Below are 144179 nucleotides of genomic sequence, written 5' to 3' on the forward strand. Positions count from 1 at the left end.
TGATGTAGCTTTTGGGTCAATGTTCGCTGGAACACCCTATTACATCCCAGATTTAACCTGGGTTCCCATGGCCGAGCAGCTGTATCCAAGCCTTACATCACCAAGCGCAACTCAAAGCGTCGGATGCAGTGGTGTAAAGCACGCCGCCACTGGACTCTAGAGCAGTGGAGACGTGTTCTCTGGAGTGACGAATCACGCTTCTCCGTCTGGCAATCCGATGGACGAGTCTGGGTTTGGCGGTTGCCAGGAGAACGGTACGTGTCTGACTGCACTGTGCCAAGTGTAAAGTTTGGTGGAGGGGGGATTATGGTGTGGGGTTGTTGTTCAGGAGTTGGGCTCGGGCCCTTAGTTCCAGTGAAAGGAACTCTTAATGCTTCAGCATACCAAAATATTTTGGACAATTTCATGCTCCCAACTTTGTGGGAACTGCTGTTATAGCTGCAAAGTGTGGGCCGATATCATATTAAACCCTATGGATTAAGAATGGGACGTCACTCAAATTCATATGCGTGTGAAGGCAGACGAGCGAATACCTTTGGCAATATAGTGTATATGACAAATAAAGGCATTCCATTGGCCCTAAATTATCTATTTAAAATCCAAAAATACTCTGAAAAATCCCATACTTCTTTAAAAAAAAAAAAAAGCTACACTGAGAAACAAAACACTTAAATAATACCATTATTTTTACTCTCTCCTATGAAGGCACATATCTAATCAAAGAGCAGAACTGTTCATAAATACATAGATACCATTGCTGCGACGAAGCAGGAACCGCCGCAGTTCTCTCAGAGCGGCCGTAAGGTTCTCCAGCTGGTCGTGGAGATGGATGTTCTCCTCTATTAGAGCATGAATCGTGTCCTGCAACTCAAACGCACTACAAAAGACACCCACAAACACCAAGACACCCAAACCCAGGACCCGTAACACATACATACTGTCCAACCAGGACACCAGCGTCTGTCTGGGTTCTGATCAAAGCTCACAGCTCAGAGTGAAATGAGCTGCCCGTTATTGATCTAATTGGGGACACGGGCACAAATGGGACTTACAGGCAGCCAGAAGACAGGAAGGGATCGATCCAAACATGTGGAATGGACATGGGTAAAAGCCATTTTTAATTCCAAAGTACTACATGAGCTTACATTTAAATGGGCATTTAGCCCCTACTCCTCTGTGAGGGCATTCTACTTGATTGTGAAACATGACTGCAGGGACTGACTTCCTCTCAGCTACAAGAGTCAAGAGTAGTAAGGTCAGGCCATGATGTTTGCTGGTGTTAGATTGAGGTTAGAGTTGGTTGACCATTACTTGTCCACTACCAACTTAACATCTGCCATTATGGAATCCAGGGCATGTTACTATAGTCTCAGAATTAAATACAACTGTACTTTACACCAAGGTTGTTGTTTTTTTTCTCTATAGCGGCCCTTAGAGCTACAGTTGATTCAGAAAGTATTCAGACCTCTTGATCTTTTGCTAATTTGTGTTGGCATCAAACACTGGCATCTATTATTCACAAATGTATTCAGATCCTTAGCGTTGGCACTACAAATTATGCCCAGGTGCATCTTCTTTGCTTTAATCGCCCTTGAAATGTGTTGTACAGTTTACCACTCAATTGGAGACTACTGGTTCCAATTTAAAATGACTGGACAAAGCTTGGATGTAGAAAAGGCTTCAAGTGTCCCCAGGACCATGAAGCCTCAATAAACCTTACTAGATCTGGCAGTCTGGGGGAAGAAAGGCCTTGGTCAGAGAGGTTTGTTGGTTTATTAGGATTTTAACATCATGTTTTACACTTTTGGTTACATTCATGACAGGAACGGTACTCATTACACAAGATTCATCAGATCACAAGGTTACATCAAACACAGTCATGGATAATTTAGTATCTCAAATTCACCTCACTTGCATGTCTTTGGACTGTGGGAGTAAACCCACACAGATACGGGGAGCACATGCAAACCCCACACAGAAAGGACCCGGGCCGCCCCACCTGGGGATCAAACCCAGGACCTTCTTGCTGTGAGGCGACAGTGTAGCTTGGATGAAGAAAAGGCTTCCAGTGTCCCCTGGAACATGAGGCCAGAACCAAAACAAAACAACTTTGGTCCCCATGAACAAAAGAACCAGAACCTTCCTAGAGCTGGCCATCCGGGCAAGAAAGGCCTTGGTCGGCCGCTCAGGTGGCGCAGCGGTAAAGTACACTAGCTCACCAGAGTTGGGGTTTCGAATACATCGTATCGAATCTCAGCTCTGCCTCTCCGACTAGGCTGGGCAGCTGCATGAACAACGATTGGCTGTGGTTCATGGTAAGAAAGTAGGATCATAGGTCCTCATAACCGGTGCGACTGCGGCCCCTGCTGGCTGACTGATGGCGCCTGCACAGGGCTGAGGAATAATGCTGATGGGGGTGTGGCCCACCTTACACAGTGTATGAACTTGACTCGTGCAGGTGAAAAATGCACTATCTGTACATAGTATGTCAGTTGAGAGGCGTCCTCAATCAGTGGTGAAGGGTCGAATCAGTATAGAGGATGCAATCAGGGTGATTGGACACGACTAGACGGGATAAAAATTGGGGTAAAAAAAGTGGGAAAAAAATATTAAATTTATTATTATTTTTTTTTTAAAAGGCCTCAATCAAAGAGGTAAGTTTTTATTACTGATCATAAAAAAGCTAATCTATTTGCTAGGGTTAGGGTTAGCTTTACTTTTAACATTATACTTGTTCCTCACTCCGTTATTTATTCTGCAAAGGCCCAGACAACTTTAAGATACTTAACTGATCAGAACACATACGTCTTTGGACTGTGGGAGGAAACCAGAGCACCCGGAGGAAATCCACACAAGACACAGGTAAACCATGCAAACTCCACACAGAAAGGACCCGCACCTTCCCACCTGGGGATCAAACCCAGGACCTTCTAGCTGTGAGGCGACAGCGCTACCCACTTACCCATCGTGCCGCCCTTGGTCAGAGAGGCAAGTTACTATTATTAAAAAGCTAATCTATTTGCTAGATTTACGTTTAACATCAAACTTGTTTCAAGGTCCTAACAACTCAAGTAAGATACTTAACTGCTCAGAATAGTGTGAAGACCTTTCTGAAAACCACAAAGGACCACACAGCGGACTGAAACAGCCCTGTAAGAATTACTTTTTTTTATATTAGAAAGTGTTTAACAAATTGCAAGCGATTTCCACCTTTCTCTGTTGGTATGGTCTATTCTAATCAAAGAAAGTAATTACACATTTGTAATCCTCAAAGTAAGAGTAAACTTAAATCGACCAGTTTCAACTACTACTTGCTCAAACAATTAGCAAGCATTTGTCAAAAAATTTAAACTGCAGTCTGTACGTGCCAGAGGGGGCGTATGTCAGTTGAGAGGCATCCTCAGTCCTCAGCGGTGAAGGGTCAAATCAGTATAGAGGACACACTCAGGGTAATTGGACACGAGTAGATTAGTATATTATAAAAATTATATATATATATATATATATATATATATATATATATATATATACAGTGTATCACAGAAGTGAGTACACCCCTCACATTTCTGCAGATATTTAAGTATATCTTTTCATGGGACAACACTGACAAAATGACACTTTGACACAATGAAAAGTAGTCTGTGTGCAGCTTATATAACAGTGTACATTTATTCTTCCCTCAAAATAACTCAATATACAGCCATTAATGTCTAAACCACCGGCAACAAAAGTGAGTACACCCCTAAGAGACTACACCCCTAAATGTCCAAATTGAGCACTGCTTGTCATTTTCCCTCCAAAATGTCATGTGATTTGTTAGTGTTACTAGGTCTCAGGTGTGCATAGGGAGCAGGTGTGTTCAATTTAGTAGTACAGCTCTCACACTCTCTCATACTGGTCACTGAAAGTTCCAACATGGCACCTCATGGCAAAGAACTCTCTGAGGATCTTAAAAGACGAATTGTTGCGCTACATGAAGATGGCCAAGGCTACAAGAAGATTGCCAACACCCTGAAACTGAGCTGCAGCACAGTGGCCAAGATCATCCAGCGTTTTAAAAGAGCAGGGTCCACTCAGAACAGACCTCGCGTTGGTCGTCCAAAGAAGCTGAGTGCACGTGCTCAGCGTCACATCCAACTGCTGTCTTTGAAAGATAGGCGCAGGAGTGCTGTCAGCATTGCTGCAGAGATTGAAAAGGTGGGGGGTCAGCCTGTCAGTGCTCAGACCATACGCCGCACACTACATCAAATTGGTCTGCATGGCTGTCACCCCAGAAGGAAGCCTCTTCTGAAGTCTCTACACAAGAAAGCCCGCAAACAGTTTGCTGAAGACATGTCAACAAAGGACATGGATTACTGGAACCATGTCCTATGGTCTGATGAGACCAAGATTAATTTGTTTGGTTCAGATGGTCTCAAGCATGTGTGGCGGCAATCAGGTGAGGAGTACAAAGATAAGTGTGTCATGCCTACAGTCAAGCATGGTGGTGGGAATGCCATGGTCTGGGGCTGCATGAGTGCAGCAGGTGTTGGGGAGTTACATTTCATTGAGGGACACATGAACTCCAATATGTACTGTGAAATACTGAAGCAGAGCATGATCCCCTCCCTCCGGAAACTGGGTCGCAGGGCAGTGTTCCAGCATGATAATGACCCCAAACACACCTCTAAGACGACCACTGCTTTATTGAAGAGGCTGAGGGTAAAGGTGATGGACTGGCCAAGCATGTCTCCAGACCTAAACCCAATAGAACATCTTTGGGGCACCCTCAAGCGGAAGGTGGAGGAGCGCAAAGTCTCGAATATCCGCCAGCTCCGTGATGTCGTCATGGAGGAGTGGAAAAGCATTCCAGTGGCAACCTGTGAAGCTCTGGTAAACTCCATGCCCAGGAGAGTTAAGGCAGTTCTGGGAAATAATGGTGGCCACACAAAATATTGACACTTCAGGAACTTTCACTAAGGGGTGTACTCACTTTTGTTGCCGGTGGTTTAGACATTAATGGCTGTATATTGAGTTATTTTGAGGGAAGAATAAATTTACACTGTTATATAAGCTGCACACAGACTACTTTTCATTGTGTCAAAGTGTCATTTTGTCAGTGTTGTCCCATGAAAAGATATACTTCAATATCTGCAGAAATGTGAGGGGTGTACTCACTTTTGTGATACACTGTATATATATATATATATATATATATAAAAATAAATAAATACTGAACACCCTTTTATTTTTCCGGTAGGTACAAACTATGCAAAACAATGATGCACATTTCCCTTTCTGTGTAACAAAAACTGAAATGAAACAAAGCCCACATTAAATAAATAAATAATACAAATAAAGCAAAGTATCCTCACAAATAAATTTGGCTGGAAAATTCCGAACCTGGCAACCCTGTAGTGACATCAACCAGGTGAGGTGAAGTGCCAGCGCCCTCTGCTGTTTAAAGTTAACATCAATTCCTTATACATGTAAACCGATTTGAATCGTTACACACGTGAATCGATTTTTAACCGTCTTGTGGTGCATCGTTACATCCCTACTTGCTAGTGTGACTTGTTATAAACAATGTAGAAAACAAACAACTGATGTCCAGCAACACTGCTTTACATGAGGATGTACAACCACAACCAAGCTAGAAGTTCTACTGCAATAAAAAGCAAAGCAAAGGATATTTGACCAAAACTATTTTATTAAGTCAGAACATGTGTAATATGTTTATGCACTCTTGGGAGTCCTGGAGCGCTTCTTCTTTACCACCATGGGCTTCTGACTCTTCAGGATGGCGCTGGCACGCCTCAGGGCAGCCTAAGAGAGAGGGAAGGATGTTAGCCTGCTTTACATGTGCACCTTTATAGAGAAATGTAATCAAGAATTTAGATGAGGACATGGCTACAGGAATGCAAAACCTAACAAGGCAATTTAACAGGATGAGAAAGCAGAGTAATCTATTCTTATGGCTTGTGTAAAAACAAATGAGAATTCCAATTAAGCACAAAGGTTAAGGTTTACAAGAGGAAAACATAAAAAGGGGGAAAAGCCCCAACCAAGCAGCTATTGCACTTCTATATAACGAGTCAACCATTGGAGTCATCTTGCTTCAGCTAAACAGCAACATTGTCCAAAGTATTTCTCAGTTCATTATAAAAATGGATAATCCTGCATTAGTGACAACGATTCAAGGATTGTGGCCACGTTATTTAAAATGTAGACGCTTAGAACTTGCTTCAGAAAATTTAAATCCAGGGCTCTTGGGTGGCACAGCAGTCTGGAATGCTAACACACCAACCGAGGAGAATTCAAACTAAAGTTCGAATCTCAGCAGAGCCACAGACACGGTCTTTTTCTGCACCTGTGCGAGAGGATGCGGAGGAGGTGTCACATGGAGCTTAGTGTGGCTCTCCGTATGTGATCCAGCTCTGTGTGGGAACCAAACACTGGCAGGTGATAAGAAGAGGCCGCAGACTGGACACATGTTGGATCAGATCAGGGGTTGTGCACAATTGAAAACTTGAAATGACTAGACTGGTATTTTAGGGGTAAAACTCAATTTACTGCAACATGAATTAAAACGCTGCTTAAATATGATAATCAGTGCATGGCACACTGGTTTAAGTTTGTAGCTGTAACAAACATTTTTTCCCCTATACAGTAGAGGAAAGGTACATGTTTAAATCTGAGAACTGTTGTATAATACTGATTAAAGGTCTGTTGTTTCAGGCATATATAATAATCTTTATATGTTGGATAGTCGATAGTAATGGGTGTCTGACAAGCTTAACATCCCCTTATTAGGTGGTGATGCATCAGTTTGACTAGGTACCCAATTCAAGACGCAACAACACTTTGTGCCTGCTTACCATGCGTAGGTCCTTCCTGTAGTTGTTTTTGCGGATGATGTTCCTCAGGCGGTTGAGAGTGGTGCGAGAGTTCTTGTTGATTGTGATCTTCTCGAACGATTTCACTGGTTTACGCTGACCTGAAACAGTTCATAATTTCAGCAACAGTTCCAATCACACTACCAACAATGACTACACTTCTAAAACAGTATGTAAGTATGAAATGACATTGTGTCAAGAAAAGGGTTATTACAAAATATTACTGAATAATTAGTTAGTTATTATTACATTATTTAAACCAATTAAATTTGAGCACAACAGTTCTGCTTTCTTAGTGATCACAGTGGGTATTTTACAAACACGGTCTCAAAAGCTGATTAACTGCTAAACCAGAATCAGTGTTCAGGTTTGTTTTTCTACTCCATGAGTTATTACACTCACGGCACCACAAAGCTATGGTAGTAGAAACATTACAAGCTAAAATTTAAGTAGTAAATACCTGCACGCTTCTTCAGGATGACGACAACACCCTTGCCATCAGCAGCTGGCTCGACACCGACCGTCTTACGGTGGATGAGACCGTTAAAACGGAAGGCATTCCTGGCCTTCAGGTTGTTTGGCTCCTAAAATAAATAGCATTTGTAGTGTAATGTGAACTATTTGCAGAATATAATACATTAACCAGTTTGTTCACACAGCATAACCTCAACTTCATGCTCAAGATAAAAACCTCAAGCTTTTTTTTTTGTCCCTTGCCAATAAAAAACACTTTGCACATAGCATAGAAATTGTAATTAATTAAGTTCATTTTGCTTCGTCACAACTGGCAGAATTACAAAGCCCTAAATGGCCATTATATTAGCTACATAAGACTAGACAAAATTGGAACCATGTTCTCAAAGCCTTTGACTGTTCAAGCAACAAACTTAGAACACATACAGTACATGCCTCCAGTAAGCTCATATGTTTTCTGTCAGAAGAACAGATAATTTGCACAATGCAGATGTTATCAAATACTGTACCTTTGTAATTGATTTAACAAAGAAGTGGTATCATATAACTGTTATATTATGTAATCCCAGCTTTTTACTGGAGCAGTCGTGACTGGCCAGCTCAGTTAGGCATACAACCTCGTATGGTTGCTAAGATCCCATACTCGGAGTAAAAACTGCAAAACACCCAAGTTATACGCTTTAAACAGTGATACCTATAGCTTATAGACAAGGTAAGGGCACCAGTAACATTAGAACACTGCACATGATGGGGTGAAATGCTGCAGTTTGTTAAATGCTCATGAGTAAAATGTCAGAATTTAATGCAGTCCTTTCACATTAAGACACCATGTCATTAGTGAGTTGCAGTTAGCTTTAGCAGCAATGCAAAGATGGACAAATATATTTCATTTAACAAGTACATTAAATAGTAACAGCAAACCAAAGAGAATGACTCATGTTGTTCATAGTTATTAAGGTCATAAGATGCAAATAAATAAGTTGTTTGTACTGTTAAGCTGTAGTCACTTTTGCTCTTGTAACCAGCTTGGTTGCCATGTTAACGTCTAAAGCTGGACAGAAACCTACACACTTGGGAATGATTTCCTATTATGTGTTAAGTACATTGATTGCTTACAGTGCTGTAGGTCTGTTTGTTCCTCTTGATGAGGAAGCTGGAGTTGTCCCTGATAATCATCCATTGCAGGTGAGACGACATGATGGCGATACCTGAAAGACAATATAGAGGGCTTAGCATGATCACACCATGCTATATCTTGTTATTACTTAAGCTGTGTTTAAATAAGGAAATAACTGTACTGGAGTCATTTCAGCAAACTTGGTGTACATGATTATAACTGAGGCATGTCTACACTGAGAAATGCATAGAAGGTTCCACTGAACGTTTTAGTCATGTCTACATTTTACATTTTCAGCATTTAGCAGACGCTTTTATCCAAAGCGACTTACAGTACTGTGACAGTATACAATACAGTCTAAGCAATTGAGGGTTAAGGGCCTTGTTTAAGGGCCCAACAGTGGCAACCTAGCAGTTTTGAGGCTTGAACCGGCAACCTTCTGATTACTGGACCAGTACCTTAACCACTAGGCTACAGCTGCCCTAGAAGTCTATATAACTGTGACTTAATATAACTATGACTTAAATCTGAAATTTAAGTGAGTTATGACGTTCAGACAGCTGAAAATCCACAAGTCGCATGCCGAAACATGGCCTTAAAGTTTTAAAATCTGTACATGTTGAATCAAAGAAAAAGCATCAAACCATGCTATCCACGACTAGTTTGAACCTCCCCACCAAAGCTGAAGTGTGACTGCTAAAAAATGAAAAGGCACGGTGTTCAAGTTCATATAAACTATTCAAATACAAATATCATATCATATATCATGGATGTAGGGCAGTTGTATCTTAGTGGTTAAGGTACTGGACTAGCAATCAAAAGGTTGTCTGTCAAAACCCAAACACTGCCAGGTTGCCACTGTTGGGCCCTTGAGCAAGACCCTTAACCCTCAATTGTTTAGACAGTATGCTGTCAGGTCTGTAAGTTGATTGGATAAAAGCGTCTGCTTAATGCCAAAAATCTAAATGTAAATATTTAAATCTTAGCTGAATCTCTTGATGGGTTGCATGCATCATCCTTTTTCTACCATAAATATATTGTAGAGATCGTCACTACAACCGACACCTGGCATCATCAATCTGATTAACTTCTGGGGCAAAACTTTATAGATCATTGCGCCTACATAGAACGCTTAAGCTCATACGTTTTATTTAAGTTACACTTTTTAAACCGTTCATATTTATATTTAACTTTAGTTTTAGGAAAACATGTATATATTCTTCGTAAAAAACCAACAGCTATTATAAAACATGGAACTATACATTACAACGTCAGCACGGATGGATATAATGTCACTAACCAGACCCAACTAGGTGTGTGTTTAGAACCCCACCAAATCCATTATAGTGCACTACACACCAATCAGACATAACATTAAAACCACCTCCTTGTTTCGCTACACACTGTCCATTTTATCAGCTCCTCTTACCATATAAAAGCAGTTTTAAGTTCAACAGTTACTGACTGTAGTTCACCTGTTTCTCTACATGCTTTGTTAGCCCCCTTTCATGCTGTTCTTCAATCGTCAGGACCCCCACAGAGCAGGTATTATTTAGGTGGTGGATCATTCTCAGCACTGCAGTGACACTGACATGGTGGTGGGGTGTCGGTGTGTGTTGTGCTGGTATGAGTGGATCAAACACAGCAGCGCTGCTGGAGTTTTTAAACACCTCACTATCACTGCAGGACTGAGAATAGTCCACCAACCAAAAATATCCAGCCAACAGCGCCTCGTGGGCAGCGTCCTGTGACCACTGATGAAGGTCTAGAAGATGACCAACTCAAACAGCAGCAAAAGATGAACGATCGTCTCTGATTTTACATCTACAAGGTGGACCAACTAGGTAGGAGTGTCTAATAGAGTGGACAGTATTTAAAAACTCCAGCAGCACTGCTGTGTCTGATCCACTCATACCAGCACAACACACACTAACACACCACCATGTCAGTGTCACTGCAGTGCTGAGAATGATCCACCACCTAAATAATACCTGCTCTGTGGTGGTCCTGTGGGGGTCCTGACCATTGAAGAATAGCATGAAAGAGGGCTAACAAAGCATGCAGACAAACAGATGGACTACAGTTAGTAATTGTTGAGCTACAACATGCTTCTATATGGTAAGTGGAACTGATAAAATGTAGTGTGTGTAAAAACCAAGAGGTGGTTTTAATGTTAGTTACCATAGAAATGATTGGAAATGGCATTAATTGCATAATGTGAACACCTATATGAATTTATATAAAAGCAAAATATACTGTTATTGGACTTAATCTAATGAAAGTGCCAGGTTGCCACTGTTGGGCCCTTGAGCAAGACCCTTAACCCTCAACTGCTTAGACAGTATGGTTGATGGGTTGCATGCATAATCCTATTGCCAAATGGATGTACCCAGTAGTGCTGAATGATACAATATTGACACCATGAATATTGAAGACATCGTCACTACAACTGACACCTGGTATCATCAATTTTACTAGCAATCTAGTCAAAAATTATTGGGATACATATATTTTTGCTTTTATGTATCATGATAATTCAAAATCTAATATGGCAATACACACATTTTAAAAGAGAACGTCAATATTAAGGTTTCTAACCAAACCAGGACATTTCTGCATTTGAAAACATTTGCCACAGTAATGGAATCTTGCTTGAAGCATGCAAAATCCAATAAAATCATGTACGGAATACTGTAACCTTATGTTAAATAAAGATCAGACGTTTGCTTACGGATTTACCAACGCTACCCGTGTTCCATACAATGCAGCAGCAAGTAGTTAATGAGTTTTGTTTTGAATGAAACTAAATACTGTCTTAAAAATTAAACCATCAGACAAGTTGAATCGTCACATGAATTGCCAAAATGTACGGAACACTGTGACATTACGTTGTACGGCCATGCCAATGCATGCTACAAGCAAGCGTGACGTAAACAACGATTACACTTAAAATATTAACGCAATTCCGTTAACTTGAACCTATAATACATACAATTATTTAATAATAATGTACGAAACTGTGCGTATTTTATGTCAGCTGCAAAAAGGAGCAAAGTGTGAGGGGAAACTACTCGCGTTAGCAATTAAGCTAACTTCAAGCGCTAGTCTCTGCTAAGCCACTCCGCGCTAGGCCTTAATACAGACCGCATTTTAAGTTAAATGTGAACAGAAACTTCATACACAACCTTTTATTCAGGATTATAACCAACTTTAAAACTTACGACTTATATAACGGCACAGTTAATGTCCTATAAATTAATAAAACGTCTTTTAATGCTTATTACATGTAACACAAGTCGACCACGTTACCTTTTCCAGCGGAGGAAGAGGGAGAGAAAGGAAGGAGTTCCGGTTCCGGCGAAAACTTTATAGATCCTTGCGCATACGAAGAAAGCTTAAGCGTATACGTTTTGTCAAATTAATACTTTTTTAAACCGTTTCGATGTTTATTTAACCTTAGTTTTAGTAAAACGTGTATATATGCTTCGTAAAACACCAACAGCTGTTTTAAAACATGGAACTATATATTACTGCGTCAGCGCGGATGGATATAGTGTCGCTACGCAGACTCAACTAGGTGTAAGCTTAGAACCACAGCAAATCCACTACATAGTGCACTACATGGCGAGTAAAGTTACCATATAAATGATTGGAAATGGCAGTAATTGCACAATGTAAACTTCTATATTAATCCATATAAACGCAAAATGTACTGTAATAAGTCTTAATCTAAATGCGTTGCGTATATTACAATAAAAACATATACATTATAAATTGTGTAGGTTGTAGGGAATAGGGATAACTACGCCATTTGGGACGTTTGAGTAAGTCACAGCTTCAGAGTCGTACATCATTTCTGAGCGACAATGATGCAGATAAAAACAAATACAATACTGTTCAGTGTCGAATTACTTGATAGTGTCTGTATGAACGCACTACAAAGGGCGCGACAGTATTTCTTTTACTCTATATGTAGTGCACTTATGTGATGGATAAAGAGGCATTTAGAATTCAGCCTCTCCTGTGCTTTCTAGTTACTTTTGTGTTTTGTATCAAATACATTTAATTAACATTTTGTTAAGAAATATGAACACGTTTTAACTAACATTATTATTTAATTTGACATTTATGAATGTAAATATAAAATAGTTTTTTTTGGTAATGTAGTAGCAGGTGAAAGTTGAATTAGCTACAAGTTTGCAGTACACATGATGGAGAATGAGGAGGATCTGGAGTCACTTGGAGAGAAATTGTACCATCTTGTCAGTGCCAAACATGCCGATATGGCTCCCAAACTAACAGGTACTGCTACACATGCATGCCATGTCAATAAGCACTAAAATGCCATGATGTTAAGCTACACGAGTAACAGTAGGCGAACACCTGAGCTCATGTGACACTCATGTGATTCCTCTGTTAGATACTTGAACATGACTGCAGGGATTTGTGTTCATTTTGCCTTTAAAGCATTTGATACGTTTGGTAGCTGGACAGTAATGCACAAACACTTTACTTAAGATATGTGACCCAGAATAAACTAACTAAACAGTCTTACTGTATCTTCATTAGGTTACACTTGATTCATCAGTTCAGGTTTAATGTCAAACACAATCATGGGCAATTTTGTATCTCATATTCACCAAACTTGCATGTCTTTGAACTGTGGGAGGAAACCGGAGCTCCCAGAGGAAACCCATGCAGACAGGGAGACATGTACGGCACAGACAGTATCTGGACTGCTCTCATATACACCAAACTTGCATGTCTTTGGACTGTGGGAGGAAACCGGAGCTCCTGGAGGAAACCCATGCAAACACAGGGAGAACATGTACCACACAGAAAGTATCTGGACCGCTCTACTTGGGAATTAAAACCAGGAGCTTTTTGAGTGGCTCTATGCTGAGTTGGTTATGAACCCACCCCTTTTTAACTGTCAGAAAACCAGAGCTCCTGGAGGAAACCCATGCAGACACAGGGAGAACATGTACCACACGGAAAGTATCCGGACTGACTGCTCTACTTGGGAATTAAAACCAGGACCTTGTTCAGCGGCGCTATGTTGAGTTGGCTATGAACCCACCCCTTTTTGTATCTCATATTCACCAAACTTGCATGTTTTTGGACTGTGGGAGAAAACCGGAGCTCCCGGAGGAAACCCATGCAGTCAAAGGGAGAACATGTTCCACACAGAAAGTATCTGGACCGCTCCACTTTGGAATGAGAACCAGGACCTTGTTGAGTGGCTCTATGCTGAGTTGGTTACAAACCCACCCCTTTTTAACTGTCAGAAAACCGGAGCTCCCGGAGGAAACCCATGCAAACACCGGGAGAACATGTTCCACACAGAAAGTATCCGGACTGCTCTACTTGGGAATTAAAACCAGGACCTTGTTCAGCGGCGCTATGTTGAGTTGGCTATGAACCCACCCCTTTTTGTATCTTATATTCACCAAACATGCATGTCTGGACTGTGGGAGGAAACCGGAGCTCCCGGAGGAAACCCATGCAGTCAAAGGGAGAACATGTTCCACACAGAAAGTATCTGGACCGCTCCACTTTGGAATGAAAACCAGGACCTTGTTGAGTGGCTCCATGCTGAGTTGGTTACAAACCCACCCCTTTTTAACTGTCAGAAAACCGGTGCTCCTGGAGGAAACCCATGCAGACACAGGGAGAACATGTACCACACAGAAAGTATCCGGACTGCTCTACTTGGGAATTGAAACCAGGAGCTTCTTGAGTGGCTCTGTGCTGAGTTGGTTACAAACCCACCCCTTTTTAACACTAAAATATTTAATGTAGAACGCAGCAAGATTATAAACGGGAGTGGTGGAAACACAGGCACTCAATAAGTATACATTTGGCCATATAGGGTAGGTGTGGCAAAACAGCTAAATGCACTGATTACAAGGGGTGTCCACATTGCCCCTTGAAGAGCTTTAGGTTGAGTGTTGGGTGCTGTGTGTGCTGCAGGAATGCTGCTGGAGCTGCCGGAGGCCGTCGTTAGTCAGATGCTGCAGGATGAGGCTTTACTTACCAAAGCGCTGGAGAGAGCGGTGGCAGCCCTACAACACGATAACTCACACACAGATCTACAACCTGCCAACAGGTGACACACAACGGGCACATAAATACCATGTATATGTTGTGCCATTAAGCTTTTAACTGTAATGTCAATGTATGTTTTGATTCCATAGTAAACCAGTATCACAGGTTGATGATGCTGACTCTGTCGCTTCTGACTCTCTGGGTGAACAGTTGTACGAGCTCATTGAACTTCTCAACACAGGACACACGGAAAAAATAACAGGTCTGTCAATTCACATTTACTTCAATGAACCAGTCGATTTATTCAGTCATAATTATTAGTTACTTGAACCCATTTATAAACACAGGCATGCTGTTGGAGCAGAAAAAAGAGGTGGTTCTGAACCTGCTGTCTGACCCTGTACTGCTGGAAAAGAAAGTCAACATGGCTCTGAAAACCTTACACCAGTGAGTGTGTAGAGTTACACAAAACCTGTGTGCATATCATATTCAAACAATTTGAACATACAGCCGATCATCCATAACATTAAAACCACCTTTTAGTTTCTACACACACTGTCCATTTTATCAGCTTTTACCATATAGAAGCACTTTGTAGTTCTACAATTACTGACTGTAGTCCATCTGTTTCTCTGCATGCTTTGTTAGCCCGCTTTTCATGCTGTTCTTCAATGGTCAGGACTCTCCCAGGAGCACTACAGAGCAGGTATTATTTGGGTGGAGGATCATTGATGGAGTTTTTAAACACCTCACTGTCACTGCTGGACTGAGAATAGTCCACCAACCAAAAATATCCAGCCAACAGCGCCCCGTGGGCAGCGTCCTATGACTACTGATGAAGGTCTAGAAGATGACCAACTCAGTAATAGATAAGAGATCGTCTCTGACTTTACATCTACAAGGTGGACCGACTAGGTAGGAGTGTCTAATAGAGTGGACAGTGAGTGGACACTGTATTTAAAAACTCCAGCAGCGCTGCTGTGTCTGATCCACTCATACCAGCACAGCACACACTAACACACCTGGAGTTTTTAAATACCGTGTCCACTCACTTTCCACTCTATTAGACAGTTGGACTAGTTGGTCCACCTTGTAGATGTAAAGTCAGAGACGATCGCTCATCTATTGCTGCTCTTTGAGTTGGTCATCTTCTAGACCTTCATCAGTGGTCACAGGACGCTGCCCACGGGGCGCTGTTAGCTGGATGTTTTTGGTTGGTGGACTATTCTCAGTCCAGCAGTGACAGTGAGGTGTTTAATGACTCCAGCAGCGCTGCTGTGTCTGATCCACTCATACCAGCACAACACACACTAACACACCACCACCATGTCAGTGTCACTGCAGTGCTGAGAATGATCCACCACCTAAATAATACCTGCTCTGTGGTGGTCCTGACCATTGAAGAACAGCATGAAAGGGGGCTAACAAAGCATGCAGAGAAACAGATGGACTACAGTCAGTAATTGTAGAACTACAAAGTGCTTCTATATGGTAAGTGGAGCTGATAAAATGGACTGAGTGTAGAAACAAGGAGGTGGTTTAATACTTTGTACTGTAACTGTTTAAACTGGCATATCTGCTTTACCTTTAATATGTAAATTTGTAGGCATAGAAAGGAGGAGTCTGATGTGAGCGACTGCTCAGAGCAAGACAAGCTGGAAGCGATCGGAGAGAGATTGTTTACTCTTGTACAAGACATAGAGCATGCACACTGCGCAGATATCACTGGTGAGTGTATACATTAGTGCTGTAAGGCCATGGGCATGTGGACACCCTTTATACCCCACGTTATCATTGACAGCAGAATAGGTCATGGTCTGCTAGGCGTGTCCCATTTAACTGTTCATACCAGCCATACAAGTCATGGAGAGCTGGCAACAGTATGCAACATGAGGTAGAGTGACAGCCAGTAACAGTTTGCAGTTCTGGTAAATCAACATGCTGTGTCCTAATTTTGGGGAATCATGTGCTGCTGCAGCAGCTTGAGGGAATTAAAACAAGGAATCCCTGCAGTCATGTTCTAAAACCTAGTAAAGATGTTATAGAAGAAAATGGGGACCAACTCTCTCCTGACCTTGTAATACCACACAGGTACAAGCACATACTGTATTATAAAGCAATGTTTTGTTGTCCATATATACATTATGGCCAAAAGTATGTGGACACATGAGCTCATCTCATTTCAAAATGTCTAGTAATCTAATAATTAAAAGGGTTGTCCACATACTATAGATTGTAATGTGTATGCTTAGCCATGTATTGCACTTCCAGGAATGTTGGTCATGTAGGTGATGTTTAATATACAGCACATTATGTATGAACTCTCTGTAGGAATGCTGTTAGAACTGGACTCCAGCATCCTGAAGCAGATTTTGACAGATCGTGTCATGCTGGAAGCAGCAGTGCAACGAGCAAAGAGTGCTCTGGTACACACACACACACACACACACACACACACACACCACTTGCTTAACAGTCTAAGACCAACATATTTTACATGTGGGTTCGGGTGGAATTTCAGCTCTGCTACCGGCAGGCTGGGCGCCTGTATGGACAATGATTGGCTCGTCGTGAGGGTGGGAATGCTCTCAATGAGGGGATTCCTCATGACTGTTGCAATTATGACCTCTGCTGGCTGATCAATGGCATCTGCATAAAAGACTGGAGATAATAGATATCGAGCCTGACACTCCGTGCGCGATACAGATCTCCATATTAAACCACTTTGTGCAGTCTGTACTGCACAAATTCTGCCAAGCTTGTGAGAGAAAAGACAGTTTAAAAATACTCTTCATGCAAGATTACAGATAAGTAAGGTATTTCACCATCTACTATACACAATATTGTGGAAAGATGAAAAGAAATCTCAGTCTGTGTAGGGCAATGCGGAAACCACAGTTGAATCACTGTTGTGTGATCCTCTAGCATTCGGACAGCAGTGCCTAAGAAACCGTTATGCTACTGTGACAAATATGGGCGCATGGGCTTGGGAGTACTTTGGAAAAATACTGTCACTGCATCAGGAAATGCAACCTGATCCTCTGTTTCGCAAAGAGAAAGCCATACGACAATTCTATAGGTTTTTTGGGCCAGAGCTTAACTCAGATAGACCTAAGGACAGTACAAATGTGTGCAGTGGTCAGATGAGTCCACGTTTCAGCTTGTTTCCGAGATAGCGATCTAGTTCTCTGTCCCAAAGACAAACAAGACCCATTCACATAACATCTGTCATGTTATGGAGGTGTATCTGAGCCCACAGTATAGGTGACTTGAATATATGTGTAGGTACCAGTGATGCAGAGACATATGCTGCCATAAAGAGGACATTATTTCCTGTGGTTATTTTATCAAGACAGTGCTAGACCTCAGAACAGAGTGCGTATGCTTGACTGGCCTTCCTGCAGTCCAGATCTGTCTCCTATTAAAAATGAATGGTGCACCACAAAGAGGACAATCAGACAACATCGACCATGCACTGTTGAGCAGCTGATGAAATAAAGAAAAATAAAGAACCCAGTTTACCTTCGTCCCTCAGGCACAGCCAATCAAACGCCTGGTAGGCGCCCGGTCAGTTCAAAAGCGCAGCTGAGATTCGAACTTGAGAGCTCCAGCTCTTGGCAGTGGTGAACAGGGAATTAGACCCTGATTAGATTAGTTTACACTTTTAACATAGATACAGGAGTCGGAAGGAGTAGCTTTCAGGTTAAAGTACAATACTAGTAATCAAAAGGTCCCTGGTTCAAGCCCCACATCTGCCAGCTTGACACTGTTGGGCCCTTGAGCGAGGCCCTTAACTCTCAATTGCTTGCAATGTATACAGCCTAAGTTGTAAGTGGCTTTGGATACAAGGAAAATATGAAATACCAGGCGGGATGAATTGTCTAAATGGTTAAGTTTACTGGTCATTCAGCTACCAGTAAAAAAAAAAAAAAAGGCTTTTGATTTAGTGTTAGGTTCAGTGTTAAATAACTAATAAATGAATATTAAAGCACAGATAAAACACACCAGAGCTGACATCTCGAACTCGTCGGTTCGAATCTCAGCTCTGCTACCAGCAGGCTGGGCGCCTAAATGAACAATGATTGGCTCGTTTGCAGGGAGGGTGCCGGAGGGGATTCCTCATAACTGATACAATTACGACCTCTGCTGGCTGATTGATGACGCCTGCACAGAGACAGAGGATAGTGGGATCAGGGTTTGACTTTTTGTGCGCAAAGCTGATCCACATATGAACTTGCATTGTGCAGGTGAAAAGATGTTGGAGGGGGCGTTTGTTAGTCACGGCTCTCCTCGATCAGAAGTGGCGGTCAACATCAGTAGAGGGGAAGCGCAATGCAATCGGGTAATTGGACATGACTAAATCGATGAGTTGGGGGGGGAAATGCTAAAAAAAAACCACAGATAAAATAGATTGTTGTGCATAGCAACCGAGATTACAGTTGATTGGACAAAAGTGTTACGTAATTGTTTATAGAATCATGAATGTTTTATGCATATAAATTGTGTCATAAATAACAATGAATTTAAGTGGAAAATCTCACTTTGTCTGTCTCTGACTCTCCTTGTCTCTCTCTGGCCAGGAGAACACTTCGGATCAAACGCAACCAGAGATGAATTAGTATAACGGTTGAAATATAAATGTACTGTATTTATGCATGAACATTGTACAAATGTGCCCAACAACCATTATTATTAACATGGAGTCGCCTACACCAAACCCCTTCCTCCACACTGTCGCCCGTGGCAACTTTACCAGCCTCAATTCGTCTAGGAAGACTCTCTACGAGAGGGTGTGGTGTGTCTGCAGGAAATGTACGGACAAAAGCGCATGTGTGAGGTCAGGCACTAAGGATGGACGGGAAGGTCTGGATCACAATAGATGTCTTTAAAGACTTGGCTTTGTGCACACAGTAAAGAGTTTTATACAACCCCAAATCAGATATTTCATGTTTTATCTGCTCAAACATCCATTCCTGCATTTCAGGCCTGCAACACATTCCAAAAAAGTTGGGACAGTAAAACATTTACCACTTTGCAGTGTTGCCATTCCTTTTCACCACACTTAAAAGACGTTTTGGCACCGAGAAGACCAAGTGATTGTGTTTCAGCTTTTATTTTGTCTCATTCTTCCTGGTCGCATTTTTCGTTTCAAAATTCTCCACACATTCTCTATTGGGGACAGGTCAGGACTGCAGGCAGGCCAGTCCAGTACCCGTACCCTCTTCTTCTGCAGCCGTGCCTTTGTGATGTGTGCAGCATGTGGTTTTGCATCGTCTTGTTGAAAAATGCATGGACGTTCCTGGAAAAGATGACGTCTTGAAGGCAGCATATGTTGCTCTAAGATCTCGATGTACTTTTCTGCATTAATGCTGCCATCACAGAAGTGTAAATGACCTTTGCCAAGGGCACTGCCACAGCCCCATACCATGACAGACCCTGGCTTTTGGAATTGTTCCTGATTACAGTCTGGATGGTCCTTTTCGTCTTTGGTCCGGAGCACACGACGTCCTTTTTTCCAAAAAAAGACCTGGAATGCTGATTCATCTGACCACAATACACGTTTCCACTGTGTGATGGTCCATCCTAGATGTCTCCGAGCCCAGAGAACTCAACGCCGCTTCTGGACATGGTTAACATAAGGCTTCTTTTTTGCACAGTAAAGTTTTAAGTGGCATTTGTGCATGTAACTCTGTATTGTAGTGCTTGACAAAGGTCCTCACCCATGTGATTATATCAGCTATTGAGTGGCGGTTCTTGATGCAGTGCCGTCTGAGGGATCAGATGATCATTTACATTTACATTTTCAGCATTTAGCAGACACCTTTATCCAAAGCGACTTACAATTGAGACAGTATACATCGCAAGCAGTTGAGGGCTCAAGGGCCCAACAGTGGCAAGCTGGCTGATGCGGGGCTTGAACCAGCAACCTTCTGATTACTAGTCCTGTACCTTAACCGCTGTGCTACCACTGATCACAGGTGTTCAGCTTAAGCTTGCATCCTTGGCCTTTACACACAGAAATTTCTCCCGATTCCTTGAATCGTTTAATGATATTATGCACTGTAGAGGGAGAAATATGCAAATCCCTTCCAATCTTTCTTTGAGGTACCTTGTTTTTAAACATTTCAATCATTTTCTCACACATTTGTTGACAAACTGGAGATTCTCTGATCATCTTTGTTCATCAAAGACTCAGCCTTTCCTGGATGCTGCTTTTGTACCAAACCATGATTACAATCACATCATTATTTAGTTTTTTCACATCAGTACCATTATCCATTTTTGGAATCTGTTGCAGGCCTGAAATGCAGGAATGGAGGTATATTAACAAATGAAATTAAGTTGAGCAGACAAAACATGAAATATCTCGGGTTCATCCTGTCTGCAATCAAACAAAAGTCAAAGTAAATGTAAGGAACCACCATGGGATAATGTTTTGTGATTATTATGTTGCAACATTCCTAGTAATGAAAATGTGAAATAAAAATTCCATTAAAATACACAGAAGAGCTAAAGAGCTCAAAAATATGTTTATTTGTATCACTGTTTCTTTTGCTTCATTATACAGTTGATTTGAAACACAATGGAAAACTCCAGGCTTCCTTTAAAGTGAGTAAGAGTAATTCTTTGGAATTACAAAAAAATCCTCATTGTTGCCATTGGAACGAGTTACGCAATCAAAATACAACAAGGGTTAGAGAATATGGAAAAATAGGTTAAATGGGTACAGTAAGCATCCAGATACAGAAATTAAAGACTGATCCAAAAGAATAGGGACAGATGTTGATCGCACACTTACTACTGTATAAATATTAATTCGGACGTACAGCCTGGGAGGAGTTGTGATTAAAAATAAAATATAGTCTAAACGCTTCTCGTTCCAACAGGAAGCCGTAATAAATATCTAAAATCTTCCAATGACCCTCGGATGAAAGCAGGCAGAAGGACCGCACACCCTGCACTGGCCACGTCCCGTCGGCACTCCCGTCCCTGGTACAAACACGGGGCTGAAACGCACGCGCTTGGGATCCATTAGAGACGTCTGACTCAAAGCTACACATCATTATTGCACTTAAAGAACACACTCACGAGAGCATTCCAGTCAATACACAGGGAAAAGAGGAAGAAAAGAAAAGAGATCGGACAGAAATGGAAATGGGTAGCACTTTAGTGTGGGTTAGGGTGATTTTTCTTCCCTGTTCGGAACATCATACACCTTGTCGAGGAAAATTCACAAACGTTGTGTTGGTGGTGAAGACTGGGAGGCCAGACACAAGCAATTCTTCAATCTTGGGTCAATAATTCAGTCTGACTGGATGTAAGAACACAGCTAGATCTGCAACCACAGATCTACTTCATTATTTCATCGTCGGGTACTCGCGCTGCCCCAACCTGCCTGGACGAGCACGAGGAGCAGCCTGGAACAGAAGAATGATCTAGTTTAGTGATATACATTGGTGGAAAAAACTTTTTAATACATTAGAAAGTGTACAAATACTATGAAGGCCAAAAGTATTTGGACACCAGTTAAGCTGAAGCTTGTTGGGCATCCTTTACCAAAACAATGGGCATTAATATGGCCGGGAAGCTGAAGAATAATCACGAGGGATCTTCAAAAGAGTTTCTGCACTTTTATATTTACGTTTTTGTATTTCCCCTCTACCACACATTACAGTGGCACTGCTATTGCTTTTAGCAAACTCAAACTCATCCTTCACACAGGTGATGAAGTAGTAATTGCAATCCAGAGCTTCAGAGTCCAAAGTTGGTGTGCTTTACACCATTGTAGCTGATGCTTTATGTTGCGCAGACTCATTTATGATTGCGTGCAGCTGTTTGGTCATTGAAGCCCAATCGAAAGAGCTCACAGAATACGACAAGCAAGTGCTGACGTACACCGACCAGGCATAACATTATGAGCACTGACAGGTGTTATCTCTTCATCACAGCACCTGTTAGTGGGTGGGATTTATTAGGCAGCAAGTGAAAATTTTATCCTCAAAGTTGGAAAAATGGGCAAGCGTAAGGAGTTTGATGAGGGCCAAATTGTGATGGCTCCCAAAACTGGAGCTCTTGTGGGGTGTTCCCGGTCTGCAGTGGTCCAAAGCAGAAACAGTTGTAAACCGGCGACAGGGTCATGGGCGGCCAAGGCTCACTGATGCACGTGGTAGCGAAGGCTGGCTTTGTGTGGTTCGATCCAACAGACGAGCTACTGTAGCTCAAATTGTTCATGCTTTTTTTATAAAAAGGTGTCAGAATACACAGTGCATCACAGTTGCAGGGCTGTTTTGGCAGGAGGAAGGAGGTCATAATGTTATGCCTCATCTGTGTATACAGAGATGACTGTCATTAGTTGTAGCCCTCCTCTTCTTGTGTTTGTGCCACCTTCAGAGGCATTGCTGTAGCCAAGGATAGTCAGATTTGCATATTTCAGCACTTGCCAGTCGCATTCTTTGAGCTTGTTAGGACTACAACCTCAACTTCACAGGGACATCCCTTACTGAAACCAGGGCAGCTGTAGCAGTGCAGAGATTTGACAGGGTTTTCGGAAAGGTGGCACCTTTTGACAGCACTATGCTTGGTCAACAAGCTCCTTAGTGCGCTCTATTTAACTGCCAATGTTTCCCTTTAGAGATAGCATTTCTGCATCTGTTAGTAACGGGTGTGGCTAAATGAGCTAAGCCCACTATTTAAATAGGGTGTCCAGCTACTTTTGGCAATGGTGAGTACTTGGACTAAATGAAGAGACTGTAGATTTACCCTTACCTGTGCAAACTGTGAGGGGTTGTAGAAAGTCACACCCCCTGAGGGCGGAGCTCCCTGGGCAGGCAGCTGTGTAAAAAAATAGTAACAGTGATTACTATTATGTCCGAATACCAGGATTGGATTTTATCCACAGCGACTTAACAATGCAAGCAAGTGAGAGTTAAAGGCCTTGCTCAAGGTCCCACCAGTGGTAGCTTGGCAGCAATTGGACCTAAACCAGGGACATTCTGACCTTGCAATACCTTAACCACTAAGCTATCACTGTGCTCACCTACTTTACCATATAATTTCATCCTGGTTCAATCTCAGGGGACGTTATGTAATTGGTTTTTATTTGCATTTAGGTGGGTTAAATGAAAATAAAGCCATTTCTTTATCGTCATCACCTGTACTTGATTCCTAACCCTTTATTTCTATTAATTATGGCTGATCGGTGTCTATTAAAACCACCTCCTTGTTTCTACACTCACTGTCCGTTTTATCAGCTCCACTTACCATATAGGAGCACTTTGTACTTCTACAATTACTGACTGTAGTCCATCTGTTTCTCTGCATGCTTAGTTAGCCTGCTTTCACCCTGTTCACCCTGGTCAGGACTCTCCCAGGACCACTACAGAGCAGGTATTATTTAGGTGGTGGATCATTCTCAGCACTGCAGTGACACTGACATGGTGGTGGTGTGTTAGTGTGTGTTGTGCTGGCATGAGTGGATCAGACACAGCAGCGCTGCTGGAGTTTTTAAATACAGTGTCCACTCACTGTCCACTCTATTCGACACTCCTATTTGGTTGGTTCACCTTGTAGATGTAAAGTCAGAGAAGATCGCTCATCTATTGCTGCTGTTTTAGTTGGTCATATTCTAGACCTTCATCAGTGGTCATAAGATGCTGCCCACGAGGCACTGTTGGCTGGATATTTTTGGTTGATGGACTATTCTCAGTCCAGCAGTGACAGTGAAGTGTTTAAAAACTCCAGCAGCGCTGCTGTGTCTCATCCACTCAACCAGCACAACACACACTAACACACCACCACCATGTCAGTGTCACTGCAGTGCTGAGAATGATCCTGGGAGAGTCCTGACCATTGAAGAACAGCATGAAAGGGGGCTAACAAAGCATGCAGAGAAACAGATGGACTACAGTCAGTAATTGTAGAACTTCAAAGTGCTTCTATATGGTAAGTGGAGCTGATACAATGGACAGTGATTGTAGAAACAAGGAGGTGGTTTAATGTTATGGTTGATCAGTGTACATGTGAAATAAGGAATACTTGCTTATTAATGCTTCACATTTAATGTGGCGTTACCAGCTGAATGTCACCACCACCAATCAAAACCAGCTAATTATTATTACATTAACATGAAATAAAGTGTTAAGACAATTTACTGCTGATCCAGATTTTAGGGTGTGCTTAGAATTAATTATACCCTGAGTTTTGGCATTAGATTTTTGCATAGGATACTTGATACTTGGAGCACATGCCAAGAAATGAGAAGTCCGGGATACGGGGTAAAGGATGTAGGAGCTAGGAATCAAGCAGGAATCGACTAGTGATTTGGAACGTACCCTTGGATATTTACAACCCCAAATCAGAAAATTTTGGGACAGTATTGAAAATGCAAATAAAAAAGTGTTTCTTACTCTTCCTTTGACTTACATTTCATTGCAGACAGTATGAACCCAAGATATTTGGGTTTACCCAAAAATAGTTGGGACGGTAAAGCATTTACCATTTAGTATTGTTGCTATTCCTTCTCACAACACTTGAAAGATGTTTTGATGCCGAGGATACCAAGCCCCATTTTGTCCCTATCAGCTGTTGATGAATAATGGTTCTTAATGAAGTGCCGTCTAAAGCAGTGGTCCCCAACCACCGGGCCGTGGGTCATCTATTACTGGGCCGAACATAAAGGATAAATAATTAGAGATCGCTACAAAAGCAATGAAAATACTACTTCCATTTCCAAGACACACGGGTGTTATTGTATCCAATCACCTTATCTCCAAGGTGGGAGCAGCGTCTCGTTGCAGCGAAAAAAGCTCATTTTTAGCAGTATTGTTTTTTTTTTTTTAACCCCTTTTTCTCCCACTTTAGCGCATCCAATCTCTACCCGTCAATCATCCTCTCACTAATGCTGGTCCCTGCTCCTGATTGGGGAGGACGAGGCTGCTCCACGCCCCATCCGAAACGTGCACAGCAATCGAACATCTTATCACCCACACTTGACGAGCGCAATGCGGTACAGCGCTGTGCACGGAGGGCCACACCCCCTACCGCACTCCTTCCCCATCTCCGTGCAGGCGCCACCAACCAGCCAGCAAAGGTCGTAATCACACTAGTCTAAGAGAGAGTCCTCATCCGGCTTTAGTCCCGCCCCTTATCTGAACAACAGGCCAATCGTTGCTCATGTGGCCGCTCAGCCGGCAAGGCAGAGCCGAGATTCGATACGATGTATTCGAGATCTCAGCTCTGGTGAACAGCGTGTGTTTTACCGCTGCGCCACCTGAGCGGCTGTAGCAGTATTGTTATTCTATTTTAAATCCTCGCGCCCCCCGCCGGTCCATGAAATTTTATCTTACATGAAACTGGTCTGTGGTGCAAAAAAGGTTGGGGATCGCTGGTCGGAGGATCGGAGACTTGTGCCCTTGCCCATTATGCACTGAAATACCTCCAAATTCCTTGAATGGTTTAATGATATTATGCACTGTAGAGGGAGAAATATGCAAATCCCTTCCAATCTTTCTTTGAGGTTCATTGTTTTAAACATCCTCTGGCCATCTTTGCTCCTCAAAGACTCAGCCTTTAGTGGATACTGCTTTTCTTTATTATCACCTGTTGACGTCACCTGTTTGAAATTACATCACTATTTAGTTTTTTACCTCATTACTAGCCCTAATTTTCTCCTGTCCCAACATTTCTTGGACTGATTTGCAGGCCTGAAATGCAGTAATGGGTTTATGTTAACAAATGAAATGAAGTTGACCAGACAAAATGTGAAATATCTTGGATTCATACTGTCTACAATAAAATAAGTCAAAGTAAATGTAAGAAACACTGTATATATAAATTTTTTTATTTTTTTTTACTAATTTAGGGTTGTACTTTATTAGTTAAAATATATATATTTTTTCTTGGGCCAAACTGGCTTTTTAGATTTCTAAAACAATGATTTATTGCCTATTAATATCATTAAATAATTACCACTACAAAGTAGCAGCTGCATTCAAATCCCCCCTAATGTTATTTCCATAATAAAATCCTAACACTAACTGGCTAACTTTCAAAATAATACATTTTGCCAATTACTGACTGTGCGATAGTAAACACATTACTAGCCGTAGGCCACTTGTTTTAAACACATTAAATCCATTAAAATATGCATGTAAACAATGTGTGGTTCAGATATATCAGCCATTAAATTTAGTCTAGATCTACTATAGAGAGAAGCAGCAATGCTGATTATTAAACATGCAGGAAAGGTGGGAATGCGCATGATGAAAAAGGCACAGCAGAAAGTGAAGCCAACATAATCAGCAATCGGGGAGTCTGATGTGTCAGGCTGGAGACATGAGCTGACATGCAACGACAAGGTGTAGGGTACAGGAATAAGGGTAATTGTGCGTTCGTATGTAAATGGAGTGACGCCCAACTTTAGGTACCTGGTTTAAATGTTGACTCACTTCTCGTGATAAAGAACTCATTGAGCTAGAACGTGAGAGCTAGAAGAGCAGGGGGAAAAAAATCAATAAAAACACCACAAGCCAAAATTAATCCCATGCAGATTATTAAGCTCGTCAGTCATGACATTGATTATATCAGAACCAGTCCATTTTAGCACCCAGTTTATTGGGCTTAGCAGCAGGCCACGCTCTGTCACACCCATTCATGCATTTAAGAGGAGTATGAAAGATTTAGGAACGAACATTGGTGACACTTTTAAGCAGACAGTAGTTTGTTTCAGAGCATGTGTGTGTGTGTGTGTTAATGCATTTCTTCCTTTTTCTCCCAATTTAGCATAGCCATTAGTCCAGATTGCGGCAGAGGGAGGTATATTCGCCTGCCCCACTCCCCCTCCAGTGCGTGCACAGTCCATAAACCCCTTTCTTATTCACTTGTGGATTAGCACGGGCCGAATAGAGGCCGGATATAGCACACGGAGAGACAAGCACCGAGCTCCATGGGCGCCCTGGGCTACTAACCAGGATCCTTGCACAGCGTTTGAAGACCCCACCCACTTATGTCTACAATTTTGTCTAGATGGCACCCAGGCAACCAGTATCAGAGCTGAGATTCAAACCAGGGAGAGCAGAATATCCTGCTGTGCCACCTGGGCGCCGTGTTAAACCCTATTTTAATAATTTCCTTTCTATGACCACTTTCCTATCTATGGCTGGCCCATGGGGGTGAGGACTCCCTACATATTTATTTATAGGCTGGTCCATATTGTTTATTATACAACAGTTAGTTCCGACCTTACAATCTGATTGGTTGAGAAGCGTTCTAACTGTGCTGATATTCGTGATAACAGCACGGCCTTTTCACACCACAACTGTATTACTCCGCTGACGCGTTGCCAGTAACGACAAGCTTCATGCACGCAGGCGACACAGACCTTATTCCCGATCGCGTTTTAAATCCGTGATCTGATACACAATCTAGTGCACTATGTAGGGAACATAAATCCACGATCTGATACACAATCTAGCGCACTGTGTAGGGAACATAAATCCGCGATCTGATACACAATCAAGCGCACTGTGTAGGGAACATAAATCCACGATCTGATACACAATCTAGCGCACTGTGTAGGGAACATAAATCCGCAATCTGATACACAATCAAGCGCACTGTGTAGGGAACATAAATCCGTGATCTGATACACAATCTAGCGCACTGTGTAGGGAACATAAATCCACGATTTGATACACAATCTAGCGCACTGTGTAGGGAACATAAATCCACGATCTGATACACAATCTAGTGCACTATGTAGGGAACATAAATCCACGATCTGATACACAATCTAGCACACTGTGTAGGGAACATAAATCCGCAATCTGATACACAATCTAGCGCACTGTGTAGGGAACATAAATCCGCGATCTGATACACAATCAAGCGCACTGTGTAGGGAACATAAATCCGTGATCTGATACACAATCTAGCGCACTGTGTAGAGAACATAAATCCGCAATCTGATACACAATCTAGCGCACTGTGTAGGGAACATAAATCCGCGATCTGATACACAATCTAGCGCACTGTGTAGGGAACATAAATCCACGATCTGATACACAATCTAGCGCACTGTGTAGGGAACATAAATCCACGATCTGATACACAATCTAGTGCACTATGTAGGGAACATAAATCCACGATCTGATACACAATCTAGCACACTGTGTAGGGAACATAAATCCACGATCTGATACACAATCTAGCGCACTGTGTAGGGAACATAAATCCACGATCTGATACACAATCTAGCGCACTGTGTAGGGAACATAAATCCGCGATCTGATACACAATCAAGCGCACTGTGTAGGGAACATAAATCCGTGATCTGATACACAATCTAGCGCACTGTGTAGGGAACATAAATCCACGATCTGATACACAATCTAGCGCACTGTGTAGGGAACATAAATCCACGATCTGATACACAATCTAGTGCACTATGTAGGGAACATAAATCCACGATCTGATACACAATCTAGCACACTGTGTAGGGAACATAAATCCGCAATCTGATACACAATCTAGCGCACTGTGTAGGGAACATAAATCCGCGATCTGATACACAATCAAGCGCACTGTGTAGGGAACATAAATCCGTGATCTGATACACAATCTAGTGCACTATGTAGGGAACATAAATCCACGATCTGATACACAATCTAGTGCACTATGTAGGGAACTTTAATATGTTTGTAATGCGAACAGTTAGCTTAATAGCCCAGTTAGCAGCTCCTAAGAGTTCTGTTATCATCCATAATCCTTTGGTGTGTGTGAGAGAGGTTTTTTATTTATTTTTTTCCCTTTCGGAGGTTCTTGCCTTTTTCTTCTTGTTGTTCCTACCTCCCTGAAATGAGTTTTTGCAACTTGGGATGTCTGGCGGAAGGTATTGTCAATATTAAAGCATATTCAATATGAAATTCATTGCTTCTTTGATTTATTTTCTTTCTTTATTTTGTAAAAAACTGTTGTATAAAAGCAATAGAACACTTGAGGTCGTGTGTTATCGTGAATAACATCACGGCTGTGATTTGGTCACAGCCGTGATGTTATTCGTGATGTTATTCGTGATAACACACGACCTCAAGTGTTCTATTGCTTAAATAACACATGACATGTACGGAAGTTTCCCAACCCTGTAGCTATTTACAGACTGGCCTCTTGGACAACATAATAGATTGGATTCTCAGTGTTATGATAGACTTGCTTTTAAACAAACAAATACAGAATCTAGATGCCTCTTTGCACATTATTGTACTGTGGATTTGATTCTGAATGGATATAATTGCCATTTTTTAATTGAGAATGAATCTTTATGTTATGATAATTACTAAATTAATGCTATTTTTAAAATATGAATCCCTCCCCTTTCCTTCCGGTTTTAGTTATTTCCAATTACTGCACTGGTTCAGTAAAGCTAGACTAGAATGCCCCCTAGCACGCCTGACACCTTTGACCATGGATTCTTACAGAAACCCTTTAACACATATGGAGAAACACACTATGCTCTCTGTATATTTCCACCGCTTGCGCCATGTCATCGACCAGACAGCAGGAGTCGCTGTTGCAGCAGTAAAGAGATGATTCCTCATCTGGCCATTTGTGTTTTGAGCATCCGACTAGATCAATGCCAGCTTTGAAACAAGAGCTCAGGTCTTCACACCTTTGCACCACCTGATTACACCCTTGTTATTAATGAACATTAGGCCTGGTTTTGTGCACATTTTTGCTTTATCGGTGTGTTTATGCACTTTGTGACTGAAACTGTATTCAGTGTGAATATTAAGCTGAACAAGTTGAATGGTTAAGTATGTGCTCGTGATGGAGAGGACAGAATGAAAGGATGAATTGATTTAAAAGTCTAAGAGAGAAGAACAATCAGGGTTTAATGGTACTGTACCTCTCCTGACTGGGTGCCCTCCAGGCCCGAAGGCAAGAGAGTTGGATTAAACATCTGAGAAGAACAAAGAGCACAATAAGTATAGGCACTAGGGAGAATTTTCAGCAGTCCACCACACTACATAAATGATCAGTAATGAAACATGACAATTTGAGGAGGTTTTAGACATACTACACTGTTGCTAGCTGGTTGGGGCTGATTACATTAAGACATGCTGGAACATTATACAGCAAAATCATACAAAATTATACAGCTTCCTGATGCTGATCCCCACTGCTGATTGTGGTGAGCAAGACTGTCACACACTCTGACACGTGTGCAATAGCCTACTGCATCTTTTCAGCTGAATGAGGCGAGTTCATATGCGGATCAGCATATGAACAACAAGCCAATCGTTTATATAGCTGCCCAGCCCAGCCGGATGGCAGAGCTGAGTTTTGAACCGACAAGTTCGAAATGTCAGCTCTGGTGTGCTAGCTTGTTTTACCGCTGCACCACCTGAGCGGAACTGTGATTCTTGATAAAGGAAACAGCTTTCAGACAAATTATATTTTATTTGTTTAAAACACTGGGATTATGCAATTAAATGTGATTTTCTTTTATTAGAACCAGCAAAAGGTAGTAGGTGCATCATAAACCTTAAATTACACACGTGTGTTTGTGTGTACCTGTGGAACTGCTGCGTTGGGCTGGGTGTGTTCTGTACCATCACTGTTTTCTGGAACACTTCCTTCCAAAGGCTGCTGCTCAACTGGTGCTGAAGAAATGTGTAAAATAAAGTAAAATTAATCATCTACACATATTAACCAACTGACCAAGAAAAAATAAAATAAAAATTAATTCCATTTACATTTAACTGCCAGTACAATTTTTTTTAAATAGCAAATAACTAGAAGCTGGAAATTTGTATTTGTAGCAATAGGCACACGCTTTTATCCAAATCCACTTAGTTATGACCACCTATCATGCAAGCAACTAACCTAAAATTAAGTTTAAATAGAAATCTATACAAATTCAACATACTTGTTGCAAATGTACACCGATTGGGCATAACATTATTACCACCTTCCTAAAACTGTGTTGGTCTCCCATTTGCTGCCAAAACAGCTTGTCTGTGAGCCAGCCTTTGTTCCCCATGTGCATCAATAAGCCTTGGCTGCCCATTACCCTGTCGCCGGTTTACCACTGTTCCTTCCTTGGACCACTTTTGATAGATACTGACCACTGCAGACCAGGAACACCCCACAGGAGCTGCATTTTTGGAGATGCTCTGACCCAGTCGTCTAGCCATCACACTTTGGCCCTTGTCAGACTCGCTCCAAGTCCTTACACTTGCCCATTTTTCTGCTTGTAACACATCAACTTTGAGGATAAAATGTTCAGTTGCTGCCTAATATATCCCACCCACTAACAGGTGCCGTGATAGAGATAATCAGTGTTATTAACTTCACCTGTCAGTGGTCATAATGTTATGCCTAGTTGTTGTATACCCCCTGCAGTCATGTTACATGCCTAAATTTTTATCTCTAGGCCCTTTTCCTGTCCTGTTGGAAAGGAGTGAGTTGAGGTTTGTCATGGGCAACAAGAATAATAAATAACAACTCGTCTATAAACCTCAACGTGTTGACTGACTTGTGCTGGCTCATAATTGAGTGTTTTACTGTTTATTTAACAAGCAAAAGTGACCCAATATATATTGAAAGGAATCACAAAGGATGTACACATAGTACATGGAAAAATAGCTGTAGTATCTAACTGTACACCTACAATAATTGCTAATGGGGTATGTGTTCCTAATAAAGGGGCCAGCAGGTTTAAACAGAACTTTAAAAACCCAACAACATTGCTGCACCTGCTACACTCATAGTAGAACACACATTACTTATATTTACATTTACATTTATTTACGCCTTTATCCAAAGCGACTTACATTGCAGTTGCAGTATACAGTCTAAGCAATTGAGGGTTAAGGGCCTTGCCTAAGGGCCCAACAGCAACAACCTGGCAGTGGTGTGGCTTAATCCAGCAACCTTCTGATTACCAGTCCTGTACCCTAACCACTAGGCTAAGGCTTGCCTTCATTACTTATTATGCTGCCCAATTACCCAAACACACCGGAGCACCCAGAGACAACCCATGCAGACACGGGGAGAACATGCAAACCACACAGAAAGGACCCGGACCGCCCCACCCAGGGATCGAACCCAGGACCTTCTTGCTGTGAGGCGACAGTGCTACCCACTTAGCCACTGTGCCGTCCCACGCAGGGTGATGAAGTGTACAGAGCAACACATGGGCTACAGTTAGTTATTGTATACCCACAAAGTTTGTATGGTAAAATAATCAATATACGTACTGAATAGGTGTAGCTAATAAAGTGCTCGGTGAGTGAAGTCAGTACATCTGTTGGTATAACTTAAATATTTATACCTACAGTGTATGTAGTACGCTATGTAGTAACAGTATGCCATTCCCTATGTAGTAGGCATATAACGCTCATAAATCCGACATCCATATTACGCACGGAGAGTCACGCTAAGCTCCATGTGACACCCACCCTCACTTGCACAAGTGCGCAGACAAGTCCAGGAGATCTGACCCTCTCTCCTTCAAACATAGGCCAGGTCGGTGGCTCTGCAACACTTACACTTTCTCACAATATGGTTTGCGTTATACGACTCACACAAGCACACCCTACCTGCAGAGGGAACAAAGAGGTTTGCGGGCATAGCCATGGGTGCAAGAGGGGCAAAAAGATCTGCAGGAGGTGCGACAGAAGGAGCTGGTTTCGAAGACCCACGACCCGGATTCATCACATCCACATAGCGAGGCTTAGTGCCTGAAAAAATACAAGAGGACAGAGATATAAAACTGGTCAAGCTTTTAGATGTTAATATTACACAGACAGAATACACCAATCGGGCATAACATTATGACCACCTTCATAATATTGTATTAATCCCCCTTTTTTTTTCTCCCAATTGTTGTCCCCTAATCTAGTCGTGTCCAATTACCCTGATTGCATCCTCTATACTGATTCGACCCTTCACCACTGACTGAGGACGCACGTCTTCATTTTTCACCTGCACGAGTCGAGTTCATACACAGACGAGCACTGTGTATGGAAGGTCACACCCCCATCAGCATTATTCCTCAGCCCTGTGCAGGCGCCATCAGTCAGCCATCAGGGGCCGCAGGTGCACCAGTTATGAGGATCTATGATCCGACTTTTTACCCCTGACGCTGAACCACAGCCAATCGTTGTTCACGCTGCCGCCCAGCCCAGTCGGAGAGGCAGAGCTGAGATTCGATACGATGTATTTAAAACCCCAACTCTGGTGCGCTAGCGTACTTTACCGTTGCGCCACCTGAGCGGCGTTAGTACCCCTTTTGCTGCCAAAACAACCCTGACCTATCGAGGCCTGGAGTCCGACACCTTTCTGTCAGAACCAGCATTAACTTCAGCAATTTAAGCTATTGTAGCTCGTCTGTTAGATCGGACCACACGGGCCAGCCTTCGCTCCCCACGTGCATCAATGAGCCTTGGCAGCCCATGACCCTGTTTTTTCCTTGGACCACTTTTGATAGATACTGACCACTGCAGACCGGGAACACCCCACAAGAGCTGCAGTTTTAGAGATGCTCTGACCCAGTCGTCTAGCCATCACAATTTGGCCCTTGTCAGACTCGCTCAAATCTTTACGCTTGCCCATTTTTCCTGCTTCTAACATCAACTAATATATCCCACCCACTAACAGGTGCCATGATGAAAAGATAATCAGTGTTATTCACTTCACCGGTCATAATGTTATGCCTCATCGGTAGTTTTTTCTTAAACTGTGGATTACATCCGACAATGTTACTCTCCAATTCCAAAAATTAGAACTATGGCATTGAGATAAAAATAGCAGGCTAAGCGGTTGTTGTGATTGTGACATCCTCTACTGAGCGGTTGTGTCCTGTAATACAAACAAATATGACCCACACAAATGGCCCACCTGCTTTCCTGGAGAAGATATTAACTGGGGGTCCTGCCCCTGGTCCAGCTGGTGGCCCACCCATTCCAGGTCCCATCCCGGCACCGCCCATTGGCGCTTTTGGAAACATCGAGGGAGGAGGAGGAGGCGGTTTAGCCTGAAAGCAACACATGCATTCAATGAAATTTTAAGTATACATACGAGTGCTTTCAAAAAATGTGATCATCATAGTATCAGCATGTACCTCCTCTTCTGGTTCATCCCGATTCACCCATCTTCCTTTCTCATTATCCCAAAAAATCTGCAACACACACATGGTATGCATTAATAACAGAGCAGAACATAAAAAACAACTGAGGAAAAAGACAAAGAGGTAAATTTAGTTCAGTTACAGATTTGTCTGTGTCATCTGGCAGGTGAACTTCGTTTTTGCCTCTGCGATACAACCAGCTTAAGATGCCTCCACCTCCCCCCTGAAACACATATGATGACAAAAGGCACATATATTTTGAGCAATATGGACAATTTATTTATTTATTTATTTAAGTTTTAACGCAATGTTTAACACATTGGGTGTCATTTAATGGCAGTAATAGGTATTATATATGTGTCTTCATATTTTGGTCCATATTATATGTTCATTTTTATTTTTATTGTTGCAAGGTAGGTTAAGTCTTCTTGTGTTGTCTTGTGTGAGAGTCTCTTTGATAGTTTCTGGCATGTGTGCTTGTTCTCTTTCTTTAGTGTATTTTGGGCATTCTATCAAGATGTGTTTTATTGATATAGGTGTTTGGCAGGTTTCACAAGTTGGGGGTTTTTCTCCTTTTATTAGGTGTTGGTGGGTTATTCTGGAGTGGCCGATTCGGCACCTCGTGTATATGACCTGGTCTATGCGTCGTCCCTGGTGAATTCTTGGCTTGGCATTAAAGTTTGGGTGTATTTCATATAGTTTATTGGTGAGCTGGGTATTCCATTCATTTTGCCATTTTCTTTTGATGTAGAGATTTATTGATGCTTTTAAGTCGGTTGATGGGATTTTGATGTTCGTTGTATTTTGTCTTGTTTTTCCTCTAGCTACTTGGTCTGCTTTTTCATTTCCTGTAATTCCACTGTGTCCTGGTACCCAGCATAGTTGTATGTCATATTCTTGCTCTGTTAAAATACTGATTGTCCATTGTATGTTACTAATGATAGGATGGTCTGATGTGTATGATTGTAGTGCTTTGAGGCATGATTTAGAATCTGTGCAAATTAGTATTTTGTGCTTTTGTTCTTTTTCTGCATATTTTAATGCCATAAGTATGGCGTGGGCTTTTGCACTGTAAATTGAGTATTGTTGGGGTGAGCAATATGGACAATAAGTACTATTGTTTTTCTTTTTTTTCTATTTATTTATGCAATTTCTCCCCTTTTTCTCCCGATTAAGCAGAGTCAATCTGTTTTCCGCTGCTGGGGGATCCCTGATTGCATTCGAGGAGGGTATATTTTCTGCTCACGCCTCTTCCAACCATGCACAGTCTTTAGCGGACCCCTTCTTTTCGCCCATGCTTTCTGCAGAGGTGCCTCTATCTGCTAACCAGGGTTCTTACACAGCGTTTGAAGATCCCACCCACTTCCCAGCAGACACGGTGGCCAATTATTGTCTGCTGCAGGCACTGCCAAATGTTCCTGCTAGATGGCGCCCAGCCGGTAGCAGAATATCCCGCTGTGCCACCTGGGTGCCTAAGAACTACATTTTAAATGTTAAGAGGATAAATATTGATTAAATATGCAATAAATATGCAATATTTATTTATTTGGTACCTCCATAAAAACACTTTCTCCTAATCACAATTCCTGTGGCGCTTACGAGCCAACCCACCCCCTCCAACACGCATGCAATCGACGGCTGCTTCTTTTTCATCATATGGAGAGGGACGTTGTGCTCAGCGTAAATCTCTCTCCACCCGTGCAGGTGCTTCGACCAATGAGGAAAATTCCTCTCATCTGACCTACCCTACCTCAGTCACATCTAAGTGTGTCTGCTGTCTACATTTTAATCCAACTGCACTTGTGCTTTATATTTAACTGTCTTTCAGGATTTCAGAACTGTCTGGTAGATAGAAGGATTTGTGGTCACCCAGGCCCTGATGTTTGGATAACTGAAGCAAGCTGGACCCATGTTATGCAAAAAGTTGCATTTCTGACCCATTAGTCTTCTTTGGGTTTACAGAGGTTTCCACTTTGCCGCTGTTTTTTTTTTAATAAGAGTCACTGTTGCGCCGTCTCTTTCTAATGACATTTCTAGCGGAGGACTGCGGCTTCTATCTGGGTTCTTTTGTGACATGCTAGATAAGTCGTTGATTTGCTATTGGAGAATATTTGTAGTGATTCTCCATGCAGTGTCTGGTCTTCTAAAATCTCTTCATGACATACAGGATTTTACAGTGGATCACTGGAGCCCCAGAGTCCTACAAATGGCTTGGTCTAGGGATGTCCCGATCACGTTTTTTTGTTCCCGATCCCGATCATTAATTTTGATCCCGATCCGATACCGATTCTCAAACCGATACTTGTATTTTCTAGATATTGTCTAGATAAGAACTAGATAATACTGTTCACACAGTGCACACTTCGAGTACATTACAGTTATTCAAATTAATTCAATGTATATGTTTAACAACTGAATAGCTCTGCAGTGCTGTAGGAAAAAAAATCGCCTGCATCCAAACTATTGCTTAATGTTCTTTTATTTTTACAAAATAAAAGTAAACAAACTTAGTGCAGCATTGTAGTAGTAAAACTAGAACACTCAAAATGAGTGAGATAATTACAGTTTCACTCTGAACTTTACATTCAAAGAACATAATTTTCAGAAATCTCCACTCAAGTGGTGTAGCAGCTTAACTTGAATATAAAAAAAACAAATAAGTTACTTAACAGCATTACAGTAAAACCTGAATACCAAAATAAAATGGAAAGTCACTCTTTTGTTATGAAGGAAAGCCAGTTCTTAAAGTGCTTGTATTGTGACAATGGTTTGATGGAAGTTTCTACGCGAAGTGAGTGTGTTTTGACCCTTTGGGGCTTCCATAGCGCATGGAATAGCGTGCTTGGCTGTACGGTATTCGGTACCGTAACAGAAGAAGTTAATAAAGTGTTATGCTCCCGACAATTTGTGAATATACCATGTATTTATTTCTTTATTAAGCAGGTGCATCACTACGACGCTCGGTTACATAACTAAGCCAATCAGAGTGCTTGATACTGAGATGTCGTTCAGTCTTGTAACACGTAAACTCGTAAAAGCTGTATGTTATGGTCCTGAAGTTTTTATACTCGTATTAAAAGTTATTGTTTTGTAAACCGGAGTGATCCTTGACTCACACACCATATAAATAGACCACTGAAGTCGTGCGTCATTCTGTAGTCCTCGTTATGCCCATATTTGGAGACCCGGGTCTAACTCAGATTTCCTATAGGAAAAATGAATGGGGTTTTCAAAAAGTAGTAGTAGTAGCTGGGATTTATTGCCACGTCAGCACGATGGGTTTTCAAAAAAATCGACTCTAACGCAGCCTGTGCTAAATAAACATGTTCAGAACCCTATACGTTTTGTCCTATGTAAATTTTTCTCCTGTACATCACTGGATCCTCTGAATTATGAGGTTGTTAAAGGGTCGTAATACTAATATTGCTACATGAAAGCTAACGCTACTGCGCATTAATTAGACGTCACTGAACTACACCAATCAAATCAACCCGACTATCCTTGCTTTCTACTTTAATGTAGCTACCTACTAAAAATATAAACTAAAACTTGTGAATATCACTCCACTGTTACACTGGTGAATCGCGCTGCTTCGTGCGGTTATTTAAGAGGCTTATAAAAGAAAAAAAAAAAGAAAACATTAAGTGGCGTCAATTCAGTGCGCAGTAGCATTAGCTTACATGTAGCAATATTCATATTTTGACTCTTTAACGACTTCATAATTCAGAGGATCCAGTGATAATAGACAGAAGAATCTCCATAACACAAAACGTAACAGCTCTGTAACATTTTTTATGACTACAGGATGCGAGAGAGGCAATTTGCGAAATCTCCATTCATATTTCCCATTCAAAATTTCTGTTAGACCCGGGTTACCAAATATGGGCATAACAACATGCCGTGGACTACAAAATGACGACACGACTTCAGTGGTCTATAGTAAAATTCTACAGTAATGAATGCAGCTCTGCTACTACCGCCTCGTGAAACGCTCGCATTGCAGACATTACACTTCACTGTTGGACTTGTTTCACTTTCCAATTTACAGTATTTACACACAGTGGACATGCTGACGTAAAACAAAAGATCGGGTTATGATCGGCTTTAGTAAAGCCGATACCGATTAGTTAAAAAATGCCTTGATCGGCCCCGATTCCGATCTTTGAGATCGGATCGGGACATCCCTAGTTGGGACCTTTTAGATCCACATTGGTGAAAGGTTGTTATGTAAGCAATGTTTAGAAGAAGGAGTTCAAGTAAATAAGGGCACAGCTACTATTTGTGTTGGCTTACAACTACCAAACTGCTAATACACTAGAGTTTCTGGTTAGTGTTATAATTAAACATAAAATGTGATTGGCTCAAAGTTGTATAACTTAAAAAGTAGCACATTCCTAATAAAACGTGGACACCCCAAATATTTTGATTTCACCTACAGAGGATCATGCTACTCTCTCTGTATTCTTGCACTCGTGCTTACATATTAAAACAACACCTGTTGAAGTCCTGCTGAACAGGATGAGTCATATGTCATATGCGTACCTTTTTAGGTGACTCTCTTTTGGTTTTCTTGGGCTCCTCCTGGGGTGGAGCTTCTGGAATTGGAGGTGGAGGAGGTGAAGCCAGACTGGCTATGGAGTTGCTGCGGTCTCGTCCCCCTGAATGAGTGGATGACTCTGATGTAGCGCGAGAGCGACGCCCAGGAGCCTGAGAGACACAAGAGCCATTTAGAGCAGACAGACACAAACAGCCAGTCACGTCCAAAAAAGAGCAGAGCTCTGAATTGAATGGATGTGAGATCTCCAGCAGATCAGATAGACAAAGGTTTTGTACCATGTGTGCTGATGACTGTGATGTGGTTCTGGATCTTCTTCCTGTACTCTAAACAAAACAAAACAAAAATAGGTAATTTAAACTGAAATAAGGTACTTCTAAAATATAATATTTATCACATTGGTTTTGCTGTTGAGTGTGGACGAATCATAATTTAAACAATTAGACCACCAAGCAAGTAAATCTCCCAATGTGTTTGTCTACTAGACCTTCATGTGGTTGTCGAAATACATGATAAAGGTAATGTAACTTATTCCATACGCATATACAGAGGAACCTCGATTTAACAGACTAAAAGGGGGGAGCACTGGTCTGTAAAATGCAATTGTCCGAAACAGCAAGGTTTTTTCCACTCGCTGTCTGTTTCTTCACACCATATTCCTCACGTATGTGTCCCACAGAAACACTGCTTTTAACTTTCTTAATAAGTTCTAACTTTTCAGCAATACCCAGATGCACCCTCTTTTGCTTACCACTTCCCTTGTCTTTCAAAGCCATAACTAAGCACTAGAACTTGTACAAAATTAAGCATAAAACACAGAAAAAAGGCGAGAACAAAGGGAGACTCCTGGCAAAACAAAGCCTATAACTCATGTAAACAAACAGACGTGCACAGGATAGCAGACAATTACTGAACTACTGGTCTTGGTACGCTTCTCACGGAAATTTTAAACAATCTGACCAGGCATTCGATTTTCCAGATCGTGTCCGTTAAGTCTGAAATCCGTTAAATGGAGGTTCGTTAAACCGAGGTTCATCTGTATGATGTAATATACACCAATCAGCCATAACAATAAAACCACCTCCTGGTTTCTACACTCACTGTCCATTTTATCAGCTCCACTTACCATGTAGAAGCACTGTTTCTCTATATACTTTTTTAGCCTGCTTTTACCCTGTTCTTCAATGGTCAGGACCCCCACAGAGCAGGTATTATTTAGGTGGTGGGTCATTCTCAGCACTGCAGTGACACTGACATGGTGGTGGTGTGTTAGTGTGTGTTGTGCTGGTATGAGTGTATCAGACACAGCAGCGCTGCTGAAGTTTTTAAATACCGTGTCCACTCACTGTCCACTCTATTAGACACTCCTACCTAGTTGGTCCACCTTGTAGATGTAAAGTCAGAGACGATCGCTAATCTATTGCTGCTGTTTGAGTTGGTCATCTTCTAGACCTTCATCAGTGGTCACAGGACGCTGCCCACAAAGCGCTGTTGGCTGGATATTTTTGGTTGGTGGACTATTCGCAGTCCAGCAGTGACAGTGAGGTGTTTAAAAACTCCAGCAGCGCTGATGTGTCTGATCCACTCATACCAGCACAACACACACTAACACACCACCACCATGTCAGTGTCACTGCAGTGCTGAGAATGATCCACCACCTAAATAATACCTGCTCTGTGATGGTCCTGACCATTGAAAAACAGGGTAAAAGCAGCCTAAAAAAGTATGTAGAGAAACTGATGGACTAGTCAGTAATTGTAGAACTACAAAGTGCTTCTATATGGTAAGTGGAGCTGATAAAATGGACAGTGAGTGTAGAAACAAGGAGGTGGTCATAATATTATGCCTAATCTGTGTAAACTAATGTAATAAGTATGCATAAAAAGACGATTGACAAAAAGGGCTAAAATGCAAAAATAAATAAAAATTGTTGGTTGGTTGGTTGAGTTTTATCGCCATTATAAGCTCTGTAGTTAGAATGTATTTAAAAAACATACACTGCATTACTGACAGCCAGCACACACACACAAGTGGTCATTAAAAAAGGTTGGTGGGGTAAATCGGACTCTTATCGGAAACCTGTGCCTGAGACGATGCACACAAACGCTTAATGCCAGTTTGTGTGCTTTACATAACACTCTTGTAATGCATGCCATGGTTTTGGACAGGGAACAAAGGAAAGAAAACATGTTCAGCTATTTACATCAGCCTTTACACAGTCATTCACTGACCCCAGCACTGATGTTGCAACATGGAGGGAAAAACACACTGAGAAAGGGGCATGTAAGCGTGTAATTTCGACAGAGTAAAACGTATGAGGCAGCTATTTCCATGACGGAATTTTAATTCATTTTATTATGTTGACATTGAGTCATAATACCCATCAGCTTAGTGACACAACATGACATGTCGACAATATTTTTTCCAGGTGGCTCCCCAGTTAAGAAAAGCTCATTTAGTGAATAAACATGCAACAGAAACTGTATTTAATGATATGTTTTATCATCACAAACTCACCATCTTTACCATATTGTCATAGAAGTCCATTTGGGAAGTAGCAGGACCGTAGGAAGTGGGTGACGACTGAGGAAACTGCTGTGGAGAGGGTGGAGTAGGTGTAGATTCCACTCCAGGCATTTGAGGATTCATTTGAAGGTTCATCTGAGGATTCATTTGAGGATTCATCTGAGGATTCATCTGAAGATTCATCTGAGGATTCATCTGAGGGGGCATTTCCATAGGCTGGTAAAGGGGTATTTGCGGAGGCATGCTGGAAGGTGGAAGAGTGGTACTTTGGGTTTGCATGGGCTGGTACGACTCCTGGTTCTCAAGGATAAAACCAGGCTGGGGTGGAACAGAGGCTGGTGGGTAAAACGGGATACCCTCACTGGGAGGAGGGCCATGGTGGAAAGGGACTGCACCTTCTGGCAAAACAGTGGTTGGGGCTGAAAAAAAAAAATCATAAGAGTGTTAATATAAGGATTATTAGCAATGCATCAATTCATTTTACTCCATTTAATAATGGTCGAAAGGAATTTCTTTTTACTGCTGCGACAGAGGCCTCTGCTGGCTGGTTGAAGGCACCTGCACAGAGATGGTGAATAATGGAGAGTAGTGCATGACTCTCCGTATGTGATTCTGCTCTCTGTGTAAACCCCTGGCAGGTGAAATGACGTGTTTGGAGGGGTCCATGCTGCTCAACCAGCATTCTGAACCTTTACTTTACGCACCTCATTTATATTCTATGAGGAGGACCACAGACTGCTGTCAAGCTGTCAGGCTCTTCTTTTCACCAGTCAGGGCTGTACCCATACATACAGCCATTAACTGCACAATGAAATTCCAACTGTGTTCTACACTACTCATGTGAGCGCCTCAACCAGACAGTAGTAGTCACTATTGTTGCAGAATACAGGGATACCCTATATGACCTTTCCTCCCTCAGACACCAGCAATTGTGTAATTAGAACCCATAAGAGGGCCAATGGCACAATACAGACTTAAACCCAGGTTTTAGTAGTGGTAAGCTAGTGTCTTACAACCACCTCCTTGTTTCTACACTCACTGTCCATTTTATCAGCTCCACTTACCATATAGGAGCACTTTATAGATCTACAATTACTGACTGTAGTCCATCTGTTTCTCTGCATGCTTTGTTAGCCCCCTTTCATGCTGTTCTTCAATGGTCAGGACTCTCCCAGGACCACCACAGAGCAGGTATTATTTAGGTGGTGGATCATTCTCAGCACAGCAGTGACACTGACATGGTGGTGGTGTGTTCGTGTGTGTTGTGCTGGTATGAGTGGATAAGACACAGTAGCGCTGATGGAGTTTTTAAACACCTCACTGTCACCGCTGGACTGAGAATAGTCCACCAACCAAAATTATCCAGCCAACAGCGCCCTGCGATCGTCTCTGACTTTACTTCTACAAGGTGGACCAAACTAGGTAGGAGTGTCTAATAGAGTGGACAGTGAGCGGACACGATATTTAAAAACTCCAGCAGCGCTGCTGTATCTGATCCACTCATACCAGCACAACACACACTAACATACCACCACCATGTCAGTGTCACTGCAGTGCTGAGAATGTCCCACCACCTAAATAATACCTGCTCTGTGGTGGTCCTGACCACTGAAGAACAGGGTGAAAGCAGGCTAAAAAGGTATGTAGAGAAAGAGATGGACTACAGTCAGTAATTGTAGAACTACAAAGTGCTTTTATATGGTAAGTGGAGCTGATTAGTGTATATCGTTATATTGACACAGTCTGATGACTTCCTGGCAGGCTTATGTCAGCTCGATAGATGACGAGCATTTTATCTAGGCAATTCAATTAAAACATGTTAAACATTCTCCTTAAGCGCTAAAGGAGAGCACACACCTGGTGGCATGAGCTGCACCCCCTGTGAGGGCTGGCCTGTCGGTGGCATAAGGGAGGTCATTAGAGGGTTGTGAGGGTCAGCTGGGCTGGACTGTTCCTCAATGCTCGATGTAGTACAAACAGAATGCTGAGAAGTGCTGCGTCCTCTGTGCGTCGTTGCCACACCATCCTGTAAAAGATAAGAGAGAAATGTGCACACACAACGTATTAATACTTAGCCACTATGACTAAGTAAGTATGTGGTCACCAGCCAAACCTATTGCTCACAATGATAAAAAAAGAATATGCTTCTTTGTGGCAAACATTTGGGGAAGGCCCTTTATTGCTCTAGGTGTTCCTGGAGGGTTTCTGTCTATAAACAATTGCTTTCATGTAGGGGAACTCCAGTGACCTGTACAGAGCCTTAATCTCAATCCCACTGAATAGCTTTGGGATTAATTCAAACAATAACTGCAAGCCAGGTTTTGTTGTCAGTGACTGGCCTCAAAAACACAATTTTGATTGAACAGGCACAAATTCTCACAGTGACAATGCCAAATCTTTTTTTTCCTATTTTATTTCTGCATTTTCTCCCTATTTAGCGTAGTCAATTTGTATTCCGCTGCTGGGGGATCCCTGATTGCAGTCGAGGTGGGTATATTGCTGCTCACGCCTCCTCCGACCCACACGCAGCCCTTAGCGGAACCCTTTTCCACCCATGCATTCTGCACAGGCGCCTCTCTATCTGCTAATCAGGGTCCTTACACAGCGTTTTGAAGACCCCACCCACATAGTCCGGCCATCCCACCCTTATGCCAAGTTCACACTACACGACTTTCCAAGTCGTCAGGTCGCTGTACGGTTCACACTACACGACTGGATCTCTTGTAATCGGGAGTCTTTCAAGTCGGTGTGGCTTTCACACTACACGACTGATCGGCGATAGGGGGTTTCACACTACACGATCTTTCACCAACTGGAATCGCAGGCGAGCTTCTCTGGTCTCCCAAACTACGTTCTGTCACGAAAACAAACGTGAGAAGTGACGAGGAGTTTAATGATACCACGTCCAAAAATGCACGTCAACAAGTAGCGAGCGATCAAAGTTGTTTGTGCGCTGATGTGCAGCGTAAAATCAAAGAGAAAAATAAATGAATCCGAGTGGAATAGGCAACGTGACCAGCAGGGATTGTTTTGTTTTGTTGGAGGTTAATAAATAATTTTTTTGTAATGCAGTGTTGGTATTATGGTTTGGCATGGACGATAAGTTCACAAATATTGTAAAGCTTGTGTGTGCGCCGATGTATTCTGATAGAAACTATATTATCCCCCTCACCACACTCATTGCCAGTCGCAACCAACTGATCCAGATATTCAACATGCTAGATATCTCTCCTCAGTCGCAGAGTGTTCGGCGAGTGCTCAGCGAGCTGCTCGGATCGAGTTGTTGAGTAGTTCACACATAGCAATTGAGAGCAGAGTTTCAAAATCAGGGCAAAAATCGTGTAGTGTAAACTAGGCATTAGCAGAGATGTGTCAGCTGCAGGCATTGCCAATTATGCCCGCTACATGGCGCCCAACCGACCGCCGGCAACGCAGAGTTTCGAGCCAAGGAGTTCAGAATCTCGGTGCTGGTGTGCTAGCAGAATATCTCGCTATGACAATGCCAAATCTTGTGGAAAGATCTTAGAATTTAAGGCTGTTATAGTAGCATATTAATGGCTAGGGTTTTGGTGTGGGATGCCCAACAAGCTCATGGTCAGGTTCTCCACAAACGGTTGGCTATACAGTACTTAATCGCAGCATGTACACACCTTAACCTGATTGCTGAGACCTTTAAGATGTAGTAACCAGTCCGGCTCCTGGAAGAGCTCTTGCTCTGGCTTCTCCTTAAGCTGGGGGTCAAAAAACCTCAGTCGCTCAGAAAGCTGTAATCAAAGAGAGAGAGAACAAAAAGAAAGAGAAATATCAGACACCTGCAAGCAATAATAGAGAATTCTACCATCTTCCAGTGTTAAACACAAAGAAATTGCAAGCATGATTGCAATCAAATGTTCAGTGATTGGACCGATAGCTTAGAACTGCATTAAGAGTTGAGTTGGGCTTTGCAGTAAGTCCATAACAATTATGTAGGAGGTGGTGACACATCCCCTCCTTTACCAGTATTAAACTGCCCAGAAACCTGTTGGTAGTTTGTGGCTCGTCACTTCACAGACCACTTTCAGCGAGTACTCAACACGGCTACCAAGCACCCTCTGTGGTTTCAGGCATACTACAACCTGTTTGTCAGGCCATAACAATTTGACCCCTATCAACATCACTCAGGTCATATTTGCTGCAATTACCACATGCGCTACGAGTAACAAAATAGTTACAAAATATGCAGTCATGCACACATTTTAAATGGTGGCCTCAATGCTTTGGCTCATAACCAGGTAAAATTTTATTTAAACTCAAAGTTCATACAAAGTAGGGGGGAGTTCATTGGTATTAAAGTGCAGCAGGCTAAACCAAATCAATAACATTGTACGGACACATAGTGGCTGTACAGACAGTGTGTGTGTGTGTGTGTGTGTGTGTGTGTATACCTGTATAAGTTGACTCATGAACAGGAACGAATAGCAGTCAGGTAAAATCAGCACTGCGCGTGAAATGATCTCACAGTAATGGAAGGCCTGAGCACAAAGTCCAGCTTCTGCCAGACGGCAAGCGTAGATGAACTTAAACACCTGTAAAAACAAAAGATATGAAAATTCTTTAAAGCCCTGCGATGGTTTGGCACACAGTCTAGGGACTTCCTGCCTTGTGCCAAGTGTTTCCTGGTGACACTGCTTCACTCCATAGAAAACGATGGTACAGCCAGTGTATGGACAATGGACTCTCAGAAGAAAACTACAGGGTTCACATGTAAAAGTGTAAACCAAGAGACAGCAAAGTGTATCTTGGTGCAGGTGTGGGTACGAGTAATACTAACCTGAAAGTTGGGCATTGACAAAGAATGAGAACCCAGAGACTGGGCGTACTCATATGCTTCTGTTCTCTGGATAGCTTCTGTAGTACAGAACCTCACAAATGGAAAACTGCAAGATAGAGTGAGAGTTATTACAGTAGAATGAACTCTACATGGCCAAAAGGTATGTAGACACCTCTCCTAATTACTGAATTTATATATGTTTCAGCAACGCCAATTGCTAACAGGTTTAAGAAAAGCTGGGGGTTTTTTTGTTGCATTTTTGCCACTTTTTCTCCTTATTTTAGCGTAGCCAATCAAGGAGGGTGTATGTTTGCCTCCCTCTGATTTGTGTGCAGTTCCCTAACCCCATCTGATTCACCCATACTTCTATGGATTTGCAGCTAAGATTGGTTTCGTGCATGGAGAGCCATGCCCTGACCTTCACTTTTGTACAGGCGCCTTGGGCAACCAGCGTCCTTACCCACCCTTTTTAGTCCGGTCTTTTCCCACCCACCAGACTAGCGGTCAATTTTATCTGCTACAGGCACTGCCAATTTTGCCGTCTAGGATGTGCCCAGACGACCGGTAGCAGAGCTGAGATTCATACCCAAGGAGTTCAGAATAGGGATGTCCCGATCCGATCTCAAAGATCGGGATCGGGGCCGATCAAGGCATTTTTTAACTGATTGGAATCGGCTTCACTAAACCCGATCCTAATCCCGATCTTTTGTTTTACATCAGCATGTACGCTGTGTGGAAATAGTTTAAATTGGAAAATGAAACAAGTCCAACAGCGGTGTAATGTCTGCACTGTGAGCTTTTCACGAGGCGGTAGTAGCAGAGCTGCGTTCATTACTGTAGAATTTTACTATTTATATGGTGTGTGAGTCAAGGATCACTCCGGTTTAAAAAACAACGTAGTGATGCACTCGTTTAATAAAGAAATAAATACACGGTATATTCACATATTGTCCGGAGCGTTTAACACTTTATTAACTTCTTCTGTTACGTACCGAATAGCGGACAGCTAGAGTCAAGCACGCTGTTCCATGCACTATGGAAGCCCCAAAGGGTCAAAACACACTCACTTCCCATAGAAACGTCCATCAAACTTCCTTCATAACAAAAGAGCCTTTCCATTTTATTTTGGTATTCAGGTTTTACTGTAATGCTTTTAAGTAACTTTTTTTCTTATATTCAAGTTAAGCTGCTACACAGATTTCTGTTCATTTTTAGTGCATCACATTTTTTTTCTTCGAATGTAAAGTTTAAAGTAAAACTGTAATTATCTCACTCATTTTGATTGATTTTGTAAAAATACAAAACATTAAGCCAATAGCTTGGATGCAGCATTTTTCCCTACAGCACTGCAGAGCTATTCAGTTGTTAAACATATACATTGGATTAATTTGAATAACTGTTATGTACTTGAAGTGTGCACTGTGTGAACAGTATTATCTAGTTCTTATCTAGACAATATCTAGAAAATACAAGTATCGGTTTGAGACTCGGTATCAGATCGGGATCAAAATTAATAATCGGGATCGGTATCGGGAGCAAAAAAACGTGATCGTCCCGATCAAGTTTTTTGGCTCCCGATACCGATCCCAAACCCAAACCGATACCCTAGTTCAGAATACCAACTTTGGTGTGTTAGCGAGTATCTCGCTGCGCCACCCTTTTCTGTTTTAGCAAAGCTGTGTCCCTTTGAGGTCCATTAAGCTTGACAAGTTTGGTGTGTAGGAACTCTAATTACTTGCACACAGCACTTTTCATAACCACACTGAACACATTTGGAATGAACAGAACTGACAGCGAGCCAGGCCTTTTGGTTCAACATTAGTGCCTGACCTCAGAAATGCAACCTTTAACTGAGTGGGCACAAAATTACATAAACACATTTCAGAGACGAGTGGAGGCTGTTACATCAGCTCTGTTTTAATGCCTTTGATTTTAGAATGGCTTTGTAATATCAACCAATTATAGGCGTCTACATACTTTTGGCCATTAAAGTATTTGTGTTTTATATATGTTAATAATAGTAAAGATGTCTGTAATGACCAATTGGCATGAAATAAGGACGTAGAGGCCGTGTGTACCTGTGGTTGGAGCCAATAAGAACCATCTTGGTGCTCTTCTTGGTGTAGACACCAAAACCCACTTGAGCCATCAAGTAACAGAAATGAGAAGCATCGACCAGACCTTTGGAAGCTGCAACACACACAAACACACACACATTTTCTCTCAGGTAATCATATATACTTATATCTCAATGTTTATTCAGAAAGATAACTGAACAACATAAAGTGTCTGTGTAATTTTACCTAGTGTGTCTCCCATTGTTGTTATGGTGCGTGTATCCAGTTCCAGGGTGTGAGTGAGGTTGGAGAGCACCATAGCCAGATGGGGGCGCCAGTCCCCCCATTTCTCATCCCCACAACACTGCAAAAAAAAGACCACTGACTTTGAGGATAATGCGTAATGTTAAGAGCTACACTGAGCTACTAGTAACAGCAGAACCCGAATTCTGTGAAACCTTCATGATGCACAATTAACATTTAATTCTTTAACCTAAATTTAGATTTAAAAATAGGGTACTGTTTTGTGCATAGGTAAATATAATGCTAATTTACACAGTAAAATAGGCAGATAAACCTCAATAAAATCAATTATTTACTAATATATACTCATTTTACACCTTTTCTCACAACAGCTGTTTTAAGTTCATTTTTTAAGTACAGGTGTTACAAATGTACACACTCCAGAATGTAATAGTGCATGACAGCATATTGTGTTATAGCCTTTCTTTTTTTATATGCCTAATGTTGCACTGCATGTTGAAACCACTGCGCCGAACTGCTCTAAACAACCAACTAAATTTATTCATTTAAAAACTTAGTGCTTGTTTAACACTATCAGCAGACAGTTCCACGAGTTAAGAACCACTGTCAGCAGACAGTGCTCGAGTTCCACTTTGTGTAGTAGTTCTAACCTACAAATCACAGCTCTCTCTTGCAATTTGTACATGTGGCAAACCTACCGTGGCAGCAGCAGGCATTCTGCCTGACATGAGCTGGTAGACCGTCTGCAGTGGATCGTTAATGGGAAGACTGTTGGCAAACCTGATGCACACAAACATACGTTTGTTTTAGTAATGCATAATTTCCAGCAACAGTGTCTGCATTTGTCCTTAAACTTAGACAGTAAGGCTCTGTCTGAAAGCCTAGTGGGCTTTCTACATTCTACGAATTCTAAGATACCTTAAAATGCTGCCTACTAGGGTGCCTTATTTCAAAGCTATAAACTGATTGAATAATGAGGGAGAATCCGATGCTTCCTTAGCGGTAAAGGCAATCCCAGCATTCAATCCAGCACAACTTATTTGTACAAAGGTGCAAAAGTGTCATTCATCAGCAAGTTCAGTCTCTGCAGTGACAATTTAACCATTAACGGTGCACAGAAGAAGATGTTAGCTGGCATGCCAGCTGGTTGCGCTGCCCATTGATTTAAATGGCCTGAGGCTAACTGTGTTAGCTTAGTAAGCGAAACTGTGGTGATGTATTCACCATCTAAGTGGTGTGTCCAAATAATCTGCCTTATGGTTTTAAAATGATCATGGACAGACGTCCATACTTTTGGCCATATAAAGCAAAAGGGATTGATTGTATGCATGTGATACCTTGTCATGACTTTTGCATGTGTTCTGTTGTCCATTTTACTGGCCAGGAGCAGAGCATGACCCCAAAGCCCGTTCTTCATAGCAGCTTCGAGAGCATCCTAAAACCAACACACACAAGACACGTTCACATTTCATGTATCAGTGTTTCACTAAATTAGTGTTTATTCCAGAATGAAAATCCCCATGATGTGTGTGTGAGTGTTGACCTGCCTTTTTCCTGCCGAACAGCAGGAGCTCTCGGAAGCGTTCGGTCTCTTTGCCAACGTTTTCGGCCACGCCCATGAAGGTGTCCGATAGGAGAGACAGCGGCCCTGATTGCTCCTCCTCCGGCTGGTCTAGCGCCTCGTTGTTGAAGTCGATGAGGTTCGCCTCGTTGGGCGATTTCCCCGGCAACCACACAGAGCGATGCTCCTTAAGCAGCAGATCAGCGATGTCTGTGCCTACTACAGTCTGAGGAATGAAAGAGAAATTTATTTTAGGGTGACATGATTTTGCTGCCTATATAAATTCACCAACTTTTACACCAATATTTATTTATTCATCCTATGGCTAGGGCTGAAAATATGTAGAGCTTAGATAAACAGATGTAATTAGATACTTCAACTATGAATAAGCAATCTAAGAAGAAAAAGCAATTCGTATATGCTCTTGGGTGGCACATCAGTCTAGTGCAGGGATATTTCCAAGCAATCCACATTTTGTCCATGATTTCTTTTATGCAACCCAGGCAACACACACAGTGCATCTTACTCTCTCTGCTCTGTACAATCTGGTCCCACTGTGGTTTACAAAATGTAACATAAAGCCTCCACAAGGGGGCGCTCATGTACAAGTTCAGGTCGTGTTTATGTGCCTGTTAAAATTCGTTTATTTGCTGCTCAGGTGGAGCAGCGGAAAAACACACGCTGAACACCAGAGCTGAGATCTCGAATACATCGTATCCAATCTCAGCTCTGCCTGCCGGCTGGGCTGAGCAGCCACATGAACAACGATTGGCCCGTTGTTCAGATAGGACTGGGATATTAAAAGCCGGATAGGAATCTCTCCTAATCTCTAACTAATGCAATTACGACCTCTGCTGGCTGATTGATGGCGCCTGCACAGAGATGGGAAAAGAGTGCTGTCAGGGGTGTGTCTCTCCGTACACAGTGCTGAACCGCATTGCACTCGTCAAAATGTAGGTGACAAGATGCATACGGCTGCTGCCCACGTGTCGGAGGGGGCGTGGGTTAGCTTCGTTCTCCTCAATCAGAGTGGGGATCGGTATTGGTGGAGAGGAAGCATGAAGCAATCGGGCAATTCGACGCGCTAAAAGGGAGAAAAAGGGGGGAAAATGCATAAACAAAATAAACATATAAACAAAAATTTGTTTATTTCATTACTATTGTAATGAAATAATTGGCTTGCAGCCTTTATGGGAGCAGCAACTGAAGGTGTCCCTATTGTGCACCCAGTGTTTTAGCATAATACTATAATAAACAGACTATAAATAGTTAGCGCAGATATGCATTCATTATATTTCCACTTGGAGAGAACCTATTTAGTTAATACTAGGTAATTTGGAACGTAGTACATAGTATTTTTGCTTTATTCATGGGTGCATATTTGTCTGTGTTGTGGCATTGAGATGATGCATGGAGATGCAGTGTACACTTAAACACACCCCATTCTGTCGACAAAGCAGTACGATGAACTCCCAGATGAGGAAGGCAGAGTCCTTGTCGATGAGGTCATCACTGCGCATGCACTCCTGAGCTTTGTTCTGGGCAAACTTTATGACGTCCACCTTGTGTGTCTCGTCCCTGTGACACAGATACACATGCACAAACAAAGACATAGAGGTAAGGATAAGAAAGTGCCTACCTAGTTCTATACTGTGTTAGTGTCTTATCTCTAGAAAAGTTGGGACATTTTGTAAAATGCAATAAAAAACCAACTTAGTTGTATTTTTGGGATTTAATGTCTGCATTACACTTAAAAAGTAGGGACAGAGACGTTCACCACTGTTGCTTTGTCCTCAAGTAGTTTCAGACTGCAGCGGCGGACTGTGTTAAGTGACAACGGGTTTCAAAAGTATTTCCAAATGGCTAAATTTATTACAGAAGCATCATGGTTTCTCATACAATGTTGTCTGAAAGCTTGAAAACCAATTATATTCAACAGTTGTATCCAGCCTTGCCCTACACCAACTGAGATCTCTGAAATTTTCTGAATCTTTTCACCACATTATGTACAGTAGCTGGTAAAAGACCGCAATCATTTGCAATAGACCACTGAAGTGGTGCGTCATTCTGTAGTCCTCGTTATGCCCATATTTGGAGACCCGGGTCTAAGTCAGATTTCCTATAGGAAAAATGAACGGGGTTTTCAAAAATCGACTCTAACGCATCCTGTGCTAAATAAACATGTTCAGAACGCTCTACGTTTTGTCCTACATTCTACATTTTTCTCTTGTACATCACTGGATCCTCTGAATTACGAGGTTTTTAAAGGCTCGTAATACTAATAATGCTACACGAAAGCTAATGCTACTGCGCATTAATTAGACGTCACTGAACTACACCAATCGAATTGCCGGAAAGAGCAGCCCGCTTTTGTTGAGTACAACCAAAGGTGTAACACCCAACCATCCTTGCTTTCTACTTTAATGTAGAGCTACTAGCTACTAAAAATCTAAAGTAAAACTTGTGAATATCACTCCACTGTTACACTGGTGAATCGCGCTGCTTCGTGCGGTTATTTAAGAGGCTTATAAAAGAAAACAAAAGAAAAATGTAAGAGGCTTCCAGTCTAGTGACGTCAATTCAGTGCGCAGTAGCATTAGCTTACATTTAGCAATATTCATATTTTGACTCTTTAACGACTTCGTAATTCAGAGGATCCAGTGATAATAGACAGAAGAATCTCCATAAAACAAAACGTAACAGCTCTGGAAAATTTTTTATGACTACAGGATGCGAGAGAGGCAATTTGCGAAATCTCCATTCATATTTCCTATTCAAAATTTCTGTTAGACCCGGGTTACCAAATATGGGCATAACAACATGGCGTGGACTACAAAATGACGACACGACTTAAGTGGTCTATCTTGCCACTAACAATGTTCTTTTTGAACTGACAAACAATTTGATTACCACTTTGATTAGCACAAAGTTCTGATCCTCCTTTTATACCCAATCATGATTCCCTCACCTGTTACCAATTCACATAATTATTCTGCAAAGTGTTAAATCTGTGTGACATGAATGAAAACTTTTTATTGTTATTTTGCCCGTCCCAACTTCGAGTGTAATCACAGCAATCCCAACATGTCTGAGAATTTTATAGTGTGTAAAAGGTTATATTTCAGACTTACTTAAAGAGCGGTCCTGGGAAGGCTCGTAACTCAGTCTGCTCAGGAGAATCCTGCATTATTGTCTGGAAAGTTAGAATCAAAGATAAGAACACGTGCATTTGCTGGAGAATTTAAATGATAAATCAGAGATTTATTACATTTATTCAGATTTTAAAGCCATGTTTAACACGTGTCATTTTATGGCAAGATAGGTATTATGTTTCTGCTTATTTGATCTTGTCTTTATATTTTGGGGGCATTTATTCATACATTTCCATTGTCATGACTACGAGGTGGGTTTATTTTTTACTATATTTTTTCTTTTTACTATATTTCTTTTAGTTTTATGCTCTTTATTTTCATTTTCATATTTTCATTACTGACTTTACCGCGGTAAGTTGTGTAGTTTAATGTATCAGTACTAGGTGATGCTGTGTGTTCCACCCTGGTGGGAATCAGAAGAGGCTGTGTGATACCGTCTGCCCCATAGTACCTGTGTTGTATCAGTACTAGGTGATGCTGTGTGTTCCACCCCGGTGGGAATCAGACGAGGCTGTGTGATACCGTCTGGCTCATAGTACTAGAAAAGGTGACGCTGTGTGTTCCACCTGACCCGTAGTTTAAGGATTAACAGTAAAGACGTCTGGGACGCCTGTCTATGTAAGACAGAGATATCACCATGGACGAATTCGCTATATGAGCGTCATTGTGTGGCAGTAGAACTGGAACACTGTACTATTGGTGACGACCGGCAGTATAAGTTACTTTGTCTGCTGTCAGTCTGTGGGATAGTCTTAGTATTTAGTACTGTAATTTCCCCGTTAATATGTATAATTAATCCCTTATAATAACGTGTATCTCTCTTGTTTTAATTTCATATTCTCTAAACTGTAGAATATATTTTACTATATTTTCTTTTAGTTTTCATGTTCTTAATTGCTTATCTCTCTTGTTTTAATTTCATATTCCCTAAATTGTAGGGTATATTTTACTATATTTTCTTTTAGTTTTTCATGTTCTTAATTTTTTATCTCTCTTGTTTGAATTTCATGTTCTCTTAATTGTAACTAAACGTTTGCAAGAAGTCTTTCTGAGGTTCTAGATCTCAGAAATGTTTTAATGCTTTTAATTAATTTTTTTTCATTATGTAAAGCACTTTGAATTGCCACTGTGTATGAAAGGTGCTATACAAATAGGGTGTGTTCGAAAAGCTAGGGAGCTCTCTACATAGACAGCATTTTACGTCATCCTGTGTGCGCTCTTGAGAATGAGGCTGTTCGAAATCCTAGATGCCTTAAAATCCTCACTACTGAGGCATCTTAATATTTCAATGTTATTTTGGCTCAAGAACGAGTGAGCATCCGACGCTGCCTTAGTGATCAAGGCAATCCCAGCATTCATTGCGGGTCGGGTGCTCTTCTCTTACAGAAAAATAAACATGGCTGACGGGGCGGAGAAACAAATGGAGTTATTTTGAAACGTAAATAAAATATTACAGATTTTTAACTTGTATAAACTTGTACCGAGTGTTTTTATTTGCAAGTTCGGGCTTGTCAGGAAATTTAACCGTTATCGGTACATGAAGGAAGATGTTATATTGACGTTAGCGTGCTGTGCTACCTCAGTTTATTGGTTTTAATGGCAAGATGCTAAATGCTAAACACGAAATGCGAAACCCGATGGAATCGCTGTCTAAGTAGTGCGTTCGAATAACCTGCCTTATAAGTCACTGACTTATTAGAATCCTCTCTACTGAGGCAGCTGCCTATGTAGACAGTAAGACAGCTCCCTAGGTTTTCGAACACACCCATAAACTTGCCTTCCCTTATTTAATTTTTTTGTGGCATTTTCTACCCATTTTCCTCCTGATTTAGCGTACTCAATTTTGTCCTCCGCTGCTGAGAGATACCGATTGCATCCAAGGAGAGCACGTCGCTGCTCACGTCTCTTCCGACACGTGCACAGCCTTCACAGACATCTCTTCCGCCAATCAAGGTCGTCACAGCGTATGAAGACCCACCCACCCACACATAGTCCGGTCCCGCCCGCAGATACGGTGGCCAATTGGTATCTGCTGTAGGCACTGCCAATTATGCCCGCCAGAACCGAGGAGTTCAGAATGTTGGCGCTGGTGTGCTAGCGGAGTATTCCTATTAGGATGTGCTTTATTATAATAGGTGTTTGGAAGATTTCACAGGTTGGGGAGGAAACTTTGAACTGGAAACCTCTGATTTAAAAGGCAAATTCCATTAAAAACAATCAAAATGTTTTGCTGACAAAAACAACTGCCTTTCAAGACCTTAGACTTCCATTAGAAATGAGTTAAGAGTTTTGTTTGACACAGGCAACCATGGCTACTGATCATCCTCTACAACTCCCTAAAGGAAGATCAAACAAAAAACATATGCCTTTCACGTTTAAACATTAAATCAACTTTTATAAAATAATGTTTTATCATCACCTCCATGCTATGGAGCTCGACAAGAGCAGGCTGTCCGGCTGAGGGCAAGTTGGGCTGAACAAAGATCAGTTGGCCTGATGGACCGAATCTAGCACAGCAATGAGGAACTGAAAACTTCTCTGGAGTCAGAGGCCTCGGAGGGGCTAAGAGAAAGAGCGGGCGACAGAGAGAAAAAGAAAGCACATTATTAGGAATGCATAATGCTCCAAAAATGCAAAAAGTAAATTATTTTAGGTAGACACCCTGAATGTAATGCTACCAACATCACTGGCTTTTGTGGGTGTCTTAGTGTTGCAATAACTATTTTAAATATCCAATAAATTATTGTATTATTTAAACTAGGGCTGTCATGCGGTTAAAAATTGTAATCGAGATTAATCGCAAACTAATAATTAAGCAAAATTTGAACAGTTATGCACATTTTTATTGCAAGAACCATTCCTAGATGCAACACCAGTGGTGTAACTAGGAGCTCATGGGCCCCAGTTAAAAAAAAAAAAGTTGAGCCCCCTCAACAAATTGCATATGCTGATGGCTGATAGGTGAGTGGTTGAGTTCATGTCGTGGAGGACCCCTTCCCTGGGACCTGGTGCAAAAGCTTTCTGGCTAACCCAGAAATCATGCTTTCAAAATATTTTAATCTAATATTATGCATCAATAACAAAACACAGATATGATTATTTCATAGATCTATTAAAAAAAGCTTTTAATACTATGTTGTGCAGAAACATGACTGGGAAATATTGTTCTCAATTACCATTTAAACACCTATAAATACCTAAAACAATCAAGTTACCAGACATTATCTATAAGTTATTGACTGTAGCTATAAAAAGTGTTAATTAATACAGTCCATGTAAACGCTTAGTCCATATAAATAGCAGATACAAATGTGTTTTTAACAAACTACAAACATCTCAAATATAAATCATGTTTATAACCATGTGATAGAATAACCTGAATAAACTGTAGAGATGAAACATTACGCAGTTTCACTTCTGTCTCAAACAGTACCTGAGGGAATGAGGCGGAGCTACGCGGTTTTGATGGACAGGTCTAGCAGCCAATGGAAATACTCGTTACAGAGATTGCGTGATTTCATTCATCTTTTCATCAACACGTAAAAATAGTGAAAACCGCTAAAAGTAGTTTTTCATCGGACACAGTTTGACTGCGCTGGCGGGTCACAAGTAATGCAGTTTAAAACAGAAAATGCGGGCCGTATAAAACCAGATCCGGTGTCGACAGAACACCCCGGACTTTGGACCTGCCTGCTTTATACAGTCTAGTGTGATCCACCTAACAGCAGTGTTTGTAAAGTTCTGTGTACAGTTCATGCGCTTTACATCCAAATTCATCTGAAATACAGTTCATTACCACAGAGACACATATTTAAGTGGCACAAACAGCCAAATAAAAATAGTTAGATTAAAATTTTTAATCTTGATTAATTTTTTTTAATCGCGATTAAAATTTTAACACGTTAATCGAGTTAATTAACGTGTTAAACGACAGCCCTTATTTAAACTAATCAATCCTTTTGCTACTTGTATTTACTTTTAAAAGAAGCTTCTAAAATTCTTTAGAAGTCTGGTGCTTTAAAAAGAAAGAAAAGAAAGATATACTTTAATTGTCATATATACATATACAGGTAAAGTACAATGAAATTCTTTCTTCGCATATCTCAGCTTGTTTGGAAGTTGGGGTCAAAGTGCAGGGTCAGCCATCGTTCGGCACCCCTGGAGCAGACAGGGTTAAGGGCCTTGCTCAAGGACCCAACAGTGGCTGCATAGCAGAGCCTGGATTTGAACCGCCAATCTTCCGGTTGATAGCCCAAAGCTCTACCCACTAGGCTACCACTGTCCCAAAGCAGGGCATGTAGCAGGGCAGCACTGTCCCATGTAGCAGGGCAGCACCCGTAACATCACTTAAAGAGAGTTTCACTTAAAGAGAGCAATTGCAACAAAAACTGTACACCTACAACTCAATTATTTAAGGTCAGCAGCAAAAGGGGTCAAAGATCAATTAGAACTTTGAGAGAATAAGGTACCTCAAAATAAGGCAGCATTTTAAAGCATCTGAAAATGATAGTCTTCTTCTAAGAAGCACACATAAGATGACTTAATATACTGTCTATGTAGAGAGCTCACTAGTTTTCAGACAGACATTGCGTGTGTGTGTACCTTCTTCAGGGGCAGTCCAGGTGTTGTCGGTGGCATCATACTGACTGTAGCTCGGAGCTTCTGATTGGTTAGGAAACTGACTGTAGGAATAATCTACTGGCATTGTGCCTGCTGTGGCATCATAACTCGCAGCAACTAGATCCGGCTGACTTCTGTATACCTGACTCTACAAAACAAAAAAGAGATTACAATTACAGTAAACAGTAAACGGATCTATACACATGTGCAACTACAGGTATAACACTCACAGCTGTTTTCATAATCATAACTTAACTAACAGCATAGCAACACTGCAACAGTTAACAGAGATGCTGGTCTTCTGCTTTTGGTTTTCATATGAGTGATAACTACTTACTCCAGTAAGTGAATATTTTGTAAGCAGCTGGCTATGGTGGCTCCTTGGCTTTGGTCTAATGTTTTGAATGCCTATTTCTATACAAAAGGTGCTCGTTTTTAGTGAATAGCTCCAAATATTAGAGACAGACCTGCTGGGAGCGTGAGCTGAAGCTGCTGCGGCGGCTGTGTGTCGATCTCTCACTGTGCACGGACCGCCGATCTAGCTCGTCTCCGTAGGCGTCTCTTCGCCGGTATTCGTCGTCGAAGCTGGAATCATAGCCGGGGTAGTAACGCCAAGGGTCATCATATCCTTCACGTCTGGAGATGATACATGAAAAACAATTGTTGTTGGTTTAAGTCTGTGTGTATTTTTTTTTTTACTAAATGACCGGCATCCTTGGATTCATTTCGCCAGTGGGCCTTTAGAGTCATCCAGAGATTGCTAGTTTATGCCCTGACAAGGCCATGATCACTCTGCAGCAGCTGACTGCCATTGCTGTTTGTGTGGAAGGGGTGACACGCTAACAATCTTCGACATCAGTAAGCTCAGATGTACAGACAAGGAAAGATTATTAATCAGCTCAATAAATTGAATTTTAGGTGTTTTAGGTGCATGTAGTAGCCCCACCCTTTCAGACTAACAGCAGTCATTTGATAGACTTGTTATCAATACTAACAAAGTGCTAACTGTTTGGTAGTAAGCCTTAACCGCAATAAAATGCAGTTAGTAAAGTTTACTTAATGTTAGCTAGCTTGCTAGTAAGCTTGGCTGGTGTGGCGCAGCGGTAAAATACGCTAGCACACCAGAGCTGGGATTTCGGATACATTGTATCGAACCTCAGCTCTGCCATCCAGCAGGCTTGGTGTCTACATGAACAACGATTGGCTGTTGTTCACACAGGGTGGGAAGCTGAACTAGGGTTCCTAATAACTAGTGCAATTACGACCTCTGCTGGCTGATTGATGGCGCCTGCATAGAGTCAAGGAATAATGCGTTGATCAGGGTGTGGCTCTCCATGTACAAGGCTGATCTGCATATGAACTCGCCTCGTGCAGGTAAAAAGAGGCAGTCGGTAACACACGTGTCGGAGGGGGCGTGTGTCAATTGCAAAGCTCCTCAGTCAGCAGTGGAGGGTTGTATCGGTAGAGGTGAAGTGTAACGCAATCAGGGTAATTGGATATGACTAGATTAGGGAGAAAATTGGGGGAAAAATTGCAAAAAAAAATGCTAGTTTGAGCCCTGGCAAGGCCACAGTCACCAGAAGCTGACTGGACCTGCTGTTTGGGTGAACGGGGTGACACGCTAGCAATCTTTAACATCGGTAAGCTCAGGTGTACAGACAAGGTAAGGTAGCACCCAGAGGCATTAATCTCCTCAATAAATTGAATTTTAGGTGTTTTAAGTGCATGTAGTAGCCCCACCCTTCCAGACCAGTGTCATGTGATGAATTAGCTTGTTGCTAGTAAGCCTTAACTGCATTCAAATGCAGTTAGTAAAGCTTACTTAATGTTAGCTAGCTTTCTAGTAAGCTTGGCTGGCTACTTAGATCCCATACAGCTGGCCGCTCAGGTGGCGCAGTGGTAAAATACGCTAGCACACCAGAGCAGGGATTTCGGATACATTGTATTGAACCTCAGCTCTGCCACCTGACCCATCTGGCTGGGCTGGGCGGCTTCATGAACAACGATTGGCTGTTGTTCAGGGAGGGGACGAGCCGGACCAGGGTTCCTCATAACTGGTGCAATTACGATCTCTGCTGGCTGATTGATGGCGCCTAACAGCGGTCAGTTGATGGGCTTGTTATAAATACTAACAAAGTGCTAACTGTTTGCTGGTAAGCATTAACTGAATTCAAATAGCTGTTAGTAAAGTTTACTTTATGTTAGCTAGCTTGCTAGTACGCTTGGCTGGCTACTCAAATGCCATACAGCTTCAGCTGGATAGAGACCCACGTTAGCTGAGCTAAAGAGACTAACACTAGCCGAGGTAATGTTGCGAAAGTATGATACTGTAAAATACAAATGAACCAAATAGCATTGACTTCCAAATGTGAACGTTCCCCTTTAAGAAGTAAAGCTGGCAGTGATGTCTTATGCAAATCTGCCACCGGCTGATCAAATTTAACTTAAGCTTCTGCCTGCCATGTTAACACAGAAGTGCCCACCATTTGGTTAAAGTAGAACTAACAGGTGCATTACAAAATGGGTTTAGTTCATTAAAATGGAACATTATGCTTAAGCCTAAAGAATACAGCTGGCACTAGGACTAGGATTCAAAATTGCACCTGATCTTTAGTGGAGATGTGTGAGTGAGTGAGTGTGTGTGTGTGTGTGTGTGTGTACCTGCTGGAATACTGCTGACTGTAGTAAGGATCAGCTCTCCTGTAGGCCTCAGGATCATAGTTATACCAGTTGTAGACCTGGTCATAGTAACTACGATACCGGGGATCGTAAACAGCATTGGGGTCATACCATCTGGTTTGATCTACAAACACAGAATCAACATTTAATTAAACTCAAAAAGTAAACTAAAAAAGTACCACCCTGATCAAGCCAAAACTGTCAGGTACCCCATCACAAACACACTCACATTAAAATGTGTCTTGGTTCTATTGGCCAATCCTGAACTTGATCACACAAAGATTTGTCCTAATATTACAGAGCAGTCTGAAGATTGGGGTCTGTCCTAAAACCTAGTGAGCTCTCTACATGGGCAGCACTTCACGTCATCCTACACGCTCACAAGAAGAAGTCTGTATTAATTTTTGGATACCTTAAAATGCTGCCTACTAAGGTGCCTTATTTTGAAGCGGTAATCTGACTGAATAATGAGGGAGCATCCAATGAAGCAGTGAAGGCAATCCCAGCATTCAGTGCTGCACAAAAAATGACAAATATGGCAGACGAATGCGGAACAATGAGTTCTTATCAAATGTAAATAAATTATCATTGATTTTTAATTCGTATAAAGGTGAACAAGTGTAAATTATTTGCATTTATTGGCTTGTCAGCAATAATTCAACCGTTTTTGGTTCCGTTTTAACCCAACAGTTGTAGCCTAGCAGTTAAGGTACTGAACTAGTAAACACAGGGTTGCTGGTTCAAACCCCACCACTGTCGGTTGCCACTGTTGGGCCCTTGAGAAAGGCTCTTAGAACTGATTTGCTTACACTGTATAATGTAAGTCGCTTTGAAAACAAGTGTCTGCTAAATGCCGAAAATGTAAATGGTACGAGGAGGGAGATGCTGGCTGGCATGCTAGCTGAATGTGCTGCCTCAGACCATTGGTTTGAATTGCCTTAGGCTAACTGTGTTAACTAAGTAAGCAAAAACTGCAGTGACATAATTGCCGTCTAAATAGTGTGTCTGAATAACCTGCCTTATACACTGTGTGCACAATTATTAGGCAAGTTGTATTTTTGAGGATTAATTTTATTATTGAACAACTAGTGTGCTTTCAGTCAATTCAAAAATGTTAATAAACTTTAAACCTGAATATTTAAGAAAGTGAGGTTTTGGCTTTCTTAGGAAAATAGCTACGTGTGCATAATTATTGGGCAACTATTAGTGTGCAGAATTATTATGCAACTAAATAAAAAACTAAAATTTTTCCATCTCACTTGTTTATTTTTATCTGTTAAAGTGAGAATAATAAACAAACAACTCAAAATTAACAAATAAATATTTCTGACATTTAAAAAAATCAGTGACCAATATAGCCCTTCTTTTCAATAACAGCCAAAAGCCTTCCATTCATGGAGTCTGTCAGTTCCTTGATCTGTTGATGATCAACTTTTTGTGCAGCAGCAACCACAGCCTCCCAGACACTGTTCGGAGAGGTGTATTGTTTTCCTTCACCGTAAATCTCCCATTTAAGAAGGGCCCACAAGTTCTCAATAGGGTTTAGGTCAGGTGAGGAAGGGGGCCATGTCATTATTCTTTTATCTTTTAGGCCTTTACTGGCTAGTCATGCAGTGGAGTACTTTGATGCATGCAATTGAGCATTATCCTGCATAAAAATCATGGTCTTCTTGAAAGATGCAAACATTTTCCTGTACCACTGCTTGAAGAAAGTGTCTTCTAAAAACTGGCAGTAGGTTTGGGAGTGGATTTTGAGTCCATCTTCAACCCAGAAAGGTTCAACTAGCTCATTTTTAATAATACCAGCCCATAGGAGTACCCCACCTCCACCTTGCTAGCATCTGAGTAGAAGAGGAGCCTGTTACTGATCCAGCCACGGGCCCGTCCATCTGGTCCGTCAAGAGTCACTCTCATCTCATCAGGCCATAAAACCTTTGAAAAATCTGTCTTCAGATATTTCTTGGCCCAGTCTTGACATTTCAACTTATGTGTCTTGTTCAGTGGTGGTCTGGTTTCAGCCTTCCTTACCTTGGCCATGTCTCTGAGCACTGAACACCTTGTACTTCTGGGCACTCTAGGTAGGTTTCAGTTCTGGAATATGACAGCACTGGAGGATAATGGTTCCTGGTTGCTTTACGTTTGATTCTTCTCAAATCTTTGGCAGTTAATTTGCATCTTTTTTTTTTAACACGTTTCTTTTGACCCTGTTGACTATTTGCAACAAAACGTTTGATGGTTCTGTGATCACGGCCCAATATCTTAGCAATTTCAATAGTGCTGCATCCCGCTGAAAGACATTTTTTAACTTTTCAGTCACTTAAATCTCTTTTTTGGCCCATTTTGCCTGAGAAAAAGAAGCTGCCTAATAATGATGCACACCTTAATATAGGGTGTTGATCTCCTTAGGCTACACCCTCCCACATTACACAAATACACAATACCTGATATGCTTAAATACAATAAGCATTCAAGTTTATACAGCTTGGAGTTGGAAAAGATGCATAAAAATTATGATATGGTCAAAATACTCACTTGCCTAATAATTGTGCGCACAGTGTAAGTCTGATGTCTTATTAGAATCCTCTCTACTTATGAAGGCTGCCTAGGTAGGCAGTAGGCAGCAAGGCAGCTCACTAGGCTTTCAGACAGACCCAATATCTTCTGGTGTGCAACATAATATGCCTAATATTATGTATTAGGCATATTGTTTAGTGCAGTATTGTACAAATTAAGACAAAGCCACTTCAAATGCAGTCATGACTGTGCTTAGTTTGAATTGTATAAGCCAATCTATGCCTTTTAAAGGCCGAGTTTGTCCCCTCCCACACTTCTTCAGACTTCAAGAAGTGAATATTTACAGACGTACCATTATTCTGCATCTAAATCAGCACCAAACCCACTCATGAACACGGCACCATTTTCAACCACTTCAGGTACTTAAACTCAAGTGGGTATTTAGAATATAGATTTAATAAACATAGGAAATATGAATTAATACAATTAATACAATTAATACTGTTTACCCATGTACTGCTTGTAATAGCTTGCATAGTAGTCTTCATAGGCACTGCGGTTAGACCTCGAGAAATCCTCAGGATACCCCTGCCTGGAAAACAAAAACAAAGAACAACACAGTCCGTCATGTTTTATGCATAGCCAGATTTTTTGTGACTATTATGGGGACAATATTTAATTAAGTGGTTTGTATCTGGACATACGGAGTTTGCATGTTCTCCCCGTGTCTGTGTGGGTTTCCTCCGGGAGCTCCGGTTTCCTCCCTCCCACTGTCGAAAAACATGCAGTCAGGTTAATTGATGACACTAGACCAATCAGGCGTAACATTATGACCACCTCCTTGTTTTTACACTCACTGTCCATTTTATCAGCTCCACTTACCATATAGAAGCACTTTGTAGTTCTACAATTACTGGCTGTAGTCCATCTGTTTCTCTACATACTTTTTTTGCCTGCTTTCACCCTGTTCTTCAATGGTCAGGACCCCCACAGAGTAGGTATAATTTGGGTGGTGGATCATTCTCAGCACTGCAGTGACACTGGCATGGTGGTGGTGTGTTAGTGTGTGTTGTGCTGGTATGAGTGGATAAGACACAGCAATGCTGATGGAGTTTTTAAACACCTCACTGTCCCTGCTGGACTGAGAATAGTCCACCAACCAAAAAATATCCAGCCAACAGCGCCCTGTGACCACTGATGAAGGTCTAGAAGATGACCAACTCAAACAGCAGCAATAGATGAGCGATCGTCTCTGACTTTACATCCACAAGGTGGACCAACTAGGTAGGAGTGTCTACTAGAGTAGACAGTGAGTGGACACGGTATTTAAAAACTCCAGCAGCGCTGCTGTGTCTGATCCACTCATACCAGCACAACACACACTAACACACCACCACCATGTCAGTGTCACTGCAGTGCTGAGAATGATACACCACCTAAATAATACCCGCTCTGTGGTGATCCTGTGGTGGTCCTGACCATTAAAGAACAGGGTGAAAGCAGGCAAAAAAATTATGTAGAGAAACAGATGGAGTACAGTCAGTAATTGTAAAACTACAAAGTGCTTCTATATGGTAAGTGGAGCTGATAAAATGGACAGTGAGTGTAGAAAAAAAGAAGGTGGTAATAATATTATGCCTAATCGGTGTAAATTGCCTCATAGGTGAATGGGTGTGTGTGTGTGTGTATGTGTGTCTGCCCTGCAATGGACTCCCATTGAAAAGCTGGGATACGCTCCAGCACCCCCCCCCCCCCCCCCCCCACGACCCTAATTGGATAAGCAGTTAGTATCTGGACATTGACCCTTTATTTACCTGGAGTTGGGTCGGTCAGAGTACTGACTAGTCCTAGAACTTGGCCTCTCTGGTTGTCGCTCTGGCTCCCGATAACCAGGGTTTGGTCCATTGTAACGACCATAACGGGGATCAGCTCTTCGATACGGATCCTCCTGCAAGCAAAATACATTTCATTTTAAAAACTGTTTTCATTATTTCTGACAATAGGTAGGACAATAGGCTCTTTTAATATTTAAAATAGGTCTAGTTAGGAGCAATGCACTGTTCAATTTCCACTTGCCACTATTTAGCCTGAAGAACAGAGACAATCAGCATTCGACAAACCAAAAACAAGATACCTGATAGTAGTTTTGAGCCCTTGGGTCCATTTGTGGGAACTGAGGTGGGTAGGCAGGCTTTCCATCCTGGTATTCTGGGTAGTAACTGCCATATCCAGGCCCAGGAGGCATGGGAGGTGGGCCACCATAACCATGCTGACTACTAGATGCAGATGGAGGACGCTGGGGGTCGTTTGAAGCAACAGAACCTCCAGGCTGAGCAGGATATGCAGGTTGTGGGGCAGACTGCGAAACAGGTGTGACTTGAGGTGGAAGCTGATGTTGAGATGAACCTGGCTGGGCTGGGTGCATGGGGCGAGAGGGATCATTGGCAGATTGATTACTAGGAACCCTGGGGGGATTCAGGGCTGGTGGCTGGAACGGAGGCTCACTATCAGATCGTGCACTTTGCTGTGCATCCTTTGTGACCTGGAGGTAGAAGCCAGCTGCGTTATTTACTTGAGCCTGAGGAGCCTGAGAAGGAGTTGTGTGAGAGTAGGTCTGATTTGTGCTCTGTGGTTGGTGCATAGAAAAGTCAAGCAACTGAAAATTTGAAAGCTGGTTCTGATTGGTGGCAGAAGCAGAAGACTGAATTTGGGAATTGGGAGGAGGAACAGCTTGACTTTCACTACTCACTGATTGACTTCTCATAACAGGAGGGCGGGCTGGTTGGACAGTAGTTGCATCCTGTGCCAGGTTTAATAGACTCTGGCTAAAAGGCAGGTAAAAGCTCATTGGTGTCTGAGAAGGCGGTTGATTGGTTAATAGGTGAACCTGTGGTAATTGATTCTCCACGAGGGCTTGAGAAGGTGGCTGAACAGGTGAGGTGGCTTCTTTGGGGCTTATCTGTCTAGTCGTATGTGCAGGGATTTGAGAGGAAACCATGCTGTAACTGGAAGAAGGTGGTGCAATCATCACAGGTTGGTTAAAAGCCTCTGTAGGAGGTGTGGACACTAGCAAAGAAGCATAGCCCTGACTTGCCTGAGACGCCGAATCTGGCGGGTTCTCAAGGTTCTCAGAGTGAGGCTGTGAGACCCTGGGAGGCTTCAAATCCAAGGGTCCATCTTCTGGTGGCTGGATGACCTCTGAACTAGGCTGACGCACAGGAGCAACGGCATTCACCAAAGGAGGTGCTGCAGGTGCTAATAAAATATTAGCACCAAGATTAGCAGCATCACTCTGAGCCCAGAGAGTTGTAGCAGGACTATCACAAGCTCGTCGTGGTCCTTGGGTTCGAGACGAAGGCCTGTGATCCGGTCCACCTGGGACGAATATCGTTTCCATATTGTCCGGAGGCTGCTCCAAGTTTCCAGGCAACACATCAACTCCTTTCTTTTCCATAACCATTCTAGCACGGTCAACTTCGACTGGTCTGACTCCGACGTGTGATCGCACCGGCTCGAAAGACGAGTTAGCGCTCGCCTGGAACACTCCTACTGGTTTCGGAGGACTAGGTGTGGGGAATGTGGGACTCGGCTCTGAAGCGAGAGCAGAATCTATCTGTTCAAAGTAACCACCTGCTGAGGAATGAGATGCAGGTCGATCAGGGGGGCGAGGACTTTCTTGTTGGATAAACGTTCCGACGACGCCCTGATGCCGCCGATGAGGTTGGACACCACTATGAGAGGCATGACCACTGCCATGACTGACATTGCTGTAGCTTGATGAGACACTTGCTGAACGTGCTGGGCGCTGTGCAGTATCAGGTGCCTCAAAGTTTGGTCCTGCCTCATAAGACTGGCTTGGTGGTGATTTATTAGGTAGGACTTCTTGGTTTGGGACACATTCCAGATTCTCAACAGAGTCACTTGAACCTGCAGCCACTCCAGTTTTGCCAGTATCATTTAACAATGGTGTATGGGCTTCATTTACTGGCTTTTCATTTGGAGGGTGGGAGATCCCATTTACACGACCCTCCCCAGAAAGAGTCTCTTCATTTTCTACATCATTGCCCTTGAAGAACATAGACAATGTTCCAGGGTCACCAGATGGAACAGTGTACGGAAGGGAAGAGGCATGCTGTGAGGGGTCTTGTGGAACCTGACTAAACCATGGCTCTGCGGCTCTGTCCGTTTGACTAAAATAACTCTGTTGCTGGGTATTCGGTGGCCAACTCATATTAGGTAAAGCGGACTGACCGTGATTCTGAGAGTGCGGCTGAGGTGGACCAGGATGGGAAGCCGGGTTAAGAGGTGGGGCTTGTGTCTGGGGAGGCGCATAAAATGATTGAGGTGGATCAGTGGTTGGCTGGAAATAGTTCTGCACTGAAGGGGGTCGGCTTCTGTGATCTGGCACCGAGTGAGAATGAGCAGGGGGTGTGGGTTGTGATGGAGGGTTACTCTGAACTGGTGGTGTTGAGGCTGCAGGAGGATACAGTACGCCAGTGCTGAAAGCAGGATTGGAGTTAGGCAACTGTGAAATGTAGGGCATTGATTCTTGGGAGTTGAAATAGCCGGGTTCAGAAGGAGGCGAGTTTGATGGAGGTGAAGGTCCGGAAGGATGGAAATGAGGAGTGGAAAAATTATGTGAAGGACCAAGAAATGACACTGGTGTCCCTGATGATGTGCCTTGAATTGGTGCAGCCTGGCTAAAAGATGCTGGGGGAGGGCCTTGCATAGGAAGAGGACTACTGTTTGGAGGAGGAACTTGGCTGCCCACTGGCTGTGGTGGAAAGCCTTGCCCAGGAAAGGCAAAGGGGTTAGTCATTGGTTGTGCAGGTGGAGCAGGTGCTGCCATGGGAGCGATTGTTCCATGCTTGTGGGGTCGAACTCTCCTAAATGCATTTGGCCCACCAGAGGAAGGTGGAGGTGGGCCAAAAGCTCCAGGAGGGACATTGCGAGGAGGGGGTTGCATCTCTGCTACCTGATATGGGCTTCCAGAGCTTAAGACCTTGAAGATGCGTGTAGACTTTTCCTGTAAAAGGAAATACAAACACAAACAAAGATAGCATATATTAATGACGTGTTGTCATTTAGTGACTTCAAAGGAGGGAGGAACATTTTATGTTAATTTTTTTACAAATAATCTATAGTTCTAATCAACCACCACAAGCATCTATACAAGATAGTTAAAAAGTGAGCTTCATGAGATGCTGCACCTCTGCACATGTACAAAAGGTTATTGACCCAAGTCTAAATATAGCCTATTTATATATGTAGAGCAAATTTGGGTTAAAAAACGTCCTTGATACGTTCAGCAAACAAGCGTTTAAAAGACTTAGGTTGCATCCAAAATCGCATACTTCCATACTGAACAAAACGAATGCAGTATGCGAGAGCGGTTAGTGTGTCCGAATACGTAGTATTCATTAAACAGTAGGTATGTGACGGTACACTGTACCCACGATGCAATGCGATTCACGATACTGGGTTCACGATATGATTTTTTTCCAGATTTTTTAAACAAAAGTTTTCTTTTATTATTTTGCTTTAAAAAAAATAAATATAATAAAATACTGTATTTGTGCTTATTTTTTATTTATCTAAATAATGAATGCCCTTGTATTTTTGATGCAGGTACAAACTATGCAAAACAATGCTGCACATTTCCCTTTTTGTGTAAAAAAAATTGAAATGAAATAAAACCCACATTAAATAAATAAATGAATAATACAAATAATGAAAGTATCCTCACATAAATAAATCTGGTTGGAAAATTCTAAACCTGGCAACCCTGTAGTGACGTCAACCAGGCGAGGTGAATAGCGCCAGTGCCCTCTGCTGTTCAAAGTGAATATCGACTCATTATACATGTAAACCGATTTGAATCGTTACACATGTGAATCAATTTTTAACTGTCTTGTGGTGCATCGATACATCCCTATTAAACAGTACATGAAAAGTACCCGGATGACCTACTGCATGAGCAGCCATTTTTGAGTATGCAAATGATGCACACTTACGGTTCGACAATCTATCCCATAATTCAACTGGAGCTGCAAAGCCGTTCGTAGCGAAGTAGAACGATGGCAGAAAGCAGAGTAAGACAAACATTAAAAATGTTATGATCTTGTACAACTCTAAATAACGTTATTAGTAGCTTTGTGGAGAACGACAGAATAAATTTTGTCTGATTTTAAAATTGTGGCGATGAGACATCATGCATGTGATGTTGGTAAGATGACAAAAGTAGTATGTATGAAGTTGCGTGCCTACTGCACACTTGCTTACTGAAAGAGCTTAACTGGCTGAGCAGTGCATACTGCCCCAAATTTAGTACGTACTGTTTAAGTATGCAATTTCGAATGCAGCCTAAATGTTTAAACTCAGATAAAATGCTCTAAAACGTGCAGATTATTATGTCATCAATTTAAATAATTTATGTTTTTAAATATGTTCTAAATATATCACTTTTCATAAACTGAAAATTTTGTACACAAAACTTTGTTGTGAAGTAAACTATTATGTGAGACCGGGACCAACCACCTCTGAGTCCAGGATTTGAATCTCTAAATTTCGCTTTTAGATCAGCCATAACATTAAGACCACCTTTTAGTTCCTACACTCACTGTCCATTTTATCAGCTCCACTTACCATATAGGAGCACTTTGTAGTTCTACAATTACTGACTGTAGTCCATTTGTTTCTCTGCATGCTTTGTTAGCCCCCTTTCATGCTGTTCTTCAATGGTCAGGACTCTCCCAGGACCACTACAGATCAGGTATTATTTAGGTGATGGATCATTCTCAGCACTGCATTGACACTGACATGGTGGTGGTGTGTTAGTGTGTGTTGTGCTGGTATGAGTGGATAAGACACAGCAATGCTCACTGTCACTGCTGGACTGAGAATAGTCCACCAACCAAAAAATATCCAGCCAACAGCGCCCCATGGGCAGCGTTCTGTGACCGCTGATGAAGGTCTAGAAGACGACCAACTCAAACAGCAGCAATAGATGAGCGATCTTCTCTGACTTTACATCTACAAGGTGGACCAACTAGGTAGGAGCGTCTAATAGAGTGGACAGTGAGTGGACACGGTATTTAAAAACTCCAGCAGCGCAGCTGTGTCTGATCCACTCATACCAGCACAACACACACTAACACACCACCACCATGTCAGTGTCACTGCAGTGCTGAGAATGATCCACCACCTAAATAATACCTGCTCTGTGGGGGTCCTGACCATTAAAGAACAGGGTGTAGAGAAATAGATAGACTAGCCAGTAATTGTAGAACTACAAAGTGCTTCTATATGGTAAGTGGAGCTGATAAAATGGACAGTAAGTGTAGAAACAAGGAGGTGGTTTTTATGTTATGTGATGTGTATGTGGTCACTGTACATGACATAAACAGGACAAGAAAAATACGGCTCACAAGGTCACAAAACGACCAGCCTCAGCATCCTTCTGCCTACTTTTTTATACAGGTACATCCATCACAAAGGGAAAAACATCTCAAAATCATCTTCACATAATGTTACCACTCAGTTCTAAGAGCTTTTTACACCGAAATGCTATATGTAAAAAATATGCAGTTTTACAATAGGTGCCAATAGTTTTTTTTTCTCAGTTGGCTGCACAAAACAGGTATAACAAACTTGTTTGTACCATAGTAACATGATTAACCCAGTATGAAAATAATCACGTGTATGGTTTGCACCACATGCCAAATGTCCTAGTCATAAGCAGGCCATTCCAGCCTATTCTAATAGGTTTACTTTAATAGGTTCACAGTGTCGTGTACGCAACAAAATTTACAACCAAGTGTAACAGTGTGTGTTTTAAGTATAAAGGGTATTAAGGGTCAGTGATAGCTCAGTGGTTAAGGTACTGGACTAGTAAACAGAAGGTTGCCGGTTCAAGCCCTGCCACCACCAAGTTGCCACTGTTGGGTCCCTGAGCAAGGCCCTTAACCCTCAATTGCTCATCATGTTCCGCTCATTGTGTAAGTCGCTTTGGAAAAAAGCATCTGCTAAATGCTGAAAATGTAAATGTAAATAAACAATGATCGCGTTTACATGCACAAAAGTACTTTGATCATTATCAGACTTTAAAATTTGAAATATCCAAGCTTCCAAAGCAATGCCATGTCACAATTATTTAACCCCTACAAAATATATCTGATCTTAAAATCTACTGCTAGTCTCTGATCTAAAATTGGGTTCCAACGTGATAAACCACTGGGAATTCATTACTGGTTCTTAATTTGCTTAAGCTGTGTTGTGTTATATAAACACCACCCAGAGATTCAAGTGTTTAAGGTGTTTTAATGCTAAGGAGCCGTTACGACAAATTGAAAATAGAATTTCATTGCACCATTGCACTCCTCGAGACACCATTAGGAGTACTGTCTGGAAGTTTCAAACCACCAGTCAATTATTTGGATAACAATAGGCAGGTTTGCTGGCACAGGTCAGGTGTGATAGCCCAGAGCCCTAACCATTGACCTCATTTAGAAGAGAATACAATGCCTTTATTTGTCATATATACATATCCCTGCTTGTTTGGAAGCTAGGGTCAGAGCACAGGGTCAGCCATTGTACAGCGTAAAGAGCCTTGCTCAATGGCCCAACAGTGGATGCATGGTAGAGCTCGGATTCGAACTCTCAACTTCTCAACAATAGTCCAAAGGTCTACCCACTAAGCTAACACTGTCCAACCCATCAGACGCATTTAGTAGAAGCTTTTATCCAAAGCATTATACAATTATGATTGAACACAGTGTCAGCAATTGAGGGAAGCCCAACAGTGGCAACTTGGGAGTTGTGGGGGTTGAACCAGCAACCTTCTGATTGCTAGACCAGTACCTTAATCACATAATCTTAGACTGTGACGATGATTAAACGTGATACCGTACTTCTGTACACTTCTGTAATGCCTCAAACAGCCGTTACTAAAAACAAACAAAACTGCAATGGGTGTGACGTCACTTCTCCAAGCCTTATCCTTCTCTTTTGCATTTCCTGTATCCTTTATTTATTAGGATTTAACATCATGTTTTACACACTTTGGTTACATTCATGACAGGGACGGTAGTTACTCATTACACAAGAATCATCAGTTCACAAGTTTAACGTCAAACAGTCACGGACCATTTTTGTATCTCCATTTAACCTCACTTGCATGTCTTTAGACTGAGGGAGGAAACCCACACAGAAACGGGGAGCACATGCAAGCTCCACACGGAAAGGACCCGGACCGCCCCACCTGGAGATCGAACCCAGGACCTTTTAGCTGATAGTCCAAAGCTCTACCCACTAGTCAAACACATTTAGTGGATGCTTTTATCCAAAGCAACATACAATTAGGATTGAACACAATGTCAGCAATTCAGGGTAAAGAGCCTTGCTCAGGAGTCCAAGTAGCAACTTGGGAGTTGTGGGGATTGAACCGGAAACCTTCTGATTACTAGACCAGTACCTTAATCACTAAGCTAGCACTGCTCCTTTCATCTTAAGACTGTGTGATGATGGTTAAACGTGATACCGTACTTCTGTACACTCTTACTAATGCCTCAAACAGCCGTTACTAAAAACAAATAAAACTGCATGGGTGTGACGTCACTTCTCCAAGCCTTATCCTAGGATTTTAACGTCATGTTTTACACACTTTGGTTACATTCATGACAGGAACGGTAGTTGCTCGTTACACAAGGTTCATTAGCTCACAAGGTTATATCAAACAGTCATGGACAATTTTGTATCTCCAAAGAACATGAAAGCTCCACACGAAAATGACTCAGACCGTCCCACCTGGAGATCGAACCCAGGACCTTTTAGCTGTGAGGTGACAGTGCTACCCACCAAGCCACCGTGCCACTCTTTCAGCTGATAGTCCAAAGCTCTACCCACTAGTCAAACACATTTATTGAATGCTTTTATCCAAAGCAACATGCAATTATGATTAAACACAATGTCAGCAATTGAGGGTAAAGAGCCTTGCTCAGGAGTCCAAGTAGCAACTTGGGAGTTGTGGGGGTTGAACCAGCAACCTTCTGATTACTAGACCAGTACCTTAATCAAATAATCTTAGACTGTGACGATGATTAAACGTGATACTGTACTTCTGTACACTCTTACTAATGCCTCAAACAGCTGTTACTAAGAACAAACAAAACTGCAATGGGTGTGACGTCACTTTTCCAAGCCTTATCCTTGTTTCTTTTTCCTGCACCCTTTATTTATTAGGATTTTATCGTCATGTTTCACACACTTTGGTTCATTCTACAGGAACGGTAGTTACTCATTACACAAGAATCATTGGTTCACAAGTTTAACGTCAAACACAGTCATGGCCAATTTTGTATCTCCAGTTAACCTCACTTGCATGTCTTTGGACTTTTGCTGTGAGGCGACAGTGCTACCCACCAAGCCACCGCGCCACTCTTTCAATTGATAGTCCAAAGGTCTACCCACTAGGCTAACACTGTCCAACCCATCAGACGCATTTAGTAGAAGCTTTTTTCCAAAGCTACATACAATTAGTATTGAACACAATGTCAGCAATTATGGGTAAAGAGCCTTGCTCAGGAATCCAACAGTGGCAAATTGGGAGTTGTGGGGGTTGAATTGGCAACCTTCTGATTGCTAGACCAGTACCTTAATCACTGAGCTAGCACTGCTCCTATCATCTTAGAGTGTGTGACGATGGTTAAACGTCATACTGTACTTCTGTACACTCCTACTAATGCCTCAATGCAATGGTTGTGACGTCACTTTTCCAAGCCTTGCATCCTTTAAAAGACCAGCTAGGGATCCAATAAATGATGGATCATGGATCAAAGCACCTGTGGTGTCTTAAATATTTAGGAAAAACAGACACTTGTTTACCTCTCTCTGGACGTGTTTGTTATGGCGTTTGATCCCTCGACGTCACATCCGGATGAAGCTAGTCACTTTAAAGCTAGCCAGCTAGCTAACCTATCAATCTTAATACACTTTAAACAAGTAGCTACAGTTATAACAAGCAAGTGCAACGTCCGAATTTCTAACTGCCATCCTATGCGCAATGGAAAAATTGAATGACGTTATGAATATTACAACGGCTGGCTAAATCCAAAGCTAATGCTAGTCAGGATTAGCACAATACCGGCAGTCGTCATACAGTTAAATGGTCCAACATTTCAAAGTAAAGCACAAAGCAAAATAAAAACGACTTAATTTAATACGTGTAATTCGCTTCGTCTGGAAGATATGAGCAAACGTACCGTCTATACTGTAAACAAACAGCTGGAACGAACTAACAGACAACAAGCGAGCAAGCAAGGCTGCATCCCAAACCGCAAATAATCTTTAAATTAGTGCACTACCAAAGAAGTCTACACTGAATTGCAAACTCCACCACTAAGCTTAGCGTAGCCAACAGTTAGTCCCTAAAAGCACTAACACACTTCAAAAACTGCGCAAAAACTCTAATTATTCGGTTCCGTCGACGACAAATTCTCCACACATGACAGCTCCAGTTAGCCTCCTGACTCCGCGACTCGGTCCCCTGTTAGCACAAGCGGCTAACAAGCAGCCCAAGTTAGCATGCTAGCTCACGTACGCTGACACGACACGGTAAAACACACGGCAATAAAGTTGAAATAAAACCGCATGGAGAAAGCATTACCTTTCCTGTCGAGAACCTGAAAGTCCGTGTGTAAATACGGAACGGGTGTACATTCAGAGCTGAGCAGGACGTTAAGGCTGACACTTGTCCGCCATCTTCGCTAAGCACATCCTGAGCGACGTGTAACAAGCTACGTCATCGTCCTCCACTACAAACCAAACACGTGAAACGGAACTGCCTCGTATTTACTTATTTACTTATGATTGTGTTTATCAGCGCTGCTGTTAAAATAATAAAAGAAATTAATTTACTTCAGACATCCCAAGTTGCAAAAACTAATTTCAGGGAGGTACCCCCGCGCCCGGACCCCGACCCGGACCCCGACCCCGACCCCGACCCCGATCCCCAAGCCCCCAGATAGTGTGAAAGATAATAGATTTATGTTCCCTACATAGTGCACTAGATTGTATATTAGAAAATAATTTATGTTCCTTACTTAGTGCACTAGATAGTGTACTAGATAATTGACTTATGTTTCTTACATAATGCTTTAGGTAGATAGGTACATAGTGCACTAAATTGTATATCAGATAACGGATTTATGTTCCCTACATAGTGCACTAGATAGTATTTTAGATATGAATTTATGTTCCCTACGTAGTGCACTAGATAGTATTTTAGATATGAATTTATGTTCCCTACGTAGTGCACTAGATAGTGAATTAGACAATTGGTTTATGTTCCTTTAGGTAGCGTAATGGTTAACGGATTTAGGTTCCCTACATAGTGCACTAAATTGTATATCAGATAACGGATTTATGTTCCATACATAGTGCACTAGATAGTATTTTAGATATGAATTTATGTTCCCTACATAGTGCACTAGATTGTATATAAGGTCACGGATTTATGTTCCATACACAGTGCACTAGATTGTATATAAGATCACGGATTTATGTTCCCTACATAGTGCACTAGATAATGTATTAGATAACACATTCATGTTCACTACACAGTGCATTAGATTGTATATTCGATCATAGATTTATGTTCCCAACTTAGTGCACTAGACAGTATATTAGACAATTGATTTATGTTCCCTACATAGTGCACTAGATAGTATTTTAGATATGAATTTATGTTCCCTACATAGTGCACTAGATTGTATATAAGGTCACGGATTTATGTTCCCTACACAGTGCACTAGATTGTATATAAGATCACGGATTTATGTTCCCTACATAGTGCACTAGATAATGTATTAGATAACACATTCATGTTCACTACACAGTGCATTAGATTGTAAATTCGATCATAGATTTATGTTCCCAACTTAGTGCACTAGACAGTATATTAGACAATTGATTTATGTTCCCTACATAGTGCACTAGATAGTGTTTTAGATATGAATTTATGTTCTCTACTCAGTGCACTAGACAGTATATTAGACAATTAATTTAAGTTCCCTACATAGTGCACTAGATAGTATTTTAGATATGAATTTATGTTCTCTACTTAGTGCAGTAGATAGTAAATTAGACAACTGATTTATGTTCCCAACTTAGTGCACTAGACAGTATATTACACAATTGATTTATGTTCCCAACTTAGTGCACTAGACAGTATATTAGACAATTGATTTATGTTCACTGCTACACTACACTAGATAATGTATTAGATAACGCATTCATGTTCACTACATAGTGCACTAGAAAGTATAACTAGATGATGATTTGTGTCCCTTACATAGTGCACTAGATAGTGTATTACATAATTAATAATGTTCCCTACATAGTGCACTAGATTGTATATTCGATCATAGATTTATGTTCCCAACTTAGTGCACTAGACAGTATATTAGACAATCGATTTATGTGCCCAAATAGTGCACTAGATAGTATTTTAGATATGAATTTATGTTCTCTACTCAGTGCACTAGACAGTATATTAGACAACTGATTTATGTTCCCTACATAGTGCACTAGATAGTATTTTAGATATGAATTTATGTTCTCTACTTAGTGCACTAGACAGTATATTAGACAATTGATTTATGGTCCCTACACAGTGCGCTAGATTGTATATCAGATAACGGATTTAATACGCGATGGGGAAAAAAGTCTGTGTCGCCTGCAGGCGCGAGCGTGTGTGTGTGTGTGTGTGTGTGCGCGCGCTTTTGGCCGCTCATTCTAGATTCCGGGAGATTTTATCTGACTTGCGGGCATCAGGGAGCCTCTATGTATGTGCGGGAGAGTCCCGGAACTTCCGGGAGACTTGGGATGTCTATTACTTTTACGTATTTCAATTCTTAAAGTCTATCAAAAATCAGCCATGCATTTGATTAAACCTGTGCCCAGATGACACCTGTCAAATTGATGAACAAGGGCACCCCTGTTGGTTCAATCATGTATTTGATCCCTTGTTGAATAAAGAAATATTCACCCCAACCCCCCAAAAAACGAGGATTAGTAACTCTAAACTTTCCTACAGATCTAGATTTTGCTTTAAATTAAGTATTTATCAGCTTAATAGTACAATAAGTGAGCAAAGAATATGAATCGTAGTATTTTTTTTAACAAACGCTACTAGACCTTATAAGATCTTAACAGATTTTACTAGACCTTAACAGACCATAACAGACCCGACTAGACCTTAAAAGACCTTACTAGACCTTAATAGACCTTAAACGACCCTATAAGACTTCACTAGACCTTAAAAGATCCTACAGGACCTAACTAGACACAAAAACACCTTAACAGACAATAAAGTACCCTACTAGACTTTAACAGACCTTAACAGACTTTACTAGACCCTAACAGACCCTACTAGACCTTACTAGACATTAACAGAACCTAATAGACCTTAAAAGACCTAAACAGACCCTACTAGACCTTTCTAGACCTTAACAAAAACTAACAGACCTTAAAAAACTTTAACAGACCCTACTAGACCGTACTAGACCTTAAAAGACCCCGACAGACCCTACTAGACCTTAACAGACTTTAACGAACCCTACTAAACCTTAACAGACTTTAACGGACCCTAATACACCTTAAAAGACCTTAACAGACCATAAAAGACCCTACTAGACCTTTATACCTTTAAAGATCCTATTAGACATTACTAGAATTTAACAGAAACTACTAGACCTTAATAGACCTAAACAGACCCTAAAAGACCTTAAAAGACTCTACTAGACCTTATTAGACCTTTACAGACCCTTTACAGACCCTACAAGACCTTAACAGACCTACTAGACCCTACTAGACCTTACTAGACCTTAAAAGACCCTATTAGACCTTACTAGCTCTTTACAGAACATATTACACCTTACTATACTTTAAACGACCCTACTAGACCTTACTAGACATTTACAGACCCTACTAGACCTTAAAAGACCTTAACAGAACATACAAGACTTTACTAAACTTTAACAGACCCTACTAGACGTTACTAGACATTTACAGACCCTACTAGACCTTAACAGACCTGAACAGACTTTACTAGATCTTCACAGAACATACTAGACTTTACTAAACTTTAACAGACCCTACTAGACCTTAATAGACCTTACAAGACCGTACTAGACCTTAAAAGACCTTAACAAGCCCTATTAGACCTTACTAGCCCTTTAAAGAACATACTAGACCTTACTATACTTTAAAAGACCCTACTAGACCTTATTAAACTTTAAAAGACCCTAATAGATAATAACAGACCTTAACAGACCCTTCTAGACCTTAACAGACTCTACTAGACAATACTAGGCCTTACTAGATCGTAAAAAACCCTTCTAGACTTTACTAGACCTTAATAGACCCTACTAGACCTCACTAGAACTTACCAGACCTTAATAGACTTTAACAGACCCTACCAGACCTTACAAGACCTTAACAGACCCTACTAGACCTTAACAGAACATACTAGACTTTAATAAACTTTAAAAGACCCTACTAGACCTTAACAGATCCTACTAGATATTTTTAAACTTTAAAAGACCCTACTAGACCTTTACAGACCTTAACAGACCCTTCTAGACCTTAACAGACTCTACTAGACCTTGCTAGGCCTTACTAGACCTTAAAAGACCCTTCTAGACTTTACTAGACCTTAATAGACCCTACTAGACCTTACTAGACCTTGCTAGACCTTAACAGACCCTACTAGACCTTGCTAGACTCTAAGAGACCAAATTAGACCTTGCTAGACCTTAACAGACCCTACTGAACCTTACAAGATCTTATAAGACCCTACTAGATGTTACTAGACTTTAACAGACCCTACTAGACCTCACTAGATCTTAGAAGACCCCTAACAGACCTTAACAGACCCTTGTAGACCTTACTAGAACTAAACAGACCATATTAGATTTTACTAGACCTTAAGAGACCCTACTAGACTTTACTGAACCTTAACAGACCATACTAGACCTTAAAAGACCCTACTAGACCTTAAAAGACCCTACTAGACCTTAACAGACATTAACAGAAAGTTCTAGACCTTAACAGACATTAACAGACCCTACTAGACCTTAGTAGACCTTAACAGACCCAAGTAGACCTTAAAAGACCTTAACAGACCCTACTAGACTTTACACGAATTTAACAAAAACTACTAGACCTTACTAGACCTAAACAGACCCTACTAGACCTTAAAAGACTCTACTACATATTAACAGTCCCTTGTAGACCTTTACAGACCATACTAGACCTTAATAGATGAACGATGGCGCCGCGGATGGCAGCCTCGGCACAGCGCTCTCTGCTTTTTTCTTTGTTTTTGTTTATTTTATGTGTGTTTTGTCATGCAAACCCGATAACATACACCAGGGAAGAGCTGCTTAACATCGGGCAGCTTACCGCTAACAGTTTCTCGCCAATATTTACAAACTCGGATAGTTTTATGGACATTTTTGTTTGTGGAGCAGCGGCTCTATGCGCGGCATGGAGGAGACGCAGACGGGGAAAGCGCGCCGGTGCGCTAGTGAAACTCAGACAGCGAGGATTTCGAACTGCGCTTCCATCGATTCACTTGGCGAACCTCCGCTCTCTAAACAACAAAATGGATGAGCTGCTTCTCCTGAACAAAATTAAAAGAGACTTTGCACATTCCGCTGCACTTTGTTTTACTGAAACTTGGCTCAGCGAATCCGTTCCTGACAGTGGATTACTTCTGCCGGGCTTTCATCTACACCGAGCGGATCGCGTAACGGGACTCTCAGGTAAAACTAAAGGCGGTGGAATATGTTTTTACATCAATGAAAACTGGTGTACAGATGTCACAGTATTAAACAAACACTGCAGCCCGCATTTAGAAACATTGTTTATTAACTGCAAGCCGTTTTATTCACCGCGGGAGTTCTCCTCCTTTATCTTGGTCGGTGTTTACATCCCACCTCAGGCTAATGTGGATGCTGCACAGAAAAGCCTGGCTGACCAGATAACCTGTTTGGAGCAGAAATATGCGGACTCGATTTTTATCATACTTGGGGACTTTAACAGGGCAAAACTGAACCACGAACTTCCAAAATACAGACAACACATTAATTGTCCCACCAGGGGCAATAATACATTGGACCACTGCTACACTGTAATTAAAGATGCGTACCGCTCTGTGCCCCGTGCAGCTCTGGGACATTCTGATCACTGCTTGGTTCATCTTGTTCCGACATACAGGCAGAAACTAAAATCAGCTAAGCCTGTGGTTAAAACTGTGAAGAAATGGACCAGTGAGGCAAAGCAGGAACTACAGGACTGTTTTGACTGTACTGATTGGAGTGTTTTTGAGACTGCAACCGACAGCCTGGATGAACTCACTGACACTGTGACATCGTACATTAGCTTTTGCGAGGAGGTTTGTGTGCCCACCAAAACCTTCTGCAAATACAACAACGACAAACCATGGTTTACAGCCAAATTAAGAAAACTCCGTCAAGCAAAGGAGGATGCCTACAGAAGTGGGGACAGATCCCTGTACACGCAGGCCAGGAACATGCTGAACAAAGAGATCAGAGTCGCCAAAAACAGCTACACTCAAAAGCTGAAAAACAGGTTTTCAGCCAACGACTCTACATCAGTATGGAGAGGCCTGCAAGAGATAACCAACTACAGGAGATCACCCAACCCCATTGAGGCAAACAAAGACCTGGCTGATGACCTTAATGTTTTCTATTGTAGGTTTGATAAGGAAACATTCACACCCACCCTTCACCCCTGCACATCAACAGCCCATATCACACCTTCAGCTATCACCACACATTCTTCCATGGATACACAATCTGCATTACAAATAGGTGAGATGGACGTGAGACGACTCTTCCAAAGACAAAAAACCAGGAAGGCACCAGGCCCAGATGGAGTCTCACCGTCATGTCTCAAAGCCTGTGCGGACCAACTGGCTCCTATTTTTACAAAGATCTTCAACGAGTCACTGGAGCTGTGTGAAGTCCTATCCTGCTTCAAACGCTCCACCATCATCCCAATCCCCAAGACACCCTCCATCACAGGACTTAATGACTACAGACCGGTTGCCTTAACATCTGTGGTCATGAAATCCTTCGAACGACTGGTTATGACACATCTGAAGAACATCACTGGCCCCCTGCTGGACCCTCTCCAGTTTGCCTACCGGTCAAACAGGTCGGTGGATGATGCAGTCAACATGGGATTGCACTACATCTTAGAACATCTGGACAGCCCACGGACTTATGTAAGAATCCTTTTTGTGGATTTTACTTCTGCATTTAACACCATCATACCAGAACTCCTTGACTTCAAACTGTCTCAGCTCAGTGTGTCCCCCGCCATCTGTCAGTGGATCACCAGCTTTCTGACAGACCGGACACAACAGGTGAGGCTGGGGGATATTACCTCTGACATAAGAACAGTCAGCACTGGTGCACCACAGGGCTGTGTCCTCTCTCCACTGCTATTTTCTCTCTACTCTAATGACTGTACCTCTACAGACCCAACAGTGAAACTTCTAAAGTTTGCAGACGACACTACGATCATTGGACTAATCCAGGATGGAGATGAGTCTGCATATCGGCAGGAGATTGATCGGCTGGTGCTCTGGTGCAGTCAGAACAACCTAGAGCTTAACACACTAAAGACTGTAGAGATAACAGTGGATTTTAAAAGGAAACCTTCGACACTGCTCCCCATCACCATATTCAACAGCACTGTGTCTACCGTGGAGACCTTCAGGTTCTTGGGAACTACTATTTCCAATGACCTAAAGTGGGAGGCCAACACCAACTCCATCCTCAAAAAGGCCCAGCAAAGGATGTACTTTCTGCGTCAACTGAGGAAACACGGTCTGCCACAGGAGCTGTTGAAACAGTTCTACACCGCAGTCATTGAATCTGTCCTGTGCACATCCATCACAGTGTGGTTCGGTTCAGCCACAAAACAGGACAGATGCAGATTGCAAAGAGTGGTGGATAGAGCAGCAAAAATCATCGGTGCTCCTTTGCCTACCCTCCAGGACTTATACACAACAAGGACCAGAAACCGGGCAGAAAAAATTATCACAGACTCTGCACACCCTGGACACGAACTCTTTAACCTCCTACCCTCTGGCAGGCGCTACAGAGCCCTGAACACTAAATCAAACAGACACTGTAACAGTTTCTTTCCAAATGCCATCAAACTCATTAATAACAAAAACTGAACTACTGTTTACTGTTGTTTACATGCCACACTGCACTTTATACATGCTGTATAATACCGTAACTGCATCTTACCTTACTCAACTATTTATCTTACACTATTTTTATATTTTCTGTACATATGCAAATTCTGCTGAACATGTAAATTTGTACATTGTCTACATAGTCTTGTATGTATATTGTATTGTTTGTAAATTGTAGAGAGTCTACATAGTCTTGTCTGTATATTGTATTGTTGTAAATTGTAGAGAGCTAACAACAGCCGGAAACAAATTCCTTGTGTGTGTAAACATACTTGGCGAATAAAGCTGATTCTGATTCTGATTCTGATTCTGAATAGACCTAAGAAGACCCAACTAGACATTAAAAGACCCTACAAGACCTTATTAGATCTTTACAGACCCTACAAGACCTTAACAGACCCTACTAGACCTTAACAGACCCTATTAGACCTTACTAGCTCTTTACAAAACATATTAGACCTTGCTATACTTTAAAGGACCCTACTAGACCTTACTAGACATTTACAGACCTTACTAGACCTTAAAAGACCTTAACAAAACATACTAGACTTTACTAAATTTTAACAGACCCTAATAGACCTTACTAGAACTTACCAGACCTTACTACACTTTAATAGACCCTACCAAACCTTACAAGACCTTAACAGACCCTACTAGACCTTAACAGAACATACTAGACTTTAATAAACTTTAACAAACCCTACTAGACCTTACTAGACCTTAACAGACCCTACTAGACCTTAACAGATCCTACAAGATATTTTTAAACTTTAAAAGACCCTACTAGACCTTTACAGACCTTAACAGACCCTTTTAGACCTTAACAGACTCTACTAGACCTTGCTAGGCCTTAATAGACCTTAAAAGACCCTTCTAGACTTTACTAGACCTTATTAGACCCTACTAGACCTTACTAGACCTTGCTAGACCTTAACAGACCCTACTAGACCTTGCTAGACTCTAAGAGACCAAATTAGACCTTGCTAGACCTTAACAGACCCTACTGAACCTTACAAGATCTTATAAGACCCTACTAGATGTTACTAGACTTTAACAGACCCTACTAGAACTCACTAGATCTTAAAAGACCCCTAACAGACCTTAACAGACCCTTGTAGACCTTACTAGAACTAAACAGACCATATTAGATTTTACTAGACCTTAACAGACCCTACTAGACTTTACTGAACCTTAACAGACCATACTAGACCTTAAAAGACCCTAATAGACCTTAACAGACATTAACAGAAAGTTCTAGACCTTAACAGACATTAATAGACCCAACTAGACCTTTAAAGACCTTTAAAAATTCTATTAGACATTACTAGAATTTAACAGACCCTACTAGACTTTAGTAGACCTTAACAGACCCAAGTAGACCTTAAAAGACCTTAACAGACCCTACTAAATTTTACAAGAATTTAACAGAAACGACTGAACCTTACTAGACCTAAACAGACCCTACTAGACCTTAAAAGACTCTACTACACATTAACAGTCCCTTGTAGACCTTAAAAGACCCTACTAGACCTTAATAGACCTAAGAAGACCCAACTAGATATTAAAAGACCCTACAAGACCTTATTAGATCTTTACAGACCCTACAAGACCTTAACAGACCCTACTAGATCTTACTAGACCTTAACAGACCCTATTAGACCTTACTAGCTCTTTACAGAACATATTAGACCTTGCTATACTTTAAAAGACCCTACTAGACCTTACTAGACATTTACAGACCTTACTAGACCTTAAAAGACCTTAACAAAACATACTAGACTTTACTAAATTTTAACAGACCCTACTAGACCTTACTAGAACTTACCAGACCTTACTAGACTTTAATAGACCCTACCAGACCTTACAAGACCTTAACAGACCCTACTAGACCTTAACAGAACATACTAGACTTTAATAAACTTTAACAGACCCTACTAGACCTTACTAGACCTTAACAGACCCTACTAGACCTTAACAGATCCTACTAGATATTTTTAAACTTTAAAAGACCCTACTAGACCTTTACAGACCTTAACAGACCCTTCTAGACCTTAACAGACTCTACTAGACCTTGCTAGGCCTTACTAGACCTTAAAAGATCCTTCTAGACTTTACTAGACCTTAATAGACCCTACTAGACCTTACTTGACCTTGTTAGACCTTGATAGACCTTAACAGACCCTACTAGACCTTGCTAGACTCTAAGAGACCAAATTAAACCTTGCTAGACCTTAACAGACCCTACTGAACCTTACAAGATCTTATAAGACCCTACTAGATGTTACTAGACTTTAACAGACCCTACAAGACCTCACTAGATCTTAGAAGACCCCTAACAGACCTTACCAGACCCTTGTAGACCTTACTAAAACTAAACAGACCATATTAGATTTTACTAGACCTTAACAGACCCTACTAGACTTTACTGAACCTTAACAGACCATACTAGACCTTAAAAGAACCTACTAGACCTTAACAGACATTAACAAAAAGTTCTAGACCTTAACAGACATTAACAGACCCTACTAGACCTTTAAAGACCTTTAAAAATCCTATTAGACATTACTAGAATTTAACAGACCCTACTAGACCTTAGTAGACCTTAACAGACCCAAGTAGACCTTAAAAGACCTTAACAGACCCTACTAGACTTTACAAGAATTTAACAGAAACTACTAGACCTTACTAGACCTAAACAGACCCTACTAGACCTTAATAGAACTAAGAAGAACCAACTAGACATTAAAAGACCCTACTAGACCTTATTAGATCTTTACAGACCCTACAAGACCTTAACAGACTCTACTAGATCTTACTAGACCTTAACAGACCCTATTAGACCTTACAAGCTCCTTACAAAACATATCAGACCTTATTATACTTTAAAAGACCCTACTAGACCTTACTAGACATTTAAAGACCCTACTAGACCTTAAAAGACCTTAACAAAACATACTAGACTTTACTAAACTTTAACAGACCCTACTAGACCTTACTAGACATATACAGACCCTACTAGACCTTAACAGACCTTAACAGACTTTACTAGATCTTCACAGAACATACTAGACTTTACTAAACTTTAACAGACCCCACAAGACCTTACTAGACCTTAAAAGACCCTAAAAGACTTTACTAGAGCTTAACAGACCTAACTAGACCTTAATAAACCTTATCATACCCTATTAGACTTTACTAGACCTTAACAGACTGTACAAGACCTTACTAGATTTTAACAGACCCTACTAGACTTTACTAAACCTTAACAGACCCTACAAGACCTTACTGGACCGTAAAAGATCTTACTAGACCTTAACAGACCCTACAAGACCTTATTACACCTTAAAAAACCCTACTAGACCTTACTAGACCCTACTAAATGTTAACAGCCTCTACAAAACCGTATTAGACCTTAACAGAACCTACTAGACCTTAAAAGACTCTGCTAGACTTTAACAGACTCTACTAGACCTTAACAGACTCTACTAGACCTTAACAGACCTTAACAGAACCTACTAGACCTTAACAGAAATTTACAGACTGTCCAAAACCTTACTAGACCTTAACAGACTTTACTAGACCTTAACAGACTCTTCTAGATCTTAACAAACTCTACTGGACCTTAACAGATCCTACTAGACCTTAACAGACCTTAATAGACCTTACTAGACCTTAACAGACCCTACCAGACCTCACTAGACCTTAATAGACCTTACTAGACCTTAACAGACCCTAACAGACCTCACTAGACCTTAACAGACCTTAAAATACTTTAAAAAACCTTAAAATACCTTACTAGACTTTAACAGACCTTACTAGACTTTAACAGAATTTACTAGACCTTAACAGACCTTACTAGACCTTAACAGAACCTACCAGTTCTTACTAGACCTTAACAGACCTTAAAAGACTTTAACAGACCTAACTATACCTTACTAGACTTTAACAGACTTTACTAGACATTAAGAGACATTACTAGACCTTGACAGACCTTACTACACCTTAACAAACATTACTACATCTTAACAGACCTTAAAAGACCTTAACAAACCTCAACAGACCTTAATAGACTTTTACTAGACCTTACTAGTCTTTAACAGACTTTACTAAACCTTACTAGACCCTAATAAACCTTAACAGACCCTACCAAACCTTACTAGACCTAAAAAGACCTTAATAGACCTTAATAGATGTTATCAGACTTTACTAGAGCTTAACAGACCTTTCTAGACTTTAAAAGACCTTACAAGACCTTAACAGACCTTAACAGACTTTAATAGATCTTAACCAACATTAACACACAATACTAGACTTTATCAGATTTTACTAGACCTTAACAGACCTTACTAGATTTTAAAAGACATTCACAGACCTTACAAGACCTTAACATACCTTACTACACCTTAACAGACATTACTAGACCTTAACAGACCTTAAAAGACCTTACAAGAACTAACAAGACCTTAAAAGACTTTAAAAGACCTTAAAAGACCCTACCAGACCTTACTAGATTTTAACAGACCTTAATAGACTTTAACAGACCTTACAAAATTTTACTAGACCCTAACAGACCTTTCTAGACCTTAAATAATCTTATAAGACTTTAATAGACCTTAACAGATCTTAAAAGACTTTAACAGACCTTACTAGACCTTAACAGACCTTACTAGACCTTAACAGACCTTACAAAATTTTACTGGACCTTAACAGACCTTTCTAGACCTTAACAGACCCTCCCAGACCCTACAAGACCTTATTAGACCTTAACCGATCTTAATAGACCTTTACAGACCTTATCAGACCTGGTCAGACCTGGTCAGACCTTAATAGACCTTAAGAGAACTTAAAAGACCTTAAACTACTTTACTAGACCTTAAAAGACCTTCACAGACTTTACTACACCTTAACAGACCTTACTAGACATTTCCAGACCCTAAAAGACCTTACAAGAACTTACTAGACCTTCAAAGACCTTAACAGAACGACACTACCCGACCTTACTAAATTGTAAGACCTTAAAAGACTTTAAAAGTTTTTAAAAGACATTATAAGACTTTACAAGACCTTGAAAGATCTTACTAGACTTTAACAGACGTTACTAGATCTTAACAGACCTTACTAGACCTTTAAAGACATTATAAGACTTTACTAGACTTTAACAGATCTTACTAGACTTTAAAAGACCTTACTAGACCTTAACAGATTTTACTAGACCATAACATACCTCACTAGACCTTAACAGACCTTACTAAACCTTAATAGAACTTACTAGAGCTTACAAGACCTTACTAGACTTTAACAGACCTTACTAGACTTTAACAGACCTTACTAGACCTTGAAAGACCTTACTACACCTTAACAGACCTTAACAGACCTTAACAGACCTTAAGTGACCTTACTAGACCTTTACAGACCTTAACAGACATTATCAGACCTTACTAGACTTTAACAAACCCTACCAGAAAATACTACACCTTATCAGACCTTAACGGGTCTTAATTTTCCTTAACAGGCGTTAACAGATGTTACCAGACCTTACTAGACCTTCCCAGACCTTACTAGACCTTAACAGAACCTACCAGTTCTTACTAGACCTTAACAGACCTTAAAAGACTTTAACAGACCTAACTATACCTTACTAGACTTTAACAGACTTTATTAAACATTAAGAGACCTTACTAGACCTTACTACACCTTAACAAACATTACTACATCTTAACAGACCTTAAAAGACCTTAACAAACCTCAACAGACCCTAATAGACTTTTACTAGACCTTACTAAACCTTACTAGACCCCAATATACCTTAACAGACCCTACCAGACCTTACTACACCTAAAAAGACCTTAATAGACCTTAATAGATGTTATCAGACTTTACTAGACCTTAACAGACCTTACTAGATTTTAAAAGACCTTCACAGACCTTACAAGACCTTAACATACCTTACTACACCTTAACAGACATTACTAGACCTTAACAGACCTTAAAAGACCTTACAAGAACTAACAAGTCCTTAAAAGACTTTAAAAGACCTTAAAAGACCCTACCAAACCTTACTAGATTTTAACAGACCTTAATAGACTTTAACAGACCTTACAAAATTGTACTAGATTTTAACAGACCTTTCTAGACCTTAAATAATCTTATAAGACTTTAATAGACCTTAACAGATCTTAAAAGACTTTAACAGACCTTACTAGACCTTAACAGACCTTACTAGACCTTAACAGACCTTACAAAATTTTAATAGACCTTAACAGACCTTTCTAGACCTTAACAGACCCTCCCAGACCCTACAAGACCTTATTAGACCTTAACCGATCTTAATAGACCTTTACAGACCTTATCAGACCTGATCAGACCTTAATAGACCTTAAGAGAACTTAATAGACCTTAAACTACTTTACTAGACTTTAAAAGACCTTCACAGACTTTACTACACCTTAACAGACCTTACTAGACATTAATAGACCCTAAAAGACCTTACAAGAATTTAATAGACCTTAAAAGACCTTAACAGAACGACACTACCCGACCTTACTAGACATTATAAGACTTTACTAGACCTTAACAGATCTTACTAGACTTTAAAAGACCTTACTAGACCTTAACAGATTTTACAAGACCATAACATACCTCACTAGACTTTAACAGACCTTACTAAACCTTAATAGAACTTAATAGAGCTTACAAGACCTTACTACACCTTAACAGACCTTGACAGACCTTATAAGACCTTAACAGACCTTACTAGACCTTTACAGACCTTAACAGACATTATCGGACCTTACTAGACTTTAACAGACCCTACCAGAAAATACTACACCTTATCAGACCTTAACAGGTCTTAATTTTCCTTAACAGGTGTTAACAGACGTTACCAGACCTTACTAGAAATTACTAGACCCTAACATACCTTAACAGACCTTATACCTAATAAAGACCTTATAAGACTTTAATAGACCTTAAAAGATATTACTAGACTTTAACGGACCTTACTAGACCTTAAAAGACTTTACTAGACCTTAACAGACCTTACAAGATTTTACTAGACCTTAACAGACCATTCTAGACCTTAACAGACCATTCTAGACCTTAACAGACCCTCCCAGACCCTACCAAACCTTAATAGACCTTAACAAACCTTAATAGACGTTTACAGACCTTATCAGACCTTAATACATCTTAAGAGAACTTAATAGACCTTAACAGACTTTACAGGACCTTAAAAGACCTTTACAGACCTTACTACACCTTAACAGACCTTACTAGACTTTAACAGACCCTACCAGACCATACTAGATTTTAACAGACCTTAAAAGACCTTATCAGACCTTACCAGATCTTAATTTTCCTTAACAGACGTTATCAGACCTTATTAGAAATTACTAGACTTTAACATACCTTAACAGACCTTACTAGACCTTAACAGACCCTACCAGACCTTATTAGATCTTAACAGACCTTAAAAGACCTTATCAGACCTTACTAGACCTTAACAGACCTTACTAGACCTTATTGGACCTTAACAGACCTTACAAGACCTTAACAGACCTTACAAGATTTTACTAGACTTTAACAGACCATTCTAGACCTTAACAGACCCTTCCAGACCCTATTAGACCTTACTAGACTTTAACAAACCTTATTAGACCTTTACAGACTTTATCAGACCTTAATTTACCTTAAGAGAACTTAATAGACCTTAACAGACTTTACAAGACCTTAACAGACTTTTACAGACCCTACTACACCTTAACAGACCTTACTAAACTTTAACAGACCCTACCAGACCATACTAGATCTTAATGGACATTAAAAGACCTTATCAGACCTTAACAGATCTTAATTTTCCTTAACAGACGTTATCAGACCTTACTAGACATTACTAGACTTTAACATACCTTAACAGACCTTACTAGACCTTAACAGACCTTACTAGACCTTAACAGACCCTACCAGACCTTATTAGATCTTAACAGACATTACTAGACCTTATCAGACCTTACTAGACCTTATTGGACCTTAACAGACCTTACTAGACCTTACTAGATTTTAACAGACCTTACTGACAGTGGTAGCCTAGTGGGTAGAGCTTTGGGCTATCAACCGGAAGATTGGCGGTTCAAATCCAGGCTCTGATATGCAGCCACTGTTGGGTCCTTGAGCAAGGCCCTTAACCCTGTCTGCTCCAGGGGCGCCGTACGATGGCTGACCCTGCGCTCTGACCCCAGCTTCCAAACAAGCTGGGATATGCGAAGAAAGAATTTCATTGTACTGTACAACTGTATATGTATATGTGACAAATAAAGTATACCTTCTTCTTTCTTCTTTTTTCTTAAACCCTGCTACACCTTAACAGACCTTAATAGACCTTACAAAACCTTACTACACCTAAACACACCCTACTAAATCTTAACATACATTAAAAGACCTTTCAAGACCTTAACAGACATTACAAGACCATAACATACCTGAACAAACCTTACTAGAATTTACAAGACTTTGCTAGACGTTAACATACCTTAATAGATTTTAACAGATCTTACAAGACCTTCTGTTAAGGTCTAGTAAAATCTTGAAAGGTCTAGTAAGGTCTGTTAAGGTCCAGTAAGTTGTAGTAAAGTCTGTTAAGGTCTGGTGGGGTCTGTTAAGGTCTAGTAAGGTCTGTTAAGGTCCAGTAATTTCTGGTAAGGTCTGATTAGGTTGGTTAAGTTCTGTTAAGGTCTTGTAAGGTCTGGTAGGGTCTGGTAGGGTCTTTAAGGTCTATTAAAGTCTGTTAAGATCTAGAAAGGTCTGAAAAAGTCTATAAAGATCTAGTAAAATGTGGTAGGGTCTGTTAAGATCTAGTAAGGTCTCTTAAGGTCTAATGAGGTCTAGTAAAGTCTTTTAAAGTCTAATATAGTTTGTTAAGGTCTACTTACTAGACCTTAACATACCTTAACAGACCTACACCGACCTAACTAGACTCTAAAAGACCTTACTAGACTCTTATAGACCTTACAAGACCTTAACAGACCTTTCTAGACCATAACAGACCTTAACAGACTTTACTAGATCTTAGCAGACCTTACTAGACTTTAAAAGACCATGCTAGATCTTACTAAAAATTACTAGACCTTAACAAACCTTACTAGACAATAACAGACATTACTGGACCTTAAAAGAATTTAACAGACTTTACAACACCTTATTAGTCCTTACTAGACCTTAACAAACCTTACTAGACCTAAACAGACCTTACAATACCTTACTAGACTTTAAAAGACCCTACTAGAAATTAACACACCTTAACAGCTTAAATTAACACACCTAGACCTTAACAGACCTTACTAGACTTCAACAGACCTTACTAGACCTTAACAGACCTTACTAGACCTTAAAAGACTTTAACAGACCTTACAAGATTTTACTAGACCTTAACAGACCTTTTTAGACCTTAACAGACCCTATCAGACCTTAATAGACCTTAACAGAACTTAAAAGACTCTAACAGACCTTACAATACCTTAAAAGACTTTAACAGACCCTACTAGACATTAACACACCTTACTAGACCTTAAAAGACCTTACTACACCTTAACAGACTTTAAAATACCTTAACAGACCTTACTAGACCTTTACAGACTTTTCTAGACCTTACTAGACTTTAACAGACCTTAACAAACATTATCAGACCTTACTAGACTTTAAAAGACCCTACCAGACAATACTATACCTTAACAGACCTTAAAAGACCTTATCAGATCTTAACAGGTCTTAATTTTCCTTAACAGACGTTAACAAACATTATCAGACCTTACTAGAAATTACTAGACCTTAACACACCTTAATAAAGACCTTATAAGACTTTAAAGACCGTAACAGATCTTACTAGACTTTAACAGACCTTACAAGATTTTACTAGAACTTAACAGACCTTTCTAGACCTTAACAGACCTTTCTAGACCTTAACAGACCCTTTCAGACCTTACCAGACCTTACTAGACCTTTACAGACCTTTACAGACCTTTACAGACCTTATCAGACCTTAATAGACCTTAAGATAACTTAATAGACCTTAACAGACTTTACAAGACCTTAAAAGACCTTCACAGACCTTACTACACCTTAACAAACCTTAATAGACTTTAACAGACCATACCAGACCATACTAGATCTTAACGGACCTTATCAGACCTTAACAGATCTTTATTTTCCTTAACAGACGTTATCAGACCTTACTAGAAATTATTAAACTTTAACATACCTTAACAGACTTTACTAGACCTTAACAGACCCTACCAGACCTTATTAAATCTTAACAGACCTTAAAAGACCTTGTCAGACCTTACTAGACCTTAAAAGACCTTACTAGACCTTATTGGACCTTAACAGACCTTAACAGACCTTACAAGACCTTTACAGACTTTTCTAGACCTTACTAGACTTTAACAGACCTTAACAAACATTATCAGACCTTACTAGACTTTAACAGACCCTACCAGACAATACTATACCTTAAAAGACCTTAAAAGACCTTATCAGATCTTATCAGGTCTTAATTTTCCTTAACAGACGTTAACAAACATTATCAGACCTTACTAGAAATTACTAGACCTTAACAAACCTTAATAAAGACCTTATAAGACTTTAATAGACCTTAACAGATCTTACTAGACTTTAACAGACCTTACAAGATTTTACTAGACCTTAACAGACCTTTCTAGACCATAACAGACCTTTCTAGACCTTAACAAACCCTTCCAGACCTTACCAGACTTTACTAGACCTTAATAGACCTTTACAGACCTTATCAGACCTTAATAGACCTTAAGAGAACTTAATAGACCTTAACAGACCTTAACAGACTTTACAAGACCTTAAAAGACATTCACAGACCTTACTACACCTTAACAGAACTTACTAGACTTTAACAGACCCTACCAGACCATACTAGATCTTAACGGACCTTAAAATACCTTATCAGACCTTAACAGATCTTAATTTTCCTTAACAGACGTTATCAGACCTTACTAGAAATTACTAGAATTTAACATACCTTAACAGACTTTACTAAACCTTAACAGACCCTACCAGACCTTATTAGATCTTAACAGACCTTAAAAGACCTTGTCAGACCTTACTAGACCCTAACAGACCATACTAGACCTTATTGGACCTTAACAGACCTTACAAGACCTTTACAGACCTTACTAGACCTTACTAGATTTATTATACCTTACTAAACCATGCTGCACCTTAACAGACCTTACTAAATCTTAACATACATTAAAAGACATTGCTACACCTTAACTGACCTTACTAGACCTTTTATGACCTTAACAGACATTACATGACATAAAACACCTGAACAAACCTTACTAGAATTTACAAGACTTTGCTAGATGTTAACATACCTTAAAAGACTTTAACAGATCTTACTAGACCTTACAAAGACCTTACTAGACCTTACTAGACCTTAACAAACCTTAACAGACCTAAACTGACCTTACTAGACTCTAAAAGAACTTACAAGACCTTAACAGACCTTTCTAGACCAAAACAGACCTTAACAGACTTTACTAGATCTTAGCAGACCTTACTAGACTTTAACAGACCTTGCTAGGTCTTACTAGAAATTACTAGACCTTAACAGACCTTACTAGACAATAACAGACGTTACTAGACCTTAAAAAACCTTACTAGAACTTAAAATACTTTTTAAAACCTTAAAATACCTTGCTAGACCTTACTAGACCTTAACAGACCTTAAAAGACCTTACTAGACATTAAAAGACTTTAGTAGACTTTAACAGACATTACTAGACCTTAAAATAATTTAACAAACTTTACTACATCTTATTAGTCCTTAAAAGACAATGACAGACATTACTAAACCTTAAAAGAATTTAACAGACTTTACTACACCTTATTAGTCCTTACTAGACCTTAACAGACCTTACTAGACCTTAACAGACCTTACTAGACCTTAACAGACCTTACAATACCTTACAATACCTTACTAGACTTTAAAAGACCCTACTAGACATTAACAGACCTTACTAGACCTTAACAGACCTTAAAAGGCTTTAAAAGACCTTAAAAGACCTTAAAATACCTTAACAAACTATATTAGACTTTTAAAGACTTTACTAGACCTCATTAGACCTTAAGAGCCCTTACTAGATCTTAACAGGCCCTACCACATTTTACTAGATCTTTATAGACCTTATCAGACCTTTCTAGACCTTAAAATGCCTTACAGGACCTTAAAAGACCTTACTAGATCTTTAGAGGCCTTACTGGGATTTAACAGACCTTACTGGACCTTAAGAGACTTTACTAGACCTTAAAAGTCCTCACTAGACCTTAACAGACTTTACTGGACCTTAACAGACTTTACTGGACATTTAAAGGCCTTACTAGACCTTAACAGACTTCACTAGACCTTAAAAGACCTTAATGGACTTTAACAAGCCTTACTGGACCTTAACAGACCTTATTTGACCTTAAAAGCCCTTACTAGACTTTAACAGACCCTACTGGACCATAACAGACTTTACTGGACCTTAACAAACCTTACTACACCTTAACAGACCTTTTTAGACTTTAACAGGCCTTAATAGATTTTAACAGACCTAACAAGACCATAACAGACCTTATTGGACCTTAACCGACGTTAATACACTATAACAGACCTTAATAGACCTTAACAGACCTTACTGGACCAAAACAGACCTTTTTGGACTTTAACAGGTCTTAATAGACTTTATCAGGCTTTACTAGAACTTAACAGACTTTAAAAGACCATAACAGACCTTACTGGACTTCAACAGGCCTTAGTAGACCTTAGTAAACTTTAACAGACCTTACTGGACCTTAACAGACTTTACTGGATCTTACCAAACCTTACTACACCTTTTCAGATTTTAAAAGACCTTAAAAGACCCTAACAGACTTTAATAGACTTTTCCAGGCCTTAGTAGACCTTACTGGACCTTAACAGTCCTTACTAGACCTTAACAGACTTTAATAGACCTTAACAGACCTTTCTAGAACTTAACAGGCATTACTGAATTTTAAAAGACTTTACTACATTTTAACAGGCCTAACTGGACCTTAACAAACCTTACTGGACCATAAGAGACTTTACTAAACCTTAACAGACTTTAGTGGACCTTAACAAGCCTTACTGGACCTTAAAAGACTTTACTAGATTATAACTTTTACTAAACCTTAGACTTTTACAGACTTTACTGGGTCTTGACAAACCTTACTACACCTTAAAAGACTTTAAAAAACCTTAACAGACCTTATTAGACTTTAACAGACTTTAATAGAATTTTACAGGCCTTAGTTGACCTTACTGGACCTTAAAAGACTTTACTGGACCTTAAAGGACCTTACTAGAACTTAACAGACATTAATGGACTTTAACAGACCTTACTAGACCTTAAAAGGCCTTACTGGACCTTAACAGGCCTTACTGGACCTTAACAGACATTACTAGACCTTAACAGAGCTTAATAGACCTTAACAGACCTTTCAAGACCTTAACAGGCCTTACTTGACCTTAATAGACCTAAACAGACCTTACTAGACCTTAAAAGGCCTTACTGGACCTTAAATAACCTTTCTAGAACTTAACAGAAATTAATGGACTTTAACAGACCTTACTAGACCTTAAAAGGCCTTACTGGACCTTAACAGACCTTACTGGATCTTAAATGACTTTACTGGACCTTAACAGACCTTACTGGACCTAAAAAGACCTTACTGGACCTTAACAAACCTTACTAGACCTTACCAGACCTTACTAAACCTTAACAGATTTTACTGGACCTTAACAGACCTTAATAGACCTTAACAAGCCTTATTGGACCTTAAAAGACTTTAATAGACTTTAACAGACCTTATTAGACTTTAAATGGCCTTAGTAGACCTTACTGGACTTTAACAGACCTTAATAAACCTTAAAATACTTTACTGGACCTTAACAAACCTTACTACACCTTAGACCTTAAGAGACTTTACTAGACTTTAACGGGCCTTAGTGGATCTTACAGGACTTTAACAGACCTTACTAAATGTTAACAGACCTTACTGGACCTTAACAGACTTTACTAGACCTTAACAGCCCTTACTAGAGCTTAACAGACCTAACTGAACCTTTACAGACCTTAAAAGGTCTTAATAGACTTTATCAGGCCTTACTGGACCTTAAATAACTTTACTAGACCTTAACAGACTTTACTGGACCTTAAAAGGTACTACTACACCTTAACAGACCTTAATAGACCTTAACAGACCTTATTAGACCTTAACAGACCATAACAGACCATACTAGACCTAAACAAGCCTTACTAGATTTTAACAGTAAAAACTAGACCATAACAGACCTTACTGGACCTAAAAAGACCTTACTGGACCTTAACAAACCTTACTAGACCTTACCAGACCTTACTAAACCTTAACAGATTTTACTGGACCTTAACAGACCTTAATAGACCTTAACAAGCCTTATTGGACCTTAAAAGACTTTAATAGACTTTAACAGGCCTTAGTAGACCTTACTAGACTTTAAAAGACCTTACTGGACCTTAACAGACTTTACTGGACCTTAACAAACCTTACTACACTTTAACAGACCTTATTAGACTTTAACAGACCTTACTAGACCTTAAAAGGCCTTACTAGACCTTAAAAGGCCTTAAAAGATTTTAACAGACCTAACTAGATTATAACAGACCTTACTGTACCTAAACAGACCTTGCTGGACCTTAACAAACCTTACTAGACCTTAACAGACCTTACTAGACTTTAACAGGCATTAGTAGACCTTACTGGACTTTAACAGACCTTAGTGGACCTTAACATACTTGACTGGACCTTAACAAACCTTACTACACCTTGAAAAACCTTAATAGACCTTAACGAACCTTATTAGACCTTAAGAGACTTTAATAGACTTAAAAAGACCTTAATGGACCTTACAGGACTTTAACAGACCTTGCTAAATGTTAACAGACTTTACTGGACCTTAACAGACTTTACTAGACCTTAACAGCCCTTACTAGACCTTAACAGACCTTACTTGACCTTAAAAGACCTTAACAGGCCTTATTAGACTTTATCAGGCCTTACTGGACCTTAAAAAACTTTACAAGACCTTAACAGACCTTACTGGACCTAAAAAGGCCTTATTAGACCTTAACAGACCTTATTAGACTTTAACAAACTTTACTAGACTTTACTGGACCTTAACAAACTTTACTAGATTTTAACAGTCCCTACTAGACTTTAAAAAGACTTACTGGACTTTAAAAGACCTTTTTAGACCTTATCAGACATAACTGGACCTTACCAGAACTTAGTAGACCTTAACAAACATTACTGGACATTAAAAGACTTTACTAGACCTTACAAGGCCTCACTAGACCTTAACAGACTTTACTGAACCTTAACAGAATTTACTAGACCTTAACAGGCCTTACTGGACCTTTTAAGACTTTACTAGACCTTAACAGACATTAATAGAACTTAGCAAGCCTTACTGGAACTTAAAAGTTCTGATTGGACCTTAACAGACTTTACTAGACTTTTACAAGCCTTAGTGGACCTTACTAGACTTTAACAGACCTTACTGGACCTTAACAGACTTTACTGGACCTTAACAGACCTTACTACACCTTAACAGACCTTATTAGACTTTAACAGACCTTACTAAACCTTAAAAGGCCTTAACAGATTTTAACAGACCTAACTAGACCATAACAGACCTTACTGGACCTTAAAAGACCTTACTAGACCTTAGCAAGCCTTACTGGACCTTTACAGACCCTAATGAACCTTAATAGGCCTTACTAGACCTTAACAGACCTTACTAGACCTTACTAGACTTTAACAGGCCTTACTAGACCTTAATAGACATTAAAAGGCTTCACTAGACCTTAACAGACCTTACTGGATCTTAACAAGCCTTACTGGACCTTAACAGACCTCAATAGACATTAACAAGCCTCACTGGACCTTAACAGACCTTAATGGACCTTAACAGACCTTACTAGACCTTAACAGGCCTTACTGGACCTTAAAAGACCTTACTAGATCTCAGCAAGCCTTGCTAGACTTTAACAGGCCTTAATGGACCTCAACAGACCTTACTAGACATTACAAGGCCTTACTAGACCTTCACAAACCTTACTGGATCTTAACAAGCCTTAATGGACCTTAACAGAACTTAGTAGACCTTAACAAACTTTACTGGACCTTAAGAGACTTTAATAGACCTTAAAAGGCCTTACTAGACCTTAACAGACTTTACTGGACCTTAACAGAATTTACTGGACCTTAACAGGCCTTACTGGACCTTTTCAGTCTTTACTAGACCTTAACAGACATTTATAGATCTTAACAAGCCTTACTGGACCTTAAAAGACCTTAATGGACCTTAACAGACTTTACTAGACTTTTACAGGCTTTAGTAGACCTTACTAGACTTTAACAGACCTTACTGGACCTTAACAGACTTTACTGGACCTTAACAAACATTACTACACCTTAACAGACCTTATTAGACTTTAACAGACCTTACTAGACCTCAAAAGGCCTTAATAGATTTTAACAGACCTAACTAGACCATAACAGACCTTACTGGACGTAAACAGACCTTGCTGGACCTAAACAGACCTTACTTGACCTTAAAAGGCCTTACTGGACCTTAAATAACCTTTCTAGAACTTAACAGAAATTAATGGACTTTAACAGACCTTACTAGACCTTAAAAGGCCTTACTGGACCTTAACAGACCTTACTGGATCTTAAATGACTTTACTGGACCTTAACAGACCTTACTGGACCTTAACAGACTTTAAAAGGCCTTACAGGACCTAAACAGACCTTACTGGATCTTAAGAGACTTTACTAGACCTTAAAAGGCCTTACTGGACCTTGAAAAAAAATTCTACATCTTAAAAGACCTTATTAGACCTTTAAAGACTTTAATAGACTTTAACAGGCCTTAAGAGACATTTTAAGACCTTAACAGACCTTACTAAACCTTACTAGACCTAAACAGGCCTTACTAGATTTTAACAGTCCTAACTAGACCATAACAGACCTTACTGGACCTAAAAAGACCTTACTGGACTTTAACAAACCTTACTAGACCTTAAAAGACCTTAATGGACCTTAACAGATCTTACTGGACCTTAAGAGACTTTAGTAGACCTTAAAAGTCCTTACTAGACCTTAACAGACTTTACTAGACCTTAACAGACCTTAATAGACTTTAACAGGCCTCAGTAGACCTTACTAGACTTTAAAAGACCTTACTGGACCTTAACAGACTTTACTGGACCTTAACAAACCTTACTACACTTTAACAGACCTTATTAGACTTTAAATGGCCTTAGTAGACCTTACTGGACTTTAACAGACCTTAATGGACGTAAACAGACCTTGCTGGACCTAAACAAACCTTACTAGACCTTAACAGACTTTACTAGACTATAACAGACATTACTAGACCTTACTGGACTTTAACAGACCTTACTGGACCTTAACAGATTTTACTGAACATAAACAGGCCTTACTGAATTTTAAAAGACCTTACTGGACCTTAACAGACCTTAGGGGACCTTAATAGACTTTACTAGACCTTAACAGCCCTTACTAGACCTTAAAAGACCTAACTGGACCCTAATAGATCTAAACAGGACTTACTAGACCTTATCAGGCAATACTGGACCATAAAATACCTTACTGGACCTTAACAGACTTTAGTGGACCTTAACAGACCTTCAAAAAACCTTACTGGACCTTATCAGACCTTACTGGACCTTAACAGTCATTACTGGACCTTAACAGGCCTTAATGGATCTTAACAGACCTGACTGGACATTAAAAGAACTTACTAGACATTAACAGCCTTTACTAGACTTTAACAAACCTTACTAGACAATAAGATACCTTTCTAGACGTTAAAAGGCTTTACTGGACCTTAATAGATCTTAACAGGCCTTACTGGACTTTTAAAATACTTTACTTGTCCCTAACAGACCTTACTAGACCTTAAGAAACCTTACTGGACCTTAAAATACTTTACTGGACCTTAACAGACCTTACTGGACCTTATCAGACTTTACTGGATCTTAATTTACCCTAACAGACCTTACTAGACCTAATAAAACTTTGCTAGACCTTAACAGAAATTACTGGACCTTAACAGGCCTTACTGGACTTTAACAGACATTACTAGAGCTTAACAGGCCTTACTAGACCTTAACACGCCTTACTGGACCTTAACAGACTTTAGTGGACCTTAAAAGACCTTACAAGACCTTTCTAGACCTTAACAGGCCTTAGTGGACCTTAACAGACCTTACTAGACTTTAACAGACATTACTAGACCTTAAAAGACCTTACTAGACCTTAACAGACCTTTCTGGACCTTAACAGGACTTTAACAGACCTTACTGGACCTTAAAAGGATTAACTGGACCTTATCACACCTTACAAGACTCTAACAAACCTTACTGGACCATAACAGACTTTACTGGACTTTACCAGGCTTTACTGGGCCTTAATGGACCTTACTTGATTTTAACAAGCTTTACTGGACCTTACTGGACGTAAAACGGCTTTACTAGACATTATTAGACCTTACTATAGCTTACCAGGACTTACTGGACTTTAAAAGGCCTTATTGGACCTTAAACGACCTTACTAGACCTTAAAAAGTTTGACTAGACCATAACAGACCTTTCTGGACCTTAACAGGACTTACTGGACCTGAACAGAACAGTTACAAGACAAGACCTTACAAGACCTTAACAAACTTTACTGGATTTTACCAGGCTTTACTGGACCTTAAAAGAAATTACTGAATCTTAACAAGCCTTTTTGGACCTTACTGGACTTTAATCGACCTTACTGGACCTTAAAAGGCTTTATTAGACCTTATTAGACCTTACTAGAGCTTAGCAGGCCTTACTGGACCTTAACAGGCCTTACTGGACCTTAGTGAAACTTACTGGACCTTATTAGACCTTATTGGACCTTAAACGACCTTACTAGACCTTAACAGGTTTTACTAGACCTTACAGGACTTTAACAGGCCTTACCGGTCCTTAACAGGCCTTACCGGTCCTTATCAGGCCTTACTAGACCTTAACAGACTTTACTAGACCTTAACAGACTTTACTAAACCTTAACAGGCCTTACTGGACCTTACAAGGCTTTACTGCAACTTAAAAGGCCCTACTGCACCTTCAAAAAAACTTACTAGAACTTACTGGACCTTAACAGACCTTACTGAATCTTAACAGACCTTACTTGGCCTTAACAGGTGTTAATAAACCTTGAAAGACCTTCCTAGACCTTCACATAACTTACTGCACGTTAAAAGACCTTACTTGACTTTACTAGACTTTAACAGACTTTACTAGACTTTAACAAGCCTTCCTAGACCTTAACAGACTTTAACATGCCTTACTGCACCTTAAAAGACCCTATTGGACCTTACAAGGCCTTACTGGACCTTAACAGGCCTAACTGCACCTTACTAGACTAACAGACCTTAATGCATCTTAAAAGACTTTACTAGATCTTAACAGCCTTTAGTGGACCTTAAAAGACCTTACTAGACCTTAACAGACTTTTCTGGACCTTAACAGGACTTACTGGACTTTAACAGACCTTACTGGACCTTAAAAGGATTAACTGGACCTTATCACACCTTACAAGACTCTAACAGACCTTACTGGACCTTAACAGACTTTACTGGGCTTTACCAGGCTTTACTGGGCCTTAAAATACCTTACTGGATCTTAACAAGCTTTACTGGACCTTACTGGACCTAAAAAGGCTTTACTAGACATTATTAGACCTTACTAGAGCTTAACAGGTCTTACTGGACCTAAAAAGACCTTACTAGACTTTAACAAACTTTAATAGACCTTAACAGACTTTACTAGACTATAACAGACCTTAGTAGACCTTACTGGACCTTAACAGATTTTACTGGACATAAACATGCCTTACTGCAACTTAACAGGCCTTAGTGGAGCTTAAGAGACCTTAACATGCCTTCCTAGACCTTAACAGACCATACTGCATCTTAACAGATCTTACTGGACCTTAACAGACCTTACTATACCTTAAAAAACCTTATAGACCTTAACAGACTTTACTGGACCTTAACAGACCTTACTGGACCTTAGCAAATCTTACTGGACCTTACCAAACCCTACTGGACCTTAAAAGACCTTACTAGACTTTAACAGGCCCTCCAAGATCTAAACAGACCTTACTAGACTATAACAGACCTTAACAGACGTTACTAGACCTTAACAGACTTTACTGGACCTTGCTAGACCTTAACAGATCTTACTGGACCTCAAAAGTTCTTACAACACCTTAAAAGGCCTTCATACACCTTAACAGACCTTGCTAGACCTTAAAAGAACTTACTGCACTTTAAAAGACCTTATTAGATCTTACCAGCCCTTACTAGACCTTAACAGACTTAACTAGAATTTAACAGGCTTTACTGGACCTTAACAGGCCTTACTGGACATTAAGAGATTTTACTGGATCTTAACAGACCTTACAAGACTTTAACAGGCCTTACTAGACCTTACTGGACATAAACAGACCGTACTAGTCCTTAACAGACCTTACTGAACGTTAACAGACCTTAATACACCTTAAAAGATCTCACTACACTTTAACAAATTCTATAAGACCTTACCAGGCCTTACTAGACCTTAACAGAACTTACTACAACTTAACAGAACTTACTAGACCTTAACAGACTATACTAGAATTTAACAGGCTTTACTGGACTTTAACAGGCCTTACTGGAAATTAAGAGATTTTACTGGATCTTAACAGACCTTACAAGACTTTAACAGGCCTTACTAGACCTTACTGGACATAACAGACCGTACTAGTCCTTAACAGACCTTACTAAACGTTCACAGACCTTACTACACCTTAAAAGATCTCACTACACTTTAACAAATTCTATAAGACCTTACCAGGCCTTACTAGACCTTAACAGAACTTACTACAACTTAACAGAACTTACTAGACCTTAACAGACTATACTAGACCTTAACATGCCTTACTGGACCTTAACAGACCTTAAAAGACATTAACAGACCTTACTGGACCTTAACAGACCTTACTAGACTTTAATAGGCCTTCCTAAATCTAAACAGATCTTACTAGACCTTAACAGACATTATTAGACCTTAGCAGAATTACTACACCTTAAAATGCCTTATTGCATTTCAACAGACCTTACTAGACCTTAACAGGAATTACAGGACGTTAACAGACCTTGTTGGACCTTAACGGACCTTAACAGACCTTGTTGGACCTTAACAGGCCTAACTAGACCTTATCAGGCATTACTAGAACTTAACAGACATTACTGGATCTTGACAGATTTTACTAGACCTTACAAGGCCTTACTGGAGCTTAACAGACATTACTGGACTTTAAAAGGCCTTACTTGTTTTTAACAGACCTTACTGGACCATAACAGGCCCAAATAGACCTTATCAGGCCTTACAAGACCTTAACAAACCTTACTTACCCTAACAGACCTTAATAGTTCTTACGAGACCTGACTGGTTCTTAAAATACTTTACTGGACCTTAACAGACCTTGGTGGACCTTAACAGACTTTACTAAACCTAAACAGACCTTAGGAGACCTTAACAAACCTTAATTGACCTTACGAGACCTTAATTAACCTTACTAGATTTTACCAGACTTTAAAAGACATTAACAGATCTTATTAGACTTTAGAAAAACCTTAAAAAAATGAAGTAGACCTTAAAAAACCTTACTAAACCTTAACAGGCCTTAATGGACCTTACCAGGCTTTACTGGACTTTAACAGGACTTACTGGACCTTATCAAGCCTTACTTGATCTTAAAAGACTTTAGTGGACTTAAACAGACCTTATTAGACCTTAACATACCTTACTACAGCTTAAAAGACCTTAATAGACTATAACAGACCTTAGTAGATCTTTCTAGACCATAACAGACCCTACTGGAAATTACTAGACCATAACAGGCTTTCCTAGACTTTAACAGACCTTACTAGACCTTAATATACCTTAATAGACCTTAACAGACATTACTAGACCTAAGTAAACCTTTAAAAAACTTAAAAGACCTTAAAAGACCTTACTGGACCTTAACAGGCCTTACTGGACCTTAACAGACCTTACTAGACCTTAACAGACCTTAGCAGACATTAACAGACCTTACTAGACTCTAAAAGATTTCTCTGGACTTACACAAACCTTACTAGAATTTACCAGACATTACTGGACCGTAACAGACCTTACTAGACCTTACCAGGCCTCACTGGATCTTAAAAGACTTTACTAGACCTTAAAATGTTTTGATAGAACTTAGCAGACATTACTGGACCTGAACAGACTCTAGCAGACCTTACTGGACCTTAACAGACCTTACTGGACATTAAAAGGCCAAGCAAGACCTTATCAGGCCTTACTAGACCTTACCAAACCTTACTGGACCTTAACAGGCCTTACAGGATCTTTACAGACCGTACTGGACCTTAACAGGCCTAAATAGACCTTATCAGGCCTAACTAGACCTTATCAGCCCTTACTAACACTAAGCAGACCTTACTAGACTTCACAGTGCCTTACTGGACCTGAACAGACTTTACTGGACCTTAAAAGGCCTAAATGGACCTTAACCGACCTTACTAGAACTTAACTGGCCTGTCTAGACCTTATTAGGACCTTAAAAGATCTTAACAGGCCTTACTGGACCTTACAGGAATTTAACAGATTTTACTGCACCTTTAAAGACCTTACTGGACATTAACAGGCCCTATTGGACCTTAAAAGGCCTTACTGGTCCTTAACAGGCCTTAATAGACCTTAAAGGAATTTAAAAGACCTTACTGGACCTTAACAGACCTTAATAGACCTTCCTAGACCTTAACAGGCCTTACTAAACATTAACAGGCTTTACTGGACCTTAGCAGACCTTAACAGACCTTACTAGACATTACTAGACTTTACTAGACCTTACCAGACCTTACTAGACATTACCAGACCTTACCAGACCTTCACAGCCCTAACTGGACCTTAACAGACTTTACTAGACCATAACAACCTTAGTGGACCTAACCAGACCTTACTGGACCTTAACAGATTTTACTAGACCTTAACAGACCTTACTAGACATTAAAATACTCTACTGGACCTTAACAGACCTTACTGGACCCTAACAGACCTTAATAGACCTTTACAGGCCTTACTGGACCTAAACAGACCTTACTATATTATAAATGGTTTTACTAGTCCATTCTGGACCTAAACAATCCTTAACAGACCTTACTGGACCTTACTGGACCGTAACAGAAGTTACAAGACCATAAAAGACTTTACAAGACCTTACAAAACCTTGACAGACCTTATTTGACCTTAACAGACCTTAACAAATCTTACAGGATTTTAAAAGACCTTACTGGACTTAAACAGACCTTAATTGACCTTAAAAAACCTTACTAGATCTTATCAGACTTTACTGGACTTTAACAGACCTTACTGGACCTTATAAAACCTTACTGGACATTTACAGACCTTACTGGACCTAAACAGAACTTACTAGACCTTAACAGGCCTTACTGGACTTTTTCAGGCCTTACAGAACCGTATCAGGCCTTACTGGACTTTAACAGATTTTACTAGACTTTAACAGGCCTTACTGGACCTTAAATGACCTTTCTTGACCTTAAAAGACCTTAGTGGACCTTAGCAGACCTTACGAGACCTTTACATGCTATACTAAACTTTAACAGGCTTTACTGGACTTTATCAGGCCTTACTGGACCTTAACAGACTTCACTAGACTTTAACAGACCTTACTAGAAATTAACAGACCTTACTGGACCTTATCAGGCCTTAGAACACCTTAACAGGCCTTAGCAGACCTTTACAGGCTTTAGCAGAACTTAACAGACCTGACAAGACATTACCAGAACTTACTAGACCTTAAAAGACTTAACTGGACCTTAACAGAACTTAACAGACCTTACTAGACCATACGAGACCTTACTGGTTTTTAAAATACTTTACTGGACCTTAACATACCTTACTGGACCTTAACGGTCCTTAGTGGATCTTAACAGACTTTACTAAACCTAAACAGACCTTAGGAGACCTTAACAAACCTTAGTAGACCTTTCTAGACCTTAATTAACCTTACTAGATTTTAACAGACTTTAAAAGACATTACCAGATCTTACTAGACTTTAGTAAACCTTAAAAAAAACTAAGTAGACCTTAAAAAGCCTTACTAAACTTTAACAGGCCTTACTGGACTTTATCAAGTCTTACTGGACCTTAAAAGGCTTTAGTGGACTTGAATAGACCTTAATAGACCTTAACATACCTTACTACAGCTTAAGACCTTACTAGACTATAACAGACGTTAGTAGACCTTTCTAGACCATAACATACCTTAATGAACCTTGCTAGATCTTAACAGGCTTTCCTAGACCTTAACAGACCTTACTAGACCTTAACATACCGTACTAGACCTTAACAGACATTACTAGACCTTAGAAAACCTTTAAAAAACTTAGAAGACCTTAAAAGGCCTTAATGGACCTTAACAGGCCTTACTTGACCTTAACAGACCTTACTAGACCTTAGCAGAAGTTAACAGACCTTACAAGACTTTATAAGACTTTAGTAAACCTTACAGGAACCTTAACAGACCTTACTGGACTTTTAAAGATTTCACTGGACCCTAACAAACCTTACTAGACCTTAATTGATTGATTGATTGATTGATTGAGTACTTTATTAATCCCCGAAGGGAAATTATGGTGTCGCAGCAGCAATAACAATTATGACAAAAAACATCACACAGTGACATTACAATGAGGTAAATAAAGAATCAAAAAATTAGTACAAATGTAAATACAAGTAAGATATAAAATCTAAAAATATAGATATAAAATCTAAAAATATACATACAGTGTATCACAAAAGTGAGTACACCCCTCAAATTTCTGCAGATATTTAAGTATATCTTTTCATGGGACAACACTGACAAAATGACACTTTGACACAATGAAAAGTAGTCTGTGTGCACCTTATATAACAGTGTAAATTTATTCTTCCCTCAAAATAACTCAATATACAGCCATTAATGTCTAAACCACCGGCAACAAAAGTGAGTACACCCCTTAGTGAAAGTTCCTGAAGTGTCAATATTTTGTGTGGCCACCATTATTTCCCAGAACTGCCTTAACTCTCCTGGGCATGGAGTTTACCAGAGCTTCACAGGTTGCCACTGGAATGCTTTTCCACTCCTCCATGACGACATCACGGAGCTGGCGGATATTCGAGACTTTGTGCTCCTCCACCTTCCGCTTGAGGATGCCCCAAAGATGTTCTATTGGGTTTAGGTCTGGAGACATGCTTGGCCAGTCCATCACCTTTACCCTCAGCCTCTTCAATAAAGCAGTGGTCGTCTTAGAGGTGTGTTTGGGGTCATTATCATGCTGGAACACTGCCCTGCGACCTAGTTTCCGGAGGGAGGGGATCATGCTCTGCTTCAGTATTTCACAGTACATATTGGAGTTCATGTGTCCCTCAATGAAATGTAACTCCCCAACACCTGCTGCACTCATGCAGCCCCAGACCATGGCATTCCCACCTCCATGCTTGACTGTAGGCATGACACACTTATCTTTGTACTCCTCACCTGATTGCCGCCACACATGCTTGAGACCATCTGAACCAAACAAATTAATCTTGGTCTCATCAGACCATAGGACATGGTTCCAGTAATCCATGTCCTTTGTTGACATGTCTTCAGCAAACTGTTTGCGGGCTTTCTTGTGTAGAGACTTCAGAAGAGGCTTCCTTCTGGGGTGTCAGCCATGCAGACCAATTTGATGTAGTGTGCGGCGTATGGTCTGAGCACTGACAGGCTGACCCCCCACCTTTTCAATCTCTGCAGCAATGCTGACAGCACTCCTGCGCCTATCTTTCAGAGACACCAGTTGGATGTGACGCTGAGCACGTGCACTCAGCTTCTTTGGACGACCAACGCGAGGTCTGTTCTGAGTGGACCCTGCTCTTTTAAAACGCTGGATGATCTTGGCCACTGTGCTGCAGCTCAGTTTCAGGGTGTTGGCAATCTTCTTGTAGCCTTGGCCATCTTCATGTAGCGCAACAATTCGTCTTTTAAGATCCTCAGAGAGTTCTTTGCCATGAGGTGTCATGTTGGAACTTTCAGTGACCAGTATGAGAGAGTGTGAGAGCTGTACTACACACCTGCTCCCTATGCACACCTGAGACCTAGTAAAACTAACAAATCACATGACATTTTGGAGGGAAAATGACAAGCAGTGCTCAATTTGGACATTGAGGGGTGTAGTCTCTTAGGGGTGTACTCACTTTTGTTGCCGGTGGTTTAGACATTAATGGCTGTATATTGAGTTATTTTGAGGGAAGAATAAATTTACACTTTTATATAAGCTGCACACAGACTACTTTTCATTGTGTCAAAGTGTCATTTTGTCAGTGTTGTCCCATGAAAAGATATACTTAAATATCTGCAGAAATGTGAGGGGTGTACTCACTTTTGTGATACACTGTATATGAATAAAATAAAATAAAATAAAATAAAATAAAATAAAATAAAATAAAATAAAATAAAATAAAATAAAATATAATAACATAAAAAAGAATAATATAATATAAAAACATCTAACAGGACAAGAACAAAAGAAACTAAAAGGGGGGGGGGGGGGCTGAAGGTGCAGTTACAGACGTTGTGCAATTTGAAATTTTTAAATAAAAACTAAAAACTAAAAACAGTACCCTGTGCAAATTGTAGTTTAATTGTCTTTTGTGGGTGTTATAGGTTCTGAGTCCTTCTCTTGCACCAGTGAGAGTTATTATAGGTTGCCACCGCTGTGGGCAGAAATGACTTCCTATAGCGCTCTTTGTTGCAGCGAAGTTGGCGGAACCTTCCACTGAAGGCACTTTGCTGTTTAATCAGCAGGTCGTGTAACGGGTGTGTGGTATTGTCCATTACGTTGAGCAGCTTGTGCAAAATTCTCTGCTCAATAACCAGCTCTAGGGGCTCCAGAGCAAAACCCAGCACAGAACCAGCCTTCCTGATAAGCTTGTTAAGCTTTTTGGAGTCTTTGGCTCTAATGCTGCTCCCCCAGCAGATGGCTGCATAGAAAATTGCACTTTCGACTACAGACTGGTAAAAAATGTGTAGCATCTTGCTGCATACATTGAAGGACCTGAGCCTCCTTAAGAAATAAAGTCTGCTCTGGCCTTTTTTGTAGACAGCCTCGGTGTTGCACTTCCAGTCCAGTCTGTTGTCAAGATGGACACCAAGGTATTTGTAACTTTCCACCACCTCCACATCCTCCCCCAGGATACAGAGGGGTTTCAAAGCAGCCCTGGTCTTCCTGAAGTCTAGGACCATCTCTTTTGTCTTGGTCACATTTAAAAGAAGGTGGTTGTTCCTTGACCACGAGACAAAGCGGTCAACCAGATCCCTGTACTCACTCTCATCTCCACCCCTGATACACCCCACCACTGCTGAGTCATCTGAGAACTTTTGTAGATGACAGGACTCAGAGTTGTACTGGAAATCTGAGGTATACAGGGTAAAGAGAAAAGGTGAGAGAACAGTCCCCTGCGGTGCTCCTATGTTGCTAACCACCTGATTAGAAACACCTCCTTTCAGTCGCACAAACTGCGGTCTGTCTGTCAGGTAGTCAGTAATCCAAGAGGAAGTGAAGGTGTCCACTTGCATTAATTGAAGCTTCTCTTCAAGCATCAAAGGCTGGATGGTGTTAAAAGCACTGGAGAAATCAAAGAATATAATCCTCACAGAGCTGCCAGCTAGATCCAAATGCGAGTGTGCTCGTTGTAGCAAGTAGATGATGGCGTCTTCAACACCAACCTCATGGCGGTAGGCGAACTGCAGTGGGTCCAGGGAGGTGGTCACCTGGGGTCTGAGATGGGCCAGAACAAGTCTCTCCATTGCCTTTATAATGTGTGATGTTAAGGCAATCGGTCTGTAGTCGTTGAGGGCAGAAGGAGAAGACTTCTTTGGTACTGGAACGAGGCACGATGTCTTCCACAGCACTGGAACCTTTATGAGACGCAGGCTCAGATTAAAGATGTGCTGCAGAACCCCACATAGCTGGTCCGCGCAGGTTCTCAGGACTCTGGGGCTTATGCCATCTGGACCAGGAGCTTTGTTCCAACGTAGTCTTTCCAGCTGTCTCTTCACCTGGCTGCTGGAAACAAACAGACAGGGGGAGGGTGTACTGGAAGGCTCAGTTGTGTGAGACGTGGAGGGGGGTGAAGATTGAAGAGATTTTAAGTCCAATGTACAAGTACAAGTGAAGGGTGTAGAGGAGATGTGTGAATTGTTGGTACTGATGACTGAAGAGGTGTGACAGGAACACAAAGGTGGTACTGATAGCTGGAGAGGTGTGGCAGGAGAGGTGTGACTGGAACCCAAAGATTATGGGTCTGTGTGGTTGGGGGGGGGGGGAGTGAAGGCTGAATGATCAGTGACCTTACTGATCCAGTAATTAACAGACATTACTGGAACATAACAGACCTTATTAGACCTTAACAAGCCTCACTGGACCTTAAAAGACTTTACTAGACCTTAAAATGTTTTACTGGAACTTAGCAGACATTACTAGACCTTAACAGACCTTACTAGACCTTAACAGGCCATACTGGACCTTATTAGACCTTACAAGAGCTTAACAGGCCTTACTGGACCCTAACAGGCCTTAATAGACCTTACTGGACCGTAACCGACCTTTCTAGACCTTAACAGACCTTTCAAGATCTTATCAGGCCTTCCTGGACCTTAACAGGCCTAACTGGACCTTAACAGGCCTTACTACACCTTAACAGACCTTAGTAGACCTTAACAGGCCTTACTGGACTTTAACAAACCTTATTAGAGCTTAACAGGCCTTACAATACCTTAACAGACCTTACTAGACCTTAACACGCCTTACTAGACCTTAACAGACTTTAACAGACTTTACCGGACCTTAACAGACCTTACTAGACTTTAACAAACCTTACTAAACTTTAACATGTCTTACTGCACATTAAAAGACCTTAACAGACCTAACTGGAACTTAACAGACCTTACTGGACTTTAACAGACATTACTGGACCTTATCAGACCTTACTGGACCTTATCAGACTTTACAGGACCTTAAACAACCTTACTAGAACTTAACAGGCATTAGAAGACCTTATTAGACTTTACAAGAGCTTAACAGGCTTTACTGGACCTTAACAGGCATTACTTGACCTTACTGGACTTTAACATACCTTACTAGACCTTACAGGCCTTAATGGAACTTAACAGGCATTACTGGTTCTTAACAGACCTTTCTGGACCTTAACAAGCCTAAATAGACCTTAACAGACCTTGATACACCTTAACAGAACTTACGGCACCTTAAGAGACTTGACTAGACCCTACCAGGCCTTACTCGACCTTAACAGGCCTTACTGGACCTTAACAGGCATTATTAGACCTTAACAGGCCTTACTGGACCTTAACAAATCTTACCAAAAAGTAACAGACCTGACTGGACCTTAACATACCTAACTAGACCTTATAAGGCCTTTCTAGACCTTACCAGGCCTTACTGGACCTTAACAGACATTACTTAACCTTACCAGGCCTTACTGGACTTTAACAGACCTTACTGGACCTGAACAAACCTTACTGGACCTGAAAAGACCTTTTTGGACCTTAAAAAACCTAACTACACCCTAACAGACCTTACTAGACCTTAACAGACCCTACTGGACATTAACAGACCTTACTAGACTTTAACAGACCTTACTAAACCTTAAAAGACCTTACTGGACCTTAACAGACCTTACTAGACCTTAACAGGCCTTAGTAGACATTACTGGACTTTATCAGACCTTACTGGACGTTAAGAGACTTTTCTGGACCTCAACAAACCTTACTAAATCTTTACAGGCATTAGTAGACCTTAACAGACCTTACTAGACCTTAACAGGCCTTACTGGACATTAACAGACTTTACTGGACCCTAACAAACCTTAATAGACCTTAACAGATCATATTAGACAATAACAGACCTGACTGGAAATTATCAGACCTTAATAGATTTTAACAGACCTTACTAGACATTAACATGCTTTACTGGACCTTAACAGACCTTACTAGACCTTAACAGGCCTTACTGTATTTTAACAGGCCTTACTGGACCTTAACAGACCTTACTGGACCTTAACTGACCTTACTAGTACCTAACAGGCCTTAATGGACCTTAAAAGGCCTTAAAAGACCTTAACAGGCCTCAACAGGCCTTACTGGACCTTAACATACCTTACTGCATTTTAACAGACCCTACTGGACCTTAACAGACCCTACTGGACCTTAACAGACCTTACTAGACTTTAACAGCCCTTACTAGACTTTAACAGCCCTTACTAGACCTTAACAGACTTTACTGGACCTTAACAAGCCTTACTGGACCTTAACAGACATTACTGGACCCTAAAAGACCTTACTAGACCTTAACAGACTTTACTGGACCTTAACAGGCTTTACTGGACCTTAAGAGATTCTACTAGACCTTAACAGACCTAACTAAACCTTAAAAGGCCTTGGTAGACCCTAAAAGACCTTAATGGATTTTAAAAGACCTTACTAGACCTTAAAAGACTTTACTAGACCTTAACAGAACTTACTGGACCTTAGTAGACCTTACTGGACTTTAACAGACTATACTGGACCTTAACAGACCTTATTGGACCTTAAAAGGCCTTAATGGATCTTAACAGACCTTACTGGACCTTAACAAACCTTAATAGACATTACCAAATTTTACATGACCTTACTAGACCTTACTAGACCTTAACAGGCCTCAACAGACCTTACTGGACCTTAACAGACCTTACTGCATTTTAACAGACCCTACTAGACCTTAACAGACCTTACTAGACTTTAACAGCCCTTACTAAACCTTAACAACCCTTACTGGACCTTAACAGACATTACTGGACCTTAAAAGATCTTACTAGACCTTAACAGACTTTACTGGACCTTAACAGGCCTTAATGGATCTTAACAGACCTTACTGGACCTTAACAAACTTTAATAGACATTACCAAATTTTACATGACCTTACTAGACCTTACTAGACATCAATTGACCTTACTGGACCTTAACAGACCTTACCAAACTTTAACAGACCTTACTAGACATTAACAGACATTACTGGACCTTAACAGACCTTACTGGACCTTAACAGATGTTTACTGGACCTTAACAGACCTTACAAGACCTTAACAGATCTTACTTAACCTTAACAGATTTTACTGGACCTTAACAGACCTTACTAGACCTTAACAGATTTTACTAGTTTTAACAAGCCATACTGGACCTTAAGAGACCTTAATGGACATTAAAAGGCCTTACAAGACCTAAACAGGACTTACTAGACCTTAAAAGACCTTACTAGACCTTAACAGACATTACTGGACTTTAACAGACCTTACTGGACCTTAAAAGACCTTACTAGACATTAAAAGACCTTACTAGACATTAAAAGACCTTAATGGACCTTAACAGACATTACTGGACCTTAAAAGATCTTACTAGACCTTAACAGACTTTACTGGACCTTAACAGGCCTTAATGGATCTTAACAGACCTTACTGGACCTTAACAAACTTTAATAGACATTACCAAATTTTACATGACCTTACTAGACCTTACTAGACATCAATTGACCTTACTGGACCTTAACAGACCTTACCAAACTTTAACAGACCTTACTAGACATTAACAGACATTACTGGACCTTAACAGACCTTACTGGACCTTAACAGATGTTTACTGGACCTTAACAGACCTTACAAGACCTTAACAGATCTTACTTAAACTTAACAGATTTTACTGGACCTTAACAGACCTTACTAGACCTTAACAGATTTTACTAGTTTTAACAAGCCATACTGGACCTTAAGAGACCTTAGTGGACATTAAAAGGCCTTACAAGACCTAAACAGGACTTACTAGACCTTAAAAGACCTTACTAGACCTTAACAGACATTACTGGACTTTAACAGACCTTACTGGACCTTAAAAGACCTTACTAGACATTAAAAGACCTTACTGGACCTTAACAGAACTTAAAAAACCTTACTGGACCTTACCAAACCTTACTGGACCTTGACAAGCCTTAATGGATCTTAACAGACCCTACTAGACATTAACAGACCTTACTAGACCATAACAGACTTTACTGGACCTTAAAAAACCTTACTACACCTTAACAGACCTTACTAGACTTTAAAAGACACTACTGGACATTAACAGACCTTACTAGACTTTAACCAACCTTACTAGACCTTAACAAACCCTAATAGACCTTATCAGACCTTACAGGACCTTAACAGACCTTACCAAATTTTACATGACCTTACTAGACATTAAAAAAACCTTACTAGACCATAACAGACCTTACCGGACTCTAACAGACTTTACTGGACCTTAACAAACCTTAGCAAATTTTACATGCCCTTACTAGACATTAACAGACCTTACTAGACCATAAAAGACCTTACTAGACCTTAAAAGGCTTTAGTGGACCTTAACAGACCTTAATAGACCATAACAGACTTTACTGAACCTTAACAAACCTTACTACACCTTAACAGACCTTACTTGACCTTAACAGACCTTACTGGACCTTAACAGGCCTTACAAGACCTTAACAGACCTAACTAAACCTTAACAGGCCTTACTAGACCTTACAGACGTTACAAGACCTTAACAAGCCTTACTAGAACCTAACAGGCCTTACTGGATCTTAAGAGACCTTATAAGACCTTAACAGGCATTACTGGACCTTAAAAAACATTACTAGACCTTAACAGGCCTTACTGGACCTTAGAAGACCTTAACAGACCTTACTGGACCTTATTAGGTCTTACTAGACCTTAACAGACCCTACTAGACCTTAACAAAACCTATTAGACCTTAACAGACCTTACTGGACGTTAACAGACCTAACTAAACCTTAACAGGCCATACTAGACCATAACAGACCTTACTAGATCTTAACAGGCCTTACTAGACTTTAACAGACCTTAACAGGCATTACTGGATTTTAACAAACCTTAACAGCCCTTACTAGACCTTAACAGGCCTTACTAGACTTCATCAGGCCTTACTGGACCTTAAAGGAGCTTTCTAGACCTTAACTTTACTTAGTGGACCTTAACAGACCTTAAAAAACCTTACTGGACCTTACCAGACCTTACTGGACCTTAACAAGCCCTAATGGATCTTAAAAGACCTAACGAGACATTAACAGACCTTACAAGACCTTAAAAGGCTTTACTGGACCTTAACAGACCTGACTACACCTTAACAGACCTTATTAGACATTATAAGACACTACTGGACATTAATACGAATACGAATACGAATACGAATCCTTTATTGTCATTGCACATTGTACTTGTACACTTATACAACGAAATTGAAATACAACCCCCCCCTCTCGGTGCAAGGAAAAAAACAACCACAGCAAACAATAGTACTAGTATATACAAATATAAATATAAAAAAAGCACTTAAACAAAACCGAAGCAGGAAAAGAAGCTATTGCACATGTCCAATAAATGTCCAATTAAATTTTTTAAATTATAAGTTGCACATGTCCCATTAAAGTGAATGAAATTGCAATTGCACAATACCCGTTGAATGACACATGATGTGTCACATGTTTGTGTTTAACAGAGCTATGGCCCTGTTGTAAAAACTGTCTCTCAGTCTATTAGTCCTTGTTTTTATTTGCCTGTACCGTCTACCCGAGGGCATCAGTTCAAACATCCGGTACCCTGGGTGTGTGCTGTCTTTTTTAATTTTGTGTGCCCTCCTGAGACAGCGGGTGCTGTAGAGCTCCTTTAGTGATGGGAGAGGGTGCCCAATGATTTTCTGGGCGGTGTTGATGACCCTCTGTATGGCCTTCTTGTGTGCTGTGGTGCAGCTGGAGAACCACACAGAGATGCAATAGGTCAGCACACTCTCCACGGAGCAGCGGTAGAAAGCAGTCAGCAGATCTTTCCTCAGACCTTACTAGACCTTAACAAACCTTACTGGATCTTATCAGACCTTAAAGGACCTTAACAGACCTAACCAAACTTTACATGACCTTAATAGACCTTACTAGACATAAACAGACTTTAATGGACCTTAACAGACCTTACTGGACCTTAAAAGACGTTACTGCACCTTAACAGGCCTTACTACACTTTAACAGGTCTTACTATACATTAAAAGACTTTACTGGACCTTAACAAACCTTACTACACCTTAACAGACCTTAATAGACCTTAAAAGGCCTTATTAGACTTTAAAAGACTTTACAAGACTTTAACAGGCCTTAGTAGACCTTAATAGACTTTAACAGACCTTACTAAACCTTAATAGACCTTACTGGACCTTAACAGACCTTAAAAAACCTTACTGGACCTTACCAGACTTTGCTGGACCTTAACAAGCTTTAATGGATCTTAACAGACCTTAAAGGACTTTAACAGACCCTAATAAACATTAACAGACCTTACTAGACCATAACAGACTTTACTAGATCTTAAAAGGCCTTAGTAGACCTAATTGGACCTTAACAGACCTTACTGGAACTTAACAGGCCTTACTGGACCTTAAAAGACCTTACTGGACCTTAACAGACTTTACTGGACCTTAACAAACCTTAACAGCTTTTACTAGACCTTAACAGACCCTACTGGACTTTAAAAGACCTTAACAGACCTTACTAGACTTCATCAGGCCTTACTGGACCTTAAAAGACCTTACTAGACCTTATCTTTCCTTAGTGGACCTTAACAGACCTTAAAAAACCTAACTAGACATTAACAGACCTTACAAGACCTTAACAGACCTGACTAAACCTTAACAGACCTTATTAGACATTAAAAGACACTACTGGACATTAACTGACCTTACTAGACTTTAACAGACCTTACTAGACCTTACTGGATCTTATCAGACCTTACAGGACTTTAACAGACCTTACCAAACTTTACATGACCTTACTAGACCTTAACAGAACTTACTAGACATAAACAGACTTTACTGGACCTTCACAGACCTTACCGGACCTTAACAGACATTACTGCACCTTAACAGGCCTTATTACACTTTAACAGGTCTTAATTAACCTTAACAGATTTTACTGGACCTTAACAGACCTTAATGGACATTACCAGACTTTACTGGACCTTAACAAACCTTACTACACCTTAACAGACCTTACAAAACCTTAAAAGGCCTTACTAGACCTTAACAGACCTTACTGGACCTTTAAAAGGCCCAAGAAGACCTTAATAGACCTTAAAAGACCTTACTGAACCTTAAAAGACCTTAGAAGACCTTTCTAGAAATTAACAGGCCTTAGTAGACATTACTGGACGTTATCAGACCTTACTGGACGTTAAAAGACTTTGCTAGACCTCAAGAAACCTTACCAAACCTTAACAGGCCTTAGTAGACCTTAACAGACCTTACTAGACCTTAAAAGGCCTTACTGGACATTAACAGACTTTACTGGACCCTAACAAACCTTACTAGACCTTAAAAGACCTTAACAGACTTTAACAGACCTTACTAGACGTTAAATGGCTTTACTGGACCTTAACAGGCCTTACTGGACCTTAACAAGCCTTACTGGACCTTAACAGGCCTTACTGGATCTTAACAGACATTACTGGAACTTAACAAACCTTACTAGACTTTAAAAGGTCTTACTGGACCTTAACAGACCTTACTGGACCTTAAAAGACCTTACTAGACCTTAAAAGGCCTTACTTAACATTAACAGACCTTACTACACCTTAATAGACATTAACAAACCTTACAGGACCTTAATAGACTTTTCCAAATTTTGAATGACCTTACTAGACTTTACTAGACCTTACTAGACATTAACAGACCCTACTGGACCTTAACAGACCTTACCAAACTTTACATGACTTTACTAGACCTTAAAAGACCTTACTAAAAATTAACAGACATTACTGGACCTTAACAGATTTTACTGGACCTAAACAGACGTTTACTGGACCTTAACAGACCTTAATAGGTCTTACTTAACCTTAACAGATTTTACTGGACCTTAACAGACCTTACTAGTACCTAACAGGCCCTAATGGACCTTAACAGGTCTAACTAGACCTTAACAGGCCTTAACAGGCCTTACCGGACCTTACAAAAAGCCTTACTGGACGTTAACAGACCTTCCTGGACCTTAAGAGACCTTATAAGACCTTAACACGCATTACCAGACCTTAACAAGTCTTACTGGACCTTAACAGACCTGACTACACCTTAACAGACCTTATTAGACATTATAAGACACTACTGGACATTAATACGAATACGAATACGAATACGAATCCTTTATTGTCATTGCACATTGTACTTGTACACTTATACAACGAAATTGAAATACAACCCCCCCCTCTCGGTGCAAGGAAAAAAACAACCACAGCAAACAATAGTACTAGTATATACAAATATAAATATAAAAAAAGCACTTAAACAAAACCGAAGCAGGAAAAGAAGCTATTGCACATGTCCAATAAATGTCCAATTAAATTTTTTAAATTATAAGTTGCACATGTCCCATTAAAGTGAATGAAATTGCAATTGCACAATACCCGTTGAATGACACATGATGTGTCACATGTTTGTGTTTAACAGAGCTATGGCCCTGTTGTAAAAACTGTCTCTCAGTCTATTAGTCCTTGTTTTTATTTGCCTGTACCGTCTACCCGAGGGCATCAGTTCAAACATCCGGTACCCTGGGTGTGTGCTGTCTTTTTTAATTTTGTGTGCCCTCCTGAGACAGCGGGTGCTGTAGAGCTCCTTTAGTGATGGGAGAGGGTGCCCAATGATTTTCTGGGCGGTGTTGATGACCCTCTGTATGGCCTTCTTGTGTGCTGTGGTGCAGCTGGAGAACCACACAGAGATGCAATAGGTCAGCACACTCTCCACGGAGCAGCGGTAGAAAGCAGTCAGCAGATCTTTCCTCAGACCTTACTAGACCTTAACAAACCTTACTGGATCTTATCAGACCTTAAAGGACCTTAACAGACCTAACCAAACTTTACATGACCTTAATAGACCTTACTAGACATAAACAGACTTTAATGGACCTTAACAGACCTTACTGGACCTTAAAAGACGTTACTGCACCTTAACAGGCCTTACTACACTTTAACAGGTCTTACTATACATTAAAAGACTTTACTGGACCTTAACAAACCTTACTACACCTTAACAGACCTTAATAGACCTTAAAAGGCCTTATTAGACTTTAAAAGACTTTACAAGACTTTAACAGGCCTTAGTAGACCTTAATAGACTTTAACAGACCTTACTAAACCTTAATAGACCTTACTGGACCTTAACAGACCTTAAAAAACCTTACTGGACCTTACCAGACTTTGCTGGACCTTAACAAGCTTTAATGGATCTTAACAGACCTTAAAGGACTTTAACAGACCCTAATAAACATTAACAGACCTTACTAGACCATAACAGACTTTACTAGATCTTAAAAGGCCTTAGTAGACCTAATTGGACCTTAACAGACCTTACTGGAACTTAACAGGCCTTACTGGACCTTAAAAGACCTTACTGGACCTTAACAGACTTTACTGGACCTTAACAAACCTTAACAGCTTTTACTAGACCTTAACAGACCCTACTGGACTTTAAAAGACCTTAACAGACCTTACTAGACTTCATCAGGCCTTACTGGACCTTAAAAGACCTTACTAGACCTTATCTTTCCTTAGTGGACCTTAACAGACCTTAAAAAACCTAACTAGACATTAACAGACCTTACAAGACCTTAACAGACCTGACTAAACCTTAACAGACCTTATTAGACATTAAAAGACACTACTGGACATTAACTGACCTTACTAGACTTTAACAGACCTTACTAGACCTTACTGGATCTTATCAGACCTTACAGGACTTTAACAGACCTTACCAAACTTTACATGACCTTACTAGACCTTAACAGAACTTACTAGACATAAACAGACTTTACTGGACCTTCACAGACCTTACCGGACCTTAACAGACATTACTGCACCTTAACAGGCCTTATTACACTTTAACAGGTCTTAATTAACCTTAACAGATTTTACTGGACCTTAACAGACCTTAATGGACATTACCAGACTTTACTGGACCTTAACAAACCTTACTACACCTTAACAGACCTTACAAAACCTTAAAAGGCCTTACTAGACCTTAACAGACCTTACTGGACCTTTAAAAGGCCCAAGAAGACCTTAATAGACCTTAAAAGACCTTACTGAACCTTAAAAGACCTTAGAAGACCTTTCTAGAAATTAACAGGCCTTAGTAGACATTACTGGACGTTATCAGACCTTACTGGACGTTAAAAGACTTTGCTAGACCTCAAGAAACCTTACCAAACCTTAACAGGCCTTAGTAGACCTTAACAGACCTTACTAGACCTTAAAAGGCCTTACTGGACATTAACAGACTTTACTGGACCCTAACAAACCTTACTAGACCTTAAAAGACCTTAACAGACTTTAACAGACCTTACTAGACGTTAAATGGCTTTACTGGACCTTAACAGGCCTTACTGGACCTTAACAAGCCTTACTGGACCTTAACAGGCCTTACTGGATCTTAACAGGCCTTACTGGATCTTAACAGACATTACTGGAACTTAACAAACCTTACTAGACTTTAAAAGGTCTTACTGGACCTTAACAGACCTTACTGGACCTTAAAAGACCTTACTAGACCTTAAAAGGCCTTACTTAACATTAACAGACCTTACTACACCTTAATAGACATTAACAAACCTTACAGGACCTTAATAGACTTTTCCAAATTTTGAATGACCTTACTAGACTTTACTAGACCTTACTAGACATTAACAGACCCTACTGGACCTTAACAGACCTTACCAAACTTTACATGACTTTACTAGACCTTAAAAGACCTTACTAAAAATTAACAGACATTACTGGACCTTAACAGATTTTACTGGACCTAAACAGACGTTTACTGGACCTTAACAGACCTTAATAGGTCTTACTTAACCTTAACAGATTTTACTGGACCTTAACAGACCTTACTAGTACCTAACAGGCCCTAATGGACCTTAACAGGTCTAACTAGACCTTAACAGGCCTTAACAGGCCTTACCGGACCTTACAAAAAGCCTTACTGGACGTTAACAGACCTTCCTGGACCTTAAGAGACCTTATAAGACCTTAACACGCATTACCAGACCTTAACAAGTCTTACTGGACCTTAACAGACCTTACTGGACCTTAATAGACCTTATTAGACCTTAACAGGCATTACTGGACCTTAAAAGACCTTACTGCACCTTAACAGACTTTACTGGACCTTAAAAGGCCTTACTGGACCTTAAAAGACCTTAACAGACTTTACTGAACCTTAAAAGGATTTTCTAGACCTTAACAGACCTTACTAGACCTTAACAGGCCTAATTGGAATTTAGTAGACCTTACTGGACTTTAAAAGAACTTACTGGACCTTAACAGACCTTACTGGACCTTAAAAGGCCTTAATGGATCTTAAGAGAACTTACTGGACCTTAACAAACCTTACTAGACTTTAAAAGGTCTTACTGGACCTTAACAGACCTTACTAGACCTTAATAGGTCTTACTAAACATTAAAAGATTTTACTGGACCTTAACAGACCATACTGGACCTTAACAGACCTTAATAGACCTTAATAGACCTTAACAGGCCTTACTAGACATTAACAGACCTTTACAGACCTTATTAGACCTTAAAAGACTTTACTAGACTTTAAAAGGCCTTTGTAGAACTTAATGGACTTTAACAGACCTTACTAGACCTTAATAGACCTTAACAGGCCTTACTAGACATTAACAGACCTTTACAGACCTTATTAGACCTTAAAAGACTTTACTAGACTTTAAAAGGCCTTTGTGGAACTTAATAGACTTTAACAGACCTTTCTAGATCTTAACAGACCTTACGAGACCTTAACAGACCTTACTAGACCTTAATAGACCTTAACAGATTTTACTAGAACTTAGCAGACCTTACTGGACCTTAAAAGACCTTACTGCACCTTAACAGACTTTACTGGACCTTAAAAGGCCTTACTGGACCTTAAAAGACCTTAACAGACTTTACTGAACCTTAAAAGGATTTTCTAGACCTTAACAGACCTTACTAGACCTTAACAGGCTTAATTGGAATTTAGTAGACCTTAGTGGACTTTAAAAGAACTTACTGGACCTTAACAGACACTGGACCTTACAAGGCCTTAATGGATCTTAACAGAACTTACTGGACCTTAACAAACCTTACTAGACTTTAAAAGGTCTTACTGGACCTTAACAGACCTTACTAGACCTTAATAGGTCTTACTAAACATTAAAAGATTTTACTGGACCTTAACAGACCATACTGGACCTTAACAGACCTTAATAGACCTTAATAGACCTTAACAGGCCTTACTAGACATTAACAGACCTTTACAGACCTTATTAGACCTTAAAAGACTTGACCAGACTTTAAAAGGCCTTTGTAGAACATAATGGACTTTAACAGACCTTACGAGACCTTAACAGACCTTATTAGACCTTAATAGACCTTAACAGATTTTACTAGAACTTAGCAGACCTTACTGAACCTTAAAAGACCTTACTGGACCTTAAAAGACCTTACTGGACCTTAACAAACCTTACTAGATTTTAAAAGGTCTTACTGGACCTTAACAGACCTTACTGGACCTTAAAAGACCTAACTGGACTTTAACAGACCTTACTGGACCTTAACAAGCCTTACTAGACCTTAACAGGCCTTAAAAGGCCTTACTGGACCTTAACAGGCCTTACTAGGCCTTAACAGACCTTAACAGGCCTTACTGGACTTTAACAAGCCTTACTGGACCTTAAGAGACCTTATTAGACCCTAAAAAACATTACTGGACCTTAACAAGCCTTACTGGACCTTAACAGGCCTTACTAGACCTTAACAGACCCTACTAAACCTTAACAGACCTTACTGGACCTTAACAGACCTAACTAAACCTCAATAGGCCTTAATAGACCTTAACAGACCTTACTAGACCTTAACAGGCCGTACTGAACCATAGTAGAAATTACTGGACTTCAACAGACCTCACTGGACCTTAACAGACCGTACTGGACCTTAACAGGCCTTAATCGATCTTAAAAGACCTTACTGGACCTTAATGTACCTTACTAGACCTTAACAGGTCTTACTTAACATTAACAGACCTTACAGAACCTTAACATGCCTTACTAGACCTTAAAAGGCCTTACTGGACCTTAACAAACCTTAATAGTACCCTAACAGGCCCTAATAGACCTTAACAGGTCTTACTAGACCTTAACAGGCCTTACCGGACCTTAACAAGCCTTACTGGACCTTAACAGACCTTACTGGACCTTAAGAGACGTTATTAGACATTAACAGGCATTACTAGACCTTAACAAGTCTTACTGGACCTTAACAGACCTTACTGGACCTTAACAGACTTTACTGGACCTTAACAGGCCTTACTGGACCTTAAAAGACCTTAACAGACCTTAATGAACCTTAACAGGCCTTTCTAGACCTTAACAGACCTTACTAGACGTTAACAGGCTTAACTGGAATTTAGTAGACCTTACTGGACCTTAACAGACCTTACTGGACCTTAAAAGGCCTTAAAGGATCTTAACAGACCTTAATAGCCCTTAACAAACCTTACTAGACTTTAAAAGGTCTTGCTGGACCTTAACAGACCTTACTGGACCTTAATAGACCTTACTGGACCTTAATAGACCTTACTAGACCTTAATAAGTCTTACTAAACCTTAAAAGATTTTACTGGACCTTAACAGACCATAATGGACCTTAACAGACCTTAACAGGCCTTACTAGACCTTAACAGACCTTACTAGATTTTAACAGACCTTACTGGACCTTAACAGACCTTACTAGACCTTAATAGGTCTTACTAAACATTAAAAGATTTTACTGGACCTTAACAGACCATACTGGACCTTAACAGACCTTAATAGACCTTAATAGACCTTAACAGGCCTTACTAGACATTAACAGACCTTTACAGACCTTATTAGACCTTAAAAGACTTTACCAGACTTTAAAAGGCCTTTGTAGAACATAATGGACTTTAACAGACCTTACTAGACCTTACTAGACCTTAACAGGCCTTACTAGACATTAACAGACCTTTACAGACCTTATTAGACCTTAAAAGACTTTACTAGACTTTAAAAGGCCTTTGTGGAACTTAATGGACTTTAAAAGACCTTTCTAGACCTTACGAGACCTTAACAGACCTTAATAGACCTTAACAGATTTTACTAGAACTTAGCAGACCTTACTGAACCTTAAAAGACCTTACTGGACCTTAAAAGACCTTACTGGACCTTAACAAACCTTACTAGATCTTAAAAGGTCTTACTGGACCTTAACAGACCTTACTGGACCTTAAAAGACCTAACTGGACTTTAACAGACCTTACTGGACCTTAACAAGCCTTACTAGACCTTAACAGGCCTTAAAAGGCCTTACTGGACCTTAACAGGCCTTACTAGGCCTTAACAGACCTTAACAGGCCTTACTGGACTTTAACAAGCCTTACTGGACCTTAAGAGACCTTATTAGACCCTAAAAAACATTATTGGACCTTAACAAGCCTTACTGGACCTTAACAGGCCTTACTAAACCTTAACAGACCTAACTAAACCTCAATAGGCCTTAATAGACGTTAAAAGACCTTACTAGACCTTAATAGGCCTTAATAGACCTTAACAGACCTTACTAGACCTTAACAGGCCGTACTGAACCATAGTAGAAATTACTGGACTTCAACAGACCTCACTGGACCTTAACAGACCGTACTGGACCTTAACAGGCCTTAATCGATCTTAAAAGACCTTACTGGACCTTAATGTACCTTACTAGACCTTAACAGGTCTTACTTAACATTAACAGACCTTACAGGACCTTAACATGCCTTACTAGACCTTAAAAGGCCTTACTGGACCTTAACAAACCTTAATAGTACCCTAACAGGCCCTAATAGACCTTAACAGGTCTTACTAGACCTTAACAGGCCTTACCGGACCTTAACAAGCCTTACTGGACCTTAACAGACCTTACTGGACCTTAAGAGACGTTATTAGACATTAACAGGCATTACTAGACCTTAACAAGTCTTACTGGACCTTAACAGACCTTACTGGACCTTAACAGACCTTATTAGACTTTAACAGGCATTACTGGACCTTAAAAGACCTTACTAGACCTTAACAGACTTTACTGGACCTTAACAGGCCTTACTGGACCTTAAAAGACCTTAACAGACCTTAATGAACCTTAACAGGCCTTTCTAGACCTTAACAGACCTTACTAGACGTTAACAGGCTTAACTGGAATTTAGTAGACCTTACTGGACCTTAACAGACCTTACTGGACCTTAAAAGGCCTTAAAGGATCTTAACAGACCTTAATAGCCCTTAACAAACCTTACTAGACTTTAAAAGGTCTTGCTGGACCTTAACAGACCTTACTGGACCTTAATAGACCTTACTAGACCTTAATAGGTCTTACTAAACCTTAAAAGATTTTACTGGACCTTAACAGACCATAATGGACCATAATGGACCTTAACAGACCTTAACAGGCCTTACTAGACCTTAACAGACCTTACTAGATTTTAACAGACCTTACTGGACCTAAACAGACCTTACTGGACCTTAACAAACCTTACTAGACTTTAACAGACCTTACTAGACTTTAACAGGCCTTAGTAGACCTTACTAGACTTTAACAGACCTTACTGGACCTTAACAAACCTAACTACACCTTAAAAGACCTTAATAGACCTTTACAGACCTTATTAGACCTTATTAGACCTTAAAAGACTTTACTAGACCTTAACAGACCTTACAAGACCTTAAAAGACCTTACTAGACCTTAGTAGACCTTAATAGACCTTAACACATTTTACTAGAACTTAGTAGACCTTACTGGACCTTAACAGACCTTACTAGACCTAAACAGACCTAAACAGACCTTAACAGACCTTAATAAACCTTAGTAGACCTTAAAAGACCTTAACACATTTTACTAGAACTTAGCAGACCTTACTGGACCTTAACAGACCTTACTGGACCTTAAAAGACCTTACTGGACCTTAACAAACCTTACTACACCCTAACAGACCTGACTGGACCTTAACAGACCTTACAAGACCTTAACAGACCTTACCAAACTTTACATGACATTACTAGACTTTAACAGACCTTACTAGACAATAACAGACTTTACTGGACCTTAAAAGACCTTACTAGACCTTAACAGGTCTTACTTAACCTTAACAGATTTAACTGGACCTTAACAGACCTTACTGGACCCTAAAAGACTTTACTGGACCTTACGAAACCTTACTACATTTTAACAGACCTTATTAGACCTTAAAAGACTTTACTAGACTTTAACAGACCTTTGTAAAGCTTACTGGACTTAAACAGACCGTACTAGACCTTAACAGACCTTACTAGACCTTAACAGACCTTACTTGACCTTAAGAGATTTTACTAGAGCTTAGCAGACCTTTCTGGACCTTAACAGACCTTACTGGACCTTAAAAGACCTTACTGGACCTTAACAAACCTTACTACACCCTAAAAGACCTAACTAGACTTTAACAGACCCTACTGGACATTAACAGACCTTACTACACCTTAACAGACATTACAGGACCTTAACAGACCTTACCAAACTTTACATGACCTTACTAGATTTTAACAGACCTTACTAGACAATAACAGACTTTACTGGACCTTAACAGACCTTACTGGACCTTAAAAGACCTTACTGGACTATAACAAACCTTACTACACCCTAACAGACCTTACTAGACCTTAACAGACCCTACTGGACATTAACAGACCTTACTAGACCTTAAAAGACATTACTAAACCTTAAAAGACCTGAATGGACCTTAACAGAAATTACAGGATGTCACACCAAGCCTCTGTGTGCTCTGGTGCGCCACGCCCCCCTCTCCAAGAGCACACTCTGTCTCCTGCCACACCCTGGCTCATGATTGGTTCCTGTAACTGCTTTGTAACTGCTTTGTAACTGCTTTGTTGGACTTCTATGGTGGCTTTGGTTTGGCTTGACTTGGACTCTGTTTGAAGGCTTGTTTCTAGCCTGTATTACTAGCCATGTGCCTAGCTTGTGTTACTAGCCATGTGCTTAGCTTGTGTTACTAGCCATGTGCTTAGCCTGTGTTACTAGCCATGTTCCTAGCTTATGTTACTAGCCATGTGCTTAGCTTGTGTTACTAGCCATGTACTTAGCCTGTGTTACTAGCCATGTTCCTAGCTTATGTTACTAGCCATGTGCTTAGCCTGTGTTACTAGCCATGTTCCTAGCTTATGTTACTAGCCATGTGCTTAGCTTGTGTTACTAAGCATGTGCTTAGCCTGTGTTACTAGCCATGTTCCTAGCTTATGTTACTAGCCATGTGCTTAGCTTGTGTTACTAGCCATGTGCTTAGCCTGTGTTACTAGCCATGTTCCTAGCTTATGTTACTAGCCATGTGCTTAGCTTGTGTTACTAGCCATGCGCTTAGGTTGTGATACTATGTAAATAGCACTTGTCTTCATTAATAAATATATCCTTGCTTTAGTTCACATCTCTGCGTGTGTGTCCGCCCCTCTGTCTCGCCTAAGCCCCCGTTCGTGACACAGGACCTTAAAAGACCTTACCAAACTTTACATGACCTTACTAAACCTTAATAGACCTTACTAGACAATAACAGACTTTACTGGACCTTAACAGACCTAACTGGACCTTAACAAACCGTACTACATTTTAACACACCTTACTAGACCTTAACAGACCTTACTGGACCTTTAAAAGGCCCTAGAAGACCTTACTAGATCTTAACAGACCTTACTGGACCTTAAAAAGCCTTAGAAGACCTTAAAAGACCTTAACAGGCATTAGTAAACCTTACTGGACTTTCAGACCTTACTGGACGTTAACAGACTTTGCTGGACATTAACAGACTTTACTGGACTGTAACAAAACTTACTAGACCGAAACAGACCTTACTAGACCTTAACAGACCTTACTAGACATTAACAGACATTAATGGACCTTAACAGACCTGACTGGACCTTAAGAGGTCTTACTTAACCTTAACAGATTTTACTAGAACTTAACAGACCTTACGAAACCTTAACAGATTTTACTAGACCTTAACAGGCCTTACTGGACCTTAACCAACCTTACTAGACTTTAACAGACCTTATTACACTTTAACAGGTCTTAGTAGATTTTACTGGACTTTAACAGAACTTACTGGACCTTAACTAACTTAACTACACCTTAACAGACATTAATAGACCTTAACAGACCTTATTAGACTTTACTAGACTTTAACAGGCCTTTGTAGAACTCAGTGGACTTTAACAGACCTTACTGGACTTATACAGACCTTACTAGACCTTAACAGACCTTACTAGACCTTACGAGACCTTAACAGACCTTACTAGACCTTAACAGACCTTACTGCACCTTAACAGGCCTTACTAGGCCTTAACAGGGCTTACTAGGCCTTAACAGGGCTTACTAGACCTTAACAGACCTTACTACGCCTTAACAAACCATAATGCACCCTAATAAACCAAACTAGACTACAAAAGGTCTTATTGGACCTTAAAAAAACCTTACTAGACCTTAACAGGTCTTACGTAACCTTAACAAACTTTACTAGACCTTAACATGCCTTTGTAGACCTTAACAGGCCTTACTAGACCTTAACAGACCTTACTAGACCTTAACAGGCCTTAATAGACCTTAACAGACCTTACTAGACCTTAACAGGCCTTACTAGACCTTAACAGACCTTACTAGACCCTAACAGCCCTAATGGACCTTAACAGGCCTTACTAGATCTTAACAGACCTTACTAGACTTTAACAGGCCTTACTGGACCCTAACAGACATTACTGGACCTTAAGAGACTTTAGTAGACCCTATCAGGTCTTAATGGACCTTAAAAGGCCTTAATAGACCTTAACAGACCTTACTGGACCTTAACAGGCCTTACTGGACCTTAACAGACTTTACTGGACCTTAACAGACCTTACTAGACCTTAACAGACCTTACTAGACCTTCACAGGCCTTACTGGACCTTAACAGACCTTACTGGACCTTACTAGACCTTAACAGACCTTACTAGACCTTAACAGACCTTACTGAAACTTAACAGACCTTCCTAGACTTTAACAGCCCTTACTAGACCTTAACAGAGGGCCAATGATAGCTCAGTGGTTAAGGTACTGGACCAGTAAACAGAAGGTTGCCGGTTCAAGCCTCGCCACCACCAAGTTGCCACTGTTGGGTCCCTGAGCAAGGCCCTTAACCCTCAATTTCTCATTGTGTAAGTCGCTTTGGATAAAAGCGTCTGCTAAATGCTGAAAATGTAAATGTAAACAGACCTTACTGGACCTTAATAGACCCTAATAGGCCTTACAAGACTTTAACAGACCTTAACAAACTGGACCTTACTGGACCTTAACAAACCTTACTAGACATTAAAAAACCTTATAGACCTTAACAGACATTACTGGTCCTTAACAAACCTTACTGGAACTTAAAAGGCCTTCCTGACCTTAACAGACCTTACTGGACCTTAACAGACCTTAATAGTCCTTACTAGACCTTAAAAGCCTGTACTGGACCTTAATAGATATTAACATAATTACCTGACCTAAACACACCTTACTAGACCATAACAGACCTTACTAGACCATAACAGACCTTACTAAACCTTAAAAGACCTTACTGGAACTTAATAGACCTTAACAGGCCTTACTGGACCTTAAAAGGCCTTACTGGACCTTAACAGACCTTACTAGAATTTAACAGACCCTAATAGACCTTAACAGGCCTTACTGGAACTTAAAAGACCTTACTAGACCTTACTGGACCTTAAAAGACCTTACTAAACCTTTAAAGACCTTATAGACCTAAACAGACCTTATCAAACTTTACTGGACCTTAACAAACCTTCCTAGACCTTAACAAACCTTACTGGACCTTAAAAAACCTTACAGGACCTTAACATGCCTTACTAGACCATAACAGACCTTACGAGACCTTAACAGACATTACTAGACCTTAAAAGGCCTTACTGGACGTTAACAGACCTTACTAGACGTTAACAGACCTTACTGGACTTTAAAAGACGTTACTAGACCTTAACAGACCTAACTGGACCGTAACAGGCATTGCTGGACCTTAACAAGCTTTACTGGACCTTAACAGTCTTTACTGGACCTTAACAGGACTTACTGGACCTTAACAGACCTAACTGGACCTTAACAGACCTTAATGGACATTAACAGACCTTACTGGACCTTAACAGACCTTATTGGACTTTAATACTCTTACAGGCCTTACAAGACTTCAACAGGCCTTTCTGGACCTTTAAAGACCTTAATAGATTTTAACAGACCCTACTGGATATTAACAGACCTTACTAGACCTTAAAAAACCTTATAGACCTTAACAGACTTTACTGGACCTTAACAGACCTTACTGGAACTTAACAGACCTAACTGGACCTAAACAGACCTTACTAAACCTTAACAGCCCTTACTAGACCTTAACAGATTTTGCTGGACCTTAATAAACCTTCAAAGGCCTTGCAATATTTTAACAGGCCTTTTTGGACCTTAAAAGACCTTACTAGATTTTAACACACCCTACTGGACCTTAAAAGACCTTACTAGACCTTAACAGACCTTACTAGACCATAACAAACCTTACTAGACAATAACAGACCTTACTAGACCTTAAGAGACTTTACTAGACCTTAACAGGCCTTACTGGACCTTAAAAGGCCTTACTGGACCTTAACAGACCTTACTAGAATTTAACAGACCCTAATAGACCTTAACAGGCCTTACTGGAAATTAAAAGACCTTACTAGACCTTACTGAAACTTAAAAGACCTTACTAAACCTTTAAAGACCTTATAGACCCAAACAGACCTTACTAGACCTTATCAAACTTTACTGGACCTTAACAAACCTTACTAGACCTTAAAAAACCTTACAGGACCTTAACATGCCTTACTAGACAATTACAGACCTTACGAGACCTTAACAGACATTACTAGACCTTAAAAGGCCTTACTGGACGTTAACAGACCTTACTGGATATTAACAGACCTTAATAGACCTTAAAAAACCTTATAGACCTTAACAGACTTTACTGGACCTTAACAGACCTTACTGGAACTTAACAGACCTAACTGGACCTAAACAGACCTTACTAAACCTTAACAGCCCTTACTAGACCTTAACAGATTTTGCTGGACCTTAATAAACCTTCAAAGGCCTTGCAATATTTTAACAGGCCTTTTTGGACCTTAAAAGACCTTACTAGATTTTAACAGACCCTACTGGACCTTAAAAGACCTTACTAGACCATAACAGACCTTACTAGACCTTAAGAGACCTTACTGGACCTTAATAGACCTTACCAGGCCTTACTGGACCTTAAAAGACCTTACTAGACCTTGCTACACTTTAACAGACCTTACTAGACCTAAACACACCTTACCAGATCTTAAAAGACATTAACAGACCTTACTAGAACATAACAGACCTTTCAAAACAAAAAACAGACCTTAACAAACCTTACTAGACATTAAGAGACCTTACTAGACCCTAATATACCTTTACAGACCTTACAAGGCTTTAAAAGACCTGACTAGACCTTGCTACACTTTAACAGACCTTACTAGACCTAAACACACCTTACTAGATCTTAACAGACATTAACAGACCTTACTAGAACATAACAGACCTTGCTAAACCTTAAATGACCTTAACAAACCTATCAAAACCTTAACAGGCCTTACTTGACCTTAACATACTTTTACAGACCTTACTAGACCTTAACAGACCTTTCAAAACAAAAAACAGACCTTAACACACTATACTAGACATTAACAGATCTTGCTAGACCTTAACATACCTTTACAAACCTTACTAGACTTTAACAGACCTTACTAGACCATGCTAGACCTTAACAGACCTAAATAAACCTTAACAGACCTTAATAGACCAAAACAAACCTTAATAGATCTTAACATACAATAACAGACCTTTCTAAACCTTAACAGACCTTGCCAGACCTTAACAGATCTTACTAGAACATAACAGACCTTACTAGACCTCAACAGACCTTACAAGACCATAAAAGACCTTACTAGACCTTAACAGACTTTGTTAGACTTTAACAGACTTTAACAGACTTTAACAGACCTTAAAAGACCTTAACAGACCTTACTAGACCTAAACACACCTTAATAGACCTTACAGGACCTTAACAAACCTTACTAGACCTTAATTGACCTTAACAGACCTGTCAAGACATTAAAAGACATTACTAGAATTTAACATACCTTAAAAGACCTTACTAGACCCTACTAGAAATAAACATACCTTAACAGACCTTAAAAGACCTTGATAGACCTTTACTGAACTTAACAGACCTTTCAAAGCCTTAACACACATTACTAGAATTTAACATACCTTAAAAGACCTTACCAGACTTTAATAGTCCTTAAAAGACTTTACTAGACCTTAACAGAGCTTGCTAGACTGTAACAGACCTTTAAAAACCTTATTAGACCTTAAGAGACCTTACTAAAACTTACCAGACCTTGCTAGACATTAACAGACCTTAACTGACCTTACTAGACCTTAACAGACCATAACAACCTTACAAGACCTTAAAAGACCTTACTAGACCTTAAAAGACTTTACTAGACCTTAATAGACATTAAAAGACCATAACAGACCTTAACAGACCTTAACAGACCTTACTAGACCCTAACAGACCTTACTAGACCTTAACAGACCTTACTAGACCTTAAAAGACCTTACTAGACCTTAATAAACGTTAAAAGACCATAACAGACCTCAACAGACCTTACTAGACCTTAACAGACCCTAGTAGACTAGTAGACCTTAACAGACATTACTAGAACTTAACAGACCCTCCAAGACCTTAACAGACCTTTCCAGACCCTACTACACCTTACCAGACCATCCTAGACCTTACTAGACTTTACTAGACCTTACTAAACCTTAACATACTCTACTAGACCTTACTAGAGCCTACAGTACATTACTAGACCTAACCAGACCCTACTAGACCTTAACAGACCCTACTAGACCCTAATAAACCATACTAGAATTTACAAGACCATACTACACCTTGCTAGACCCTACTAAACCTTACTAGACCATACTAGATTTTACTACACCTTACTAGACCTTAACAGACCATACAAGACTTCACCGTAATAGACCTTAATAGACCTTACTAGACCCTACTAAAGCCTACTAGAGAGACCTTACTAGACCCTAATATACCTTTACAGACCTTACTAGACTTTAAAAGACCTGACTAGACCTTGCTACACTTTAAAAGACCTTACTAGACCTAAACACACCTTACTAGATCTTAACAGACATTAACAGACCTTACTAGAACTTAACAGACCTTGCTAAACCTTAAATGACCTTAACAAACCTATCAAAACCTTAACAGGCCTTACTTGACCTTAACATACCTTAACAGACCCTACTAGACCCTAATAAACCATACTAGAATTTACAAGACCATACTAGACCTTGCTAGACCCTACTAAACCTTACTAGACCATACTAGATTTTACTACACCTTACTAGACCTTAACAGACCATACAAGACTTCACCGTAATAGACCTTAATAGACCTTACTAGACCCTACTAAAGCCTACTAGAGAGACCTTACTAGACCCTAATATACCTTTACAGACCTTACTAGACTTTAAAAGACCTGACTAGACCTTGCTACACTTTAAAAGACCTTACTAGACCTAAACACACCTTACTAGATCTTAACAGACATTAACAGACCTTACTAGAACTTAACAGACCTTGCTAAACCTTAAATGACCTTAACAAACCTATCAAAACCTTAACAGGCCTTACTTGACCTTAACATACCTTTACAGACCTTACTAGACCTTAACAGACCTTTCAAAACAAAAAACAGACCTTAACAAACTATACTAGACATTAAGAGATCTTACTAGACCTTAACATACCTTTACAAACCTTACTAGACTTTAACAGACCTTACTAGACCATGCTAGACCTTAACAGACCTAAATAAACCTTAACAGACCTTAATATACCAAAAAAAAAACCTTAATAGATCTTAACAAACATTAACAGACCTTTCTAAACCTTAACAGACCTTGCTAGACCTTAACAGACCTAACTAGAACATAACCGACCTTACTAGACCTCAACAGACCTTGTTAGACTTTAACAGACTTTAACAGACCTTAATAGACCTTACTAGACCTAACACACCTTACTAGACCTTACAGGACCTTAACAAACCTTACTAGACCTTAATTGACCTTAAAAGACCTGTCAAGACATTAAAAGACATTACTAGAATTTAACATACCTTAAAAGACCTTACTAGACCCTACTAGAAATAAACATACCTTAACAGACCTTAAAAGACCTTGATAGACCTTAACTGAACTTAACAGACCTTTCAAAACCTTAACACACATTACTAAAATTTAAAATACCTTAAAAGACCTTACCAGACTTTAATAGTCCTTAAAAGACTTTACTAGACCTTAATAGACCTTAACAGACCTTAACAGAGCTTGCTAGACTATAACAGACCTTTTTAAAAACCTTATTAGACCTTAAGAGACCTTACTAAAACTTACCAGACCTTGCTAGACATTAACAGACCTTAACTGACCTTACTAGACCTTAACAGACCATAACAACCTTACAAGACCTTAAAAGACCTTACTAGACCTTAAAAGACTTTACTAGACCTTAATAGAAATTAAAAGACCATAACAGACCTTACCAGACCTTACTAGACCTTAACAGACCTTACTAGACCTTAAAAGACCTTACTAGACCTTAATAAACGTTAAAAGACCATAACAGACCTCAACAGACCTTAACAGACCCTAGTAGACTAGTAGACCTTAACAGACATTACTAGAACTTAACAGACCCTCCAAGACCTTAACAGACCTTTCCAGACCCTACTACACCTTACCAGACCATCCAAGACCTTACTAGACTTTACTAGACCTTAATAGACCTTAACAGACCTTAACAGAGCTTGCTAGACTATAACAGACCTTTTTAAAAACCTTATTAGACCTTACTAAAACTTACCAGACCTTGCTAGACATTAACAGACCTTAACTGACCTTACTAGACCTTAACAGACCATAACAACCTTACAAGACCTTAAAAGACCTTACTAGACCTTAAAAGACTTTACTAGACCTTAATAGACATTAAAAGACCATAACAGACCTTAAAAGACCTTACTAGACCTTAAAAGACTTTACTAGACCTTAATAGACATTAAAAGACCATAACAGACCTTAACAGACCTTACTAGACCCTAACAGACCTTACTAGACCTTAACATTTACATTTACATTTTCAGCATTTAGCAGACGCCTTTATCCAAAGCGACTTACAGTACTGTGACAGTATGCAATTTGAGCAATTGAGGGTTAAGGGCCTTGCTCAAGGGCCCAACAGCAGCAGCCTGGCAGTGGTGGGGCTTGAACCATCAACCTCTTGGTTACTAGTCCAGTACCTTAACCACTAGGCTACACGTTCCCTTAACAGACCTTACTAGACCTTAAAAGACCTTAATAAACGTTAAAAGACCATAACAGACCTCAACAGACCTTACTAGACCTTAACAGACCCTAGTAGACTAGTAGACCTTAACAGACATTACTAGAACTTAACAGACCCTCCAAGACCTTAACAGACCTTTCCAGACCCTACTACACCTTACCAGACCATCCTAGACCTTACTAGACTTTACTAGACCTTACTAAACCTTAACATACTCTACTAGACCTTACTAGAGCCTACAGTACATTACTAGACCTAACCAGACCCTACTAGACCTTAACAGACCCTACTAGACCCTAATAAACCATACTAGAATTTACTAGACCATACTAGACCTTGCTAGACCCTACTAAACCTTACTAGACCATACTAGATTTTACTACACCTTACTAGACCTTAACAGACCATACAAGACTTCACCGTAATAGACCTTAATAGACCTTACTAGACCCTACTAAAGCCCACTAGAGAGACCTTACTAGACCCTAATATACCTTTACAGACCTTACTAGACTTTAAAAGACCTGACTAGACCTTGCTACACTTTAACAGACCTTACTAGACCTAAACACACCTTACTAGATCTTAACAGACATTAACAGACCTTACTAGAACTTAACAGACCTTGCTAAACCTTAAATGACCTTAACAAACCTATCAAAACCTTAACAGGCCTTACTTGACCTTAACATACCTTTACAGACCTTACTAGACCTTAACAGACCTTTCAAAACAAAAAACAGACCTTAACAAACTATACTAGACATTAAGAGATCTTGCTAGACCTTAACATACCTTTACAAACCTTACTAGACTTTAACAGACCTTACTAGACCATGCTAGACCTTAACAGACCTAAATAAACCTTAACAGACCTTAATATACCAAAACAAACCTTAATAGATCTTAACATACATTAACAGACCTTTCTAAACCTTAACAGATCTTGCTAGACCTTAACAGACCTTACTAGAACATAACAGACCTTACTAGACCTCAACAGACCTTGTTAGACTTTAACAGACTTTAACAGACCTTAATAGAACTTACTAGACCTAAACACACCTTACTAGACCTTACAGGACCTTAACAAACCTTACTAGACCTTAAAAGACCTGTCAAGACATTAAAAGACATTACTAGAATTTAACATACCTTAAAAGACCTTACTAGACCCTACTAGAAATAAACATACCTTAACAGACCTTAAAAGACCTTGATAGACCTTAACTGAACTTAACAGACCTTTCAAAACCTTAACACACATTACTAGAATTTAACATACCTTAAAAGACCTTACCAGACTTTAATAGTCCTTAAAAGACTTTACTAGACCTTAATAGACCTTAACAGACCTTAACAGAGCTTGCTAGACTATAACAGACCTTTTTAAAAACCTTATTAGACCTTAAGAGACCTTACTAAAACTTACCAGACCTTGCTAGACATTAACAGACCTTAACTGACCTTAACTGACCTTAACAGACCATAACAACCTTAAAAGACCTTAAAAGACCTTACTAGACCTTAATAAACGTTAAAAGACCATAACAGACCTTAACAGACCTTACTAGACCCTAACAGACCTTACTAGACCTTAACAGACCATAACAACCTTACTAGACCTTAAAAGACCTTACTAGACCTTAATAAACGTTAAAAGACCATAACAGACCTCAACAGACCTTACTAGACCTTAACAGACCCTAGTAGACTAGTAGACCTTAACAGACATTACTAGAACTTAACAGACCCTCCAAGACCTTAACAGACCTTTCCAGACCCTACTACACCTTACCAGACCATCCTAGACCTTACCAGACTTTACTAGACCTTACTAAACCTTAACATACTCTACTAGACCTTACTAGAGCCTACAGGACATTACTAGACCTAACCAGACCCTACTAGACCTTAACAGACCCTACTGGACCCTAATAAACCATACTAGAATTTACTAGACCATACTAGACCTTGCTAGACCCTACTAAACCTTACTAGACCATACTAGATTTTACTACACCTTACTAGACCTTAACAGACCATACAAGACTTCACCGTAATAGACCTTAATAGACCCTACTAAAGCCTACTAGACCTTACTAGACCAAACTAGATTATACTAAACCTTACTAGACCGAAACAGACCTTACTAGACCTTAACAGACCTTACTAGACATTAACAGACATTAATGGACCTTAACAGACCTGACTGGACCTTAAGAGGTCTTACTTAACCTTAACAGATTTTACTAGAACTTAACAGACCTTACGAAACCTTAACAGATTTTACTAGACCTTAACAGGCCTTACTGGACCTTAACCAACCTTACTAGACTTTAACAGACCTTATTACACTTTAACAGGTCTTAGTAGATTTTACTGGACTTTAACAGAACTTACTGGACCTTAACTAACTTAACTACACCTTAACAGACATTAATAGACCTTAACAGACCTTATTAGACTTTACTAGACTTTAACAGGCCTTTGTAGAACTCAGTGGACTTTAACAGACCTTACTGGACTTATACAGACCTTACTAGACCTTAACAGACCTTACTAGACCTTACGAGACCTTAACAGACCTTACTAGACCTTAACAGACCTTACTGCACCTTAACAGGCCTTACTAGGCCTTAACAGGGCTTACTAGGCCTTAACAGGGCTTACTAGACCTTAACAGACCTTACTACGCCTTAACAAACCATAATGCACCCTAATAAACCAAACTAGACTACAAAAGGTCTTATTGGACCTTAAAAAAACCTTACTAGACCTTAACAGGTCTTACGTAACCTTAACAAACTTTACTAGACCTTAACATGCCTTTGTAGACCTTAACAGGCCTTACTAGACCTTAACAGACCTTACTAGACCTTAACAGGCCTTACTAGACCTTAACAGACCTTACTAGACCTTAACAGGCCTTACTAGACCTTAACAGACCTTACTAGACCCTAACAGCCCTAATGGACCTTAACAGGCCTTACTAGATCTTAACAGACCTTACTAGACTTTAACAGGCCTTACTGGACCCTAACAGACATTACTGGACCTTAAGAGACTTTAGTAGACCCTATCAGGTCTTAATGGACCTTAAAAGGCCTTAATAGACCTTAACAGACCTTACTGGACCTTAACAGGCCTTACTGGACCTTAACAGACTTTACTGGACCTTAACAGACCTTACTAGACCTTAACAGACCTTACTAGACCTTCACAGGCCTTACTGGACCTTAACAGACTTTACTGGACCTTAACAGACCTTACTGGAACTTAACAGACCTAACTGGACCTAAACAGACCTTACTAAACCTTAACAGCCCTTACTAGACCTTAACAGATTTTGCTGGACCTTAATAAACCTTCAAAGGCCTTGCAATATTTTAACAGGCCTTTTTGGACCTTAAAAGACCTTACTAGATTTTAACACACCCTACTGGACCTTAAAAGACCTTACTAGACCTTAACAGACCTTACTAGACCATAACAAACCTTACTAGACAATAACAGACCTTACTAGACCTTAAGAGACTTTACTAGACCTTAACAGGCCTTACTGGACCTTAACAGACCTTACTAGAATTTAACAGACCCTAATAGACCTTAACAGACCTTACTGGAAATTAAAAGACCTTACTAGACCTTACTGAAACTTAAAAGACCTTACTAAACCTTTAAAGACCTTATAGACCCAAACAGACCTTACTAGACCTTATCAAACTTTACTGGACCTTAACAAACCTTACTAGACCTTAAAAAACCTTACAGGACCTTAACATGCCTTACTAGACAATTACAGACCTTACGAGACCTTAACAGACATTACTAGACCTTAAAAGGCCTTACTGGACGTTAACAGACCTTACTGGATATTAACAGACCTTAATAGACCTTAAAAAACCTTATAGACCTTAACAGACTTTACTGGACCTTAACAGACCTTACTGGAACTTAACAGACCTAACTGGACCTAAACAGACCTTACTAAACCTTAACAGCCCTTACTAGACCTTAACAGATTTTGCTGGACCTTAATAAACCTTCAAAGGCCTTGCAATATTTTAACAGGCCTTTTTGGACCTTAAAAGACCTTACTAGATTTTAACAGACCCTACTGGACCTTAAAAGACCTTACTAGACCATAACAGACCTTACTAGACCTTAAGAGACCTTACTGGACCTTAATAGACCTTACCAGGCCTTACTGGACCTTAAAAGACCTTACTAGACCTTGCTACACTTTAACAGACCTTACTAGACCTAAACACACCTTACCAGATCTTAAAAGACATTAACAGACCTTACTAGAACATAACAGACCTTTCAAAACAAAAAACAGACCTTAACAAACCTTACTAGACATTAAGAGACCTTACTAGACCCTAATATACCTTTACAGACCTTACAAGGCTTTAAAAGACCTGACAAGACCTTGCTACACTTTAACAGACCTTACTAGACCTAAACACACCTTACTAGATCTTAACAGACATTAACAGACCTTACTAGAACATAACAGACCTTGCTAAACCTTAAATGACCTTAACAAACCTATCAAAACCTTAACAGGCCTTACTTGACCTTAACATACTTTTACAGACCTTACTAGACCTTAACAGACCTTTCAAAACAAAAAACAGACCTTAACACACTATACTAGACATTAACAGATCTTGCTAGACCTTAACATACCTTTACAAACCTTACTAGACTTTAACAGACCTTACTAGACCATGCTAGACCTTAACAGACCTAAATAAACCTTAACAGACCTTAATAGACCAAAACAAACCTTAATAGATCTTAACATACAATAACAGACCTTTCTAAACCTTAACAGACCTTGCTAGACCTTAACAGATCTTACTAGAACATAACAGACCTTACTAGACCTCAACAGACCTTACAAGACCATAAAAGACCTTACTAGACCTTAACAGACTTTGTTAGACTTTAACAGACTTTAACAGACCTTAAAAGACCTTAACAGACCTTACTAGACCTAAACACACCTTAATAGACCTTACAGGACCTTAACAAACCTTACTAGACCTTAATTGACCTTAACAGACCTGTCAAGACATTAAAAGACATTACTAGAATTTAACATACCTTAAAAGACCTTACTAGACCCTACTAGAAATAAACATACCTTAACAGACCTTAAAAGACCTTGATAGACCTTTACTGAACTTAACAGACCTTTCAAAGCCTTAACACACATTACTAGAATTTAACATACCTTAAAAGACCTTACCAGACTTTAATAGTCCTTAAAAGACTTTACTAGACCTTAACAGAGCTTGCTAGACTGTAACAGACCTTTAAAAACCTTATTAGACCTTAAGAGACCTTACTAAAACTTACCAGACCTTGCTAGACATTAACAGACCTTAACTGACCTTACTAGACCTTAACAGACCATAACAACCTTACAAGACCTTAAAAGACCTTACTAGACCTTAAAAGACTTTACTAGACCTTAATAGACATTAAAAGACCATAACAGACCTTAACAGACCTTAACAGACCTTACTAGACCCTAACAGACCTTACTAGACCTTAACAGACCTTACTAGACCTTAAAAGACCTTACTAGACCTTAATAAACGTTAAAAGACCATAACAGACCTCAACAGACCTTACTAGACCTTAACAGACCCTAGTAGACTAGTAGACCTTAACAGACATTACTAGAACTTAACAGACCCTCCAAGACCATAACAGACCTTTCCAGACCCTACTACACCTTACCAGACCATCCTAGACCTTACTAGACTTTACTAGACCTTACTAAACCTTAACATACTCTACTAGACCTTACTAGAGCCTACAGTACATTACTAGACCTAACCAGACCCTACTAGACCTTAACAGACCATACAAGACTTCACCGTAATAGACCTTAATAGACCTTACTAGACCCTACTAAAGCCTACTAGAGAGACCTTACTAGACCCTAATATACCTTTACAGACCTTACTAGACTTTAAAAGACCTGACTAGACCTTGCTACACTTTAAAAGACCTTACTAGACCTAAACACACCTTACTAGATCTTAACAGACATTAACAGACCTTACTAGAACTTAACAGACCTTGCTAAACCTTAAATGACCTTAACAAACCTATCAAAACCTTAACAGGCCTTACTTGACCTTAACATACCTTTACAGACCTTACTAGACCTTAACAGACCTTTCAAAACAAAAAACAGACCTTAACAAACTATACTAGACATTAAGAGATCTTACTAGACCTTAACATACCTTTACAAACCTTACTAGACTTTAACAGACCTTACTAGACCATGCTAGACCTTAACAGACCTAAATAAACCTTAACAGACCTTAATATACCAAAAAAAAAACCTTAATAGATCTTAACAAACATTAACAGACCTTTCTAAACCTTAACAGACCTTGCTAGACCTTAACAGACCTAACTAGAACATAACCGACCTTACTAGACCTCAACAGACCTTGTTAGACTTTAACAGACTTTAACAGACCTTAATAGACCTTACTAGACCTAACACACCTTACTAGACCTTACAGGACCTTAACAAACCTTACTAGACCTTAATTGACCTTAAAAGACCTGTCAAGACATTAAAAGACATTACTAGAATTTAACATACCTTAAAAGACCTTACTAGACCCTACTAGAAATAAACATACCTTAACAGACCTTAAAAGACCTTGATAGACCTTAACTGAACTTAACAGACCTTTCAAAACCTTAACACACATTACTAAAATTTAAAATACCTTAAAAGACCTTACCAGACTTTAATAGTCCTTAAAAGACTTTACTAGACCTTAATAGACCTTAACAGACCTTAACAGAGCTTGCTAGACTATAACAGACCTTTTTAAAAACCTTATTAGACCTTAAGAGACCTTACTAAAACTTACCAGACCTTGCTAGACATTAACAGACCTTAACTGACCTTACTAGACCTTAACAGACCATAACAACCTTACAAGACCTTAAAAGACCTTACTAGACCTTAAAAGACTTTACTAGACCTTAATAGAAATTAAAAGACCATAACAGACCTTACCAGACCTTACTAGACCTTAACAGACCTTACTAGACCTTAAAAGACCTTACTAGACCTTAATAAACGTTAAAAGACCATAACAGACCTCAACAGACCTTAACAGACCCTAGTAGACTAGTAGACCTTAACAGACATTACTAGAACTTAACAGACCCTCCAAGACCTTAACAGACCTTTCCAGACCCTACTACACCTTACCAGACCATCCAAGACCTTACTAGACTTTACTAGACCTTAATAGACCTTAACAGACCTTAACAGAGCTTGCTAGACTATAACAGACCTTTTTAAAAACCTTATTAGACCTTACTAAAACTTACCAGACCTTGCTAGACATTAACAGACCTTAACTGACCTTACTAGACCTTAACAGACCATAACAACCTTACAAGACCTTAAAAGACCTTACTAGACCTTAAAAGACTTTACTAGACCTTAATAGAC

At 40.2% G+C, this 144179-nt stretch overlaps 3 protein-coding genes across 6 annotated transcripts; 1 reads left to right on the plus strand and 2 right to left on the minus strand.

The window, feature by feature from the left end:
* Positions 1-5671: 5671 nt before the first annotated feature.
* rpl28 (ribosomal protein L28) lies at positions 5672-11858 on the minus strand. Its single transcript, XM_063011225.1, has 5 exons — positions 11776-11858; positions 8466-8557; positions 7336-7459; positions 6858-6976; positions 5672-5805 (listed from the first exon to the last, which is right to left on the minus strand). The coding sequence occupies exons 2-5, from the start codon at positions 8544-8546 to the stop codon at positions 5716-5718; spliced, it is 414 nt and encodes a 137-aa protein (XP_062867295.1). The 5' UTR covers positions 8547-8557; positions 11776-11858; the 3' UTR covers positions 5672-5715.
* A 793-nt stretch (positions 11859-12651) lies between these two features.
* On the plus strand, positions 12652-21042 carry LOC134330942 (polyadenylate-binding protein 1-B). The gene is made up of 7 exons (XM_063012232.1): positions 12652-12768; positions 14440-14575; positions 14664-14776; positions 14862-14961; positions 16121-16242; positions 16846-16940; positions 19095-21042. The coding sequence occupies exons 1-7, from the start codon at positions 12675-12677 to the stop codon at positions 19131-19133; spliced, it is 699 nt and encodes a 232-aa protein (XP_062868302.1). The 5' UTR covers positions 12652-12674; the 3' UTR covers positions 19134-21042.
* sec16a (SEC16 homolog A, endoplasmic reticulum export factor) lies at positions 21026-75125 on the minus strand. 4 transcript variants are annotated; one of them, XM_063012229.1, is made up of 32 exons: positions 75044-75125; positions 65516-68407; positions 65196-65329; positions 64086-64151; positions 63891-63973; positions 60850-60991; positions 58656-58824; positions 58171-58336; positions 55988-56130; positions 53548-53609; positions 51856-51994; positions 50403-50642; positions 50193-50290; positions 49554-49635; positions 48838-48955; positions 48613-48724; positions 46535-46640; positions 46149-46289; positions 45375-45488; positions 43582-43750; positions 41716-42143; positions 39476-39523; positions 39185-39349; positions 34785-34865; positions 34637-34693; positions 34414-34549; positions 33114-33254; positions 31084-31172; positions 30416-30469; positions 26940-26999; positions 23281-23346; positions 21026-21932 (listed from the first exon to the last, which is right to left on the minus strand). In XM_063012229.1, exons 2-32 carry the CDS (start codon positions 68345-68347, stop codon positions 21873-21875), a joined length of 6501 nt encoding a protein of 2166 aa, XP_062868299.1. In that variant the 5' UTR covers positions 68348-68407; positions 75044-75125; the 3' UTR covers positions 21026-21872. The 4 variants fall into 4 exon arrangements, with proteins under 4 accessions (XP_062868299.1, XP_062868298.1, XP_062868301.1 ...); XM_063012228.1 differs by lacking the exon at positions 75044-75125 and adding an exon at positions 74263-74332; XM_063012231.1 differs by lacking the exons at positions 64086-64151; positions 75044-75125 and adding an exon at positions 74263-74332.
* Positions 75126-144179: the final 69054 nt, after the last annotated feature.

The sequence above is a fragment of the Trichomycterus rosablanca genome, chromosome 16 (genome assembly GCF_030014385.1).
Source record: "Trichomycterus rosablanca isolate fTriRos1 chromosome 16, fTriRos1.hap1, whole genome shotgun sequence".
Lineage (NCBI taxonomy): Eukaryota > Metazoa > Chordata > Actinopteri > Siluriformes > Trichomycteridae > Trichomycterus > Trichomycterus rosablanca.

What these genes read in the sequence shown, in the direction of transcription:
- sec16a (XM_063012229.1), bottom strand. Translation starts at nt 68,347, where the DNA reads ATGCAACCCCCTCCTCGCAATGTCCCTCCTGGAGCTTTTGGCCCACCT. An exon ending in ATGACAATATGGTAAAGATG is followed by an intron (nt 39,524 to 41,715) that starts GTGAGTTTGTGA and finishes TGTTTTGTTTAG; the next exon opens with AGTACAGGAAGAAGATCCAG. An exon ending in AGGGCACCCAGTCAGGAGAG is followed by an intron (nt 27,000 to 30,415) that starts GTACAGTACCAT and finishes CTGCTCTTCTAG; the next exon opens with CTCTCACGTTCTAGCTCAAT.
- LOC134330942 (XM_063012232.1), top strand. Translation starts at nt 12,675, where the DNA reads ATGATGGAGAATGAGGAGGATCTGGAGTCACTTGGAGAGAAATTGTAC. An exon ending in ACACACGGAAAAAATAACAG is followed by an intron (nt 14,777 to 14,861) that starts GTCTGTCAATTC and finishes TTATAAACACAG; the next exon opens with GCATGCTGTTGGAGCAGAAA. An exon ending in AACGAGCAAAGAGTGCTCTG is followed by an intron (nt 16,941 to 19,094) that starts GTACACACACAC and finishes CTCTCTGGCCAG; the next exon opens with GAGAACACTTCGGATCAAAC.
- rpl28 (XM_063011225.1), bottom strand. Translation starts at nt 8,546, where the DNA reads ATGTCGTCTCACCTGCAATGGATGATTATCAGGGACAACTCCAGCTTC. An exon ending in ACAAACAGACCTACAGCACT is followed by an intron (nt 7,460 to 8,465) that starts GTAAGCAATCAA and finishes TATTTATTTTAG; the next exon opens with GAGCCAAACAACCTGAAGGC. An exon ending in CATCCTGAAGAAGCGTGCAG is followed by an intron (nt 6,977 to 7,335) that starts GTATTTACTACT and finishes GAACTGTTTCAG; the next exon opens with GTCAGCGTAAACCAGTGAAA.